Source organism: Phodopus roborovskii, unplaced genomic scaffold, assembly GCF_943737965.1.
Source record: "Phodopus roborovskii unplaced genomic scaffold, PHOROB, whole genome shotgun sequence".
Classification (NCBI taxonomy): domain Eukaryota; kingdom Metazoa; phylum Chordata; class Mammalia; order Rodentia; family Cricetidae; genus Phodopus; species Phodopus roborovskii.
In genome coordinates this window covers 28,566,063-28,683,838 of record NW_026126541.1, presented here as the reverse complement: position 1 = coordinate 28,683,838, position 117,776 = coordinate 28,566,063, and the positions used below count along the sequence as shown (strand labels likewise).

Below are 117,776 nucleotides of genomic sequence, written 5' to 3'. Positions count from 1 at the left end.
GAGAGAGAGAGAGAGAGAGAGAGAGAGAGAGAGAGAGAGAGAGAGAATCTTGTCCTAGAGTTCCCTCACCTTCACTTCCAAGTGTTTCTTGCCACACATCATCGGTCTGGCTCAAGGCCTGTGGCTTCTGCTAGCCACTGATAATGGGCTCTCACTGCAACTCCTCTTGGAAACCCTTGGATACCCTGTTCACCCTTTAACTTTGTAAGGACAGGATGTGCCTGGCTCAACATTTAGCCAAGGTAGCAAAATGATGTGTTGTTTTTGGGTTAAGAGTTGTTTTGATGTAAAAGTTGGGAGGAAAAAACATACTTGTTTTTGATGGAGGTTAACATCAGAGGGTAGGAAAAGCATGCTTGTTTTGAAGTATAAATAAAGACCCCTAGAGCTATCTGGGACCAGCCACATGTGTGAAACTCATCTTGTGGTTGGACAATTTTCCTTCTGCCCATTCCCTTTCCCTGTCTCAGGACCTGAACCCAGGCTGTGGCAGAACACCAGCAGGGGCTAGATGGACATCAGGTTGCACATTCTTTCTGAAGCTCTGTATTTTCTGGAGGTCATTTGCAAAATTAATAGGTGCCACTGGGCACTGGGGCAACACTGACAATGAGCTGTGTTTTCTGAGGACTTTTTTTTTTTTTTTTTTTTAAGGCTTTGCAGGAGAAAGATATGAGAGAAATGTTGTAATAGTCTTCCAACACTTAGTACCTCAGTGCACTGTAGGAGAATTCTTCCATCAGTAACAACAGTTGATGTTCACAAAGACTTGTCACCACTACAGTCCATTCCAGAAGGGCCTGGAGGTGGGGCCTGGAGATCGACTTCATGGATCTTGCTAACTGAATCTATGTGACCCTTTACCACCTGCCCAGAGACTGGAGTTAGTGTATAGCAACTCAATGGAGCTTCTAGAAACTAGTATCATAATTATTTTTTGCTAAAAAATCAACTGTGGGAAAGCAGAACTTGTTCCGTCAGCCTCGATGCAAAAGTGAAAACCTGGAATTTTCAGAAACGTGCTTCTAGTAGAAAATGACCTGTGCAATGAGGTGAACCAGTGCAGCCTGAGGCCAAACAGCTCCGGAAAATTTAATTTCTAAAGCTGAGAAAGTTGAGTGTGAGGGTGTGAGAAAGGCCAATATTTCCAAGGTGTCAGATTACTGAAATTATCTAAAATTACCTTAACTTTTTTAAAGTCTCGACATTTTTTATCTGCAACAGAAGGGGAATTTTAAAAATTTTACACTGGAGATTGATTAAGGGGGAAACTTTAAATAAACATCCTAATTACATAAATATCAAGCTGAGATCCTAATCTGGAACAGGAAGGTGGAGATGTCACACATTCATTTAACAGATATTCCCATCTGCTGTATTCATAAAGCGGTGTTTATGTGAAAAGGGTGTCTCTACGGTCAAGTTTGGGCCCTTGGAACTCTTTCTCTGGCATCTGAGATAGGGAGACACAGTCCCCAAACCGGATGTTTGTGACAGGGTAGGTCCCTACCACACAGAAGTGGGATGGGGCTGACTGGCCCCAAAGGTTGGCTCAGGTGAAATTTTTTCTCCGCTGTTTTTTTTTTTTTTTATTTTTATTACACCCACATCTCCTTCAATAAACTTTTGTTAAATATTACAGTGTGTTCTGTGTTCAGGGGAAACTGCCCCGTGTGGTAACAATGCTTGGTGTTGACTGCCAATAAGCAAGCATTCCTTGGAAATGCCCTGAAATCCTTGAGGAGAAGTCAGAGGGGCCTTATCACAGTTACACACAGAGGTGGAGCTCAAGGTTATTTGAACACTAACTAGCACAGTGACCACTTGAAAACTAGTGAACTCTGACAGCTGTCACACAGGTCTCTGGGGGGGGGGGTGACTTGAGCAATCCTCACAAAGCAGTAGGGCACACTCCCATGACCTCGGGGTCACTGGGCGTTAAAAATCCAAATGATTTCATTAGCTGGGGGGCAACATCCTGAACACATGGATTTGAAAGTCCAAGGTGATAGCCTTTCATACCTCATTGCTCTTTTTTTTTTTTCTTCTTGAAAAAAAAATAGAAATTACATGGGCATGTGTGCATGTCTATATGTTGGTAAATACACATGTGAGTGAAGGTACTTGCAGAATCTAGATGAGTGTACCAGATCCCCTGGTGCTGGCGTTACAGGCAGTTGTAAGCTGCCTGATGTGGGTACTGGGGATCAAACGTGTGCCCTCTGCAAGTTTAGTTGACACGCTTAGCCACTTGCCATCTCCCCAGCATTCTGCAGATCTCTCCTACACTGTCTTTGTACCTCATCACCCAACAGTGAGGATGCTATCAAGTATGAACACTGATTAGATGTTCTTCATGAATTATCCCATTTTATCCTGTGTTCCAACAAAACACAACGGTGAAATTACTCTTATTTTACTAGTGAGAAATGGCTACTGAGGAGGGCTATATTACACAACCAATAGGTAATGAGAATTGGGTGCTGAGGAGATTATGTAACCCAACCAATAGGTAGCTAACAGTCCAGATAAACACAGGTTTATCAAACTCCAGAGCTCTCCACACAGTCACAAAAAGGATTTTAGGGTTCACCTAAGCAAAACATAACTAAGAAGAAAAGTGTATTTGGAGAAATGCTTACTGTTTCTAAGGGAGATTGCTGCCTGTCCACAGACACTAACCTTCATCTGTGCTGTTGTTTTTTACTCTTTACTTGTTGCCTCTTTTCTCTCTTTTGGGGGCCTCCCAGCTCCCAAATAAATCACACACAGAGGCTTAATCTTATCTAAATACCCAGCCTTAGATTGGCTTGTTTCTAGCCAGTTTTTTTTTTTTTAATCCTTAAATTATCCTATCTACCTTTTGCCTCTGAGCTTTTATCTTTCTCTAGTTTTGTATACCTTTTCATTCCTCCTTATTCTGTGTCAGGCTGTGTGACTGGGTGGCTGGGCCCTAGCATCCTTCTTCTTTCCTTGCTCCTAGATCTTTTTCTCCAAGATCTCTCCTCTTATTTACTCTTCCTATTTATTCTCTCTGCCAGACAGTCCTACCTTTTCTTTCTCCTGCCTTGCTATTGGCCATTCAGCTCTTTATTAGACCAATCAGGTGTTTTAAATAGGCACAGCTTCACAGAGTTAAACAAATGCATCATAAAAGAACTCAACGCATCTTTGCATCATTAAAACAAATGTTTCACAACATAAACAAATGTGACACACCTTAAAATAATGTTTCACAACACAACTGTGATGAAGACACACAAGTCTAAATGTTCCCTCTCCACTTAGGAAATTTCCACAAGGTACAAGAAGTGGAGTAAGGCAGTTTCAGCCAGATTATGACAAAGCCAAATAAACCTTTTTGAATGATGTGCACAGACAAATGATATATATTGGGGGGGTGGTATTTCCTTAGAAGGTTAATACAAATGTGAGATTTCCAACACAAGCTGTTTTACATATCTGGGGTCCGAGAGTTTATGCCTGTAAATATCCCTTGTCCATTTAAAATCCTATCTAGAGACAATAGTGCATGTGTGGTCCATAGATAGGACACAAGGGACGTGATATGGAGTCAAGGCTCCTGGGCACAAGACGGCATGCTTTGTTAAGTCCAGAAAGCAACTGCTCATGCCGCTAACAGACTAAAGTGGAGAACTTGTAATCTAATTTGAGGCAGGGTCCCACTACCTGGTTTAAAGCTCCATGGAATTCATGATCCCCATGCTTTGTGTCCTGTGTGGTGAGAGAGTAGGCCTGTACCACCAGGCCCAGTCGTATACCAAGAGTTTTATAAAGCACAATCAAAATTAAAAAAGAAATGCAATTTCTTTACTGTATCATGTTTGTCTCAGGGTTCCTGAGCTCTCTGTGTCTGACCTCAGACCTCTGTAGAACAGTAAATGATGCCTGTTGAAGATGTAGGGGCCACACTTGCAGATGTCAAGAATCTTCCACTTAATCCTTAGCAGCACTTCTGCTAGGAAACTCTTAACCACTTGGCCCTGTGAAGTCTCCATCTACCGATCCACTACAGAAGACTTTTTCTCTTTCTTTTTCTATTTAGTTTTTACTTTTTAAATATAGCTCAGCAGTACCCAGCCCTGTTCAAATCAGTCTTTACTCACTGATAATTCTGTAAACAACAGGGGTTTGGAGAGACTACATTATTTGGAGAGACTACATTATTGATAATTAACATGTAAGTAAAACTGTCAGTTTTGTCATCATAAAGATAATTAAATTTTTCTGATGTTGCTTTCACTTCAGCACAGTGGCTGCACCGAAATCTGCTGTGATTCAGACAACAGTTGCACTTTGCTCCTCTGGCCACAGCCTGGCAGGAATTCTGTTCCCACAGTCACCAGCTCTGTTGCTGCTTCTAATGGTAGCTTTGGCTAAATCTCTGTCATCCTATTTATAAATAAGACCTGACATTCAAAGGCTGGGGTGAAAACCTGTTAGCTCAGAGAGGCTGAGTAAAAACCAGCTGACCCTCTCGTCCTTACTGGCATCTCCAAAAGACCCATGCTTTTGCTTTGCCAAACTAGAAAAGGCTCACCACTCCAAATCCATCCCTCCCTCTCTGCTACTTCCTGTGTCTCTCTGTCTCTCCTGAATGCCCTCTGCTGCTCTATGGTTATTCCTGTTGACTAGTTGCTAATGCAGTCTCCTGACCCAAGGTCAATTTTATTTCATTAACGCAAATGCAAATTCAGGGTTCACAGTGTTACTGTATATCCCCCGACAGCCTGAGGATAAAGCAGAGTCAAAAATAGGTATTTTTGAGTTTCTTCTCTAATTTTCCCTCTCTCTGGACCTGCAGCCACACTTTCAGATGTACAGGATAGCTAAGGCGACGTGATAGAATGTACGTGCAAAGCTGTCAACTTGTGGTGAGCACCCAAATTGTGCTTTGCATAGTTTCCTTGTGGAATTTTATTTTAAAACCTAAATAGGCACGACCACATAGCCCTGCCCCTTTCTGTTGCCATACCTCTTTTGTGCTAACATGATTCAGCGATCAATCAATGATGCATTTGTAACCTTGTGGGTTTTCTTTGCTGATTTCCCAGAAACTGTTGGAGGTAGTCATATTATTTTTCTTTTGAGCCTCCTTCCCCAGAGGTCTTCCTTTGTTGGTTTGTAGGGCATGCATTGAGCTTTGACTTCAGCGACCCATCAACTCAGACCTAACCCCTTAGTCAGCTCCAACCATGGTATTACACATATGTTAAAGCCCTCTCTGGAACTAGATATTTTGTCTTCTAGTACCTCCTACAGAGAAAAATCAGGAGTGGCATCTACTTGCAGAAGGTAAAGCCTACTAGCTTCAATTGGTTTGAGTTTTCTGAGCTACCGGGGGCCAAGAAGGAAGGCCAAGCTTCAATGGCAGGGAGGGGCTAAGGGAAGGCCAGGGTCTCTGAAAAGGTCTCAAGGGTCCTGTAGTCACTCAAAAGAAACAGGTCTGAGCCAGACAAATGGAATATACATGTATGTGTGAGCGCACACATGCGCATGCACACAAAGAGAGACAGAGAGAGACAGAGAGAGAGACTGTGTGAATAGTTAAGTAGCTGGATGCCAATGAAGTTAGGCCGGGAGGAACAGACTTTCACTTTTCTTCCTAGCATGTACTTCAGAGTTGTTTCTGCTTTTTTCTGGTTTTTGTTTTGTTTTGTTTTGTTTTTTGTTTTTTTGGTTTTTTTTTTTTTTTTTTTTTTTTTTTTTTTTGGTACCTCCACCCCCAACCCTGATGCTCAAATGTCACCTTCAGGCTGAATAGTTATCAATCATTCCTTCTCCTTCTGACTTTAGCAGTTGCTAGAATAAGAGTACAGGAGATCCAGGAACTGCCCACGTGGAGAGCCAGGCTGAACAAGCCTGAGTACTAAGAACAAAGATAGCAGAGAAGAAAAAGTTCTTGTTTCCTCCCTTCTGTTTTAGTTTGCTGGTCGCTAAAGGCAAGTTAAACTATTCATATGTTTATTTTTCCCCAACTGGGGACTTTGGTTAATGTCACTGAGGTGCCCTGAGGATAAATCCACTCACTGGAGGCCTGCAGAAACATAAAGAAAATACAGAGCTTCCAGTATCTAAAGAACAAGCCAAGAAGCAAACCTTGAGTTCTCATTGGCTCTCCCCTAAGCCAGTGCTACCCAGTGTTTAATGTGCATGTGAACTGCTGAGTCTCTTAAAAATGTATAGGGTAATTCATTGGATCTTGGGTGAGCTCGGGATTCTGCAGGTAAAATAAGCTGCATGTGAAGACCACACTTGAACCAGCAAGAACCTACAGTCTGGTCCTTGATCACGGTGTCTTCTCACACCACTCCCTGCCACGTCTCTCTCACTTTCATCCTTCCGCTCTGCACACGGCATCTGGCCCTTGTCAATGAAGAGCCCTAAGACACCATAGAGGACACCGCATTGCTTTACAGCTGGGTGGCTTTGTGCATCTCCCCTCTGCTCTTCACTCTCATTCTCTTTAGTTGGCAGGCTCCTTCACGTGTCAGCTCATGTGTACCCTCTGCCACTAACTCCCCTCTGGCTCTCTGTCTTCCCGGGTGGGCTCTTTCCTCTATGTTCACCACTGAGAGTCTATGATGTCTGCGTACCTGGGGCTGCAACACAGAGTTGCTCACTTTGTGCCCTACACAAAGTCTCCCAGGGGAAGAGGCAAGAAGGGGCTGGATCCCTCTCTACTCTCACTTGCCAAGCCTAAATCCTTCTGAGATCTGTCCATCTGGATGGAGGGTGCTTTCTAATACACACAGACATGCATGTGTACTGGTTGTCTATATTTTTCTACCAGATGTGGAGTCTTTGAGGGAAGATCAAGACTCACCTTTCCATTTCTTAAAACAGTGCCTGTCACAATGAAGTTTCATCGAAATGAAATGTTCACTGAATGAATGAATGAACAATGAGAGAAAGAAATGGAGAGGTACTGAGAGGGTGCAGGGAACAATTTCATTTAATCCTAAAGGTAAACCAGCTGGGTGGTAAGCCAGACTTAGGGATTTATTAACTTACTACTGAGAAGGCAAGATCACCAAAGCCTTATTGTGCTAAAAAGTACTATCCTGGGGGACCAATGGAAAGAAAGAAAAGGGATTGTTAGGTGGACTCAAAACTAACATAGAAACCAGCTACCCAATTTCAACCACAAATTTTCTGCATCTCTTTGGATCTAAGAGAAGATGAGGGAGACTTGGGATTCTAGTTTGGTTGTGAGAGTCCACTGAGAGCAATTTCTACAGTAGAAACGTGTTGCAGATGAGAGCTCTTAATTTCTTCATTAAAGAGGGTATGCAGTTTTCCTTCACTTAGAAGGCTGCGTAGCAGAAGACGGTTGGTTTCTGCTCTCAGTCCCTGATTCAGATGCCCTAACACCCTGTGAGCTGCCACATGGATGCTAGGAATCAAACCTGAGTCTTCTGGAAGAGCAGAGAGTGCTCTTAATTGTTGAGACATTTCTCCAGCCCTAACATGAGGACCTCCTGCTGGTCACCTGGATATTTCACAATGGGAGCTGGTCTAGCCATGACTAGAAGCTTGGAACTTCCAGTGGAACTCCAATTTCCGAAAAGGGAAGATGGGAAAGGGATATAGTTATAAATCAATCATATCCTAGACTGTGGAGTTTGGATATCTCTGGGTGACAAACACATCCACAAGCCCAAAGGGTGGTGCAGTTTTGTTCCACAGAGCATAAGACTCTATATTCAGTATTCTTGAAGAATTTGTTCTTTTGGCTTATCTATAGCCTTTATCACACCCCATAAACTAAGCCAGCAGAAGAACTGAACCATCTCCCTCAGGTCTGTAAGCCACTGGAACATGTTACTGACCCTTAGGGGCAGGACTGCAGGAGTCCCTATTTGTTGCCTGAGGTTGATCCAGAATGCTGGAGGCAGCTGAAGTGAGGTGAAGTCCTGTGTGGGTGCCAGATCCCATCGATGTCAGGCATGACCTGCATTTTAAGGTAGAGTTGCTCAGGTGGTGGCTGATGGGAGAAAGCCACATAACCCGTGTTGGACATGTCAGAGGAGCAATACAGCTTTTATTTTAGGTTAAATTTGGAAGCAACATAAAGAATGTATTGAACTATAATTAGTGAAGTTGACCTAACTGCTAAGGTCCTTGGATGTTTCAAGAGAGGTACAGACCAGATAGACAGACTTTAATAGAATCTTTGTTTCTTTTTGAAAGAGAAGGAGGATCTCTCATGTAGCCGAGACTGGCTTGTAGTTCATAATCCCACTGCCTCGGCTTTCTAGGATTCCTGATGTCCCCACATGACTGGCTTAATAGTCTTCAAAGGGTTTATAAGATCTGCTTTGACATTTTCCTCTTTGTCCAGACAGGTTTCTCTGACAAGACGAAAAGCTCTTGCAAGTTTGGACCAAGATTTAGGCACTGTGTGTGTACCTGGGACTTGCAGAAGGTACTGGATTTGCAGGGAGTTTACAGCTGTCAATGGCACTGATACAAAATAAGGAAGTACAAAAGGCTAATACCCCCCTCCGCCAAAAAAATATCCAGAAGTTTACTCTGGGGCTGTAAAAGAGATTCCTCTGATAAATGAACTGACATCTTACAAAACCCCAGGCCGGGCTTTGCTTTCTTCCAGCATCTCATCCTCCTTCAGGCCTGCTTCTGAAGCTATGATTGTGGTTTGCAGTAAGAGGAACTGAGAATGTTGAATGTTATCTATCTTATCACGTGAGCCCAGGAGAAAATGTCCTTAATTAAACACAATCGCACACAGAGAGAAGAAATTGGGGTAAAATATAAGAATTACCTCCCCCTCTTCAAAGATACCCATATCCAGGATCTCCATAATTTTAGAACCAGTGGAGAAGGTATGTGGCAGCCTTCTGTTCCCTGTGGTATCTCTTAGATCCCTGTATATCTCTTATAGATTTGTATCCCAGGGGCTTACGTCTACTTTTCCAGAGCTAGATGTGCAATAGTGGTGATATAGAGTTATTGAGAAGAATGGGCATGAGGTCTCCAAGGTGTCACACATCTCAATACGATGACCTCCAAGGGCCGACCTACGCCAAAGTCAAAAGCTGGGGAATTACAGTTTCCTCTTTTTAAAAAAGGCAATAAAACATGCTGACCTCCTTTGTTTCATTCTCTGGGCTATTTCTAGAAGGCAATGAACTAGTTAATTTCTTTTGCCTTATGAAAATACATGAAGGGATGGCTCAGCAGTTGAGAACACATACAGCTCTTGTAGAGAACTGCAATTCAGTCCCTAGTGCCCAATGCCAGGCAGTGCACAAGTGCCTGCAAGTCCACCCCCAACGGTTACAATACCTTCTTCTGACCTCTGTGGGCGCCAACACTCACATGTATGTGCCCCGCTACATAAATGAGAAAACAAATACCATTTTTTATAAAAAAAAAGAAAATAAGTAGAATAGCGAATATTAATCTTTAAAGAGCTTTAATTTTTTTAAAGATATTTTAAAAATTATGGGGGGCGGGGCTTGTGGGTTCAGGTGTCCACTGAAGTCAGGGGCATCAGATCCCTGGAGCTGGATGGAGTCACAGGCAGTTGTGAGCTGGCTGATGTGAGTACTAAGAACCAAACTCGTGTATGCCCTTAACCTCTGAGGCATCTTTCCAGTACTGAGGTTTCAATTCTTAAAAATTTCTTTGCTCATTTTAGAAATTTAAAGAAGCATATAGTACATATTTCTTTAAAAATCCCTTCAAATATCATCCACTAGGCCAAACTTACCAACGTCTTGTTGTGGCTTTTGAAGTTACAGAGAAAACCAATACTGTGCTCAGGGCTCTCTAAGGAGTCCCTCCTCTCACCCATTGGGGATCAGTGGGATGCTGTAGGGGAAATGATGCAGAACCTTTATGTCAAAGTGGAATTTAAGGAAACATGGCTGATGCCGGGCGGTGGTGGAGCACGCCTTGAATCTCAGTGCTCAGGAGGCAGAGGCAGGCCGATCTCGGTGAGTTCCAGGCCAGCCTGGTCTACAGATCGAGGTCCAGGAAGATTCCAAAGCCACACAGAGAAATCCTATCTCTAAAAACCAAAAAGTAAAAAGAAAACATGATTGTTCACAATTACCCTCAATGGAAGTTCAAATTTTATGATGTGTCACTTCACCTATATTTCCAAGTAGGTTAGAAATGTTTAGTTATTGCTCTATACCTTGGAAGAAACAAAAAGTATCCCCTTTAAATACTAATGTACACACACACACACACCAAAATCTATTTGGGGAAAAATGTCATCATCTAGAATGATATTTTCATTTGCTTTTTAAGTTAGCATACAAAACAATGGACTTCGGGGCTGGAAGGATGTCTCAGAGGTTAAGAGCACTGGCTGCTCTTCCAGAAGTTCTGATTTCAATTCCCAGCAACCACTTGGTGGCTCCCAATCATCTAGAATGAGATCTGGTGCCCTCTTCTGGTTAGTTATCATACTTGCAGGCAGAATACTATATACATAATAAATAAACAAATAATCTTTAAAGAAAACAAAGCAACACCACTCTTAGGCATATAATCACGTGTATATGGGGGAGAGGAGAGCATAGTTGCCCCTGGAGGCCAGAAGACTCTCTGAACTAGAGTTAGACTCAGTTGTGAGTTACAAGCTGATCAGCAGAGGTATTGGGAACTATTCTGGATCAGTGCAAGAAGAGAAGGTACACTTAACTGCCGAGCCATCTCTTCAGCCGTGTCCACTGTTTCCATTTTATAGATGAGGCACAGAGAATTATGTGTTCAAAGTTACAGCTGATTAGTATGCCTGGAACACCATGATTTCACCTGTTAGAAATCATACTGTTTCTTCCCTCTGAATATCCTCCTCCAGTATATCTGCTTGAGTAGTAGAAAGTTAAATTCAATAGTGTGCTCTCACACAGCTCCCTTTCCAAGGTCCATGACAGGAGCTGGCTATGAGCCCATGAAACCTTGTGTACTCCTGACCTGAAGGGGCCTGGTGGAGACTAACCCTTGTATATTAGCAGGGAACAACCTTTCTGTTCACTTAGCATGAAGCGTCTTTAGGTTGTGGCCTTCCCTTCCCCCAACCTCCACTGCAGCCAGACTCAAGCGAGGAGATCTTAATATCAGTTTCACATGATATGCCTCAGAAATAGGTCACATGCTTCTGGCGCAAGAAGACTTGGTCCCAGTCTTGCTGCTAATCACATTTTCACCGATAGGTAGTTAAGGAAACAACTGACCATAAATTATAAGAACTCATGTACTTGCGGATGCAGAGAAAGCTTATCAGTGTTCATTTCTTTTGCTGGGAGTGTGACCAGTAGTATAAAAATAAAGGAAAAGAAACCAGCCTTCTGGTCACTGTATTGACAATCTTGTTCTGTGAATTAGATGATATTAAACCTTGGGGTGGTAGAGCTGGGGCAGAAATTCAAACCTACCTCTGTGTCACACAGGCAAGAAAACCATCTTGTCATGGCATACTCATGATGACACAACTAATTTGTCATATTTCTGGAAGAACAAGGAAGAAGAGGAGGAGGAGGAGAAGGAGGAGGGAGGGAGAGAGAGAGAGAGAGAGAGAGAGAGAGAGAGAGAGAGAGAGAGAGAGAGACTAGAGACTAAGTAACCTGTTTGGTAGAAATATATCCTGGACTAAGACTCCTGGCTTAGAGTGAACATTTTCATTAACTTGGACAGAGAAAACTTTAATGACTCACCCACCCATAATTCTAGGGCAATAGGCTCACACAGTGACTTGAAAATGGAGGTGGGTCTGGTCTTTGGTCTTTGGTCTCTTAGCTGCTATGGCGCAGCTTGTTGATTAGTGTCTGATTGGACCTTTTATCTTGGCAGGCTTCTGAGATACTCTCATGAAATTCCTGTCTTTGCTCACAGGTCCGACACAAGGAACCTTGCCGCTGTGGTTTGGTTCACAGCACTCAGGCCGTGATCCCAAGGTCTCCATCAATCACAGCACTCAGGCCGTGCCCCCATGGGCTCCATCAATCACAGCACTCAGGCCGTGATCCCAAGGTCTCCATCAATCACAGCACTCAGGCCGCGCCCCCAAGGGCTCCATCAATCACAGCACTCAGGCCGCCCCCTGGGCCCACCCACCCCCCCGGCCGCCCCCCATGGGCTCCATCAATCACAGCACTCAGGGGTGCCCCCCCCCCCGTGGGCTCCATCTGGGCTCTTCCTGCCTGATTGTGGAACTGTGACGAGTGAAACCAGTTTCGCAGCTCCCAGCATCTGTCTCAAAGCTGTCTTCCCTTCCCTGCCTTGCTCCCCACACCACAGTCACCTATTCTCCCCCATCTCAGGGACAGGCCACTACTTTCTCCTCTTCCCTCCCAAAGACCCAGTTCTCAACACTTCTGTCCTAGCGTGCTTTTCTGTTGGTATGATAAAAAACAATGTAACCAAAGCAATACGGGGAGGAAAGGGTTTGACTTGTACCTCGAGGTCCATCATGAGGGAAGTTAGGGCAGAAACTTGGGGACTGAAACAGAAAGCACAAAGGAACAGTTTACTGGCATACTTTATCTAGCTTAGTCCTCTATATTGTTATACAGCCCGGGCCCATCTGCCTAGGGATGGTGCCGCCCACAGTGGGCAAGGCCCTCTTACATCACTCACCAGCCAAGACAATCACCACAGCCCTTTTGATGGAGGCATTCTCCAACTTTGATTCCTACTCCCCAGGTGGCTCTACAATGGTCCCTAGAAACCAAAATCTGGATGTAAGGCAATTAGAGGAGGCAGAAAGGGCAAGGTTGAAGCTTATAGCTACTAAAAATTTCATAGAAATTTTTAAGCTTTCAAAGGTACTTGATTTTTCTTTGACTTGGCATCACGTATGTTGGTTTTGAAACAATTCCTTGGTTATTGTACCAACTGGCATGACTATTGATCTTTCCATTCCTTTGAGGTGACTGCCAACAGGAGCCAGGTTCCATTGTATTCCACTCTATGTTGCTGTCTGTCTGTGTCCATGCAGAAACACAGTAGAGGCCTCCACGTGCTAATGTAGCATTCATGTCTGTCATGGAAACCAGGTGTCCGTTTCTGGTGGCTCTGCCTTGCCCCCACTTGCTGAATGCTTTGAACTTGGAGACCGCTTAGGTCAGTTTTGGTCAAGGGCAGCATCTCAGAGAAGAAGATGAAACTGTGCTGACCACAGCTGCTGCCTCAGTGCAAATTTTCCCAGCCTATTGCTAAGAGCCCTGGAACACAAAATGGCTTTCAGTGGGGATTCAGCATGATATTTGGTCAATCCATAGGATTTAAGAACAAGTGCAATATGAAATCTGTAAAAGAGATCAGTAAAGGATGATGCTGAGATGGTTTAATTCGGCTGGGTGTGGTGTGGACTACTGAAGCAAGATGTTCCTGGTTTGTTGGTGTATGGATAGCCTTATGGACCACCAGTCTAGCTTGAAAATGATAAGAAGGATAGTCTCTTGAAAGAATGCCCAGCTAGCTAAGCAGGAGGGTGAATCATGGGTCTCACTGTCTTAAGTACACATGAATAGGAAAATCAAAACAAAATTATAACATACAAAAGGTATCTCCAGAGAGTCTCTTCCTCCCAGAACCTATTTCAAGTACCCAGTTCCCTAATTTTTGGCCATATTTTGCTTTCAAGAATTGATCTAATAGTATCATATATATGAAAGGCAAGCCACTACTGAGACAGCAGTGAACAGCTCTGGTTCTCTGTGTGAATGCCCACAGGTGGACAGCGCTGGCTCAGGCTGCGGGAACGTGACAGGGCTTCTGTGGCTCTTACTGGTGCCAGACACTACTGCAAGCACTAAGCGTTCTCATCAAGCTTCATCAAGCTACGAGAAAGGAATCATCTTATATATGGAAAAACTGAGGCACCAAGAAGCCATGGCTTGCCCAGGGTCACACAGATAATTACCAATGCAGCAGAAAGTGTACTTCAACACCATGGCTCTGTGTCCATAACCACTAAGCTGGGAATAAATGTGGAAGGGTAGAAGTTTTACAAGGATGGAATTTGGGGCCAGATGCAGTGGCATACACATGGAGTCTCAGCTGCTCAAAAGGCTGAGGTAGGAAGATCACAAGTTCAAGACCAACCTGGGCAACACAGCCAAACCCTATTTTTAAAAGAAAAAGACATCTGGGGGAACGGGGGGGGGGGGGGGGGGAGAGAAGAGGTGGGGGAAATGGAAACAGACAGCACATGGGGGAGGGGAATATCCTGCAAAATTTACATCACAGTTGTTAACTTCCTACTTCTGACTACTATGACAAGGGCTCTGCCAAGAATTAACCTGAGGCAATTTACCCAATCTCACACATTTCCTCAGACATACAAATGTTAGAGGACAGTGGCCTCTAAACGGTGTTGTTTCTTGTGACAACATTTATAACAGCTGCCTGGAAAAAAACCCACATCTCTACTGAGATGGAGTTGGTTAAAAAGTCATTGTACTCCTAAAAAGTAGAATATAATCCAGCCATAAATTAGTATTAGGAAGCTTTTTGTGTGTTTCTGTAGAGAGATCTTTAACGTATCTTATATGGAAATGAAATCATGGTACAGCGCTCAAGGAACGCGTGTTTATCTATATGGTTGTATGGTGATGAGTATAGGAAAGCAAAAGAACTGGTTTCTTAGAGAGAGCCGGGTGGCTGTGCGGAAGGAACCAGGGAGCATCCTGGCAGGAGGCACAGAAGCAAAAGCCACTGGACCCTTTTCAAAGGTGTGGTCGGGGCTAACAAGACAAGGCAGGAGCACAGTGAGCAAGTTTCAGAAGAGAATAACTGCTGAGAGGCCTCGAAAGACAGGCGGAAGAGAGAAGTAATAGTGAACCCAAACCCAAAGTCCAGCACAGGAGGAGCCGGGAGAGAGACCCACTCCACCCTCCCCTGCTCGTGGATCTCTTGCTAGTGCCGCCTAGTGGGCAAACCATTAATGTCGCGGGCTCAGCCCCGGTTGTCTCAGCCTCCTTTCGGTGGAACCTCGGGCAGCTGCAGGACAACACACAACGGGGAACAGCCTCCATCGCTTTCTCTGTTCACGGATGCGAAACATGAAAAGCAGCCAGCTTCTATCCACACACAAAATTAACAACAACAATAATAAACAATAGTAATACTTTAAAACCCGCGAATGAAGAATTTGAGTTTTCAAGACCTTTCTCCCAGTCTATTTGACACACATTAGGCCAAATCTCAGTCCACGGCGCCACCTAGCGTCCAGGAGAAGCTTCACACGCTCGGTTCCACTCTGCCTGCCTCCAAGCCTCTTGGCAGGCAAGCAGTTTTCAATGCCAGTTAGACCCAACTGGGAATGATGTTCTTCCCTAAACCGGGAAAATATTTTGAAATTTAAAATACTTAAAAGTTGATTTTCTTTTAAGAACAATAGTGGAAAATTATTTGGGACTGATTCATTATGATCTCTCGGGGGGGGGGGGGGGAGGGGGACGGGACATGATTCAAACTGCTTCTAAGGTTTGAAGTGCTGTGGCCCACCAGGGACCATCCTGTCTGTGAGCCTGAGTTTGCCCTTCCCCATCAACTTGCTCTTAATACTGCGGTTCTCAATCCTAGCTGCAAAATACTCACATGGACAAGCTCCAGCCGAAGATTTCATTCTCACTGGTTTGCGGAGGGGCTGTTTAAAGCTAAAAGGTAGCTTTAACGGGCTAGGAGCCTTGCTTGTGCTAAGTGGCCTACGGGTAGGCATACCCACCACCACCACCTCCCACCCCGCCCTGCAGCTAGGTGGCGCTTGCTCCCAGACTGGGAGGCCCCTGTAAAAGGGTGTTCTAGCCCCAAGCTCTTGGGCATCCTAGGCCCCTGCCTGCCCTTCAGCTGTCACACGTGTACCATTATTCTGGGGCCGGCCTCAGGGCTCCCTTCTCTTAAGACTTGCTCCCTCCTCAATCCCAACGTTAGCAACTCTGACAACTTTAAAAACAACTTCTGTGATTCTTTTTCATAATAGAAAAATAAATGATAGTTTTTGTTTTGTTTTGGCATAAGGTCTCACTCTGTGCCCCAGGCTAGCCTGAAACTCTCTATATTCTTGCCTCAGATTCCATGAGTTCTGGGATTACAGAACATCATACCCAGCATAGACTATTTGTTCCTCTTACCAATTTTGAGCAGTCAAAAATATGGTATTTCTGTGAGGTATAAATTAAACCCTCTTCAAAATAGGGGATGTGACCAAAATGAGGAGACAGCCTGCAAAGTGAGGGAAAATCTTTACCAGCTATTCATGTGGTAAAGGGTTATTATCTAGATTACATAAAGAACAGCAAGAATTAAATACCCCATAACACTAATTGCCAATCAATAACAGGCAATTCGTTTTCATGAACAGGCAGTTTATGAAAAATAGCCAATAAATATTTTAAACATGATATTTTATAAAACATTTCAAAGCAAGCTATATTATAGGAATATAGAAATAAAAGCAATATGGTACTGACACAAAAACAGACATGTAGACCAATGAAAACGAGATCCAAATGCAAGTGCATGTAATTAAAGCCACCTCTTATTTGACATGGATGCCAAAAATACACACTGGAGAAAAGACAGCATCTTCACCAAATGGTGCAGGGAGAGTTGGGTATCCACATGTTAAAGAATGAAGTTAGACTCATATTTATAAACCTGTACAAAAATCAACTCTAAATGGATCAGAGATCTTAATGTGAAAGCTGAAATTTGGCAATGGCTCAAAGAAAACAGTGTCCTGCAGGCTACAGGTATAGGAAATGACTTTCTGAACGCAACACTATTTGCTCAGAACTTAAGGCCAGGAACTGACAAAGAGAACCTCAAAAAACTAAAAAGCTTCAGTACATCAAAGGAAATAATCAACCAAGTGAACAGAAAGCCCACAGAAGGGGAGACAGGTGTTGACAGCTATACATCCAAAAGAGAATTCATATCTAGAGTGTGGGGAACCCAGAGCAAAGTTAGCATCTTAACAGCCATCTTTCCTACTACTGTCTTGGATACTAACATACTGGTAATTTTCCATTTCCCTATGACTGTTCTCTTGTTACACATATGACACAGCCTGACCCTGAAAGAGTCCCAGCTGCAGGCTTATGGTATAGCAACTTCTCTTATAGCAGAACACCTGCATCCTGCTTGGAAGGACATTCTGCCTCCCTCACATCCTCCCTCTGGCCCATTCCCTCATTTCTCCACCACTTAAACCCTGTGGTTGTAATCATTAAATGAGACTTGACCGGAACACTGTCTTGTCTCCATCTCTCGAGTCTCTTGTCCCCTCATTCTCACTCCCTCCCTCAGGGTCCCCGTCGACTGACCCCGCGGGCTGGGGCACTAGAGCACACAAAGAACTCAAAAACAAAACAAAACAAAAACTGAACAAAAGACAAACAACTAAACAACTCAGTTTTTTTAAATGGGCTATGGAGCTGAACAGAAAGTTCTCAAAAAGAAATACAAGTGGCTACTGACCATTTGAAAAAGTGTTCAACATCCCTCACTGTCAGGGAAATGAAGATTTAAAGCACCTTAAAATTCTACCTTACCACAGTCGTGACTATGATCAGGAGAACACATGGCAGCAGATGCTGGTGTAGTTGTGAAGACTTGTGTGCTGTTGGTGGAGGGTAAGCCCATGTGGCTACTGTAGAAATCAGTATGGGGTTTACTCTAAAGACTAGAAGTAGAAACACCACATGACCCAGTCATGCCCCTTCTGGTCATATATCCAAAGGACTTTATATTCTGTTTCAGAAACACTTGTACATGCATGTTCATTGATGATCTGTTCATAATAATAAAGACATAGGATCAACCTAGATGTCCACCAACTGACAGATGGATAAGAAAAGCATGGTGTATTTATACTAGGAGATAGTTTTCAGCCATAAAGGAAAAAATTGGAGCAGGAGGTCACTCAGGCCCAGAAAGACAAATTCTGCATGTTCTCTCTCGTATGAGGACCCTAGGTTCAAATCTTTTGTCTTGCATGTTTAACTTGGAGGACAAGTAGATCAAAAGAGAAAACTAGAAATGGCCACTAAGGGTGGGCATTGAGGGAGGGGAGATAATAAAATGTGATTAAAAGTGGAGATGGAGAATAATGGAGGCTGAAAAGTTATGCAGGATGGGGTGGGACTATGAGGAAATGAATAAGCAAGGGAAGGGTTAACCAAAATGAAGGCTGTGAGGAAAAAGCTGTATGGAAACCTATGATCTTCAAGTCTCAGTTAAAAATATATATAATTAGAGGGACTAGGAGAAGACATGTCACATAAAAGAACAAGAGGGAATCCTGGGGGTTAAAGCCTTATTTATGTGTGGATGAAGGCAAGGGGGTCGGAAAGAGGGAGTGGGTAGATGCGAGTTAACCAAAACTGAGGACTTTTGAAAGGGATTTATGGAAAACCACAAGTATGTAAGCTAATTTAAACTTCACTTTTTAAAAAGAAACAGTCTGGACAGAGGTACTCTGCATCCGTGGATGAAGCTGTCCCCAAAAGACATGGGTTGTTAAATAAAAAAACCTTGGTGCCAAGCATAGAATATTACCCTAGAAGTTATTGGTCTGGGAGGCCCCCAAAACAACACAAGCTATCATCGCCATTGTTCTTGGTTGCCCACAAGAACCAGATGGCTGGCTAGATCATATTGCTGAAGACACTACACACTTGCAGGACATAGAGAAGTTAATCTTGTGCTGACCAGGACACTAAATGCTGTGTAGGCTGCTAGGGGAGAAAAGGTAGCAATCAATGGTCTTACCCAACACTGGATCCTGCATGCTGCAATACCAACCTTCCAGATAAGACATGCCCACTGGTGCAATAGGGTAGGCATCTTATCAGTGAACTTGTAACGAGGCCACGTACACAATAGTGACCTGACTTTTATGGGAACGTGGTGGTTTGGATAAGAAATGTATTATATAGACTTGGGCATAGGAATACTTGATCCCCAGTTTGGTGGTGCAATTAGGAGGTTTGCGAGGTATGGCTTTGCTGGAGGAAGTGTATCACTTGGGGCAGGCTTTGAGAGTTTGTAATGTCATTCCACTCCCAGGCCCCACCCCACCTCATCTCCACCCATCCTCTTCCTGCTCTTTGTAAAAGATGTGATCTCTCAGCTTCCTACTTAGGATGCCCTGCCTGCCTGCTGCCGTGCCCCCCCCCACCATGATGGACTCTGATGCCTCTGGAACTATAAGCCCAAACAACTCTTCTATAAGTTGCCTTGGTCATGTGTTTTATCATAGCAAAGAAAAGCAACTGATACAGGGGGTAACCAATGACTTTCTAAATGGATTCGAGGCCTGCTTCACAAGAGGGATTTTATGCCTGGTCCTGTGGACCTGAGAAAAGCCCATGTCTGGGGACTCATGGCCCTAGAAGCGAACCGACCTGTAGTTTTCTAAATAGTCATGTTGTCAGACTGTCGTGTAATATTTATGTTTATACTCATAGATCTGTGCTACTCTAAACCTCGGTCAGAAAAGCTTCTCTTTGCAGTGGCAGTGGTGAATGAAGAAAATCAAGACTGGTCGAAGAGCTGAGAATAAGTGACTCTGAGGGGTCAGCCACAGAAGGGACATTGACATCAACCTCCCCCATCCGAGGCTTAGGGACCATCAAGGAAGGGGGAGCGGAAAGACTGCGAGAGCTGAAGGATGAGGATAACTGGCTTTGGCACTCATAAACTTACAGCGGATGTGATGACCTGCACAAGACCCACATGAGATCAAGCCAGTCCAAACTCGGGGGGGGGGGGGCTCCTGAGACCACAACCCAATTGGGAGAATTACTGGTAGCTGATGGATGATGAGGGAGGGAAAGCTACTTTTCTATGGGAATGTGATCAGTTGTTGGTTGCCCATGCCCCAGTTGATGACCCTACACCCATGAGTGTTCAGGCAGCACTAACTGTACTCAGTGGGTTATTAAATTAAAAAAGGAAAAGAGCATGAAGTTTGGAGGTAAATATGGTCCCCATATTTACTGGAGGGAAGGAGGTAGTAAGGTGGGTATGATCAAAATACATTTTATACAGTCATGAAAGTTTGAAAGAATAAATAAAAAATAATATTTAAAAAAGGATGCCATAATATGTAGCTTGAGGTGACTACACTAACTAAAAACATAAGATTCAAATGAAATTTCAAATTATATACTTTTCTGTGGCATCAATATTCAGTGATAAATGCTTTATCCTAAATCATGTCAGTGAAAAAAAAATCTAACTACATAAAATAACAAATTAGAAAACTATTGTTTAAATTTGCAATGTTTTCACAGCAAAAAATGATTTGCCACAAAAATCATTAAATGATTAACTCCACTACTGCCTTAACAGTTTAATAATTTAATATAAATTGTGGTCAGCTTTTTAAGAATGTAGTTTCTTTTTAAGATTCATTCCATTTTTGTGGCTCTGTGGGGGATGTGTGAGGAGTACAGTTGCCTACAGAAGCTACAAGAGGGTGTCACATCCACCGGAGCTGGAGCTCCAGGCCATTGAGAGCTGCCGCATAAGGGTTCTGGAAACCGAACTCAGTTCTCTGTAGAAGCAGTAGGTGTTCTTAGTAGGGAGGCCTCTGAGTGCTTGCGCCTCCACCTTCTCTGCCTTTCTGTCTGACCCTTCTCTGTGTTCACAGAAATAGTTTATTATTTTTTCATTTTTAAGAATTTCGCCACTTTTTGATTTTGACTCAATTTTTAAGGTAACTTACAATAAAATGACTTCACAGTCCTATTTTTATTCATTTACTGATTTATCTATTTTTGGTTTTTGGAGACAGGGTTTCTCTGTATTGCTTTGGAGCCTGTCCTGGAACTAGCTCTGTAGACCAGGCTGGCCTCGAACTCACAGAGATCTGCCTGCCTCTGCCTCTCGAGTGCTGGGATTGAAGGCGTGTGCCACCAACACCCGGTCCAATCCTATTTTTTATGGATACAGGACTTAGTGGGTTATACTCTTATACTGCTATTTAGCACAGACCTCAACAGAGACACAAACTTGCCCTGCAAAGGAACATCAGCATCGTCCCATAGGACTTGCTTTCACTTCTTGCATTTAGTCTTTGGAGCTGAGACCTGTGGATTTACTCGTCAAGATCTGTGTACATGAGCTTTGAGCATCCACAGATCGGCTCTCAGACAGTGCCGTTTAACGTGGGCGCACTCAGATCAGTCTGCTGACGGTGCTTAGGAAGCCATGCCCTAGATTGTCTTTCTAGTGCCAACTTTGGAAAAGACTTTACTTTTATTAAGAAAGGCAACAGTTTTCCAGTAGTGGTCATGTAAGCTTGGCATCCCAGTGCTTAAGAGGGAGAAGTATGATAATCAGGTCACCTTGGCCACAAGAGACCCAAAACCAAACAAGAAAGCAAAACTGCAATTAGAATCCTCACGATAGTGATGGGGGTATAAAAACACCACACTGCACCGACATATATTACTCAATGTATTCAGACCTTGTCTTTGAAGGGCTTCAGCAGGCCCACGCATGGCAAACATGGCACAAACAGGTTTTGCCTTTTACCCCTTCTTCCCTCACACTGCATTCCTAGATTCCAAGGTCTAGTCTATTTGGCCACTGATTCCTTCCTGAGACTGATCATTAAGGTCCAACTATCAAAGCCCCAAGGTCCAGCAATCAAAATTCCTTATTTTGACTAACATAATTAAAATACCCATCAGAATTTACCAACATGTCCTAGCTAGCTCATTCTAACACAGACCTCTCCTTTCTTTCTCTTAAAATGAATGAGCCCTTGCAAAGCTATTTGCCGCTGTTTCTGTCCCAATCAGATCCAGCCACCTTGTCTCTTTGCCTTGCTTAATAAAGGATCTGTTTGTGTTTGGTTTGTGTTTGGAAACTGGTGTTTGGGTATGGTCTGTGCCTCATGGGGATCCAGAGTAGAGCACCTTGAAGTATTTGGGTCCCTTCAGTCCTAGAAAATTGAGAAGTTACTCCTTTCTCCTTTTCAAAAATAATTTTCCCTCACTAAGTTTTGTTGAAGTTTTACGTGGCATCATGAGCACTTTTTAATGCTTTTTATAACCTTCTTCCAAATCTATTCCAATGGTCAGATAAGTAGAGATGTTTAACAGCAGACCAAACCCTAAGCAAAGCTACCCAGCTTTCATATTGTGGCTTGAGTTTTCCAGGAATCTGGTCTTCAATGACTGAGCAGTTAGGGGGAAAGCATGCCTTGAGTATTCTAACTGTATAATTAGATTTCAGTTGAGGAATTCTAAATTCTAACTTATGGAAAGGTGGTTATGTTTGTGCTGGCTGTGTTGCAGAAGATGAAATACAACTTCCTTCTTCCCTTTTCTTTCTGTCACAAACATAAAACAAACTTTAAAACTGAGTGGAGAGGTAAGCTGGCTCAGCAAACGGAGCTACCCAGAAGCTACTCCATCCCTGGAAGATCTGGGCATCTGTAAAGCCTCATGAAACTTGGGGCCACTGTCTGCTCTGCTGGTTAAAATTCAAGGGCTTCTAGCAACTTATTCAAAATAACTTTCTTGGACCAAGATCCAGGGATGGCATAAGTTCTGCTCATTGATGCCACTGTAAATACTGTGCCAGCAGCAGGGGTCTATTTCTGATCCGGCGGGGAGGGAGGGGGAAGGGACGAGGAAGCAGTGTGGCCAAGCATGAACATGGTCTCTATGTTGTGACATATTACAATAATATGAGTGCTAGCATTCGGAGGGATTTGTAATGGTGTCACTCACAATTCCAGATATTTATACATAAATTGCATTGCTTAATCCCTATAAAAATCCTGTATGGAATGTTGGGCCTTAGATTAAGAATCTAGATTTTTTGTTGCTTTTGATTTTTGTTTAGTAGGCTGAGGATCAAACTCAGGGCCTTCCACAGGCTAGACAACTGCTCTTCCACTCAGCCATAGGTCCAAGAACCTAGACTATGTCCCTGGAGCCTTTGATATTCTCGAAGTCATGAGCCCTGGCTTTTGATAATGGGTCTCAGTGTACTTGATGTCAGATACCAGTGTACTAGACATTGTTGGTGAATACCCATGCCTGCTTGGGCCTTTCTAGCCCTACGGCTTTCTGTGTTAAACAGAGCTCCAGCTGTGGGCATGCATGTGAAGATATAAAGCCTCCCCAAAGCAACCCCCTAACCAATGCCTAGGATCACTTGGTGTACTGATATTCTAATACGTTCTCCACTGGTACCCAGAGCCCAGAGCTGCCTGGAGTGACTGAGCCTCTGAGCCTCAGTTAGCCAGGTTTTTTTTTTTTTTTTTTTTTTTTTTTTTTCTACATCTATTAGCCACAAGAGGGAACTGTGTGAGAAATAATAGGTTAGTTTGAACTAGTCCTCTGAGTAGCTTATTGCCTAAGCCCCATTCCTGGAGTCTAGGCAGTTCCCAGTGTGTTTAGCAGGTTTTATGCAATCAGTGTTTTCACTTGAGAGAAAACTGAATAACCATTTACTATTTTTGAAACAGCCATCAAAGGGTTTCATGTTCTTGATCACTGGGAGACATGGATTTAATGACAAGTTTATATACGCGACGGCCAATTTCCTTTTCTACTTTACATGTGGCTGGTCTGAACCCATGTGTTTCCCCCTCCCTGGTCAAGATAAAACCATGGAAGGAGTCTTGCCACCCTTAGCAATTCTTTCTTTGTTATAGAAGAATCATCCCAATTCTCCGATATTACCAAGATATGTAGTATGGGATTTAGACACCGCGAATCTGCAGGCAATGTAGAAGCAGGTGATTGTATGACCACTTCTTGAATGTGACCTCTTCAACTGAAAACAGAAGGCATCTCTCAATAATATTCACTTTCCTTCTGACTTCAAAACATAGATGGCGCCAAATATAAAATTAAAAGTCAAAGTTAATACTCCCTAGAAATATGATTATAAATATTGATAGCTGTCTCTTTAATATTTTAAAACTAATGCCAGTGAGGACAATAACTATGTCTTTGGGGATACCTTCAACTATTTGTCCACATTTCCTTTTAAGTACTTATAATTAAATAAACTGGGTATTCGGTTTTAGAGATATATTCAACTCAGGTCAATTCTTTGGGTTTTTATAAATGGTTCTTTTATGTCTGAAGTGAATGTAAATTGACTCTAATATTCAACATCTATTCTAAAAAGTCACATTTGTAAGATTCATCCAGCTCTTTGACTATAAAGAACAACTATCTTTGGCAAACACTTTTATTTCTGGTGCTGCAAAGGCAGACAGGCAGGTCTCTGTGAGTTGAAGCCAGTTTGGTCTAGATAGCAGGCTCTGAGCTAGTCAGGACTACATAGAGAGACCTTGTCTCAGAAAATAAGGTGAAAAGCAATAGAAGATGGTAACTGTAAGATTATCATTATAAAATATCAAATAACTTATACTATCTTCAAACTTGATGAAAAATCTAAAGTTATATCCTCTAGAATGTAAACTCAGGTTATATCATGCCCTGTGACATTTTATGTTAGTTTTCTGATGTCACAGGCTATCAGAGATAATAGTCATGGTTCACATTGTGTGGGAACATTGTGGAGTGTGCCTAAATAAACGTAGATGGTACAAATCACTCTGTTCATGTGTCCTTTGATAAAATCAAAATACATGCTAAACTTGGCATAATGTTTTGTAAGAAAAAATTTTAATAGGCAGAGGGGATATACTCTAATCAAATAAGAAAGTATATAGTACGTGTGGTGGTTTGAAAGGAAATGGCCCACAAAGAAAGTGGCACTATTAGGAGGTGTGGCCTTGTGGGGTAGGTATGCCTTGTTGGGGGGTGTGTGACACTCAGCCCACTTCCTGTTGCCTTCTGATCAAGATGTGGCCAGCACCATGTCTACCTGCATGCCACCATGCTCCCCACCATGATGATAATGGACCAACCTCTAAACTGAGGAGGTAAGCCACCTCCTCAATTAAACATTTTCCTTTGTGAGAGCTGCCATGATCATAGTGTCTCTTCCCAGCAATAGAAACCCTAACTAAGACAGTAGGTAACAAACAAGGAACATTGTTGCTATAATTACCAAGATCATACTTGATACATAATATATGTGCTATACTTTTATAAGCAACCATGAACACAAATTTGTTTAACACCAACATCACAGGCACACAAGTAAACACTGTACACAATGATTACCATGCCACTATGTGACAGGAACTCCTCAGCTCCACCTGGAGGACCACTGTTGTGGCTTATTTTTTTTTTTTAATAAACCATTATTTATGCTGAACTCTAATAACATTTTTCTAAAGTGGCATACAAACACATGAATCAGTGTCCAATACCAGTAGCCATCAGAGAGTCACAAATAAAAACCACAAGGATGGCCACTATTAAAAATAAATCTGGGGCTAGCAAGATGGCTCAGTGGGCAAAGTGCCTGCTGAGCAGTGTGAGGACCTGACTCAGGTCCCCACCATCCACATAAAAACTGAGTACAGGAAGCTCCAAGTTCAGTGAGAGACCCTGGTCCTGACCCTGAAAATAGGAGCAATAGAGCATGGACTCTCTCTCCTCTTTCTGTATGTGCACACATGTGCAAGAGAGAAATAGAGAGAGAGCTAAAAGCAAAATCTGCTGATGAGAATGTGGAAAATTTCAATATCCCTTCCCCCAGCACCGCTGATGGGATTGTAAAGACAACACAATGTTATGAAAAACAGAATGGTTGTTCCTTTAAAAGAAACAAATAAAGGTAGAACTATCTACTATCAATATGGTCTGAGTATATGTTCAAAGGACAGGAAATCAGAATCTCAGAGATATTTGCATATTTGATGGCATTCCTCACAGTAACTAGAGGTGGAAGGAATTCAAACATCCAGGGATGGATGGATGTGTTAATAAAATGTGTCATTAACACGGGATGGAATGTTACTAGGTTTTAAAAAGCAAAAGATAACTTGTCACAGGCTACATGACTGAGACATTATGGTAAGTGAAATAAGCTAGTTACAAAAAGGCAAATATTATAAATTTCTATTTATATCAAGTAAGTAGACAAATTCATAGAAATAAAAAACAGAATGGTAGTTGCCAAGGTCTTTGGAAGGAGGAAAATGAGATTTTTGTTTAGTGGGTATGGTTTTTGGTTTTGTAAGATGAAAAGGTATAAACACATTTGCACTACTGAGCTGTACACTTAAAATGCAAGGTAAATTTATTTATTACTATCATTATTTTGGAGACTGGATCTTGCTACATAGCAAACTTGGCCTGGAATTTCTTATCTTCTTGCCTCAGACTCTAAAGTGCTCAATTACAAGTATGTAACAGTACATCTACCCTCTTAAGTATATTTTTTATTCTATTTACAATAAAACTGTAAGTAACTAAAAGTGATAATGATAAAAAGAACATAGTGGTCACTTCACATCTTGGATGTTATAAAACATGACACACATTAATGTTATGAGTTGGTCTATTATAATTTTTCATGAGAATTATCTATTCCCTGAATTGTACTTCTTGCGATTTACAATTCCTGAATAACCATATTTAAACCCAGTGATGAAAAATAAGTGAGAAAGAAACTTGATGGGTAGTTAAGAGGAAGAGGCCTTGCAAACAAGCCATCCTGCTGCAGTCAGGAGCATCCTTGGTTCTGTTGTCCCGGCCAGAAGCCACACACACTGGTCTATGTCCTTGGATCTTTGCCGTTCTTCTTTGTTCTTCTTTAGCACAGTGAGCTAATGAGCTGCTTGGAAGCTCTGCACTATCAGGTACTTCACTGGTCCTTGGAGGTGTTCACAAGAACCCCAGCCCAGTTACTGGGATGGAGAGGCACATAGACACTTCATGGGGATCTGTGATTAGACAATCTGACTAACCAGCTCACCTCCCCCATCTCAGCCCAGTCATTTCGAAAGCCAATTTACTTCCTCCATGAGAAGCCATATTGGCCTCTCCACAAAGCCTGTTAGCAACAGTCTTCTCTTGAGACCCCTTCCGCGCCCAGGGGTTCTGCCCACTTCCTCTCTACAATTGTCCTCCTCCTTTACGCTCTCTCGCTACAGTGTCTCCCCTTTTCCAAAATTTACCCTGTGAAATTCAGTCTTTGTGTTCTCCAGACAAAACACCACATCACTGACTCATGGAAGCTTGGTGACCATAAAAGCCTGGCATCCTAGTTCCTGAACTAAGCACACCAGAGACAAGAATGTCTGTGATTCTCAAAGGCCTTTTTCCTCCCATTTCACTCTTAGAAAGCATAAACACGACTGATAAGAGCAGGACCCCTAACATTAAAGAATGGCTTGACATAAGTCGATATCATGTTTACCCTAAGGTGATACAGGCATAACACAGTGAATACAAAATTTTTGGCTGAATAAATAGGCAGAGAGGAGACTGAGAGTGGTGTCTGATGGAATCGGAATCCTGGTGAACTTTCCTGTTATGGGATGGGGTAGTTTGAATAAGAATGGCCCCCACAGGCTCACTATTGACTGCTTGGTCCCTAGTTAGTCAGACTATGCGGGGAGGGTTAGAAGGTGTGGCTTTGTTGGAGGAGGTGCATCACTAGGGTGGGCTCTTAGGCTTCAAAAGTTCACACCACTTCAGTTTGCTCTCTCTGCCTAATGACTGTGGTTGTGGTCTCAACATGCATGTACTTGTCAACCAGCACCACGCCTGCCCTCTGTGTGCTGCCTGCTGCCATGCTCCCCGCCATGATGATCATGGACTCAACCTCTGGAACTGTAAATTAAATGCTTTATTTCATAATTGCCTTGGTCAGGGTGTCTCTGCATGGCAATAGAACAGTGACAAAGAAAAGCGTTAACAACGTGTCCTTCCTTTTTTAAAAATAAAGAATATACATAATATTCAAGTCTGACATTTTGCTAGACTTGAGAACTGGTTGAGACATGGGCAAACAGAGTAATTGTTGTTAATGACAGTTTTTCTTTCAAAAAACAAAACAAAAACAAACAAAAACCAGGGTGTGGTGGCTGAATCCTGTAGTCCATGGAAGCTGGACACAGGAATAGAGTGAGTTTGAGGATAGCTCAGGCTACATAGCAAGACCCTATCACAAATAAATGATGGTGTGTGTGTGTGTGTGTGTGTGTGTGTGTAAAACTGTTCCTTCACTTGGCTAGGAGAAACAATATCTCTTTATTTTCCACTTGGTGATGATGTCCCAACCCAGAAATCTCATTTGCACCCATTAAGGCTTATTAATAATGAGTTGCCCTGCCTTTATGGTACCTAGTGGTTCCAAGTAATATTTAACTGTGATTAGTGAGAAATGAGGACAAGATAGATTTGTTAGAAGCATGCCAGTTACATGTATATTGTTTCCTGTGGATATTTTCACTTTTACCACCACTCTGCCAATATCCCCTATATTTGCATCCTGGAGGAGCCCAGGGGATCACTGCAACATGATGGGCACCTGGGCATGACTTCCTCCTGAACACTGTGCATGTGAAGAAATTACCGCTGTGCCCAGCAAGATGCTTTATGAGAGGGCAAGATTGTGCTGTGTGTATCTAATGAAGCAGATTGAGACGGGTTGAGCGCTATCACTAGCCCTGATAAATTGTAGGAGGAGCAGTTATGTTCCGGGTGCCTCCCATGTCCCACCTCCTCTAGGGTGGTAAACAAGTGGCTCCATGAATCAAGGACCTGAAATAGGCTGTAAGAGTAGTGACCCTTGCCCAAGGAGGTGAGGATATGGGGCAGAAACCAGGGAAGGCTTTACCGTATACCAAGCTTGTGCATCACTTTTAAAGAAAGGAGGAGTGTAAGTATAAGCGCTTGCTTCCAGAATGAATGTTACATGAAGAGGCATGGATAGAGTCTGAAAGGATATCGAAGAGGCAGCAATAACAAAGGGGAATGGTCCCTGTTCAGTTTGGATCACCTGGACGTTGATTCGATGTGGGCATTGAGGACATGGAGAATACCAATCATGAGGAAGAAATGGCTAATTCTTTGAATATAAACTGAATGATCAAACCTTAAAACTGGTAAGAAGGCCAAGGAGGGTTTCCCTATGCAGGCATGTCAAACGTAGTAATGGTGCCACCCATGCTAGCTCCCTTGCTGGGACCTCCTTTAAATATGTATCCTCTATTATTTGAAAATGATCCTGATGCATGAGACAAAGATTTGATAATCAATCTAACACTGAATTCTCTCCACTTTTTTTTTTTTTTTTTTAATGAGATCTTAGGAGAGTCTATGAAAAAGCTAACTTCACAACCTAGGCAAGCACGACAGGGAAATGAAATTGTGAAATTTATTTTAGCAAGTCCTCCCCTTTCCCCACCCCTGGCCTCATGAGGTACCACTGGGACTGGTATTTCCAGTGCAATTTCAGCAAAATCAAAATGTTTATATGCACTAACCTTAAAACTCTAGAAGGACAGTGTTAGGCAGTCCTTGCATATCATCTTGAGAGGCAAGAAAAGAACTACGCTTTTGAATTCAGACTAAAAGAAGCATTTGTGTATTGAGTGGACCCTTCCTGCTTTTAAACTTATTTTCCCTACTAAAGTGTCTCCCACAAGTATTACAGTACAAGAGGATAAACTTTTGAAATGGATCTATTGTTGATATTTTGTTTATGATCTAATAAAGGCACTGGAGATCAGTTTGCAAAGCCAGCTACACTAGTTAGCTACAGAAACAACACAGTGATGGTACATACCTTTTATCCCAAGACTCAGGAAAAAGGCAAATGAATCTCTGAGTCCAAGGCCACCCTGGGCTACTGGAGAGTGAATCAGAGCTCATACCTTTAATTCCAGGGTTTGAGAGGTATAAAAAGGCAGAGGCATTCAGTCTGAGAACTAGTCTCAGGATGAGTCTCTAGCCACATTGAGGTGAACACAGAAGTCTGAGTGAATCTGAGGAGCTGTGAAGTCAGGGACAGTCTGAGGATTGCCCCTTTGGTCTTACATAGAGGTAAGAGCTAGAGGCCAGTTGCTTTGCTTTTATGATCTTCAGCTTGACGCGAAAACCCCAATATCTGTCTCTGGGTCTTTTATTTATTGAGCTACAGATCCATTAACACTGTAAGGGCCATAATATAGTAACACATACTTTACTCATCAGGGGAGGATCAGATGTCAACAATTATATAGGGTTGGTCCTTGTTGTGTTGTATTATCCCTAACAATCAATTTTTAAGAGCATTATAGAACTCCATGGATTTTCTAATTGTATTTGTAAATCACTATGAAGGATACAAAATCATTCCAGCTGGCAAACTATGGGATTTTCTCTTAACTGAATTTGTGATCACAAAAATTGTCCAGCCTTCCCCCATTCTACAGGCAGATACTTATTTTATTTATGGCTCATCTAATGGTATAAGGATTCATGGTCCAGTTGTTCATGGAACTATTAATACTTCTTCAGCCCAACAGGTGGAACTGGCTGTTTTGGTTCATCTATTATGGTTCATTCATGAATCCTTACATATCATTTCAGATTCTGCTTATGTTGTAAGATTATTTCCAGCAATAGAAATATACTCATACTTGTGCATATCCCAGTTTTATGCAGAAGGAAATAAGTTGATGTATTAACCTACTCTAGCTTTACTTTTTCAGAAGAAAATTGGGAAGGTCTATGTATCTGTCATTGCAGATGGATCCTACTGAAATATTATTGGTTCCTCTTTGACTCCTCTGGGCCCAGGCCATCAAGGACTATAGTGGAGAGTAAGGAAACAATGGAAGTCAGCAGAAATATATCAGACCTCCAGATATTGACCATATCATTAGAAGTCAAGTTCCTTGCCAGGGGCCAATTTAAGGCCCTATGCGCCAAGAGAGAAGTTAATTGACTCCGTTTATGAATGTACCTTGGGACCATAATAGACTCATTCATCCATCTGATGAAGGGACTGCATTTAATTTTCTATGGGATTTAAATAACTTCATTTGCATAAAACACAATAACATTTGTATTCCTATTAAAGGCAAATGTGGGCTTATGTTCTACAAGACACTAAAACTACCAATCATATGGTCTCTTTTTAAGCTATTCTCTATATTTTTCTGATCAATACAATAATAGCAACTAATAGTACTGGACAAAGTTTCGATCTCTGTTCTTGTGTTGGAATATTAGACAATGCTTTCACTGTTCTCAGATTATAATTTGATTGCTTATAGGATACTCATGTATCAAATGACAATTAGATTAATCACAATATGCTATTAAAAAATAAAAAGGTGGACATGTCAGAACACAGTTCAAGAATTGAGTCCTGTGAGAATTTTGATCTTCTGTGAGAAAACTCCAAGAAAACAAGTCTTCTGACTTCAGTTTCTTCAACACAGAATTGTTCGTGGAATGTGTTTTTGTGCTCCCCCAGGTGTAGTGGATTTAACAAGTTTACTTCAGCTGTTATTCCTATGCCTCTATGGAAAAACATGTTTTAGCCATGTGTAGCTTATGTGATTGAATACTTACACGAATCTTCCTAACCCTGGGGATAAATTGCCTGATGCTCTGAATAAAGTTGACTATCATGTGAGACTTGAGTCCACCTCATTTTCAGCCCTACTCTCCCAGGTTCACACTGTCAACTAGAGCAGTAAACAGGGAAGCTTTTGGCTTTTGACAGTCTGTTCAGACAAGTCACTACTCAGCCTGAAGCTAAAGTTAATTTCAAAGCTCCAGGTTGAGTCTGAGTCTTTCTACTGTGCTGTAATATTTTCAGTTAAATCTCTGGAAAATTTGAAAGCTAAAGTGGAAGGAATAACATAATGAATTCCCAAGAATTCCACCTTCAGCCAAAAAGTTTATCAACCAATGGCCAATCTGTGTGCGTGCATGCATGCGTGTGTGTATTCTTTTCATATACCCTGATTACTTCAGTGTGTGTGTTTGTGTGTATTCTTTTCATATACCCTGATTACTTTGGTATTATTTTAAAGCAAAACACAGCTCAGTTATTATCACTTTGCAGAAAGTATAAATAACCAGGACTCCATCCCAGAAGCAAATGCACATGATACAAGTGTAATAAAGTAGATGCTAAAAGCATACTGAAGAGTTACGAACTGAAACATCATCATGGTCATCATCACAGGCTCTTATAGGGGTCCCCATTAGAAGTGGTATACTCAGAACCGAAATCCAGCTGTGACTTTTTCTCAGAACCCTGTGACTATATGCAAATAGACAGAACCTACTTTTAGCCTGGTGATTATTTTCCCTAATCCTCTCACTACTCTTGAGACCATGCCTGAAACTCTACATTACCATATTACTGTCTTCGATTTGCAAGTGGTGCATAGCCCTACTTGAAGCAGGGCAGGACAACTGGGACATTTTAACCATTAACAACATTACTGTTTTATAAATAGTCTTGTTACAAAAGTAAGATGGATTCCTTAAACATAATTTATAAAAAAAAAAAAAAGTTCAAACAAAACATAAAGTACCTGTACTTAAAAGAGCTTTTTAAACATCAACATTTTGGTATTTTCTTTCCTTTTGTTAAACATATATTTCTTCATAAACATAGTATAGTTTATATGTGTAAACCATTTTCATTACTTCATAATACATGGTTAACGTATTTTTATAACAAATGTCCTCTAACGTATTTGTTTTTACAAAATATTCCCTTATAAGTCTAGACAATTGTATTCAAGTGTATGAGTGAGTATGTGTGTGTAATTTATTTAAGGTAGGGCCTTATGTAAGTCAGGTTGGCTTGGAACTCACAATTCTTGTCTCCACCTCTGAAGTGCTGGGATTACAGGTATATTAGTCAGGGTTCTTTAGAGGAACAGAATATAGAATGAATACCTATCTATCTATCTATCTATCTATCTATCTATCTATCTATCTATCTGGGATTTATTACAATGGCTTATAGGCTGTGGTGCAGCTAGTCCAACAATGGCTATCAATGGAGAGGATTCCATTAGTTCCAGTAGTTGTTCTGTACACAAGGCTGGATGTCTCAGCTGTCTCCAGAATACACCAGAGTCCTGAAGGAGGAGGCTCTAATCCAGTGAAGGAATGGACTTTGCAAGCTACAACAAGAACTGCTTTCTTCCGTGTCCTTTATATAGGTTGCCAGCCGAAGATGTGTAGACAGAGCTACCTGGAAGATGCAGATTAGAAGTGGATTTTCCTATTTTCAATGATTTAATCAAGAAAAAAAAATCCCTCAATGTGCACCCAGCCACTCAGCATTTTAGTTAATTCCAGATGTAGTCAAGCTGAGAACCAAGAATAGTCATCACTGTAGGCATCTACAATGCCTGCCTTATGGGGTATATTTTAAGGCTACCACTTCATATGCTTCCTTAGGAAATAATTACTGGAAAGAAACAACAGGGTCTATGTGTCTGTCTCTTTCTCCATGCACACACCATATAATGGTCTGTATAGACATTGTTCCAAATTATCCTCCAACAGTTTATGAAGGTACTTGTTTCCAAGTACCCTTATCAAAAGTATTCCTCATAATACAAAATTTGTTAAATTTGATAGATTCAAACATGTACCCACTAACTTTTATCAGTTTACTCCTGGCTCAGGGTGGTTCAGAGTTTGACTAGAGTGGTGATGGTAGGATAAAGAAATGGGAACATAAATGATCACTGGAATTGTTAGTATACTTTACAATGTTAAAATATGATGTTTGAAAGTTAGTTCTGTCACAATGAGTAAAACTTACGGAGTTTTAGAATGAGATGTTTTACCCTATTACTCCCAAGGGAGAAAAGCCTAAAGGGTCTCCTCCTCTTGTCCATGTTCAGGCCACTATCATAGTTCACCTCTATCTGACCTAAAGACCACTGGGTCCTTGGAAAGAAGAACAGTCCATGTGACTTAGGACACACCCACCACTTTGGTGCCATGCCTCCTTAAGAAAAGAATAGCCTGGCTTTGGTGGCAAAAGCCTTTAGTTCCAGCACTAGGGAGGCAGGGACAGACGGATCTCTGTGAGTTCGAGGACAGCCTGGTCTACAGATTGAGTTCAGGACAGGCTCCAAAACAATACAGAGAAACTCTGTCTCGAAAAACAAAACAAAACAAATAAAAAAAAAAACCCCAAAAATAAAAGAGAAAAGAATAGCAATGATACACCAACATGATGGGCTTTGAAGCTGTTCTGTGGAATTAAATCACCCCCTTAAATTACTTTATAAACCTTAGTCACTACAAAAATCACAGCAAGGGGCTCCAATCCTGAAGCTGGCAAGTAAGGTCAAAACTAAGAACAATTAAAAATTACTTAGAAATATTTAAATTACCCATGATTGCAGGAGACAGCCACATGGGTGAGGCACATGAACACACTGTCTGAAACAGAGGTGGAGCAAATATTCTGAGTGGAATTCCCACACATTTCTTATTTTCTCTCTACCTGCCATGTGTTCTAAAAAGTTCTAGACAACGAAGTTCTACAATTTTATGTTGACAAGGCAGACCTCTCTGGACCTATTTGTCCAACGGTGTAACTTCAGAAGATCAAGGTTTTACCCACACTTTCATATGAAATGTAATTTCCAGGTTTGCTATGCCAAAGACATTCCAGGCATGCTGTGTTGGGGGTGGGACACACTAGGAAGGAGACCTTAGGGAGACTACCGGCACAAAAGGCTGGTGAGCAGCCGGGATTTCTTTGGTCAAAGTCTATGAAAAGCAGCAAGTGTTAAAACAATTAGGGAAAGTTACACTGCTTGTTATAAAATCCGGACGGTTACTTTGTTTTCCTGTTTGCTGCTGATGCTGCTACTTTTAAACTTTGGTTGACACCTGCTTGAGAAAAGTAACGCAGAAAGATGAAAAGTGAAAGAGAACAGACCCCTTCCCCTAACTCCACTTCCTGCCTTTCCCTTCACTCAGTCAGGGGGTTAACGGGTCAATCTGATCAAAGCTGTTGCTATGTTTAAGGCTCTGGGTTCCAAAGTTAACCACCCCCCAAAAGATGAATGCCTCGATACAGTTATCTCCAGTCTGGCCCAACTCAGAAAATTTAAGTTCATTTCTTTTCTAGAACACAGTTTACTGGGGGAGGGGGTGCAAAAGACACCGTCTGGGCTTCGTCTAGCACTATAGCTGGCAGAGGGGGCAGAAGGATGCCAAGTGAATTGCAACTATACTATGCCTGACTTGGAACGCCTGAAGACCCGAAGACAGGACATTTGGGCCACGCAGTTTAGTGACTGAGTACAAAGATAGTGCCTAGAATGCAAGCCCCGTAAGGGCAGGGACATCACCAGCTCTAGCGTCAAAACCGCAGCACACAAAAGATCTCTCGGTACAGACGCCCCGCCACCAGCCTTGGAACCGCAGAGACCCGGGGCCAATGCCAGCCTGGGTGTCACGTGACGCTCGCTCCGCCTCCCCCCTCCCGCCACCCCCGGAGCTCGTGCCCGTGGAGGGGAAGGAAGGAAGTCCAAGTGGGCCTGGCCGCCCAGGCTGTCACCGACTGGGCTCCGCCGCCTCTTCCCGGTCCCCAGCCCCACGCTCCGGGTCGTCAGCCGGCGTCCAGCCCCGCGACCTGCGTGCTGACGCGCGGCGGCCTGAGAGCACCGGGCGGAGCCTCAGCAGCCTCCCCGCGCCGTGCGGCGTGCTGACGCGAGCGGCGAGCGGGGCGGGCCGGCCGGGGCTCCTCCCGCCGCGGGCCCACTGGCCTCCCGCCTCCCCCACCCTCGGCCCGTCAGCGCCCGAGCCTGCGTCGCGCAGCACCGCGTCGGCCCGGCCCGGCCCGGCCCCCGGGCAGATGCCCCGAGTTGCCGCCGTCGCTGCCGCCGACTCGGCCGGTGGCGGTGTGGGAGGTGGGCACCTGGCCCGGGGCCGCCGAGCGTGACAGACGCGGCCGGGGCCGCCGGGGGCTGTCGGGGCCGCGCGCGGACCATGTATTTCCTGAGCGGCTGGCCCAAGAGGCTGCTCTGCGCGCCGCGGAGCCCGGCCGAGGCGCCGCTCCACGTCCAGTCCGACCCTCGGAGAGCGTTCTTTGCCGTGCTGGCCCCGGCCCGCCTCAGCATCTGGTACAGCCGAGTAAGTAGTCGCTGCCGTCCCGACTTCCACCGAGCGGCCCCTGTCCCGTCCCGACTTCTCCCCCGAGAGGCCTGGATCTAATCCCGACCTCCCCGAACGACCCCGGCCCCGTCCCGAACTCCCCCGAACGACACTGGCTCAGACAGGACCTCCTCCGAACGACGCCGGCCCGGTCCTGACCCCCTCTGAACGACTCCGTCCCAGTCCCGACTTCCCCCGAGCGACCCCGGCCCCGTCCCGACTTCCCCCGAGCGACCCCGGCCCCGTCCCGACTCCTTCCGAGCGATCTCGGCCCCGCCCCGACTCCTTCCGAGTGACCCCGGCCCCGTCCCGACTCCTTCCGAGCGACCCCGGCCCCGTCCCGACTCCTTCCGAGCGACCCCGGCCCCGTCCCGACTTCCCCTGAGCGACTCAGGCCCTGTCTGGACGACCGAGGGACCTGGGTCCCGGAGCGACTCCCTCTTCCCTCGGTCCCTCTCGCCCTCGGGTGGGCGCCACGCGCGGGCAGTCTCCACAGCCCCCAGTCCCCGCGTGGCGCCCGCAGCCGCGCGCCGGGCCCGAAGCTCTCTGGCTGAGTCCGGACTTGCCTGCCTCTGCCCTGGCTGCCGAGGAGCCAGTCTGTTGGGACGTCCCCCCTGGCACTCGGGCAGCTGTGGCGGCCCAGCTCCCCCTCGCTTTAAAGGTCGTTGTTTTGGAGTTCCGGAAAGCCTGTTGGTCTTTACCCAGTGTCAGACTGTTGTAACTGACTTCTAAAAACTTAAAAGAGTTGTTCGTTTCTAGAGGCCTGCTATAACTTAGCTCCCGGTCTCCTCCAAACATCACGGACTGGACTTTTTCTCCTTTTCTTTGCTGCTCCTGGACTCCGGAGAACTGCTGGGGGGATGGGGTTTGGAGTCGAGGAATTCACATCTGTCTGCGCCGCACCTGGAAATAATAACGCTTGGAGAGAGCGCGGGGGGCGGAATTCTTTGTTTTGAGTCCTGGCTTTTTCCTCCTTGTGTCTTGAGTTCCGAGTTGATAGGAGACATAACTTGAAAAGTAGATGGTGAGTGAGATAGCTTCTGTTCGGACATTGCCGCTTGTTGGAGATCCATCTGTTAAAAAAAAAAAAAAAAAAAAAACCCACAGAATTCTTAAGCTTAAAGTTGCCCCCCCCCCCCATTCAAAGGGACAGTTCTAATCGATTTCAGAGTGGTGTTCTCATTGGAAGAGATTGAAGGTTGGCTGACCTTGCTCTTGCTAGATTCGTGAAACACTGGTTTTGGTTTGGTTAAATCCTTAGAATTTCTGCTTTTTATCATTGGAATGCTGCTAATGCCCTTGATTGTCCTCACACACAGCTGTGGTAAAACTGGTGCTAGAATTTAGGTAATTTTGGTTTCTCTTTTAACTATTACGTAGTTAGGCTGTAAATCAGACTATTTGTCACTTGGTTTTGACTGACCTAGTTTTCAGAAAGGTATCAACACAGCAAACTACTAAATCATTACAGTATCAGCAATGTGATACTCTGTTCTGTGCTTAATTGGCTTTTCAAACACACTCGTTAGATTCGTTTTCAGCATATGTGGTAGGTGAACAAATTTTACTTAGGGGTGTGTAACTATTTAAAGTTAATAGTTTATGTGGAAAAGCATAATTAAAACTTAAGTTTTACGTTGTTTTCTAAATTTAGTAGTTTTATTTGAATGTAACACATTGTAAAACCTAACATTTTACTGTTTTTTTTTTCCTCTAAAGATAAAACTTTGATTTATGTAAGTAGCATGATAGAGCAGAAGCCTGTAAGTCACCTTATTCCCCACACACAAAAAGAACGTTAAAATGTGTTCCAGTGACATTTTAGGGACATTATGAATATTGATATAATTTGTTCGGATTTGGGGTTAGATGCAGATTATGTCATTTAAACATCTTCTACTCCTTTACTTCAACCCTCATTCTACACACAGCTGTGCTTCACAGAAGTACATTGGTTACTAATGATCTCTATTGTGTAAAACTTAGAATTTTGCACAGACACAAAATAGTACATCATGCACAGGGAAATAAATTTTTCAAAGGTTAGATTTGGGGGAATATACCAATTCAGAGGCATGGAGTGAGATAAATTTCTGGACTACCTTAGGGAGGCTGCATGGCACTCAGGGTTTACATGGAACTGTGAGCATAAGCTTTAAGCTTTGGCTTAGAAAAGGGGTTTAAATGTGACAATTCTGAGGTCTGTGATTATATGGCCAGGTGAGTGGGAACAAGAGGCAGGCTCCACCTGCCAAGTTTTCTCCTCTTGGGATGTACGTGTGTAGCTCTTCTTATATCCTGTGAGGTGTTAATTTTAATTTTCTCATTCCTAAACTTTGTAAAACAGTGTGTGTTAAAATAAGTTTACGTTACAAAATGGTAAAGGTATCTCTTACACTCCTAGTTTGGAATGAATTGGTTTAAAATGTCTTTGCCTTCACTGAGCATATGAATGTGGATATTGATTTTATTTATTTAATTTTTGGAAAGTTATAGAACATCTGGGTTCTGCAGAGTTGAAGTGTTCAGAAACTACTTTAGGATATTTGAAGGCAGCGACAGAGAATCAAAAGAGAACAGAGAATAAATAGATTTTGCTTTTTGAAATTTTGTTAGAACTCAGTAAAGTAAGCCTGCATAGGGAAAATGTAGTTTTGAAAGAGAATATTAGCTTTATGGAAGAAATGTGTGTTTAGTTTCAGTTGGTTGTTTGAATGTTCAAAAAAGTTGCTGTATGTGAAATGTTGGTTACCCATGAAACTATGGGAACATTAAACTAAATCTCTAAAACTAAGTACATTTTATGGGTCTTCTAGTAAACTTTTATGGACCTCTTATATTTCCCCTTGTTAGGTACTAAGTTGCTATTTGGAATTCCAGCATTTTAGAGTTCTATCTGTTCAGACTAATTTTCTAGCCAAATTTGAAAAAATACATGTTAGTGTTGCTTGAACTTGTTTATGAACAAATGTTTCAGTACTCATTTCACTTTTTGATAAAGATTTTAAAATAGAATATTTCATCAATAAATTGTGTTTATTACTTCGGTCTTCGTTGTGATGTATTAGTAGAGGTTTGCTGTTTTTGACATTGTGTTTGCAATTCTGAATTCTAAAAACTAGTCCAGGGGCCAGCAAGGTCTAAATACATGGCTTGGAGTGGGGGAGTGCTGCCAGCCCTGAAGACCCACATAGTAAAAGGGAGAACTGAGTCCTGCAGGCCATTCTTGCCTTCATGCTTGTGCCATAGCATGTGCATTTCCATATCCACACATCCCCATTATATAAATACCTTCTCAAGTCTGTAATGGTATTGTGCACAGTTTTTGAAGCCCTAAACAGATGTTTTAAAAGGATTTAGAACATAGCTTGTGACTCACTTCTGCAATCCCAGCACTTGAGATTGGATAGGATGAGGCAGGAATATTGCTATGAATTTGAGGCCAGCCTGTGCTGCCTCGTGAGTTCTAGATCAGCCTGAACTAGAGTAAGACCTTGTCAAGGAAAGGGAGGGAGGGAAGGCTGGAAGGAAGGAGAAAGAAAAGAAAAAAGAAAGACTTAGTATGTATGTTAGGATAAGGTGGTAAAGGTAGTATCCATGGGATGAGTATTTCCGGCAGGAGTATTGTAGAAGAGTTCAGCTTGGCTGATGGAGCTGCTCTATAAAATATGGTTTATGATTGATGAATATTATGTGAGATGAATTGCATCTTGTAGTCTAATAGCAGCTGTGGATATTCCTAATAGACTCCTTATGTAGCTATGAAAGTCTATGGATGTTAACCTTGCACTATTAGGACATACTTATCTCAATTTTCAGGTCACTGATTTCATATATTTAAATTGTTTTCAGAGAAGTGTTTTTGAATACTAATTGTAAAGGATAACATAAATAGACAGAGCATGGAAGTCACGGAGAGGCTTATTATATATAGAAAACATTCTGCTCAATGCCAGTGTTAGTATGATGCATGAAAGCCAGCTTTGTTGGTGTTTGTTTGACACTGGGTCTTACTTTATTATTGGCTGACCTGGATCTCACCATCACACCCAGAGAATGAAAGTCTTTTGAGTTATCACTGTGGGTTGCAAATAGAAAGCTGAAATTGGCAAATCACTACTGTTATAAATAATGTAATGAGGAACTCTGAGCAGAAACTTACATTCCTGTTGATGTGTCCTGATAGTGAAAAGTCCTTGTTAATGTGCATGTTGGAAAAAACACAGTGAGGTAGATGTCTTAAGAACCAAGCTGTAAGGGTATAATTAGCTACATATCCTCAGGAAAGCTGTTGGACATGTATCTCCTTTTTCCTAATGTTCCCATTTCACAGTTCCAAATCTATTCTATTACTACCTCTAGAGACCTTCTTTTTAAACTTACATGTCTGAAAGTCTTCTAGGGTTCACTTTTTGTTAAAGAGTAAAGTACAAACTCCTTGGTTTGATATCAGAGACACTCTTATCCTGGAATGCTCTCTTGCCTCACCTCTGCTTATTATTATATTACCTATCCTTTAGTTTCTATTGCAATCCTTCTTTCTCCATGAGTCATTGTTTGCCTACCATAACTGAAAGCGTTCATTTGCTGATGAACTACTATTTTGGATTTTTTCCTTCTAGTTTTATTAAACTATATATGGCAAAATTGTAATACTTATGATGTATGGCAAAATGTTTTTATATACATGTATAGTGATAGATATAATTGTAGATGGAAGTTTCTATCCAGCCTAGTCCCATAGCTGTTCAGTCCCAAATAAACACACAGAGGCTTATATTAATTATAAATTGTTTGGCCTCATGCTCAGGCTTATTACTATCTATTACAACTTAAATCAACCCATGATTCTTTTCTATGTTTAGCCATGTGGCTTGGTTCCTTTACTCAGTAAGGCATTCTCATCCTGCTTCCTTTGTGTCTGGCTGGTGACTGTGTCTCCGCCTCCTCTTCCCAGAATTCTAGCCTGGTAGCCCCGCCTATACTCCCTGTTAAACTAATAAGAGTAACAAATCTTTGCAGTGTACAATAGCATTATCCCACAACATATAATCAAGCTAATAAGCATGTGCATACCTCACATAGTTCCTCTATGAAAACACTTAAGATCTATTCTCACGCTGTACAGATAGCTCAGTGGTTAAGAACACTTACTGCTCTTGGTGAGGAGCCAAGTTCAGTTCACATGCTGGCCAACAACTTGGTGTAACTCCGATTTTTAGAATCCAATGCTCTTTTCTGGCCTCTGGTTACAAGGTGTATATACATGTATTCAGACAAACACTCATACACACAAAATCTTTTGGCAGTTGTCCTCTGACCTCCACTATTGTGTGATATTTTGATCAAATTCTCGCAATAAAGTTTGAGTCAGAGCAGAGCTGACCATTAGCTGATCTAAATTAACCATAGAGGACTTGAAGAACTTGAGGACAGATAGGAGACAGAAAGTAGTAAGGCAGGGCTGAGAAAGGATCTCAGCCCTTTTGGATTGAGGAACAGAAGAGAGAGGTCACTGGTGCCTTTTCCATTGATTCTCTGATCATTCAGGTTCTTACCCCACACTCGACTCCTGATTTTTATTGATAAAAGTAATTATGTAAACACTTTCCTCTACACACACACATTGTGGCACATGCATACTCTCTCATCACCACAACACACACACATTACTATTGTATTATAATAATAAATTAAAAAATCTGTTCTGAGCAAATTTCAAGTATATAATATTATCTGAAGTTACTGAACTGAGTTAAATCACAAAAATTGACTAGTCTTATAACTGTGTATTTGTATTTGACCCAAATCACCCTATCTCCTCTACTCCCAACTCTGGCAATCTCTGTTCTACTCTTGGTTTCTATGAATTTACTTCTTGAGATTTTACATATATAGTAGCTTATGTAGTATATATGCTATTCTGTAGTTTATTTCATTAAAAGTTCATCCATGTTGTAGTTGTACTGTCAGGATTTCCTTCTTTTTTTTTTTTTTTTCTTTTAATGGCTGAATAATATCCCATTGTATATATACCACATTCCCTTTATCAGTTCATCTGTTGACAATCACTTATGTTGTTTCCACATTATGGTGATTTTGAATAATGCTGTAGTGATTGTAGACATGCAGATAACTTTTACAATATTCATTTCAAATCCTTTTTTTGTACATACTTGTAGTAATACCATTTTTGGGGAACGCAAGTGCACACTCAGGTAGGTAGGTAGATACCATAATAGCTATACCAATTACAGTCCTACCAACAGTTTCCAGAATATCCCTTTTCCATATCCTCACTCATATTTTATCACTTGATTTCTTGATGAAAACCATCCTAATAGGTACAGAACACTATCTATGGTATGGTTTTGATATGCATTTCCCTGCTAATTAGCAATACTGAGTACCTGCTGGCTTGCTGGCTGTTTTTAATGTCTTTTGTGGGGGTAAAAATGTCAGTTCAGGTCTGTTGCTGATTGAAATTGCTTTTCTTTTTGTTGTTACCTTTATGACTTGCTTAAGTGTCTTGTATATGTGCTAGGTTTGTATTTTCTCCTTTTGCACAAATTGTCTTTTCATTGTATTGAGTGTTTCCCTTGCTGGTTGGGGCTTTTTAGATTTCTGTAGTCCCAACTGTTCATTTTTGCTTTATGTCTTTGCTTTTGGTGCTATCCAGAACTCTTTACCAGGACCAGTGTCAAGGTCTTCCTCCATTTTCATCTGGAAATTGATTGTTTCTGACCCTGTGTTTATGTCTCTACTTTGCCCTGAGTTGATCTTGTTTATGGATGTTTTATTCTTTTCCATTTGGATGTCTAGTTTTCCTAGCACCATTTGTTGTAAAGGCTGGTTTCCCTTTTGTTCAGTTTTAAGAGTCTTTGTCAAAGGTTAGGTGACCATGTGTGGGGTGAGGGAGGGGCAGGGTGTATGGTTTCTCCTTAGGACTTTTCTTCTCTTCCATTGGTCTCTGTGCTTAGTTTTTATCTAAGTACTGTGCTGTCTTGATTACTGTATCTATATACTATACTTTGAAACCAGGCAGTATGAATGAATTTTTGTTTTTGATTGCTTTGGTTATTTGACCTTTTGAGTTCTGTGTGAATGTTAAGATGTTTTGTAAATTCCTATGAAAAAATTAATGGAACATTGATAGGGATTGTATTGGTAGTGTATACAATTAAATGGTATCAATTCACCATCCATGAACATGGAATATCTTTCCATTTGTGTTATGGTCAGTGTCTTATAGTTTTCATGTGGTTAAATTTATGTACTATTTTATTTTTAAATGCTGTTTGTAAATAGGATTGATTTCTTAAGTTCTTTTTCAGTTTGCTTTTACTGTATAGAAATATAATAGGTTTTATGAATAGATTTTGTATCTTAGAACATGACTGAATTTGGTTACTTATTTTAACTTTTTTTGTATTTATGGAATCTTTTGGGTTTTCTGTATTCTGGAGAAAGTTGTACTTCTTCCTTGAACTTCTGCTTTGTATTATAAGTTTTGCACTTAGGCTTTATTTTTAAAACTAAATTTAAAGCCTTTTAGACAACAGAACTATTTCATTTTATAATAGCTGTGGTGCACTGCACACAGTACAGGCCTGTAATGCTGGAGGTTAAGGCAGGACTACAAGTTCATGGCCCTGCTTTTCAAGAAAAACTACTTTCTTAGATTTTTCTTGTTGTCTACAGGAGGGTCAGTCTAATTCTTTTGCCATTACCTGAAATCATTTCATGGAAAAGAATTCTTAATATATTTTTACTTTTCCATTTTTAATAGTGTAGGCTGTTACCTAAACACCAATTTTATTTATGACTATCATTACAATTTACTATTATTTGGTCTGTTTTATGAATCTTACATGACTGGAAAATATTTGGAAACTACACTTTGTTATTTATAGTGTTCATTGTCTCCTTTGAGATCCTCTGGTAATAATTCCTTTTTATATTGCCTTTTGCTTAAACATTACCTTTGTAAAAAGTTCCCTATGGTTAGTCAGGCCATTTTTCTATAGTCTTGGGTACCATTTGAGCTTTTGTTAGTGTTACTTCTTCGGCTTGAACTATACTACTTACCCAAATTGAATAATTGAGTAAAATGTTCCATTGATGTCTGTCTTGGCTGTGTTTCCCATTATTTTATTACTTAAAGCCTTCATACTATCAAACAGTGTTATGAATATGAAAATGTTTGAGACGCTGAAGAGCTGCCCAGACAGATTATCATCACATTCTGTAGAATGTGGTTATGTGCTGCTCTGGCTTCATGGATTCCTGCTTACGTACACTTTTTATAAAGTTAGAATTTTCATCTAGTATTTATTATATCTTATTAACATTTAATAGGTATTGACTGAAATCTTTGTAGTTCTATTTTTACAATAAACTTAAACTTATTTTTTAAAAGCAGATTTGGGTTCTCAATGAAATTGAGGAGCAGGAACAGAGAATTCTCACATATTGCCTGCTCCTCCCGCAATAACTACCCCTCATCTCAACATCTCTTACTTGAGTGGTGTATTTGTTACAGTCAGTGCACGTGCGCGTGCGCGCGCGCGCGCACACACACACACAATGTATAATACAGTATGTGTTAGCTAACTTTTGTTTCTGTTCCAAGATACCTGAGATAATGAGCTTAAAAGAGGGAAAGGTTTGTTTTGAGTCACGGACTTTAGGTTTATGATGCTGAGAATACATGGCAGAGGAAGATAATCCCCTCATGGCAGCCCAGAAGCAAAAGAAGGGGCAGAGAGGGGGGCCCAGTGTCCCAGTATCTTTTTCAGGGGTGTGCCCCCCAGTGCCTAATTTCATTTTGTGGGGCCTTACTTTCTAAAGGTTCTCCTACCTCCTAATAGCACCACACTCTTGGAACCAAGCCTAAAACACACGGGATCTTGGGGGACAGTTATGACTCATATTAAAACATACAGAGTATTTGCTGAAGTAAGTAATTCTCAATGGTCTACCTACCCATTTCCTGCTCCCAGCCCTGACAGTCCCTATTGAAAAACGAATAAACAAAAACCCACAAACAAAAACAAAAAACCTTCTGCCTGTCCTTTTCCAAGTGTCATGTAATTGGAACTGTATAATGTGCATCATTTTCAGTAATAATTCATGGAAGGCTTCTCCGTGTCTTTTCATGTCTTGGTGTCTGGATCTGCTGTAGTTGATCAGTTACTGAAGAAGGGATATCATATTACTTCCAAGTTTGGCAATATTATGAAACTACTATAATGTTTGTATTCTACTTTTGTCATTGTTGCTATTTTAAACAGGCTCTTTCTTACTGTGTAGCCCAAGCTAGTCTCAAACTCATTAACCTAGGCTGGCCTTAAATTCATGATCCTTTTGTCTTAGTCTCCTAAGTGCAGGGAGCTACCACACTCAGCTTTTTAAATAGTTTTTTTTGTGTGTGTGGATAAGTAATGAGTAAATACTACCTTATAGGGTTAGTGAGTTTGATTTTTATAAGAAAGAGCCAGGTGTGTAAAGTGAATGTATCATTTTGCATTTTCAACAGCAAAAAATGTGAATTCCTGTTTTATATCTTTGCTAGCACTTAGTATCAATCTTTTGAATTTACTTCTCTCTAAAGACAGAGGATGTTGAATATCTTGTGGAAAGATTGCATGTGTATTTGTTTCACGCTTGTTGAGGTCTTTGCTGATTGGGTTATTTTATTTCTTATTGAATTTTAAGTTTGTGTATTTTTTATGGCAGTTCCTTATCAGATATTTGCAAACATTTTCCTCACTCTATGCCCTCTGCCCTCATTCTCTTGATATTGTTTCTCATAGATCAGTTTCTTCATCTTATGATGAAGATGAACTTTTGTGAATCAAGTTCCATTTATTCTAGCACTACATTGCTTTTGCTCCTTCGTCAAAGATCAGTTGACTGTGTGAGTCTTTCTGGGTTCTCTTATGTTTCCTTGATCAATTTTTTAAATCTTTCATCATGTTTACTATAGCTTTATAATGATAAATAGTGTTAGCACTCTTATCACTCTGTCTTCAAACTCACTTGAGTTGATGTGTTGATATTTGTGGTAGTTTGAATGTAATTGGCCCCTATAATCTCATAGGGAGTGGCACTATTAGGAGTTGTGGCTTTGATGGGGTGTGTGTGTATGGACTTGTTGGAGGAAGTGTGTCACTATAGAAGTGGGCCTTGAGGTTTTCTGTGCTCAGAATGCTGTCAAGTGTCTCAGTTGACTTCCTGCTGCCTGCAAGATGTAGGACTCTGAGCCACCACCAGGTGTGCCTGCGTGTTGTGCTCCCCATCCTGATGATACTGGACTGAACCTGTGAAACTGTAAGCGAATTCTATAAGAGTTGCTGTGGTCATGGTGTCTCTTAACAGCAATAAAAATGAAGACAACAGCTGGGATTTGGGCTAGGTCTGCTTTGAATCTGTAGATCAAACTGTGGAGAATTGGTATCTCAACAGTATTGACCCTTCCTAGCCATTAATATAGAATAGTTTCATCTATTCTTGGATATATTTCCTTAGTATTTTGTATAATATTCCTTATATACATAATTTTATTAGATTTATGAAACTGAATGTTTCATTTTGGCTAACAGTATAAATGGATACATGCTTTTTATTATAAATCATACTTTTTTATTACTGGGATCTGTGAAAGTGATCAACTCATGTGTATTAATTTTGTGTCTTGAAGCCTTGCTTATTTATTTCAGAGTATACTGTTGATTCTTTCAAATTCTGTGTATGTCACTGTTATCCTTGCATATACTTTAATATCTTCCTTCCTGATATCCTTTTTTTTTACATTCTATAGTCAGACTTTCTTCGTACCGACAGCTCCCAAAGACAAGGACACTTATTAAGTTTGAAGGATTGATCTTAGGTTAGGCTTGTTCCTAACTAGCTCTTAAAACTTAAGTTGACCTGTTTATATTAATCTGTCTTCTATCATGTGGCTTGTTACCTCTCTCCCATACTGTATGTCCAGATCTATGTCTTGCTGGTGAATTTCACCTCTGTTCTACCCAGAGTTCCTTTCTCTGTCCAGAAGTCCCACTTCATCCTCTACTACCTAGTTATTGGACATTCAGCTCTTTATTAAATCGATCAGAAAGTGCCTTGGCAGAGATACATCTTCATGATGTGTAAAGATTTTCCTACAACAGCATTTGTTAGGAATTATGCTACTATGTTGGATAGTAATGAATGTCTCCTTGCCTTTTTTCCTCAGGTAAGAAAACTTGGAGTTTCTCATTACTAAATGTAATGATAGTTATAAGATTTTTGTAGCTGTTCATTTGCAAGCTGGAGTTCTCTGAATAGATGCCATACATGTTAAAATGCTTCTTCCCCCCTTTATTGATACTTTTATTTTTCTTTTTTAGCTTATTTAGTTGGCTTTTGAATGTTGAGCCAGCCTTGCATGCCGGAAATATGATTCTTTGTTGTATTTAATTTGCTAATATCTTGTTGAAAGTTTTTGCATACAAATTCAATGAGTGATTTTGGTCTGTTGGTTTTGGTTTTCATTTGTTTTCAGTAGAGTAATGTTGTATCCACAAAATTAAAAGGATCCCCTATCTACTGTGTCTTAGGGAAGGTTGTAGAGAACTGATATAATTTATTCAAACATTTGATTTAATTGACCTATGAATAATTGTGGCCATAGTTATATTTTGGAAAGTTATTAATTATTGACTCAGTTTAGCTTATTCAGTAGATGTATGTATGACTAACAAATTGTTTTACTTTTTTCATGGAATACTGAAGGTGGATAATTTGATATTAGATTATGCTATAGTTTAAAAATATTTCCAGTGTAGTCTATAAGTAATGTTTAAATTTTGTTTGTATTTGTTTCTGTGATATACTACTAAGACAAAATATGCCTGTTTTCTTCCAGCCCAGTGTGTTAATTGTAACATACAAAGAATCAGCTAAATCATCTACTCAGTTTGGATCTTACAAACAAGCTGAATGGAGACCAGATAGTACCATGATAGCAGTGTCAGTAAGTAGATCTTTCAAACTTAGTATTACTTAAGAAGTCATAAGGCTGCATTTAAATGAGATTTTCTAATGTTTCGTTTTGTGTGTGTGTGATAGGAAAGCTGTACTAATTTCTATGGGTCTATGATATCCTAGTGTCTTTTCTGCATTCACTGTGTCTTCTTTGTTGACTTTACTACATTCTGCCATCCCTGAACAATACTTGTGTCCCTTTCTTTGTACTCGTCTGAGCCATAACGTCCCCAGCCTACAAATAATATATGTTAAAGAAATAAGAAAATAAGTTTAAGGCACTTAGATTATATTTACTGTACCCTCCCCTCTGTAATGGAGAGCAAACTGGAATCTTGTGTGTGCTAGGCCAAGTGTTCACGCACTGAATTATATCACTGTCTTCTTAGTGCTTTCTTAACTAGTTCATTAGCTTACCTGCCTGTTTCCATTCTCTTTCTAGTCTGTGGTATTTCATGTTTACTGGACTGCTCATCTGAAAATGTTCCAGATAGCCAAAGTACCTAGTAGTGTGGTACTTCTTATAGCAGAGCTGATAGACTTCACAAATTCTGCTTGTTACATATAGCCCATAAACTACACATAGATTTTGTAGATTCAAATGAGCAATGTAAATAACAAAATGCTCACATATTTATGTCTTGCTCCTTGAAGCTGCAACAGCAGATTTGAATTGAGTAGTGCTGACAGCAACCGTATGTGATGTTTTCAATGCTTTCTCCTTTTTTCAGCACACTGTAAATTATTATAACAGTTGTAATTACATTGCATACCAAGTGTTACACATACCCAAGCATTTTATATTGTTTTTATTACTAGCACATACTTACATCAAAAGAACAGAAGTGCGGGGCAGTGACCCACACCTTTACTCCCATTACTTGGGAGGCAGAGGCAGGTGGATCTCTGTGAGTTCAAAGCCAGCCTGGTCTAAAGAGCAAGTTCCAGTATAGCGAAAGCTGTTACACAAAGACACCCTGCCTTAAAAACAAACAAAAAGAACAGATGAGAAAATTGTCATGCTTTTAAAGCATTCAAGTCTGGATTTTTTTTTTTTTTTCTTGTTGAATTAAGTGACAAATGTGCATTATAGAGTAAATTCCTAAATAATACAGTATAAGTATTATTACCAGGCTAAATACTCAGCATTTTAGTTCTAATTCATTGGAAGTAATAGAAAAAAAAAATAGAAAATTTAAAATACTATTTATTGTATCAGAATTTGAAAGTGTATGCAAAGTAAAATTGCTCAGTTCTTTAAAAAAATTTTAGTTTTATTTGTTATATATATATATAAAGTATATATATATATAGTATTTTGTCTGTGTGCCATGTATGTGCCTGGTGCCTATGGAGGTCAGAAATAGACACTGGCTCCTTCAGAACTGGAGTTATAAATGGTTGTGAGCCATGGCGTCGTGCTGGGAATGGATCTTGGCTTCCTGCAAGAGCAACAAGTGCCCTTAACTGCTGAGCCATCTCTCCAGCCCTGATTGCTCAATTCTTGGTGAATTATCCCATGGTTTTAGTACTGCTCTGTTGTAGGGTCAGTGTTGAGTGTGAAAAAGCTGAGAATTACTCTGCATAACCTATATAGAATAACTCCAGATTCATAAAATACTAAAAAGAGAGAGAGAGAGAGAAAAAAAAAACTATTTCAGTACAAACTGAGTATTAATTGAAAGTAAAAATAACATATAAAACAGAAAAGGACATAGTTGGACAAATTCCAAAGCTTATGAACATATCAAACATATCAGACTTTTAAAGCCCATGATTGTTTTAAATTTTCATCAGAGATAAAAGCAGAATGTCTTGACTTGTATTGAGTGACAAGTGTTTTTCTTTTTTTTTTACTTTATGTGGTAAGGGTTTTTTTCCACCAAACCCTTTTAGCTTTTGGTCTAAATTAACATTTTTCTGAATTTAAAGAATCACTTTCTGCAATGAACAGCTTTGTAAAACAGCTGCTTGTGTGTGCTGGGATTAAAACCAAGGCAACACACATGCATTGCCCATTTTTTTCTCATGTGTGACAGGGTTTCTGTTGCTGTGATAAAACACCAGGACCAGAAGCAAATTGGAAAGGAAAGGGTTTGTTTCAGCTACTACCCTCAGGTCACTCTCCATCACTGAGGGAAGTCAGGGCAGGAACCTGGAGGCAGAACCTGAAACAGAAGCCATGGCAGAGTGCATCTTGCTGGTCCTTATGGCTTGCTCAGCCTGCTTCCTTATAGCAACCACCATCACCTTCCCACTCCGTCACTAATTAAGAAAATGTGCTGTGGACTTGCCTGAAGCCTAGTCCTAGTGGGATGTCTTTTCAGTTGACAGTCCCTCTTCCCAGGTGACTAACTTGTGTCAAGTTGATGTAAAACTAGCCAGGATACTATGCAAACCCAGGTTTGCTTCTTGTTTCCTGCATGTTTGTAGGCCTTCCTCCACAAACTGCAAATGACAGATTATCTGTTCTGTGCCAGTTGTCTCCTGACCTGTTGATCCTTCCACACCTGAATAACAACAGGTTTCTTTTAGATCACTGAACATACCTAAGCCTGTTAATTTAATGTTTTTGATTAAGAATTTGAACATTTGGGTTTGCTCAGTGTTAATTTTCGACATATTCTTTATTTCCTGTGTCTGTGCATCATGGTTTTAAATTTTAGTGACTTTTGTATCATGATAACTCTGTGGGTTTTTTTTTTTTTTTTTTTGTGTGGGGGGGGTTGTTTTTTTTCAAGACAGGGTTTCTGTGTGTTCTAGAACTTGGTCTGTAGACCAGGCTGTCCTTGAACTCATAGGGGAATCTGTTGGCCTCTGCCTCCTGAGTGCTGGGTTTAAAGGCATGTGACACCACTACGTGGCATATTATGGTAATTCTAAAAAACAAATTCTTCTAGCTTTCAGAAGTTGGGTTTTGCTTATTTGCTAAATTTTTCCCCAGCTATTTATGTGAAATATTTCTTCTATCTTCATTCACTGTAGTTTCTCTTCTCTTGGCAGCCAGTTACCTAAACTTTAAGTTTTGAAAGGAGAGGTACGAGGGAGTAGGTTCAGTCTCCAAAAAGAACCCTCTTGACCCAGAAACCACTTCAGGACTTTAAAATGCCCCTCCTCCTTCATGAGCAGAAGTGACAGTCAACACCTACAGTCCAGTGATGGGGACAAATACTGTCCACCTTACTCCCGCCAGACACACTCAATAGACTTGACCAAATATGGATAGCTAAATTGGTAAAATTGACCAGCTCCATCAAGCTCTTTTCTGGGTGTTACACATGTTCCTCTTAGATTGAGAATTTGATATAATTGAGTTCAATATTATTGTCAGAAGAAACCAAACTGATGCCATTTTGAATAAAACTTTCATTTTGATTAAGAGTCAAATAAAGTTCCCAAGATCTCCCCAGACCTCCCTGGCATCACTAACATCTGGGTTCACAAGGTGAGACATAAACAGTGGGCAAGCTGCCCCACCATACTTGAGTAAATCGACCAATGGAAACATGGCAAGTGTGATACATAGGAAAATGTTCCCAGGAAAGTCCTTAATCCCTGAATCCTGATTGGTGAAAAGTGTAACTAATTTGGCACGGATGTTTGTGGTTTTCAGACTTAAAAGCACTGTAAGATTCTGCTTGGGTCACAGTTCAGCTCCCAAGACTGTTCTGTGGTTCTGATTGGTCAGTAGCTGCTTGCTTACTTACAATAAATATCTATCATCTGCATTGACTTGGTGTGTGAGTTGTGTTGGCTCCAAGCAGACCCTATAGCAGTCAAGTTCAGTTGTTTTGATAGGTAAATGGATTTTTAGAATTTCCTGTACAAGCTTTCATGATGTAACCCTCTAGGACAGCTGTCCTCAACCTTCCAAATACATTGACTCTAATACAGGTCCTCATGTTGTGGTGACCTCCAACTATAAAATTATTTCATTGCTATTTCATAACTGTAATTTTGCTACTGTTGTGAATCACAGGATATCTGATATACAACCTCCAAAGACATTGTGACACTGGTTGAGAACCACTGCTCTAGTCTTACAAAGTTTTGGTGTTGAAATTTATGAGTAGGAATTTGCAGGAGTAAAATGCTCTGTAGAATACATATAAGGTAGATTATGTGCAGTTCCTGACAGAAATGGTGGTATCAATTTTATAAATGAATGGGAATGTTTTCCTAGAGTGGTTTCATGGAAATTTTAACCAGTGTTTAGTTGGATTTCATTTATTTTTCCTTCTTATTTTTTTGAATTTAAAATTTAAAAATTCAAATTTCTGTATTCAGTGGCAGTTGTGACTTTATTTTAGAAATAAAAACATGCCTGCTCAGTTTCCTTCTGGAATGGGGGCAACAAAGCTAAAGTGTCCTGAGGTGTTGGCTTATGTTTGCTGCTGGCTGTCTGCACTGTTAGCTGGGAGGTTTGTAGTAATGTGGATGCATGCCTCGTGTATGGAACAGAAAGAGTAGATTGTGGAGAAATTACATACTTTAATTCAAATAAAATCAGAATCAACTTTTTTCTCCCTAGTTTATCTCTGGGCTTTAAAATTATATAGCTTGTAGGTTGGATAACATTGAATTAAAGTAGTAATAATGTCAAAACATTGATCTGTTAAACAAAAATTTGTAAGTAGATGACCAAAGGTCACACACATCCTAAAATCAGTATTTTATATAAGGGAAACTTATAATTTAGATTATATTAAAGTGTTACTATTACATTATTTAACTTATTACAAGTTTTTTGGACATAGGAGAAATCATGATAGATTCAATCTCTTGTTCAACATTTATGAAGTCCCCATATATTCCAGGCAGAATGAAGATATAACCTGTGAGAAGATTACCTTGAACCATGGAGTGTGGTTTCTTCCCCCTCCTCTTCTTCCCTTCTTGAGAAACTCTCATGCTCGTGTTGCCCAGACTGGCCTCAAACTATATAACTGAGGTTAGCCTGGGTAAACTCCTCAACCTTCTATTCTAGTTTCCAGTTGGTAGGATTACAAGAGCATCTCACTGTCCCCAGCTTTTTGTTGATGAAGGTTTCGTTTGCTTATTTTTTTACTTCTGTTTTCATTGATGTCTTTATTTTGCTTTCATTTTTTGAAAGGTGTTTTTGCTAGATATAGATACTCAGGTTTGACACTAGACCCCTGTTAACTTGTTAAGCAGTTAAAAAAAAAAAATGTAAATCCCAAGGCACAAGATTAAATTTATGTCAGACCTAGTGATTCAGGCCTTTAATCCCAAGGACTTGGGAGGCCTGAGGAAGGAGGACTGTAAATTAAAGGACTGACCAAGTTACATAGTAATTTCAAGGGTAGCCTGGGCAACTTAGTGATACCTTGTCTCAAAAAGTAAAAGAATACTGGAAGCATATTAATAGTTCAGCAGTACAGGGCACAGTTATAGGTTTGAACACCCAATCATTACAAGAAATGATATAAATTTACTTAACTCTGTAATGTGTATCCCATTCTGCTTAGGTAAAAATGTTCATTCCAGGGGAGTGTTTTCAAGGGCATTGATAATTACTTAAGTTAAAGTTGTTTCAGATTGAAGTATAAATCTACTTCAATTTTAATATAGTTTTGTTGGAAGCTGAAACCTGGCTTCCCTTCTCCCTTCCCCTCCCCTTTTTAAAAAAAAAAAAAAAAAACAGGAATTAGAGCCACAGTATAAATAAATGTGATAGTATTAGGAAGATATTTTATTTAAAATTGTGAATGGGAATGTGCATGTCTATAGCACGAATAGAGGCCAGAGGACAACTCATAGGAGTCTGCTCTCCATCCACTCTGATGGTTCCCGGAATCAAATTCAGGTTATTAGATTTGGCAGCAAGTTCCTTTACTCACTGGGTCATCTTGCTGCTTAGGATTCATTCATTCATTGAGGGAGGGGATCAGAACCTTCTGTGTAGACCAGGCTGGCCTCAGCACACACACAGATCTGCCTAATTCTGTCTTCCCAGTGCTGGGATTCAAGCTGTGTGTCACCATGCCTAGCTAGGAAAAAAATATTGATGAATGCACAAATCAAAGGATACTTTTCACCTTCATTTTAGCATGTTTATCTTACCATTTTCCATTTATGTATATTCTTGACTGTGTGTCCAATAGTTACATTATTATCTTGGGAGAATAATTTGAGGTGGTTTATATTTTTTCTTATTTTAAACATATATAATAAAGAATATGAAAATTAAAATGCAATTTATAGATTGGTGTGAGAAATTTGGATATTGCAGTCCGCTATTTCATTGTTATTTCAAGAGAAAGTAGTTCAGTGAATTTTGGATGGTTGTATGTCTGTTATCAGAGAGAATTAAGATTGTTGCCTGAAAAGTTGAAGCAGTAATTATGTGCTTTCTTTATATTATTTGGGGGTCATGAAGAGAACGGTCATTATAATAGATTTGGTAACTACTAAAGGGACATCATTTATTACCAAGACTTTAAAAATTGTTCTAAGGCAGAACTATTTATGAGGTATCAGTTGTATATGTCATTGAGATTTAGAAGTATATGTTTGGTACACACAGAAGTCTGAAATATTTATTTTAAATGATTGATATCAAATATCAAGTAGTAAGTCAAGGTTTTATTTGTGTTTTCACTATTGTATTAGAAGGAAATAATATTAACTGAGTAAGCAGGAAGTGCAAGCAGGCGACTTCCAAAAAATGTGAGAATTGATAAAAACAGCTGACGGCCTGGACAGTCACCCAAGGTTCCTCTGCAACATTGAGGCGTCCATCTTTGGCATAAAGGCCTAATAATATTTTACAGACTTTTCTATGAAGCAAGGTTTAACAGTCACTCTCTTTTGTGTCCTGCTTGTCCAGTTTGGATAGCATAGTGTCAGCAGTCAAGGCAAGGGCACTTCTTGCCCAGTGGCTTACTTTTGCCACAAAGAATGTAAATTCCATGTGGAGTTTCTTCTCTGTGGTAGATTGGTGCTGCCAGGAACAGGAATGTCTCATTGTCATTTAAAAAAAAAAAAAAAAAAAAAAAGAGAAAGAAGCTATGTTATTAAAACATGTTAAATGCCATATTCTGTAGATCTCGAAGTGTTTGAAGATGATCATCTGTCTAAATGTATCTGTTTGACCTTGTAAACATACCTAATATGACTACAAATTCAATTATAAGTGACTAATTACTAACCTGCATTTCCTTATTATCCTATATAATTGGTAATAGTAACTTTGAAGGACTAGAAATGTGCATTATATTGTTAAATGGGCTGTATAGGTACAATACATTGAACAAGGTTAGAAACATAGATACAGTATGTTTTAACCAAATTAATCTCAAATTTGTATGAATATACAAAATTTATATACAATATACAAAAATCCAGTCCAATATAAAGTATTTAAAGCTAGTAGTTACTTTTTAAAGGTAGATTCAGTAATCTACTTTGTTATCTTATGTATATCCTTCCTTCTTTCTTTTCAGAGTAGACTCAGTAATATGCCCTTATATCCTATCATATCTGTATCCCCCTTTTTCTTTTCAAAACAAGAACTCTGAACCTAATTCCCTTTGTTCAACTTTCTTCCTCACCATACCCAATAACAATTTGTAGCCAGTTCCCCTAAACAATGACAAATATCCATAACCTATTGAATGAACAAAAACCATCCACCCCATCTCTTCCTGCTGTTAGGAGGCAATGGTATCTTTAAGGGGATCCTGAGGGGAAAAAATTGTGTAATTGTCAAGTCCTGGGAGAGATAGCTGTATCATTTATTGTCCATTCTCTGTGTGATGGGGCAAGTACAGGGCTTGTCTCAAGTCCTGGCTAGAGTAGACTGTGAGGCTGGATCATCTCAGCTATCCACCTTGAATTTTTCTTGAGCAGTTTGTAATTCAGAGCCAATCTTTAGGTGGTAGTTGGTGTTTTTCAGCTTAGTAATGTTACCATAATCCTGGTATAATTGTTGTGGGGTTCCATCTTCCTTTTGGAAACATCAGAGATCAAATTAGGTCAGATTATTCCTTTTCTGGTAATTTTTTCCCAATAACTTTTTAAATATCCAATAAGCTAGACTGCAGTGTTTGAAAATATATTACAGAAGGGTAAGTTTATAGTTAAAGCTAAACCCTGGCTGCTCTGGGAAATGTTTCCTCTGTCATTCCTTTAACTGGAAAACAGAAAGCTAGTACTGGGAAAAAATAGGAAACCCTGGATGATTTCTTTGGTTTTGATTGTTTCTACTTTGGATTCAGCCTCATTTACCTCTGAGATGATAGAGTGTTAGGGTAAAGAAGTTTGGGTAAAAAACTGCCACTTCACTCTGTTGCTTGATTTTACAATGAAAACATCTTAAAGGAGCAATTGTATGTAGTATTAAGCATATTTATATAAATATACTGTGGTTGTTTGAGCTTTGTAAGTCACGGTTGTATACTGTGGTCATATAACAGTGTTTTTGTTTTGTTTGTATTTTTGTTGTTGAGTTAGTTTTGTCTTTGAGCCTCTTAGGGTAGCTCAAGGTGGCTAGGAGCCTGTTTCAGTCATCCAGATGCAACGTTGTTTTTAAATACAATTTCTGTTTTTATAATATTTAGTTACTTTGGAAATTTAGGTGTTCAGAGTTGAACTTCAGATGTTCATATTTTGGAATTTAGAGATTAACTTTAGTTAGTTGATGTTTATATTTTGAAGTTTCAAGATTTCCTCTTTTTCCTAGTGACTCACAATATATATTTTATAAGAAATTTAAATTTTTTATTTTTTAACTATATAACTATATAAATTATGCTGTTTATGAAAGAAATGATAATATTAATTTGCATACAATAAGGCATTTTATACTTTTACTGTTTGGTAGTATTGCTTTGTAAGCTTAGAATTGTTATTTGTCCTACTTTTGTTGAGTTCAGAAAGTTCTGGGTATTTTCCACAGTACTCATCTATTGAGTTGATAAATTGCTTTAGAATGTACATGTCCATAATATTCTACAAACTTGATTTCAGTTATAGTTTATATTTTTAAAATGTATTAAACCTTTTATGATAGAGTATATTAAAAGTTATTTTGCATATATAAAGAAACTATAATTCTTTAAAGGAGGGTTGACTGAGATTTCATAGTCCTGGTACGTAACCTAGAATAACAGTTACAACATTCTTATTCATGGTCAATAAAATTTCTCTTTCAGACAGCAAATGGCTACATCTTGTTTTTTCATATTACTTCTTCAAGAGGGGACAAATACCTGTATGAACCAGTATATCCCAAGTAAGTTTATTGGCTTTCATTCTTCTAATTCAAGGGTTGCAAATTTTATTTTTAAAAGAATGTCATTTGGGGTTGTCTAATGTCAGTAAGAGATTAAGTTACATTTTTAAAATGATGCTTCATAACTTGTCAGTCTTTGAAATGTCATTTTTTTAAACTAAAATGTGTAATTAAATGAGTCAAGGAATACTGATGATTGTGTTATATCCTTTCATAGACATTCATAATTACTACAAATATACTCCCAAGTCAGATATCCGAGTTTTAATTGAAATGGAGATCTGAGAGGTAATATGAAGAGGTGAACTCTTAGTCAGTTACAGGCTCCTCTGACTGTGTTTGTATATATGTACATGAAAAAAAAAAAACCCCACACAGATAGTAGTTAACCTCCTAAACTTTGGGGGGACATGGACTTTTGCTCTTTAAATTTTTAAACTGTGTTATTATATTTTGCACACTTTCTCCACAGCACGCTTCATTTTTAATTAAAAAAAAAAATGTACTTTTAAAGTACAACATCTTTGTTTCTTTGTCAAAAGTTTGCTTGATGTCACATGAGAAACTGTTGCCAGTATGACCAAAAGGGAACTCCTGAGATTAAAAAAGCCATAAAAAAATAAATTATTTGTATGCTATTATTATACACAAATAATATATAACAATTATGTAAATTATATATATAAAAACTATATTAAAATATATCCTAAAGTATAAATATACCATTTATATATTAAGGTTTATCAGCATGATTATTTTTAATATTTAATAATAGAATAACAGAATAATTGCTAAAAATAATAAATAATTGTATAGTATATTTGTGTATTGAACATAGATTTAATATCCATTAAAATTACATATACATATACCTTACTGAAGAACACTAGGTCCAGCTATGCTAAGAAAACTAGTGGGATGAAGAGAAGTGAAATATGCCTGACACTGTGACACTATAAGGATTGTCCCAAATACTAATTGCACTGAGCTGCTTATAATTGTTTATATTAGGCAAATGCCACAGCAAACCAATTAGCATAATGTCCTGATTTCACATTTAGTTTGCACATTATTTCAAATCTATAGATAATTTTCTTTTAGTGTGAGCAGATATAGCGTTTTTAGGCTGGTTGGTAAAGACCCAAAGTCAGTCCCCAGAACCCACATAAAAGTGCCAGGCATGGTGGCATGTGCTTGTCATCCCAGGACTGGGGAGATGGAAACAGGCAGAACTTGCTGGGTAGCCAGCTTAGGCTACTTGGAGCTTCTGACCTATACTTTTGATAGACAAAAGACGATGACATTTTGGTTTTTTATTTTTTTCGTGTGTGTGTGTGTGTGTGTGTGTGTGTGTGTGTGTACGTGTGTGTACAGGATTTCTCTGTATTGCTTTGGAAGCTGTCCTGGAACTTGCTCTGTAGACCATGCTAGCCTTGATCTCACAGAGATCTGTCTGCCTCTGCTTCCCAAGTGCTGGGATTAAAGGTATGCGCCACCAACGCCGGGCTTTTTTCTTCATCTCTATGAATGGATTTCTGCCATCTAATGTCACTGAAATTGTTTCAGAGTTCTCATTATAAGTAAGAACTTTAATAACTTAAGAAAAGTTTATTTAATAGAATTAATGAAATATGATCTTTAGGGTTTTTATTGGTGTGATAAAACACCATAATCAAAAGCAGATTGGGGGGAAAAGGGTTTATTTCCATTTCATGTCCCAGTTACATCCATCATGAAGGGAATTCAGGGCATGGACTGAAGCAGAGCCTATAAAAGAATGCTACTTACTGCCTTGCTCCTCATGACTTGACTGTTTATTTTTTTAATACCATCCAGGACCACCTCCATATAGGTTGCACACCCACAATAGATTGCACCCTCCCATGGCAATCATCAACCATGAAAATGCTGCACAGACTTGCCTACATGCCGGGTTGTTACGGGGATTTTCTTACAGAGACCCCTCTTCCCAAATGTCTCTTTCTGTCTAGCCAGCATAGCACTTCGTGTGGTATATCGTCCTTTTATAATCAGTATTTTCACATAGGTAAAACACACTTGCTACATGTAAAAAGTAATTAATGATTATCATAAAATGTGTGTAAAACTCAGAAAACAACCATCTCATGGACAACCACAATACCTGCTGCTAGATTGGGTCCCCTAGACATGACAGGGGCATTGCACTCATGAACTCTCAACAGTAATGACAATACCAGTTGACATGCCAAAGTAGATGGAGGAAATTCTATAATATCTACTCCTAAATGAATAACTACCCTGGTCAGTGGCTGCTGGGAAGGAGGAAATCAGTTTCCTCCAAGGACAAGTTCCAGCATAGTGTCAGACCTGGATACACGTACATACAAGGAATGCTAAATAGACACACACCGTGTGTGTGTGTTTATATATGTAACAGTAACAAGCTAAGAGGTTGTAAATTTGGTAGGGAATGGGACATGGAAGGAGCTGGAAGGGGGAAGAAAGTTGCAGGAGTGATGTAGACATAGTCCTCATATATGAATGTCTCAAAGAGTGTTTTTAAAGTAAGCTAAGAAAAAAATAGAAGATAAAATATGCATATAATCTTTCACAGAATATAACTTTACAGTAACTACTCTGAATTATTGGTAGAAATACAGTTCTGTTGACTAAAGACAGTCTCCTATGTATTTTTGTGCTCCAGTACTTTCTAGAATTATTTCAGTAAGTTTTCTGAAACCAGTTGTTTAATAATCAAAAAAAGAAGAAAAAAAAAAAAGAGGTAGGAAAAGTACTTTTTTTTAACCCTGAAAAGTTGTGATCATATAATGGTTAGAGGGAAGTGAAAAAAGTGATTTCTGCAGCGTTACCACATGTGTCATTGTAAATGCTCATATAACTTAAGATACATGTTGTACAAGCTACTGTACAGAAAAGCCGTCCATCATCACATGCTGATGCAGTCATAGACCGGAGCCAGGATTCAGACATGGTGTTACAGTTCCACACAGCCCATACTTCTTAGCTTCTGACACTCCATACTTCAGCCTGTTTGTACCTCATCCAGCAATCTCCTACTTCTTAAGACTTGGGGGAATAAAGAATAAAAAAAAAAAGGAAGAATGAGAAAGATCTGTAATAGTACTGATGTTAGAGGTGGCATAATGAAGGCTGGAAGTTGTCTCTTCTTCAATTACAGAAGTACCACTGTCTCCTGTTTCTTCTCTCTGCATCTTAGGAGTTCATCACTTAAACTTTATTTCTAGAGCATCTCAGCTTTCCTGTATTACATGACAGCATCTTAACCTCAGACTGCACTTCATTTTCCATTACACTCCAACTGAGCACACGGCTCAGATGCCTCGATGGTCTTTAGTAGTTTCCACCGAATGTCTCCGGCGTTCTTGTAAATGCAGGGAGTCTTCAACAAGGATGGTGGTACTATTAAATAACTCCTTTCATTTCAACTGTCATTTATTCTTTGGCATTCTATCTTTTGTATCTTTATAAATTCCACCCTATATTACAGTATCTCTTTATCTTTACCAATGTGTAGACTGGCTGAAGGCTTTAATGTTTTTATTTTATTTTAAGATTGGCAGTGAAATTTGTGATGGACATTTTGTTGTGGATAAATTAGAAATAATTATGTTTAGCTTTGAAATTGGTTTACTTAATTATTTTTAAATATGAGTTTAGGAGATTTTGAAATTGCTTATTTCTTCATAATGAAAGTGATTTCAACAAATTAATTCTCATGTACTCTTTTTATGGGGTTCTTTTGTAGTTATATGTTTGGTTGATTTTGGCTTTTGTTGGTTGGTTGGTTGGTTGGTTGGTTGGTTGGTTGGTTGGTTGGTTGGTTGGTTGGTTTGCGGTAGCTGGTTCTACATCTTGGGTTCTAGACAGTCAATGCTACATTGAACCTGCTAGCACTCTTTGTTGTTGTTTGTTTTTACTTCCTAAGACAGAGTTTTTCTGTGTAACAGCTCTGGCTGTCCTGAATTCGATATGTACACCAGGCTAGCCTCAAAGTCAAAAATATCTGCCTGTCTGCCTCCTGAGTGCTGGGATTAAAGGCAGGCACCACCACATTCATGTACTCTTAAAAGCAGAGCTCTCCACCTGCAATCATCTTTCCCTCACTATTATTGCCTTTCGTTTGTTTGTTTTGGAGGTAGGGCTTCATTGTATTGCCCAGGCTTGCCCTTGAACTTATGGGCTCAGATGATCCTCCCACCTCAGCCTCTGAAGTAGCTAAGAATACAAACTTATGCCACCATGCACAATTTAACCTTTTTTTTTTTTTTTAACTAGTTTTATTGAGTCTGATATTAACTGGGACTACAGGAATGGTGTAGTGCTTTAATCTGCTTGCCTAGCATGTACAAGGCCTTGGAATTGATAACTAGTTCTGCAAAATTTTACTACCAGAGCTAAAATTTGGGATGTTTAATTAACTGATATTAAAGACTCAGTTCTTTAGGTACTCAGTTCTCTACTGGAAAAAAAAAAATTCCCAAAACAATCACTATTAAAGCTCTAACCTTATTCTCCTTTACCTCTTCCTAACAGTTTCATCAGACATGTGAAACTTCTTACCGACATTTTGGGGGAAGTGAGAAAATAATTAGTAACAAGGGATGTTTTTATGTAGTAACTATAAAAATGAAATACTACATTGTGACTTTTTAAAGTAAATTAATCCTAGAAAAATATAGAGCCAGTCCCTTCTGTACAGAGAACCACCATGTACTTGAATTGACTCACTCTCCCTATCATTCACACCGTAGCCAGTCTAAAGTCCATTTCAGCCCACCAATGTATATTTATTTCCCGTGTACCTTTCATTGCCTCCTAATTCCCAACAAGACGTCTTTAGTTTGGGACAAATTTACCTCAAAACTATCTAAACTTATAATTTATTTTCCCTTTCCCTATATAAAATTTCTCATGTTTTCCTTAGGTTTTAGGATTAATTATGTTGCTCTGTGAGTGTGTGTGTGTGTGTGTGTGTGTGTGTGTGTGTGCGCGTGTGCGCACGTGCGTGCTTTTGGTTTTGTTTATTTATTTATTTAAGCTCCATTTTACTTGTAAGTGGGACTCTTGCCATCTATTCCATGAATTTGTCAGGGGGTTTAAATCAACACTCTCAGTTATAATACTTGAGCAGTGCTTTAGTGTATTCAAGGGGTCCCCCCCCTTTGTTTTCTTTGTCTTTAACTGTGCTGTATGTTAGTAGGGGAGGTATGCATCTGATCATTTCTTGAATGCCCAGTTACCATTCTATGATGAAATCAATTTAAGTGGTTCACTAGCAGCCTCAAATTCATGATGTTTAAACCGTACCTATTGCCATGTGCCAGACCAAATCTGGTAATTGCTTTACCAAACATGACTGCCGTTGCTATAATCCTTTATGTAACCCTATGAAGTGGGAAATTGGGATTCTTTGTTTCTCTTTACTTCCTGTATTTGTTCAGTAATCAAGTTCCATTGACTAATTATACTTCTCTAGTGCTTCTAGAATCATCTGGTCACTAGTTTTTCTTCTAGTGAGATCTATCCTTTGCATTGTTTTTCAAAAACAGAAACCTAAAAATGTAATTCTTAAAAACATTCATTGCTCTCTAGTTGCCACAAAATAAAAGTTCAAGTTACCTGGCGTGGGATTTGGAGCCTACACGTCTCATGTGGTGTGGTGGAGGTCACATCTGTTTCTTTGTCGTTTGCTCTGGGTGGTGGCTTCCCCACCGTCTCTATGTAAGCAAGTGCTCTGGCCTGGCTGTTGAGCTCTGTTTTGTTCTGTAAGATTTCTTCCCAACTCTCTTGCTCTCCTTTGCACTCACGAAGTCACTAGTCCTCCATATACCTTCCATAGCACTCCTTAACATTTTATACTAGAAATCAATATTCTATTTTAAAAACTAGACAATGAGAAGTTTAAAGAGTTTAAAATGTGAATTTTGCTTTTTTAGATTATAATCCCATCCCACTCTCCATTTGTCCTACATTTCTTGGGTAAATAAATACCTGTGAATAGAATTACTGGATCGTATCACATGTCTAGTTATTGTAGTTTGGATAATGGCATCATACTACATTGTTGATTACCTGATCTTTGTGTTTTCCATTTGAAGAGTTTTGTGGTTTTTCTTTAAATAATTATGAAGTTTGTTATGGGTGACAGGTGACTTGGAAAACTTGCTGACCAGTTTGAGGGTTGTTTACATGCTTCGTGAGGATGGATTCTGCCTTTCTTTAGGCTTGTCTTCCATGATCTCCACTCTAGTTCCTGTCAGAACTAGAGACCTCCTCCAGGGAATCCCAACCTTACTAGTTATTGTTTGTCTATGTGGTATTTCATCAGAATGGCTTAGTGTCCAGTCTTGTAAAGGGAACGGAGATTTCTGGAGCTCTTTTTCTGTGTAACTCTAACCTTTGTGTTGCTCTGCTCCACCAATCTGTTTCCATGAACATTAATCTTTTTTTCTTTAACTTAGTGAGACTTCTGTGCTATGCTTGGATTCTCCCACTGCATATGGTAGTCTGGAAAGTGACTTTTGCTAGAAAACATTTGTTTTATTTTGTTTGTTTTTTTCTGTTTGTGACAAGTTCTCACTTTGTAGCCTTAGCTGGCCTTGGGTAGCTTGCTGTTGGGTAGCTGTAGTTTTTTGTTTGATTTGTTTGTTTGGTGTGTGTGTGTGTGTGTGTGTGTGTGTGTGTGTGTGTGTGTGTGTGTGTGTGTTTGCCTAGTTCTGTTTTGTTTGTTTTCTGGATGGATAGTTTGGGACCATTTACTGTTATAATAATAATAATTAGAATGACTGACTACCTAAAAGCTCATCAGTCAGTTTGAACAATTTTCACCTGAACAATATTTTCTTAAGCACATTTAAGATTATTCTGTTTCATCCAGAAATGCTTTCATTAATTAAGGACATACTAGTAAATAATTACATTAGTATAGCTTAGTGGTGGAGTATGACTTAGCATGTGTGAGGCCCTGCATTCAACCCCCAACAAATCTTTCCCCATAGAAAGGAACCATATCAGATTATCTTCCACTGATGAAATGTGGGATGTAGAGAAAGAAACCATTCTGAACTTCAGAGCTGGGTGAGAGCCAAAGCCTTTCAGTCTTGACTTGGTTAAGACAACCAGAACTCCCAAGATAAAAGACTAGCACATTTCAGACTCATCTTACATTTGGGAATTCATGCTCATTACCATAATTGACTATTTTTTATATGCCCACTATAATTTATAAGACATTTGTTATAAACTGGTATCTGAGAGATCTAAGATAGTAATAAATCAGTAAAGTTAATGTCAGGGGCTGGGGGGGGGTCAGTGGTAGAACACTTGCATGCATGCATACATGCGTGCACAAGGCCTTGGGATTTTTTTAGCACCACAAGAAAGAAATTTAAAAATAAATAAATGAACAAAAGTAAATGAATGTCTTGAAAAGTCCAACTAGTATTTGAGGGGAAATACTTAGGAGAAAGAAGAAAATTTTGTAGATACAAACATTTGAGTTATTTGCTTGGAAAAAGACAGGTCTGACATAAGCTCTGTGAAAGAAAACATTAAAAATAATTGCACTGTACCGTATTCTGTTTTATTTTGCTTTGTTTTGTGACAGAATCTCACTGTGTAGCCCAGACTACCCCTGCACTCTGTTTATGGTCCCACCTGAGTACTGTAATCATAGACTTGAGCCACCACATCTGACTCTAATTAACTGAACTCTTGAAGTTTTTGTCCCATACACCAATTCCATTATGCTGTGTGCCCTATTAACATTTTCTAAGTGGTGCTTAGTAGTATTTGAGATCTCTGCACCTGAGAATTTGTTCAAACAAAAGCCTGTTGAATTTGTGTCACAGCAGTTAAGTGTGTCACAGCAGTTAAGTGTGTCACTGGTGTAACCCTACAGAGTATTTTTGATTGACTTTAATGATGATCTTAATTTTTCATTTAAAATTTCTACATATTTTATGATACATTTGAGAATACTATAATTTTGAATTATTATTAGCTTGGTTATTATAAGTTCATTGGGAACTTAGTCATTCCTAAAGGCCATTACAAATTTGAGCAGTAATTGACCTACCCTTCCCCACTGAAACATTTAATTTTCTCATTGCTCTTTATTGGCATGAATATGCAATATCTTATTAGAATAGAAAAGCACAGGTTAGCTTCATTCTTTGCCTTCCTTACCTGTGTTTTGCCCTTGACTCAAACAACCCCTTAGAAATGTGGGTTTTAGTTCTTCTCTGACAGGAAAAAGGCATTTACTTTCTGTCTTCAGTTATTTTATGTGTATAAAATGAGAAAAAAATAGCAGTTAAACTCTTACTAAATTGCATCTGGCATTGTTGCCTAGGTTGCCTTTAAAATTGTTAAACTGCCCCCACTGGATACTTAAGACTGCTCATATGTAGTCAGAATAGAAGGGAATTCTTGTTAATTAAATATGAAAGTTAAAGTGAACTCCACTTTGAAGAATAATAAATCTTAAGCTATCTAAAAGTACATATATGTCCTTCTAAAACATGTCTCAGATTGGGTCACTTAGCAAATATAAGTAGTGGCAATCTTGTTTTTGAGAACTTTGGTGAAAATATTTAATATATGTGATACCTGAAAATTTAAAAATATTTCTAAAGTTGGCTATGTGTTTATATTATCATAGCTTATTTATTATATTGATGACATTTTTGTTGTTGTTTTTTGTTTTTGAGACAGCGGTTTTTTTGTAGCTTTGGAGGCTGTCCTAGAACTCGCTCAGTAGGCCAGGCTGGCCATGAACTCCCAGAGAACCACCTATCTGTGCCTCTTGAGTTCTGGGATTAAAGGCGCGTGCTATATTGATACTTTTAAATATGGTTAACAATAGCATTCAAGTTTGGTTATGTAGAAAATGTAACTATATTAAATGTAACATTTTTTTAAGATTTCCTTAGGGAAACATTCTATAATCAAATGGTAATGGATAACTTAATGTCTCTACGAATGTTCTGTTTAGTTAACTAGGTTTTAATAAATCTCATGTAAATTACATTTTAAACTGAAATTATTGAACTTTTTCTATCTTGAATTTTTACTTGAGACTTTTATCCATTTCTGGTATTTTTGCAGTTTGTTTCTTAATCTAGATTTATGATTGGATTTTGTACATTGAAGCTGGCAATTTACTAAGTAAACTCTGTAAACAAGGTGAGGCTAAAGCTGGCCTTGGACTCATGGTGATTCTTCCGCCTTTCTCTCCTGAGAGTGGAGATTTAATTCTGGGAATTTTTTTAAATTGTTTGTTTTCCTCCCCCTCCTCCCTCCCCCTCCTCCTCACCTCCCCTATTTCTGAGACCTATAGGACAATTTTGAACAATTTTCTTCTGTTTCCAGATGGGTACACAGCATTCCTGGCAGAGATACTTGTCTTTTGCATGTGTATCTACATTTAATCCCTTTGTATTCGTTTACTTTAGATGCAAAGTGTGGCTTAATGATAGATTTTCATGTGAAAGGTTAGTTTTTTCTCTTCTAGAGTTTCAGTAATTCTTAGCTCTACAGAATTTTGTCTAACGTTTATGGATGTGGTAGCTATCACATGCACTTCTAGTGGCAAAACCAAGGTTCCTTAACTAACCAAAGATGCTTCATTTCTGAGGTGTAATACTAATAAAATGCAAAACTCATATTGACATTAATAAACTGAAACTGTCAATACACATACATATCTATCTTGCAAAGATCACATGTATCCAGTGTTGCGTCTTAATCACCTAGAATAAGCAAAATTTGAGAAATAAGACTGCAAAGGGGATGCTGAGTAGCTAAAGAAGTTAACCAGTACTGTTGACTAGTTGCTTTTTATCCTGTGCTCACTTAAGACATGTATTGAGTGTTAAGTATATGTGACACAAACAGTAAGAACTACATTTAAATTTTACCAGTATGAACCTCATTATTTAAGGGGAGGAACTGAATTAAAATAATGTCAAGTACACTGTAAAGCAGGTGGGTACTACAAATGAGCTACTGATAGCAGAGCTTTGGGTGGGAGCCTAGGAAGGACCGAATTTTCAGAGTGTTCCTGAGGAAATCACGTGTAAAAAGCAGCACCTGAAATGCGTCCCTGGAAAGAAGAAGACTGATAAGGAGGGAGCCTTCAAGATAGATTTTAACAGACAGACCTTAGAGAGCTAGCTCGTGTGTGAGTGCATGTATGTATGTATGTATGATGGCCATTCCAGTTATATGACGTTGATTTGCATTTTCCTGATGGCATCACTGATCACATTTCATTTAACTGGTTATTTATATATCTTCTCTAGATAAATTTCTGTCCAAGTTTTCTTCCCTGGCTTTAATTGAAATCTTTTAAATTTTTTGTGGGTTGTGAGAGTCTTCCTGCCTCCTCTTGCAGTTGCTGGGATGATAGAGTGTGCCACCACAGCCGGCTCTAGGTGGTTCTCGATCACTGGTTCCGTTTCATCACTTGGCATAGCTTTTTTGTTTTGTTTTGTTTGTTTTTGAATCAGTTCAAAAATTTTATGTTTCTAGTAATTTCGTAAAGATTGCCTATCTAACTTGTTGGTGCACAGGCTTTCATAGCATTCTGTAATTAATTTTATTTCAGTGCAATTCATAGTAATGACAACACTTTGATTTCTGAGTTTAGAAATTAGTATCTTGGGCTGACAGTGGCTCCTCAAGTAAAGGCACTACCAAGCCTGAGATCTGAGTTCAATTCCTGGTATCCCTATGGTAAGGGAGAGAATTAGAATCTTTTTTAACCCCTGTGTTTTTCAATTTTGAGTTTAAAAAAAAAAAAATGTCAGCTGGTGCTTTTAGTTGATTTTTCAGTATAGTTGTATTCTATTATTTTGTATACATCTTCTCAAATAGTTTTTTTGTTGTTGTTGTTTTATTAAAAATAGTTTTTAAAGCTGGTCAGTAGTGGTGCATTGCCTTTAATGCCAGCACTCAGGAGACAAAAGCAGGTAGATCTCTTGAGTTTGAGGTCAGCCTTGTCTACAGCGTGAGTTCTTGGATAACCAGGGCTACACAGAGAAACCCTGTCTCGGAAAGAAAGGGGGAAAAAAAGCAAAAAACAACGTTTTAAAAAATTTATGTGTGTGGGTGTTTTGCTTGCATGTAATATACAGTACTACAGAGCCTAGAAGAGGGCATCAGATCCACTGGGACTGGAGATACAGTTTTGAGTCACAGTGTGGTTCCTGGGAATCAAACCCAGGTCCTCTGAAAGAACAACTGAGCCATATCTCTGGTACCCTAGTTTGGTTTTGTTTTTCTTTTTGTTTTTATGATATTTTGTTTTGTTGGGAGAGAGAGGAGAGGTATGTGTATAACACATTATGTACTTGTTACTCTGGTTGTGTGAAAGTGAATTTGGAGGCCAGAAGATGTCTTTCCACCAACACGCTCCACCTTTTTTTTTTTTTTTTTTTTTTTTTTTTGAAAAAATTTTCCATACACTATATCCTGGTCACAGTTTCTCTTCCCTCAAACTTCTCCCAGATCCTCCCTATGTCCCCACCCATCCAACTCCACACCCTTTCTTTCTCTCTTTAGAAAACAAGCAAATAAAAATAAACCAACCATAATAAAATTAAAATAAAAAGTAAAAGCATGCACATAACCAAAATAAAAACAAAAGAAACAAAACCCGTAAAAACACAAATTGAAGCCACGTTATACAAGCAAGCAAAAGGCCAATACAAACCAATATGAGGCAAAAAGTCTACAAAAATACCCTTGCTCATTTTATGTTGACCATCTACTGCTGGGCATGGGACTGCCCTTAAGAATCACTAATATACTGTGAGACTGTATTGGACATAACGAATTTTTTATTTGTTATCAGATACCAGTTGGAAATAGCTTCTGGATAGCTTGTGTCCATTTCATCCACTCAGCTTTGGTACCCTGTCTAGGTTGAAGCTGTGCATGTTGCCATGGTCTCTGTGAGTTCCTATGTGCATCAGTCCTATTTGTGTCTGGAAGACACGGTTTTCTTGGTCATTTATCCCCTTTGGTTCTTACCATCTGTTTTACAATCCCTGAAATGGGAAGGATTTGAGTCAGGGTCTGTCACTAAACCCAAGGCTAATTGATTGGGCTGGCCAGGCTGGATCAATGCTAGAGTTCAGCCACATGCCATGCCTAGCTTTTTACGTGGCTGCTGGAGTATGAACTCTAAGTTCAGCAGGGAGTTTATGCTCTGAGGCTTCTCAACAACCCCCCAAATAATATGTATTGTATTCTGCTTTGAACTTAATTTGATCTTTTTCTAGTTGTTTTTGGTGCGTGTGTGTGTGTGTGTGTGTGTGTGTGTGTGTGTGTGTGTGTGTGTGTGTGTGAGTGTGATGTAATGTATACAGTGTTCTGTCTGCATGTAACCCTGCAGGCCACAAGAGGGCACCAGATCTCATTACAGATGGTTGTGAGACACCATGTGGTTGCTGGGAATTGAACTCAAGACCTCTGGAAGAGCAGCCAGTGGTGTTAACCTCTGAGCCATCTGTCCAGCCCCTTGTATGTGTGTTTTTGTTGATGACTTTTGAGATAGGGCTTTACTCTAACCCAGCCTGACCTGGAACTCACTGTGGTACCCAGGCTGATCTTGAATTCATGGCAAGTCTCTTCTCTCAGTTTCCTGAATATTGAAATTATGGGCATAAGTCACCATGCCCAGCTCTTTTTCTGGTCCTTTAAGAGGTAAAATTTGATCGTTTACTTACTTTTTTATTTTTAAATATAGGCATCTTAGCAGTAAGAAACAACTGCAGATGTGTTGCCCCATGCCTATAATCTCCATATCCAGTGGGTTGAGTTAGGAGGATCAGTATTGAGAGGCCTTGTAGCATGAATCCACAATAGATCCCACAAGGCCTAAGTTGGAGTATATTAGTAGACCCTATCTCAAAATAAAACCAACCAGCACACCAACCAGCAACAAAAACAAAACTTCATTGTTTCACACAAGTATCCTTGTATGTTTTTATTTTCAGTAATTTTTGGAATATTTTCTAGTTTCTCTTTAAATTTTTTCCCTTAACCTATTGTTCGGTTAAAGTGTGTCATTTAAGTTTACACATTGTAAATCTCTCACTTTTTCGTGAGTATTATTCCCTTGTGTTTAGGGAGGTTCTCTGTAGCCCACACAGGCCTGGAACTCCCGCAGTTAGGTGGCTTTGAACTTTAAGCAGCCCCTAGGGGTAACATGCCACAGCAGAGGCAGTGACAGTACAGCCAGGCCCACCCCACCCCTCCAGACAGAAACGGTATGTAAGGGACAGCCATGATGCAGGAGCGGCACTGGAGCCCAACTACATATGGATTTCTTGTTGGTTTTTAGTGGTAACTTGTTAAATATAAAAAACCAAGGATTATTGGCTATTTTAGGAAAGTTCCCAGTGTAGGAGACCTGACAATAGAAAAGGGTGTGTGTGGGTGACTTAAAAGAAGAAGACATTCAGGAAGTAAAAACATTTTAAGAAATGATAGTTGACCACTTCAGATAGATAATTGCCTAGAGAAAGTTTCGGAAAGAGATGTTCAGAATTAAATTCTAGTGGGGCAGTGGTGGCCCTTTAATCCCAGGACTCAGGAGGAAGAGGCAGGTGGATCTCTTGAGTTTGAGGCCAGCCAGGACTACTCACAGAAACTCTTTCTTTAAAAAAGAAGAGGAGGAAGAAATTCCTTAAAAACTTTGAAACTGCAATAGTTGGAGAACTGTGTATATAGTTATGGAACAAAAGACACAAATAAGAGTGAAAAACAGAAAATAGATTAGTATGAAATTCATTGTCTAACCTAACAGGAGTTCAATAAAAAGAGCACGGAATATCATAAACCCCATTAACATATTAAGGGAACAAAGTGTGATCACAAAGATTGAACAGGTCAGGTGCTCAGTACAGTGATGTAGGTTCACATGTTTATGGAAAGTCTATTAAGTCTATTATTTTGAAAGTTTAGAACCTAGTTTTTTTTTTTTTTAAGGTCTGATATTGATGTGGGAGAGACAAATAAAAATCTGCAAATAAAAGTGCTACTGAGATTGAGAGGTATTTTACTCACTGTTAGAACATTTACCTAGCATGCACAAGGTTCCACACACTATTTCAAACCCACATTTTTAAAAACACACACACGTGCGCATATTTAAAGAACATAGCATCCAGGAAAAGGAATTATATTTTCTTCAATGGTGTAGCCATTGATAAATTTATGTATTCCAATAAAAAACCCTCCAACTCATTCAGGCAACATAACAAAACTTGGAGTGGGTTTTCAGTGGAAGAGAAGGTGTGCAAACTATAATGCCCTAGTGATTAAATCCAAGTTACTAACAATGCATCAGCGTTGCATTAAGGGAAGAAATAAAAGGCACTTTCCCTTGGACTTGTTTAAGATCCAGTCCAGACTTGAATCCTCCACTCTGTATTCCCTGTCTGTTATAGGAGTCTCAGTCTGTGCCTGCCTGAGGGCTGTCTTGTGAAGCTGTTTTGAACCTCTATGTCCCTATGTCTGTGTGTAGCTGTCCCAATGTGTGTCTGTCTGTTGTGTGAGCTGTGTGTATGAATGTGTGGTGTCTGTCTGTGAGTGGTATGACTGTCCCTAATAAGGGGCTTTGCTCTGTGTTTATTGAACAGCATAGAAAACATCAACATGGAGAAGGAATGGGATACTTTACAGAAATCTTTAACAGAGTTTTACAAGGCATTAAGTCGATGGCTCCAGCTGATCCGTACAAACCAGATAACAAACATCATTGTCTATCAACCAGTAACCATAAATGGTTGCTTTCAACCTTTATGGTAAGTTTTAGGAAGGTGCTTTCAACTTCAGTATCTGCTGCTTTCAGCAAAGATATACCTGCATTGTCGGGGTCAAGGGCATGGGACAGTACATAAGATTGTGGCTATGCAATATCTTAGGTTATGAAAGTTGGCTCCGTGGGAAATCCAGAACAAGTAAGTTTGATTGTTCAGTTGTTCTCTTCAAGGCAGGTTAAACAAATACGCTGGGTAAACAATAGGCTAGAAGTCTTAAGTCTTATATGACTTCAAGATAATACTGATTAACTTTAGCTATGAGGTCCAACAAAAGTTCCAGTGTCTTAGAATGTAAAATATATTTTCAGAATATTGCATCACCATAAGAAGTGGTATGCAAAGGGATAATGGGTGAAAATGGCCAGATTTTAGTGTTGTCAAAGACAAAGAATGTACTAAGACACAGTAGCATATGATGTAATACCGTTTTGAGAGATGGAGGCAGAATCACAGATTTGAAGCTGGCCAGGGATATATAGTGAGACACCTAACACGTGCATACACACACACACACACACACACACACACACATACACACACACACACACTGTAGGGGAGGCGCAAAGCCTTAAGGTATGGTGGGAAGTATATTGCTTTGAGCATGTGTAACAGAATTTAACTTAGGGCTGGCTTTCTTCAAGATTGGCTTGTTCTTAGCAGTCCTCAGAGACTGCTTTCATTCTTTTTCATAAGTCTTACAACACTATTGAAGTTTAAACATTACTTTGAAAAATAAAATTAGCTTTAAAGTCACTTAGACGTGGAGAATGTCCTAGGAAAGTGACCTCAGAATGCATGATGACCACCTGGGAAATTAATTACTCATTTTCTTTTTAGAGACTGTCACATTAGCCAAGCATACTAGCTGTACCCAAACCTGAACTAGCTTAGCTTGTTAGACATAGAAAGAATCAAATATTCCGAGCCTCTGCAATAGCAGGATGACAGTAAGCTACCATCAAGCTTATATGTAAAAAAAAATATTAAAAATCCACAATCAAAAAGTAAGCAAAGTGGGTTTCTGAGCAGTGAAGTAATTTTTTCAAAAACCAGAAACCTCAAAAGCTATTGGGCTCATTGAACTTTTTGCATATAACTGTAGTAGTATTAACAAATTGAGTTGCAGGGTTATAGATGATTGAAAAGAGAAGTGATATTAGCAGGCCAGTTGTTAACAAGATTGATAGCTGCCACTGTGTTGGTTAGTTTTATATCAACTTGACATACGATAGAGTCATTTCAGAAGGGAAACTCAGTTGAGAAAATGCTTCTATGAGTCTAGCCTATGTAGAACATTTTCTTATGATTGATGTAGAAGAGTTCTTTTATGTGGGAGGGTTTCTTATGCAGCCCATTGTGTGTGGTATATAAGGAAGACTGAGCCAGACATGAGTAAGCCAACAGGTAGTGTTCCTCCATGGCCTCTGCTTTAGTTCCTGCCTTGAGTTCCTTCCCTTGCTTTCTTCAGTGGTGGACTGTGCTATGGAAATGTAAGCAAAATAAACCCTTTCTTCCCCAAGTTGCCTTTGGTCATGGTTTTTATCACAGCAGTAGAAACCCAAAGACAGATAGGTACATAATTATTAAATCCCAGCACAAGAATTGAGGAAGAATAGGCTGGTATTAATTAACATAGTGCCATGTGGAGATAAAGTCAAGACAGTTTTGTACTCTTTAAGAGCTGTGTGCTCAGGTTTCTTGGCATTCATCTAGCAATATCCTTATGCAGCTGTTAGTCACCATGGGTGTGTGTGTGTGTGTGTGTGTGTGTGTGTGTGTGTAAAATTGTTATTTATGAAATATCTAATTGAATCCCTGAATCTTACATTAACTCTGATAAATACCCAGAGAATAGGTATCAAAGATAGGGTGTGGAATATAGTGAAATGAACGAACAGTTTGGATCATGCACTACTACATGTGGAATGATATATTGCATCTGTAGTTTCCTAGCTAGGGAAGCTCTCTTAGGCATTTTAAACAGAATGTTGTTTCTCTTGAAAAAATCACCTCAATTTCCCCTTGCCTTCCCTCCATCCCTCTTTTCCTCTGCTCTTTTCCTCTCAGTCCCCCAACAAACATAAGTACTGGGATAGAATTCAAATTTGATTTTTATTTGTGAATCTATAGGATGAGTACCTGGTTTCTAAGTTTGGTTATGTTTGTTTAATTGAGTATATACTAAGTACAGAGTAGGCGCAAATTTAATATGTTTTATCTTTTGCTTTTTCTCTTAGAGGAAGTCCGCAAATGAAGGGAATACCTCATTTTAAGGAAGAACATTGTGCCCCAGCACTAAATTTAGAAATGAAGAAAATACTGGATTTACAAGCACCCATCATGAGGTACAGTATGGTGGTTAAATTTAACTTTTTTTTTTTTTTTTTTTTTTAACCACAAAAGACCACACACGTAGTTGGTTAATTACATGACCAACAAGAAAATTGGTTTTGTTTGTGTGTGTCGAAATTTTATATATTATTGTTTGATTGTATGCATGTTAGCATACTAAACAAGATTCTAATAGAATCATATATGTTGAGAAAAAGAGGAGCTATCTCTTTCTATAGCTTCCTTCCATTTTTTGGAAGTACGAGTAGACTTGAAAGAACATTAAGCTTTCTGATTCCAGTATGAGTAAAGATTGTAAAGATTGTATGACAAGCAGTGAAAAATACTAAAATACCGAAAATCTCTTAGTACCCATTGATTTCTTTTTCAAGTGATTTCTACAGTTTAACTTTATTTTCCTAATTGTTCATGATTAACCTTTTAGTTGTTACTTAATCCAATTGCATATTGTTTCCTTTGCATATGATTTATATAAATAGTATACAGCTGTGAAAACAGTAAGGCTCATTTCCCCAGATAAACTGTTGAGTAAGAGCAAGGTATGTATAGTAATAAGAATATCTGCCTTTAAAAGGTATTACAGATTGGTTGTTCTAAAAGAATACATAAGAAGCTAATGAACAGATTTGGGGAAGAGTTTTTTTTTTTTTTTAAACTAAGTATCTTTAAAAAATATTGAGCCATGGGTCAGTAAGATGTCTCTGTAGGTAAAAGTGCTTGCTTTCAAGGCTAATGTCCTGAATTACCTTCCCAGTACTCAAAAGGTGAAGAGTCCTCTGGCCTCCACACATGCACCATGGCATGTACAAGCATTCCCCTGCCCCATCAATGAATAATAAATGTGAAACAACTTGAAAAATACAAAGACTGAACATATAACTATAAAATGAATCTAAAAGACATTTCTGATTTATAGTTCTAACAAAGGGCTTCTTGCATTGTTCTTTTGTTAAAATAAACACTAGAACAAACTATGCAAGACAGGCATGCAAGTGGTAAGCTGTTGTCCTTGCCCTGTTTAGTCTATCTTCTTATTCTTTAATCCCCTCATGGAAAAGAATGTCTTTGTTATTTGCTTAAATAACATAACGTAAGATTACTGACCACTTCAGATTTTATTTGCACAGGATGGAAGCCTTTTCAAGAATATAGCTTGAGATGGCTCAGTGGGTCAGAACGATTGCTGCATAAACATGAGGCCTAAGTTAAAATATTCAGCACCCATATAAACATATGAGTGTAGTTACACACAGTGCTGTGGTAGGCAGACAGATTGCTGCCTGGCAGCCTCGCTGCAGTTCAGTGAAAGACCCTTTCTCCAGGAATTAAGGTGGAGTGTGATAGAACAGTATACAACCTGGCCTCCATATGTGTATACATGGATAGACACACACACACACACACCAAAAAAGTAAAATTTTAATAAACTGTTACTTGATGCCAATGGAATTTTGAATGTATGTGGGTACCAAAAAAGATAGAACAATCCAAATTGGTTTTATGCCTCCACCTGGTGGTAAAGCCATGTAACACATGAAATAGGATAGAAAAAGAGACTTTGCAAAAGGAATTTCTGGGACTGAACATGTAGCTCAGTAGTAGAGCCTGTTTTACCATGCTCAAGGCCCAGGGTTCAAGTTCTAGCACCACGAAAGGGAAGGGAGGACTTGCTTCCCACTGTGTAGCTGTGCTGGATAATTTTATGTCTACTTGACACAAACTAAAGAAAATGCCTTCATAAGATTGGATTGTAGACAAGCCTATGTGGTATTTTCTTAATTAGTGATTGATGGGGGAGGACTCAGTCTTTGTAGGTGGTGCCATCCCTGGGCTGGTGGTCCTGGGTTCTGTAAGAAAGCAGTCTAAGCAAGCTGTGGGGACAAGCCAGTAAGTAGCACCCCTCCATGGCCTCTGCATCAGCTCCTGCCTCCAGGTTCCTGCTCTGTTTGAGTTCCTGTCGTGACTTCCATTGATGAACTATGATAAGGAAGTATAAGCCAAATAATACTTTTCCTCAACAAATTGCTTTTTGATCATAGCATTTCACATTAGAAACTTTAACTAAGACAATGAATTTTCGCCTGTTTAAGAGTAGGTTCTTCAAATTTAGGTGGTTGGTAATCTCAGATTTTTTCTTAAACTTCCAAAGAGAGAATTACATTTCAAACAAAACTATTAGTGGTCTAATATAAACTTCTTGAAAATTCCCTATACTTTTGTGAAGAGAGAAGACACTGAAAGACATATAATCAGATTTTTTTCTGTTAATCACAACCAATGTAATCAATTAAAATTGGGGATAGTAATTATAATGTTGCTTATCGAAACAAAAGTACTGTTACCTTTTATTTTTGATTAAATAAAAATAAAGATTAATATTAAACATCCATCTTTTGTTATTACTTGAAAACAGAGAATGTATAAAAGAAAAAACTTGTAATTATAAGTTTTAACAATTTGTTAATCAGAACCACTATTCTACTTCAAGTTATAAGTGATAGCATGTGATTGCATGGATCATATTCCTTACTAATCATATTAATAAAATTATTTAGAACTCAGACACTTAGGCCAGACAATGGTGGCTCATGCCTTTTATCACAACACTCAGGAGGCAGAGGCAGGCAGAGCTCTGTGAGTTCGACACCAGCCTGGTCTACAGAGTGAGTTCCAAGACAGGCTCCAAAGCCACAGAGAAACTCTGTCTCGAAAAAACAAACAAACAAAAAATGGACTCAGAATCCTAAATTGAAAAGTGAATAATCTATAGAGGCAACGGTGCAGTAGAGTAACTTAAAACACAGCTACAGTGTATTTGTGTGTCCTTTATATGTACTTACAACTAAGGTTGAGATTCAGAGTAGTGTAAGAACCAGTTCAGTGTGAAAAGACCTAGTTTGTTGGGTTTGACATTGTACTAAAAATTGTTAGTGGCAATTGAGTGGTTTGAGACAAGGCCCAGTTTTCAACTTTTTTGGAGAAATATTCACTACTTTAATCAACTAACATTGGCTGTTGTTTACAAAGCTTGTTTGCTTTTAATTGAATAAGATGAATGGTGTATCATTTCATGTAGGGGAGAGAGAGAGAGAGAGAGAGAGAGAGAGAGAGAGAGAGAGAGACAGACAGACAGACAGACAGACAGACAGACAGAGTTGTTCTCCATCATATTGTTTTGAGATGGGTCACTCACTGACCTGGCCCTCAACCATTTGCTTAGACTGCTAGTCAGCAGACTTCAGAGATCTACATATGTCTGCTCCTGACATACCCAGAACTAGGACTACAGGTGTATGCTGCCACACCTGGACATCAGATCCTTATGCTTATGTCAAAGAACAGAATCTGGCCTTCCCAGGGAGAGAGTGTTGCAGAGAGTGAGGAACAGACAGACAGCTGCATGATCTTGACTTTACCCAGGCTTGCCCGAAGGAGGCAAGCATTACCAACTGGGCTATCTTCTCAGCCCTCACATAGGTTCTTTGTCATTTATATCACAGTTACTTTTAAGTCATTATCTGCTAGTCCAACATTGGGATTTATAGCCTATGTCTATTGATGAGCTTTACTTTTTCCTCTGGTTGACGTCTTCCTATCTGTATATCTGGTCAGTTGTTGTTGCAGCTTTGTTTATTATAATGTAGAACAGGTGTATTGTCATTACATGTGGCTACTGTTAGCAGATTGTACAGGTAAAGAATTTCTATTTTTGAAAACTATTAGACAGTGCTAGAGGATTGCTTGTTACATGTGCATTCTATAGTTTCAATTTGCCATCCTTTAGTTAGTTACGTTTATTTTTCCTCTTAAGTGTCATCAGTTATACCGTATTGACTCCTTATTCGTTAATTTTTTACCTCAATATTTCAGTTTCTAAATATAGATTAAAATTACAGATAGTGTTTTATAAGGATTTAATGGTATGCTTTGCTAAAGCATTTAGCTAAAGCTAAAATTTTTTTTTATTTTGTTTTAGGTGATGGTCTCAACTGTGTAATTCCTGTCTATCCTGTAAATAAAACAGTATAGACCAGGCTGACTTCAAACTTAAGACTTTTAAGTTTTTGGCCTTGCTTGCAGAAGCTCAGTCACTGTCCGTGTGTCTTTTCCTTCCTTCCTCCCTCCTTCCTTTCTCCTTTTCTCCTTTCTTCCTTCCCCCTCCCCCTTTCCTATCTTTCTTCTTTCTTTCTGAAACAGGGTCTTACTTACAGCCTGTTTCTGGCCTGGCTGGCTTGGAACTCACTTTGTGGACCAGGCTGGCCTTGAACCCAGACATCCACCTGCCTTGGCCTCCTGAGTGCTGGAATTAAAGGTGTATGCCACCATACCTGGCTTGCAGAAAGCTTTTTGAAAGCAGTTATATTTACCCTCGTTGCTTTCCCAGTGTGCTGCCTTAAAAGTTATTTGACTTAAGGTACTTGCTTCCCCCAGTTTGCAGTCTGTGCTGGAAGATCTCCTTGTGGCAACGTCTGATGGTCTTCTTCATCTAATTCATTGGGAAGGAATGACAAATGGAAGAAAAGCCATCAATCTTTCTACAGTACCATTTTCAGTAGATCTTCAGTCATCTAGAGGTAATTATACTTTCTACATGAGGGAGAACCAGCTTGATATATGGCATATGGTCATACTACCCTAGATGTGAAGTAAAAGTTTATTATAACCCTACTCCTTTTCTGTATTTTTCATCAGTAGGTTCATTCCTCGGCTTTGCAGATGTGCACATTAAAGATATGGAGTACTGTGCAACACTTGATGGGTTTGCAGTTGTGTTTAATGATGGTAAAGTTGGATTTATTACACCAGTGTCCAGTAGATTCACTGCAGAGGTATGGGTTGTGTCTTTTGAATTATTTTATTTTGCATATATTAATTTTTCTTATCAAATCTTATGCTCTTTTAGTTTGCATACTTTTTTATTCAAACTATAAGACAGTTATGGAGTTATTGACTTAATGCTGTGGAAAATTACTATTTGTTTCAATCTTCTCCAACCCCAACACACTCATAATTTTATCTTTACAATAAAGTTATTGTTTTGATGAAGTTATTAGCCATTGTTTATGTTACTTTATAAGTTCTGTTGATACCAAACTGTAAAATATGTTAATGATTAGGTTTTCCTTTTCTGCAGATTTGTATTTTCACTGAGAGTTAATAATTCTTTTGTTCTTTATGTTTAATTCTGTGTGGTATGTGTATGCCTTTGTTTATGCACACATGCATGTTTGTATATGTGCAGGTTGTGTGTGCTTGTTGAGACCAGAGGACAACCTAGACTGGTATTCTCAGCCACTGTCAATCTTGCTTTTTGAAACAGGGTCTCTTATTGGTCTAGAGCTTACCAAGTAGATTAAACTAGCTGGCTATCAAGTCTTAGAGACCCACCTGTCTTCATCTACAGCACTGGGATTACGAGTACATAACAACCAAACCTGGCTTTTTACATGGATTTTGGGGATGAGACTCAGGTCCTCATGCCTGCACAGAAAACACTTTACTGAGTTGTCACCTAGCCCTCCATTAGCTTATTCTTTAAATACTTATCACTTAATCCCAAACCCACTGTCAGTGCATTAGTATCGTCTCCGTTCTTTAAGTCATTAGGTGTTTGCTTACTTTTCTTCTTTAAGAAATTTCTGTTAGAGCTTTCTGGACTACTCCAGCCTGGATGTCTTCTCCAGACTGCTTGCTGACTATGTACCTTTAACAAAGGTGTATTTTCTGGTTTTTCATCTTCATCATCATCATCTCAAGGGGTCTCTTCTTTTAATTATATATCCTTTTATAGCTATTGATTTTTAGATAGTTAAATGTATAGCTTTTGCTGCTGTTCAAGACCCAAAATAAAATTAAATTATTCTTTGATTTGGTAGATTTTGTTATATGATCTTCACCATGGGGTTTGTTGACTAGGTTTATTTCTTTATAGGGTCCACCCCATCTTTAAGTCCCCCCCCCTTTTATTCTGCTCCCTTTGTTCCCTCTCCTCTTTGTGTCTCTAGTGTTCCTTATAAAAGAGTCCTTAAGTCCCTTCCAAAGGATATGTATACCTGACCACCTCAATATTCTGATGTTTGAATTTTGGAAGAGTTAAAAGCTAGCAGGTTCAAGGTATAAACTTGGACTTCCTTTGATGTTCACTGTTCTTCTCAAAGGAGAAATGTTCAGCTTTCTGTGGGAGTGGGAGTAGGGGTTTTGTTGGCTACTCACACTGGGGATGTGCTCTAAGAGGAAGGACCCAAGTCTTCTTAACTAGACTTTGAGCCAACTCTACAATTTTTTTAGAGACACCAAATTCCCAGACCTTTTGTATACCCAGTAGTGTAAAGTACGCTACTAATTTCTAAGCATTCTTTACATTTGTGTGCTTTTCAACTTCTAAAATTTGCTAATGCCTTCCATTTTTTTCTTTGTCTTCACTACTTTATGCTTCTTGAAAGAAACAACTTAGATGATTGTGAGAATTTTCTTATGCAAGTGAAACCAAATGATACTTTGTTAAACTGAGTCTTTATTGAATAAGAATTATTTGAACTAACAATTATGTTACATTTTTTAACATTTTTTAAACTTTTAACTCTCTTATTGTAGCAACTTCATGGTGTTTGGCCACAAGATGTTATTGATGGGACATGTGTAGCAGTAAATAACAAGTACCGACTGATGGCATTTGGTTGTGCAAGGTAAGATAGAGACTTTGACTCTAAGTTAAACTTAAGATATCTCAACATACTTAGAGACTTGATTATGCGTGCCATAAATGTCAGTAATCTTAATATAAAATGTAAAGTTGTTTTATTACTTTGAAACAAAGATAAAGAACAGATTTTAGAGGCCAAACATTTTAATTTGTAAAAGTGAGATGCTTCAAACTGTAGAAAGTTGAAATACAAGTAAAAAAAGAATGAATAAATTAAAATTTAGGGTCTTAATTGTTAATCCTTTAAGATATCAGTGTTTATGATGTTTTTACATGAGTATGTAATTTTATTTAGTGACTACTCTTAAAGCTCACATATAAAATCAGTTTTTTTGCTGTAATTCATATAATGTAGAGTTTTAAAATAAAATTGAAACCTGAGCACTATGACACATGTTTATAACCCTCACATTCAGAAGGCCCAGACTAGAGGTTCAGGAATTTGAAGCTATTGGTTATAGCTTGGGCTATATAGCAAGGTCCACAACAGTCTTAGTAAATTCCTTTAAAATGGGGGGGTGGTGGTAAAAAGAGGGGAAATATTATTTTTGTGAGTTTTAGTTTGTCATATTTTATTTAGAATTTTAAAAAGTGTGATCATGAGTACATTTTGCCCTTGTTTCCCCCTTTATGGGTATGCAAAATTTTGTTTGTTTCATAAAGCAAGTTGGAAAAGAGGGTGTCTGTGTGGAATATAAACCTTTATTTGCTGCCTGTGTTAATGCATATTGTTGAAGTTCATTCTTTGAGTGTTACTGAATGACAGTGGTACTGTATGACTATACCAGTTCATTTTTTCTTCCTCATGTTGCCATGTGTTAAGGTTGTTACCATTGTTTTGGAATTATATACGCATACAATGTATGCGTTTCTTGGAAAATGTCAGGAATTCCTACAGTGTTTAGAAAGGGAATGGATAGACTGTAGCCTATGCATTTTTCAGATCAATGAGGTTACTTCTAATTACTTACAAAATGGTTTTCTACTTTGTACACCTTTCACTAAAGTGTAGATTCCCATGATAATGCCTTTTCTCTTTATTGTTGTCATTTTTCACTGAAAGTATTGTTTTCACAGTGGTTCTGTGCAAGTTTATACGATAGATAACACCACTGGAGCCATGCTGCTGTCCCACAAGTTAGAGCTGACAGCCAAACAGTACCCTGGTGAGTGTGATGTTTCTCTTGGCCTGTGAGGTTCAGTTCCAGCATTGCCACGCTTCCAGTGGCAACCGTAGGAAATGCTGAACTCTGTGTAATGTGCCTCCCTTACACATGTAGTAAAGTTTTGCTTATAAATTAGGCATAAGATAGATACCCTGTGTATTAGTGACTTTTCTCATTGCTTTGACAAAATGTCTTACAAAAGCAACTTATGAAAGGAAAATTTGGGGGCTGGAGAGATGGCTCACCAGTTAAGAATACTGGCAGCTCTTCCCGAGAACTAGGTTTGATTCCCAGCACCCACATGGTGATTCACAACCATCTTTCATTTCAGTTCCAGAAGAAGGGTGCTCTCTTCTGGCTTCTACAGGCATCACACATGAAAGTGGTCCACTGCATATAGGCAAAACACCCGTGCACATAAAATATTTTTGAACAAGAAAGGAAGTGTTTATTTTGGCTTATAGTTTAAGGGATATAGCCTCATTTGAGAGGGGGAGCATGCTGACAGCATATGAGGCAGCTTGTGGTTACAGTGTGTTGTCAGGAAGTAGAAAGAGATGAGTTCTGGTGTTCAACTTAGTGCCGCGTTTTTTTCAGTTCAGGCCTCCAGCTGATAGGATGGTGCTGCTCATTCTCCTCAAGGGGTCCTTTCTGGAAACACCCTCACATATACCCAGAGGTGTGCTCCCCAGTGAGTCTAAGTCTAGAAAGCTGACTAGATAAGTCTAAGGATGAGGATGGACCCCTTTAATTTGGTCATCACACAGTGTATGCATGTATTGAACTGTCCCAGCGTGTTCTATAAACAACACAGTTAAAATAACAAAATCTTACAAATAAGTGATAATAGAACAATTGTAACTAAGTGTGTGCTTTCTCTCAAACTTTTTTTTTTAATTGTTTGGAGTATGTGGGTTCTTGCCTATGTCTACTGCACCTGACATTAACAGTAAGCCCTAAAGCAGCACAGTATGAGTTAATCTGTGATTACATTTCATATCTTATTCCAGAAGACTTTATAGCTGATATCCCTTTCTCTTAGCTCAGGTTTTTCAACTCTGTAAGAATCTTGGCAGCCTCTTTTCCATTGGCAAATATAGCAGCTCACTCTCCCTGTCATTTACACACACACACACACACACACACACACACACACACACACACATACACACAAAATATAAAAACAAACTTTAAATAACACATGTTCTGAGTAAATATTGTTAAGACAGGAAAAAAAAATCTGACCCAAGAATTTCTGTGTCATGAAAGAGGTTCCTGGAGCTTCATTTTATTCCCTCATCTCTTTCTGCCTCTCACTTACTTTCAGCTTCTATTTTTTTATAATTTATTTTTTATTTTGTGTTTATTGGTGTAAAGGTGTCAGATCCCCTGGAACTAGAGTTACAAACAGTTGTGTGCTGTCATGTGGTAGCTGGGAATTGAACCTAGGTCCTCCGGAAGAGCAGCCTGTGCTCTTAACCAGCCTAGCATCTGTTTTCTTCTCTAAACTTTTCTGTAATCTCTACCTGGTTTCAATATATTCTCTCTACTCAGTGAGTAACAACTGCGTGTTAGACAGTATTCTAAAGGCTGGGAGCACAACGGTGGGTGAAACTGAACATTCTTTGTGAACCCTATGAATCTGTACTAGTCACCAGATTACATGCACTCTTTTGACTGAAACTTAGATAGCAAGAAATCCAAAGGTAAGCTATTAATGACCTTTATTTGACATTTACCTCATGGTCATAAAATAGCTTCCGAGTTCCAGCTTACTTCTGCATCTGCATCAAGAAGAAAGCAAATGGTGTATAATGATGTTTTTCTTGTAAGTGGGATGACCTGTCTGCTCCAGCTTCTGCTTTCTTGATTGGCCATAAATATGCCTTGTGTTAGGCTTGAAAAAAAATTTGAAGTGGTTTTTTTCCTAAACTTATCAGCAGAAATGGGCAAGGGACAAGGATGGCATTAGGCATTGATCCTATCTCAGCATATGTGGCATTTTAAGACCTGCTAAGCCCCCCTATCGTGCTTTCTTAGTTTACTCCATTTTTAGTATCTCTGCAGGGTTTATGCAGGCTGTGCCTAGATTTGTGTTTATTGAGTAATTGGATGTAACCTATTTAATGAGTATTTTTGTCATAGCAAATTATTGTCATTTTATAAGAAGTGCCCACAAATAGAAAATGTTTTCTGATTTTAAAGCATTTTTATGCTAATGGAATGGGTACACTTACTGAATGGGAAATAACTATGCACATTGCTGGTTTTAAATTTATTTCCACTGGTTGAGGATGTTGCTCAGTTGATAGACTGCTTGCCTGTCATGGCTTTTCTGTTTTTCAGTAGTGCTTGAAAATGAGACTGGTGGGGATTCAAATCTTTCAACAATTGTGGAAAATTCTCAGTCATCACCTCTGAGTATCATCTTTCTCAGTCTTGTTTTTTGGGACTCTAATTAGATACTTGCTGCATTTTTTTCCTACATTTTTTTGCCCTGGCTTCAAATTTTTTAAATTTCTCTACTGTCAAATAATTCTGCTTAGCTTGCCCATTGAGTTTTACATTTAGTTACTGTGTTTTTATTTTTAAAAGGTCTGTTTAGTTTATCTGGCCTGTGTGTGTTCTGATCCTCATCAAAGTCTTCTCGGATATGGTGTGAGTGTCTCTGTGTGTGTGTGTGTGTGTGTGTGTGTGTGTGTGTGTGTGTGTGTGTGTGTGTGTGTGTGTGTGTGTGTGGGTCAGAGGCTGGCATCAAGTGTCTTCCTCAGTCACTCTTAGTCTGTGAGGAAGGGTTCCTCCTTTTTTTTTTTTTTTTTTTTTTTTTGCGGCTGCCAATCTGTGAGGAGGGTTCCCCCAGCCGAGGTTGCCCAGGTCAGCTGTCTGGCAGAGCAGCAAACCCCAGAGATCTCCCTGTCTCTGCTTCCCTGCTGCTGGGGTGGCGGGTACACGCACCATGTCTGCCATTTATGTAGGTGCTGTGAACCAAATATAGGTCTCAGTGCTTACACAGCAAGCATTTTAACTACTGAACAATCTCCAGTTTCCTTCTCTGATTTCATTTATTACAGAAAAAAGGTGGGAGAGACACGTGTCACAGCATGTATGTCCAGATCAGAGGGCAACTTTAGAGTTGATTTTCTCCACCACCATGGGTTATAAGGGTCGAGGTCAGGTCCATGAACTTGGCATGACAAGGACTTTTTGCCACCAACATGTCTCACTGGCCTTCCTTTATTTTTTTACCTATAAAAATAATGGTTATGAGCCAGGCAGCACCTGGGAAGCTGAGGCAGGCAGATCTCTGAATTCAAGGCCAGCCTGATCTATAGAGTGAATTCCAGGACAGCTAAGGCAACACAGAGAAATCCTGTCTTGAACAAAGACAAAAAACAAAAAGGTTTTATAGTCAGTCTCCATTAATCCTAGTTTCCAAAGACTTTGAATCTACCTCTACTATATCTTATTTCTTAGGATTTGTTTATGTATCTTAGCACTTTTTACTGAAAGCTGATGTTTCTTTAGAGTTGTTTGTGGATGCTTTAGGGCCTGGATTATGTTGCATTTCTTTCAGAGATCACTTGGGGGTTACCACACTGTTCTGGAACCCTTTGCATTGTATTCTCTGTATAAGTGTTTTGTTTTTTCAACCACATTAATTACCCAAATTAAATCAGAGTGAGGACTGAGTTGATATGTGACTAAGGACTACCATGGGACTTTTGTTCCAGTTCTATGTAATGGATGAAATATCGAACAATTCCCTGCCTCATCTACATGGCAGGTTTTTTTATTCTGCTTTGTACTCTGGATGCAGCCTTTATAATCTCGACATTACTGGGTATCTTTACTAGATTTCCTGTTGTGGACAAGCTCTAAACTTTATCTCCTGACCCTTACATGCTGTGTGACTCACCAGCAATGATAGATTCTCAGAGTTTGACAGATGAATTCAGAGGGAAAGTACTTTGCCCCAATATTTTGAAACGTTCAACATCTTAGTTACTTCAGCGTGAAGAATCATGTAGGATAGTATTTGCTATATTGCAGAAACAGATATTTATTTGTTCCTAGTATTCATTTTTATCATGCTCACTCTGGAAAAGACTTGTGTATTTTTCCCTAAAGAGACTGTTTTTCCAACCTTGTCCCATTTTTATGGGAGCTGGTCTGAGAGCTTTGAAGATTATTACACACTGAGAGTTATTAGAGCTAGCCAAGGCAAAACCAGCCTTTACTTCCTACAGTTTGCCTGAATTTTGAGATCAGGCAAAGGCTGATAACTTTGCTTTCAGTACTCTTCATGAACAGGACTCATCTTAGAATTCAAGTAGCCTGTGCCATTCTGCTTATTCAGTTTTGAACATGCAGTATGTAAAAAGTACTAAATATCTCTGAGCAGTCTTATTAACCTTTCTCACTATCTTTTCACAGACATTTGGAACAAAACAGGAGCTGTTAAAATGATTAAATGGTCTCCTGATAATAGTGCTGTAATAGTAACCTGGGAACATGGAGGTCTTTCTTTATGGAGTGTGTTTGGAGCCCAGCTGATTTGTACACTTGGAGGAGACTTTGCGTGAGTGAATAAAGAGAAACTTTAGATAAATAACCTGGTATTTCCCTGACAGCTCATATATTCAGAAATGCAACTCATGGAGCTACCTTTAAAAAAAAAAAATCACTCTTAATTTTTTTTTTTTTTGTAACATACAAAACAGTAGAGCTTAGTGAGTACATTTTCACATGTACACATCAATGCCCTTTGCCCTTATTCCTTGATGAGTACATTTTCACATGTACACATTAGTGTACTTTGCCCGTATTTCCCTTCCTTTTCACCAGATAGCTGCCTCTTCTTCATGCCATGCTATATGTGTATTTGTTTTTAAATCTAGACTGACAGTACTCATGATAAAAGCATGCAGTATTTTATCTGTATTTCCCCAGCTGCCACTGCCCTCTCTCGTTTCCCCATCTCGTCTGTCTTCTAGGACCACTACTCTACCCTCATCATAGTTCTCTCTCACTGTCGTGTCCTGTGTAGATTCTGCTTATGAGGAAAAATGGATAATCTGTCTTTCTGAGTTGGCTATATTTCTCTAAGTCTATCCATTCCTGTTTTATTCTTATAGCAAAACATTTTGTGAAATTCAGATTTAATTTGTTGAGAATATGATGATTCTTCACAAACATTCACCTTCCTAAAACTGACAGTTGATTAGATAATTACTTACTGATTCCAAATACTAGGGAAAATACACTTTTTTTTTTTTTGGAGCCCAGTTGTGTATATGAGCTCATGCTAAGATTTAAGGGTGACTGCTGAACTGTGTAGCACACACCTCTAATCCCAGCATTCAGGATGCAGAATCGGGGGTTCTCTGTGATTTTGATGCCATCCTGGGCTACATAGTCTCAAAACTAATGCTATAAAAAACCAAACCAAAAGTGAAAGTGACTGTTCTTTAAAGTAGAAATACATAATAATGCATGAGTATTTCATTTTCATGCACTATTATGTATCTCTGTTTCTAAGGAGTGGTTTGTGTATACTGTGTAATTAGAAGACAATCGAGTTAAGTTTCTATTCTGTTTTAGTTATAGGTCTGATGGTACCAAAAAAGATCCCCTTAAGATCAATTCTATGGTAAGTACTTTCTACATAAAACATAAAATAAGAAAGCATTTTTATCTCAGCAGATTTTTTTTCCTATATAGTTCATTTTTGGTGAAGTTTATTTTCCTGTTTAAGATGGGCTTTGCCAGGTGATAGTGGTACACACCTTTAACCTCAGCACTTAGGAATATAAGGCAGGTGGATTTGAGGCCAGCCTGGTCTATAGAGCTAGTTCTAGAACAGCCATGACTACACAAAGAAACCTTGCCTTTAAAAAAAAAAAAAAAAAAAAAAAAAACAACAAGAAAACAGATGGGGTTCCTTGCTGTGTAACCAACATTTAGCCTCAAACTATATAGGCCAGGCTAGCCTTGACCTAATAGTCCTCTTGCCCTGCCTTTGGAGTGACTTTGTCTTGAGAAATAAGGTAGATGATTCTGACAAATGACATCATCCGGTTTATACACACACATATACCTCATATATAGACACAAAAGTGTAAGTTTTCAGTATAATAGTTCTGAAACTACTGGCTGTGGTGACACATTATTTATGATTTCTTAAAGCTTGCCCGAGGATTCAGAAAGCAAAGCCAGCCCCAAGCTATAGAGACCAGGCAGTGGTGATACACACCTTTAATCCAACCACTTGGGAGGTAGAGGTAGACAATCTCTGTTAGGAAATATATCCAGTCCTAAAGAGAAACAGCTCACACAAAGATGATCTCAGCACTTGGGAATACACACCTTTAATCCCAGGACTCATGAGAGGTTTTTAAGACAGGAGCAGGGTCTCAGGGCTGGCATCCAGTCTGAGAGTTTAGTCTCTAGCCACGTTGAGGAGAGTATAGCAGTCTGAGTGAATCTGAGGAGCAGTGAAGTCAGGAGCACAGATACACATATGCACACATGAAATAAACAATGTTAAGCTTTTAACAATTTGCAGCAGTCTGTACCTGTAGTGAGATAGGTTGTAAGTTATTTCTCCCTGAATAAACATCTATTCGGCCTATTTGTTTATCCTGATCCTAATTTAACCGTGTTATGTACCTCACTCATCATTTTCTTGGATTACAGATTAGAAATAACTGTCTTGAAAAATACTATGATGGAATCTAGTTACACAATATTAATTCTAATTGGGCTTGGAGAAGTACATTTAAATCTTTTCACTTTATACTTCACAACTGAAGAAACCTCTCTCTAGAGGCCAAGACAGTGCAACAGAAAGATCAAGCTGAAACAAAGACTCTGGTGTTCTTTGCTATATACAAAGCTGCATCTGTTGTAGACGCTTCTTCACTGAGCTTCTAGTCGCCTACTCAGAGTTGTCGTTTGTAAAATCTCTTTGTACTTGAGATGTTACAGAAGCATTTTTAGAATTGGAACCCTGAAGTTGAACCTGAGAACATTATTCAGTGTTCAGTGTTTTACCATTCTAAGTAGTGTTTCCTCTGGAAACAGATAAGGTGTACTATATGGCTAAGAATCATTGGTTGTGATTTTTTTTTTTTTTTTAATGTGTCTATGTGGGCATGCTACTGTGTGGATGTCAGAGGACAACTTTATGGTGTTCTTCTCTCCACCATTACGCGGATGCTGGGGGATCAAACTCAGGTTCTCATACTTCCACACCTTGCTGAGCCACCTTTCTGAGCCCTGGGTGTGACTCTTAGAGTCTCTGTTATTTGTCATGGTTTCTCCAGCATTCCAAAGACAACAGTGGTGTCATTGGTTATTTCATTCACTGTTTTCAATATTTAACCCAAGTTACAAAGGAGATAAAAATAACTTTTTGCTGCTTTGACATTTTTTCTCTTCAAGAGCTGGGGTGCAGAAGGCTATCACTTGTGGGTGATCAGCGGATTTGGTCCTCAGTACACTGAAATTGAGTCTGACCTCAGGAGTATAGTAAAACAGCCCAGCATTTTGCTGTTTCAGTTTATCAAGAGTGTGCTCACTGTAAACCCTTGCATGGTAAGTAATTAAAGCTGTGGGCACTTTCATTTTGTTTTGTTTTGTGGTTTCATTTCGTTGTAGTGCCTCTTAGCAAAATTTTAGACCCTTTTCTATGACCTACATCCTGTTTTCTTACATGAAATAAAGGCTTTAAAATAAAGAGTTGATTAGGACTCCAGAACTCTAGTTGTGATCATATCTGGCACAAAAAATGTAGTTATGATACAAAAAGCTTACTCATTAAGTTGTAAATTTTAAGGAACTCTTTGAAGAACATATGTCTAAGAGCCTGCTTTGGGAAGCATTGCCCCAAATTACAATTTATTTTCTTACTTGTAGTATTACAAAGTACAATATAAACTTCCCTGTAACGAGTACAGGTTTTTCTGCCCGCTGCCGCTGGTCTTGTCCCGCCGCCACACCAGCCCCAAATAATACACAGAGACTCTGTATTTGGTACAATACTGTTGGCCTGGTTACTTGTTTCTTATCGGCTAGCTCTGCCTTAATTATTAACCCATTTCTGCTGATCTATGTATTTTCACAGGGCCTTCTCTTACCGGGGAGGCGGCTGGCGTCCAGCTCTCTCCAGACTCTCCATCTTGACTCCTTTCTTCCTACTTCCTATTTCCTCCTTGTCTCCTAGTCCCTCCTATCTTCCTTTCCTATTGGCCAACAGTGCTTTATTATTAACCAGTATGAGAAACATACAGAATGACATCTCCCATCACTTCCCATTTTATTTCTCTGATTAATATGTATTATATGATCATATACTTTAATGTGCTACTGTTATATGCTGTGAGTATATATCTCAGTACCTATTATCAATAGCTTTTTGAAGATATTTGCTGTAGCAAGTTATTTAAAACTTATAACACATTAAAAATTAATGTGAAAATAACCCAGATCTCAGAGTTTGATACTATTTGTCTTTATGAGGCTAGGGCTACAATGTAAGTGGTTGAAGTTAAAAATTAAAAAAAAAAAAAAAAATACCATGTTGCTAATTACCTAAAATCTATTTTCACATGAAATTTTCATGTGAAAATAGATTTTTAATAATGAAAATTAGCATCCCCACTAGTAGTAAAACAGTTATAAATAAAGAATAAAAGAAAAAAAAAAGGAAAATTAAGGATTCCCAGAAAAATAAAAATAGAGTATATTTCCTGCTCCTCCCCATTCCAGATCACTTTAAAGCACCCCTCTGGGATGGAGAGATGGCTCAGTGAGTGGGTAAATGAGCTCTGGCAGGTGGGCATTGCAGCCTGTCTGTGGTCCCAGCAGGAAGGTGGTGGTGGTGGTGATTCCAGAGCAAGCAGGCTAGTCTACCTAGCCAGGCTATCATTCTCCAGGTTCACCAAGAGACCATGCTTCAGTCTGTGAGATGAAGAACGGCTACTGAGGAAGAGACCTGAAGTCAGTCTTAGAGCACATGTGCATACACACGCAAACACACATGCATACATACATATGTGTACACCATACACACACGAAAGAAATAAAGCACGCTTGTTGATATTTTGGACTAAATGGGAAGGGATAGGATACCACTGTCTTATTTGAATATTAGAAATCTTCCCTCCTTGAGAATATTGGCCCTCTAAAACCCAGGGCATAATTAACTAAAAGCAGAAGCTGTTGCATTTGTCTGAATATCCATAGAAACTTGCACAGTCAGCTGTAAAAATTTATACTTACATATACTTCTTCAGGTGTAGTTCTCAGAGTATCACCATTTAGGGGTGCTAACGAAAGGTACTGTTCAAATGTTTGTAAACCTGCAAAAGTTTGGCAAAGCATTGGCAAAAACACGCTGTACAAAACCTTATTTACAATGAAAACCACTAAAATATTGTTTCATATATACATATATATATAATACATACACATATATGTATCATATATACATATGTGTTATATATATATATATTATGTAGATTTGGTCATCTGAAGAAAATCTACTGAGATATATAGTACATGTTCAAAAATAAAATTGAAACAGCATGTTACTTAATTGTCCCTACCTAATACTGAGTATTTTTTCCCCTTTTGCCTGTCTAGAGTAACCAAGAACAGGTGTTGCTTCAGGGAGAAGATCGCTTGTACTTAAACTGTGGAGAAGCCTCGCAAACCCAGAATCCCAAGAGTTCTGCACGCACTGGTCATATACCCACTCGGGAGAAGAGCCCATTTGCAGATGGAGGTCTGGAGTCTCAGGGGTTAAGCACTTTACTTGGACATCGGCATTGGCATGTTGTACAGGTCAGTGTTCGTTTACTTACTACAAGGGACTCATTCATTGGTAAGGTGTCACTTGGAACCAATTTTTAATTATTTTCATTGCTGTATCTCTTTTAATGCTTTTTCTTTCTATTTGATTCAGAGTATATGCTCACCATTAATAGTGTCAAGAACTAGAAGTTTATTTCTTTTCCCCTCTATGAAGATACTTTTATTTCACTTTGAGCCTCTGTTTTGCTTAATCTAGCTCTGTGGATTTGCATAGCATGGAAAGCAATGATTTGACTAGTACCTGGTACAGCTGACTTTATAGTTTCAGTAATTATCACTTAACAATGCACCCAAATTTCAAATTTCTCAACATTTGAGAAACTTATTGTTTATAATTTTATTATTATTTGGATTTTCCAAATTGTGGATTCATGCTGGTACCACATTTAAATTAGCAGGTTCTTTTAGCAATTGTGACGGATTGACATTTGATATAGATTAATTCTGAAATTTTATGCCAATTAAAATAAATTTGGTACAGTGAGTAAACTGAAATTTCTTGAAAGAAATTAAATTTGTATGTATAGTTTCAAAGTCCTGAATATTTTCTTTCTCCTTTTGATGCTGAAATGTAGCAGAGCCTGTTCTTGGGTTAGTTTCTTTTTGTCAGTTTCTTTTTTACTTTCTTTCCTTTTGAGATAGGATCTTGCTGTATAGTTGGTCTGGAATTCACAGTCTCTTGTCCCAGCCTCCCGACTGCTGGGACTATACACGTACACTACCACACTAGCGTCTTTTAATCAGTTCCTAGTTCCATGATTCTTTGCCTTCTGCTTATATCTCACTGGTTTACTTCAGCGTTTGTGTTATTTTCAGTTGTTTTTTAATGAAGATAATGAAAGACAGGATAATGGTGATTCTGTCAAGGGTTAAAGGAGGAATGACTCCTACATTGAAATATAGTATGCACTAAAACAAAATGTGTTTAACATACATAAATTCATGGAATAAAAAAATGTGCATACCATTTTATAATTAGTAACATTTTTTGAAATATAAAATTGCATTAGCTACTTCCTTGACTAAAATTTTCCACTGCTCCCTTCTCTCCTGTAGCCATTTCTCTGCTATTTTCATTTCCCCATACTTTGAACTATTCATTCTACACTGGCATCAATGCCAGTTCTGCCCTAGCCAGGTCTGTGTTACCAGAGGGCCAAGTAGAGCAGAGGATCAAAGAAGGTAGGTTTGGAACTAAAAAGTCCATCAGGCAATAACAATATTGAATTTTATTCCAGCTCAAAAATTCAGTGATTCTTAGCCGTCCATGAAGCACCCTGTAGACACACAGATATTTCTGACGTGAGGTCTGCAGGTAGCATCTAGACACGCAGATAGTTCCGACGTGAGGGCTGCAGGTAGCATCTAGACACGCAGATAGTTCCGACGTGAGGGCTGCAGGTAGCATCTAGAGACGCACATAGTTCCGACGTGAGGGCTGCAGGTAGCAGCAGGGTTTGGTCATCTGACAGTTCACTGTGTTCATGTCTGCAGATGAGCTCGAAGTGTGGGTTCACCTAGGTCTTTTTATCCCCTTACCCATCTCTGTCCTTTTAGTCTTACATAGTGATAAAATAACTGATAAAGTATCTGTTAAATGGTTATTTACCGTAAGGGTAAACAAGTGGTTCTCAGAACATTTCTCTGCTTTGGAGACCTGGTAAACCCTAATGAGAAAGGAACAATAATAAATGCTAATAAAAATGCCACAGTTGTGCTCCTAAGACATTTAAATTGTAGTAGAATTTTTATTTCAAATTCCATAGAATGTTTAGAGCTGGAAGGGCCTTGGAAATCATACAGCCCACCTAGATTTGTGCATGAGAAAACTGAAACTCAGGAGGTTAACACAACTCATCCAGCATACACAAAGATGCACTGGCCAGCCTAGTCTACATTAAAGAAAAAAGTTCAGTGTACTTTAAAAGTCTAGGTATTGAATGTTGACTCATAGAAGTACTGAAACTTGTAATTTCCTTTGTGGGCTTTTGTTTTGTTTTGTTTTTTTCTTTTCTGAGACAGGGTTTCTCTGTGTAACTTTGGAGCCTGTCCTGGAACTAGCTGGCCTTGAACTCACAGAGATCCGCCTGCCTCTACCTCCCAAGTGGTGGGATTAAAGGTGTGCGTCACCCAGCCCACCCCCCCCCTTTTTTTTTTTTTTAATTTAGAGTTGCCCTGCTCTTTGCTTGCTTGCTTACACTGGAGCCTACCAATTGCATGCAGAGTAACAGTGATCTTTCTGGGTAGTGTTTATATAGTGCTAAAGCTTTGCTGGCTAACCTTCTTAGCCAGTCATGTGGACTCCTTGGAGAAACTAGGGGCATGATCTCATTTCCCTTCTCACTTACCCTCTCGTAGGTTAGGACCACATCCTCCATGAGAGTTGATTTGTTTGTGTGATTTCTATTTGTGTGCTTACTGTATAATTTAGAGTTCATCTAATAAGCTCCAGCTAATTCTGTGCTGTCTGCTCATCGTCTGGGATACTGAACTATTTTCCTGTTTGTGTGGTCAAGCCTTCTCTGTTTTATGCAACTTAACTTCCAGATTAGAAGCTTTTGCATACAGCACTTGTTAGAAGCAAAGTTAGTAACTGGCAGTATAAACAGTGCCTTTTTCAAAGTTGTTTTTTTTTTTTTTTTTTTTTTATTTAGTTTTCTTAGTTACAAATTTACAAAGTACTGGAACACAATGTGAAATTAAAACACAAAACCCTTTTAGTTTGTGGCTATGTTTCTTCTAATGTTCAATGTTTTGTATACGATAAACATTGGTTTCTAAAAGGTCTTTATTACTTAGTGTTCTAAAGATAATTGGTTTTATAATTAACCTGGCTCTAACTACTTTAAAAAATTATTTGTCACAAAATGTGGGATGTAAATATCAGACACTTCATTGGGGAGGTCAGTAGTGAATTTTAAAGGCTATTTTGCTCACATCCCCCTAGTTTTATCAGGTGTGGAAGATTATGCTATTTTGCAAAGATCTAATGTAATCTTTTAGTCACACTGGCTAGATAAAACAAGCCTAGGCTGAGACAGTTTAGCAGGAAAAAAGAAGGAAAGCAGTTCATTTCCATTCCAGAGAGACTGGAAACCCCTTTGGTAAGAGTGGTGAGGGTCTGCTCTGTACCTTAGCACCGTCTCCCAGTGATGCGTGTAGCATGGCTCCTGTGCCGACTGTATGACTCAAGATTATGCGTGTGGCATGACTCCTGTGCCGACTTTATGACTCAAAATTATTACTTGTTAGCTGCTCTTTTTGTTCCACTATTTCTGTACACAGCATTAAGTATATAGGACAAAGTTCAGATGACACATAGATCAAAAAGGGTGACACTAGGAAAAATATGTGTACTTTGTCTAGTCATAAACTATTCAGATGAAAATTTTAAGAAATTGATTTTAACTTGTATTTGGGTTTTAAAGATAGATCATTTATAATTTGTAGTATGTCATAGACTTTTGAAGCCTAAAAAGAATAGATTTTTTTTTTTTTTTTTTTTTTTTTTTTTTGTTTTCTGTAGGGATATACATTAGAGTGTGATAATTTGATAAGCTTTTACTGACTCTTTATGTTGGAATCACTTTTGCAGTGACATGCTAGCTCACATATCACTTTTCACAGGAATTAGTGAAACATCAATGTTTGGGAAGTGTAGGGTTCTTTAATTTTTTTTTTTTTTTTTTTACCCAGTGTCATTGGTACTGTGCCACTTACTCTGGTCCACCTGTTACATTCTTTTTTGAGTAATTGAAAGCTGTTAATTAAGTTAAGTTGACTATTCTAACCCTTTATGGGCTAACTGTATTTAGAGCAATACAAGTGCTTTGGGTATATTGCTTTTACTTGATCCTCTTCTACCTTTACACAATTTTATTGGGTTTTATTATACTTTACATGGCTTTCTGATTTGGATTCATTTTTCTTGAGTCAAATTAAAATTAATCTGAATAAATTGAAGCTTTTCTTAATCCAGGAACAGAAGACTCTTCCATCATTCTGTTTTCTGTTAATTCTCACTCCTCTTCCTCCAGCTGCTCATGAAAGCTAATTAGTAGACCAAGAGAGACATAAGAGTCTGTGAAGCTAAAACTTACTCCACATTAGAAACTCACAGAATTTTCTATACGTTTGAAAGTTTGATAGCACTGATAAAATGACACCGTGAACAAAGGTGTAAGCTAGATATCATGGGAGGCTGTGGATACCTTTGGTGCTTCAGGAGATTAGCATCCTGTATAAGGGTTCTTGTTGATCAGTGTCATTGAACAGCCTAATAGAAAAATAGTAGCTTAAGCTCATAAACAAATGCTCAGTTCCAAGGGTTCTGCTACTAAAGCCACTGCTTGGCACCTTAAACATGCAAGAAGCTGAATCTCATGCTGTGCTGTTATTGCTATAAATTGAAATGTATTTCATAAGTCTCACCAAACTGATATGTTATTTTCTATAGATTTCCAGCACCTATCTAGAAAGCAATTGGCCTATACGGGTGAGTTGTTATTTTGTTGGTTTTTGTGGTAATCATTCTAGGAGTTGAACCCTTATAGATTTGTAAGAGTGCAATTTTAATCTTTGATGTCTCTACACTTTTGCCACTTTTTAGCTATCAATATTTGAGTTTTAATTTAGCATTTTATATTTAAATCACTTAGCAGACATTTATTTGTAGTCTCTTCACCTTATATTTTATTAAGTACTTTGTTTCTAGTAAAGTGTATATATTTGTAGGAAAGAGCTTTTAATTTTTCCTTTTAAACAGTTTTCAGCTATTGATGAACTTGGACAGAATATCGCTGTGGCTGGCAAGTTTGGGTTTGCACATTATTCTTTACTCACCAAAAAATGGAAACTTTTTGGGAACATTACTCAGGTTAGTCTTTTTTTTTTTTTTTTAACTAAAAATACATTTCAAGATACAAAGCATAAAGATGAAAAAGGAACTGATAGTGAGGCTAGAGATGTAGCTCAACTATAAAACACTTCCCATATTCACTGGGCTTGGCAGGGACGGAGAAGTGGGGAGACAGATTTGGTGTTGGATAATTGCCACTTTTGATGAAATACTTGATAATTTGATAAAAGATCTTGAGTTGAGATAGTTGGGTTTTCATTTTTGGTTAAGATCATTGACAAGTGCTGGAAGATGACTACCATTTGTGGTTTCTATACAACTAAGGGAACTCATCAGTTCAAATTCCTAGAGGCCATTTAGATGCTTGGTGGAAATGGCAAGTCACCTGTAATGCCATCATGGGGAGGTAGAGATGGGGGATCCCTGGAACAAGCAGCCTGGAGAAACTAGCCATATCAGCCAGCTCTGGCTTTGATTGAGAGACATTACCTCAAAGAATAAGATAGAAGAGTCATCAAAGAGTATTCCAGATATCAAACCCTGGTCCATATGTACACAAAACATACACACTCACTCACACAAGTACATAGATGTGAAAAGAAGGAAAAAAGATTTGTAACAATAATTGTATAGCTTAGGGTTTAATGTAATCTTTAAAATTGAGGTATCAGATGTGGTGAGACTAAATGTCTAGAAATGTAGAGATCATTCTGTATGTGATATGTGTATTTGTATAGCAGAGTCGGGATGGAGGGTCAGAGGGAGAATTAATTAGATATTATGAGAATCAACCAGGAAGAAAGAAGGAAAATTAAAGTAGGTGTCTTTTGTGTATCAAGTACTTTAAAATGTTTTTTTATGTTATTATAAACCCAGTTAGGACACTAATACTACCATTTACTAAAAGTTAGGATTCAGGCACTCATCTGATGAAGAATAAAACCAGAATTTAAATCAAGTTGTTTTAGATGTAGGATTAATGATGCCATCTGGTATTGAGGTATTTTGAACAACATAGGTATTTCTTTATAGGAGTTAAGAGTATCTTTTTTTTTTTTTTTTTTTTTTTTTTAAGGTAAGATATGGTACATTATTAATAAAGGCCCTGGAGAAATAGGCAAGAGAGAATGAATCAGAAATAATTTGAGCTTCCTAAGAGTATTTTGTTACTTTATTGAAATTTTGGGTAACATAATTAAGGTAAATACATCTTAATATTTTCTTTTAAGGAGCAAAATATGATTGTGACTGGTGGATTAGCCTGGTGGAATGACTTTATGGTCCTTGCGTGTTATAACTTAAGTGACCGTCAAGAAGAGGTAACTTTTTCCCCCTAAGAAATAATAGATTTTTAATTTTCAAACTAAGCAGGATTTAATTTTAGGTATACAGCAATCCATTAAAAACTGAACAACATTTTAATTTAATAATTTATCATGTTACAATAGAATTAGTGTTCTTGGTTATTTATGTTCTTTTTAAGGTGACAATTTAAATTTGTAGATAACCTTTTATATCATAGCACCTAAAAAGCTGAGACAGAAGGATTATGAGTTCAGGTCCATTCTGAGCTAAATATTAAACCTGTCTCAAAAAGTAAATGAACTTAAAAAGGCTATCCTTTTTAGCTAGTAGATAATATATAAAGATTGGTAATAAAACATTAAAAGCAAAAAATAGATAAGAATGACTGTTTTTAAGGATAGGTTTATTAATTTATTGATTTGTATAGTGGTCTTGAAGTTTTGGTAGTCTCGGTAGTAAGATTTGAGTACACAAAATCTGAAACATGGTCTCATAATAATACATTACTCTTGATCACATTACCTTTAGTTATTTATAAGAAGTACTAGATAGCCAAAATAAAAATACTCTCACTTTTTGCTAAATCATTGGTAATTTTTTTAACTCCTACTACTTTAAAGTGAATTGGAGGTAGTGGGTGGTATATAGATAAAAATATGACTGATACCAAACATTCTTGGTAACCATCTTTTGTTTTTATAAATTGCTTTTTGTTTTGTTTTTTTTTTCCCCTTTAGCTCAGAATCTACCTACGAACATCAAATCTGGACAATGCCTTTGCTCATGTCACCAAAGCACCAGCAGAAACATTACTGTTGAGTGTCTTCCGGGACATGGTGGTAGTGTTTAGAGCAGACTGTTCAATATGCCTTTATAGTATAGAAAGAAAATTTGATGGGTAAGTTTATCATGGGTGAGTGACTTTTGTTCCTGTTTGTGTGTCCTCTATTATATTCTCTAAAAACCTTTCTCCATCCTCATAGTTTTCATTATAAGGAGTTTTGGTGATGTTTATGTAGCAGCTATGTAGAAAAGAGAAGAACCTGTGCTAACTGCTTGAACTTGTCTTCCTGTGTTAGTGGTGGTGGTGGGTGGGGAGGGGATAATAATTTTAGCTGAGATAAATCTTAGATACTTTTTTCACAATTTACAAGTAGGTGGCTAACAGCTGTCCTGCTTTCTGAACACTTGGAAAAAGTGGAGGAAGTATCCTTAGAAAGCTCACTTAGTCTCTGCTGCAGTGGATGATGTAGTCTGCAGCACAGAAGCCCAAGTCCTACTGCATTCATTACATGTAGCCCTGTATTGTTGACATTTAGTCAGCATACAGTGTGTAGGCCATACTACTTGGGTTTTCCTTTGTTCTTAGAAGTATGTTTGTTTAATTAGGACATGACATATATTTGCTGAAATACTGTGATGTGTTAATAATACAAAGATAAAAAGTTAAGACATTCCTACTTCATTAATTAAACTTTTGTCATTTCACAACCAAACAGTTGTCTCTGCCCACCACCACCCCAATTCCCAGGTGGTTCTATTCATATAGCTGCTTCCATACTACTGGTTTTCGGTGGTGTAGTTGTGTTGTGTTTTTTTTTTTTTTTCCTGCTTTCCAGCATTTTGCTGCCTTTCTTGTCTTATTCCTGTATATGTTCCTTGGACCCCTTAACATTAGTAGTCCTGTCAGAAGGGTATTTAGGGAGGCGAGGACAATAGGAAGAAGATATTTGGGTCAGCTGTAGACATAAAATGTGCTGTAATATGGAGAAAAACAACATTGTTGAGCTATGAGCTTTTTTTGTCTTTACAGTTCGAATACTACGGCTAATGTTCAAGTTCTTCAGGAAGTCTCCATGTCACGGTATATTCCTCACCCTTTCCTGGTAGTGTCTGTCACACTGACATCAGTGAGTACAGAGAATGGAATCACCTTGAAAATGCCACAGCAGGTACTAATACATTTTCAAAGCTCTTAGGAGTTTACATTTCCGTCTTTATGTCAATATTAGGACCTGTTAATTTGTTCAGCAAATTCAAACCAAGTGTCTATGTTGTACCTTGCATGAAGATGCTGAGTGTTAATGGCAAACCAAGCAGACTAGTTTCTGGTCAGCATTAAACAGTAATTACACATATATAAACTTCTCTGAGGGCATATACTAGAAACCTGATAACAGCCTGTATAATCATCAGCTTATAGAAAGGGCTTCATAGAGATATTTAACTTAGTGAAGATCAAATTAAAAAGTTGGAATATAAAAAAGAGTTAGCCTGAGGCCACAGCACTACAAGGCAAGTTTTGCTTCAATTATCATCACCCTTTAGAAACAATGAGGCTGATTAACAATCAGGCCTCTCAGGACAGAGTGTGAGCTCCCTGTTAAATTCCAGACTCGGTTCAGGATCGTCTGCCAGGGAGCTTGTAAGGAAACTCAGAATTTTGAGCATGCAGTAACTCTTATTTTTCTGAAAACTCATGAAGTTGTCCCAGAGTAGTATTATAATCACCTGTAACAATGTCAAATACTAAGATTGTTTAATAATAGGCTTTTTTTTTTTGGTTTTTCGAGACAGGGTTTCTCTGTATTGTTTTGGAACCTGTCCTGGAACTCACTCTGTAGACCAGGCTGGCCTTGAACTCACAGAAATCTGCCTGCCCCTGCACCACCAACAGCTGACCACTATACCAATAGCCGCTTTTTGAAGAAAAGACATATATATATATATATATATATATATATATATATATATATATATATATATATATATATATATTCTTCTAAAGAAATATGTAAAATATAGTGGTGAAATCTACCATCTTAAAATGAAGGTCTGGATATACAGCTTAGTGGTAGAACATTGACCTGGCATGCATATGGCTCACTATGAAAATTAGTCATAGTATAGTAAATTTTTAAGTCCTTTCAAGGCCTTTGAAAATGTTTGTGGAATTTGTCTACATGTGAATGCCAAGATTGCCAGTGTCTTAATTCACGTGTGTGTATTTGTTTTCCTTTTCCTGCCACTCAGCTACATTTATCTATTGTCTGAGTGCCTGACTCTGATGGTTCCCAGATATCTTTTAAATTCTGTTTTCAATCTCATTCCTACATTTGATTAGAAGATCCTCATTTTATGACAGGCATTCCAAGTTTAATGTTGTCCCCTCCCCCTTCCTGCACATTCTTGACAAGTGTTGTGCCACTGGGCTACATCTACAGTTTGCCAGTTCATATATAAGCAAGAATATTAAGTATTATAAAGCTGGATTACATAAGGCAACTGATTTTTACTTCCTCTGACTGAGCCCTAAATGATACCGAAAGCTTAAACCTATCAATTAAGCGGGTATCAAAATCTGAGACACAGAAAGCAGCAGATAGCCCCTCTCTTCTCGAGTCTCCTTTAGCTTATGCAGCCATAGGCTTCCCTATGTTTGTTCTGGAAAGGCTTAGGTGACATCCCAGGCTCTTTCCTTCTGTGTTAGCTTTTCAGCCTTAGCATAGTACTTATGTTAGCATATCCATCTCTGCTCAGTTGCCACACACATTTCTATTTGAAAATCTCAAATTTCTTTCCAGTTTAATGTGGGTGAGTGGGGGAAACATACTCATTTGCCCTTCCCTGATTGTTCCTCCTTGCTGATGTCCTCAACTTTTAAAGAAAGATTTATTATTTGTAATTATGTGTTTTGTGTGTGTGTGTGTGTGTGTGTGTGTGTATCTATCTGTGGGTATGTGCATGTGTGTGTGCAGGTGCTGGAGGAATCCTGGAGCTGGAGTTAAAGGCCATTGTGAGCAGTCAGCGTGGGTGCTAGGAACAGAACGTGGGTCCCCTGTGATGAGGAAATACTCTTAACCACTTTAGCCATCGCTCCAACACCAACCTCAATCCCTCCAGTACCTTGAAGCCATCTCTGGTTCAGACATGCTTTTTCTAATTTTTTTTTTTTTCATGCCTAAGTCAGCACTAAATTCTGTTCCTCTTTACATGTGAAAATACTTGATCTGTCTGCTAGTTGGTTTAAAGCAGAGTTTCTCAAGCTCTCCTGTGTGCTTATTGAGGCAGGGTGGTAGAATTTACAGTAGTAATTGTAGTCTCTTTATGCTGGCATTTGATTGAAATGTCCATAGTAAAATGGCAGAGTAATTCCTCATTCCTGAAGTCAATATAGTAATTAGTCCTAACTAGGCTTTTATTTTATTTTATTTTATTTGAATGATTCTTTTGTTTGAGAGGCACGTGTGGTAGTTTGTGTCCTGCTACCCCATTGACCGACTTTCCAAGCTTTCCTTGAAAATCTGTTGTCATCCATCTTGATCATTCTCCCTTTTTCCAATGGAACTGTCCTGTTCTAGCTCTGTTTTTTCATTTACATTTCATGCTTAACTTAGAATACTAGCCCTTTCCATACTACCTGAAACTTCCTGACCTTCCAAGTCTCTCTAGACCCTTTTAAGCCTTCTCTAGCTAGGTCATTGAAATGACCTCTGATTTTTTTTTTTTTTTGTGGACTTCTGGAGTTCTCTTAGTTCTTGCAGAATAACTCTGTTCTGCACTCATAGTCACTAACTGCACAGTGGTATGCTTTGTTCCATCATAACCAGGACACTTTATCCTCAGAGTCTAGCAAAGTGGCTATACATGGTGCAATCCCAGGAACTGTTGTTGGTTGTTTAACCTTTAAATTTTACTAGGTGGAGAGGGAATGTCAAGAACATGTCTATTCATCAGTATCGATTCGTTTCTCTTCCTGACATTTCAGGCTCGCGATGCAGAGAGCATAATGCTCAACCTTGCTGGACAGCTCATCATGATGCAGAGGGACAGGTCAGGCCCTCAAATCCGGGAAAAAGACAGTAACCCTAACCAAAGGAAACTCGTGAGTAAAAGTATAAGGCATTGCAAGCCCTGAGAAGTTATGAGGTTAGGCTTTGTGAGTAAAGGGATTTAAATGGAGAGCAGTGTGTTGTGATTAGAAACTAAGGGAATAAATAAAATTCATCTTACAACTCAGTTAAGAAGAGTGAAGGGCAAGTCCCAAAATACTAAAGTGTCTCATTTTCCAGATGTTACTGCATAGTAAATTTCAATTTCTTAGATTTCAGTGCATATCCTTTGAAACATCACTGCTGTTATCTCTGATTCTAAATAAATGTCCCTACTTTAAAAACAACAACAAAATACTAATTCTGAAAGTCTACAAAGCTAGTACCTATAAGCTTGAGCCTACGTGTTTAATAGGCAAACCAGAACAGCAATTCTTGTGTCTCCTCCTTCAGCTGCCGTTTTGTCCTCCGGTTGTACTAGCCCAGTCGGTGGAAAATGTCTGGACTACCTGTCGAGCAAATAAGCAAAAACGTCACCTTCTGGAGGCCCTCTGGCTGAGCTGTGGTGGTGCAGGGATGAAAGTGTGGCTCCCCCTCTTTCCTAGGGATCACCGCAAGCCCCACTCCTTCTTGTCCCAGAGGATCATGCTGCCTTTCCACATCAACATCTACCCCCTGGCCGTGCTGTTTGAAGACGCATTGGTCCTTGGTGCTGTCAATGACACTCTACTCTATGACTCTTTGTATACGCGGAACAGTGCTAGGGAGCAGCTAGAGGTGCTCTTCCCCTTCTGTGTTGTGGAGAGAACCTCTCAGATCTACCTCCACCATATCCTCCGTCAGCTTCTGGTCAGGAACCTTGGAGAGCAAGCCCTGCTCCTGGCCCAGTCCTGTGCTGCGTTACCTTACTTCCCTCATGTGCTGGAGCTCATGCTGCATGAAGTTCTGGAAGAAGAAGCTACCTCACGGGAGCCCATTCCCGATCCCCTGCTTCCCACTGTGGCCAAGTTTATCACCGAGTTCCCACTTTTCCTTCAGACAGTCGTGCACTGTGCCAGGAAGACTGAATATGCTCTGTGGAATTACCTTTTTGCAGCTGTTGGAAACCCCAAGGACTTATTTGAGGAATGTTTGATGGCTCAGGATTTGGACACAGCTGCCTCTTACCTTATTATCTTACAGGTAACAGTTCTCTTTATAAAAGGATAAGAATTATTGATCTTAATCTTAGAGAGGAAGGTATGTCCTGTGATAATAATGTTTATGGAATTAATGGTCATATTTCTCTATTGTGTATATCTTCCATTTTGAAGAGCTGAAGCTTGCCAAATGACTAGATTTCCTTGAATGTTAAAAAAGGGACATTATAAAAGTATTTCGGCTGTTTACGCCTCAATAGGCCTAAAACAGATTAATGATTTCAGAATATAATTTTAAATAAGACTGAAGGGATGTGTGTGTGTGTGTGTGTGTGTGTGTGTACATATGTGCATCCATTCAGGTAAACATGTGCATGTAAGAGTCAATAGTATTGACCCTTGCCTTCAACCTTGTCTGAGATGGTGTCTGTCCAGCCGGGAGAACTGGGTTTTGTGCTCCTGTGGACTCTGTCTCCATCTCCTCCAGACTACAGATGGATGTGCTTCTGTGTCAGACCGTGCCAGGCTTTTTTATTTTTAACATGGATTTTGAATTCATGTCATCAAGCTTGCAAAGTAACTGAGCCATTTCCTCAGATGAAATGTTCTTATTATATGAAATATATATATGATATACATGTTCCATTAAAAATACTACATTAGACTAATAAAATGTAAGAAACATTAACAGTGAAAAAATGGTACTTTGGACATGAGTGCTTTCATTACAGTAATAGAAATTTTTCCTTACAGTATGGAGTTGCTGACAGGATTCTGAATAATTTTAATGCAGCATCTGTAGGGGCATCCAATCTCAGCCTTTCTGTGGACAGCTGGGAAGACCCAGGGCTGCCACAATAATAACCTGCATAACACATTTTTTCTAAAATAATGAGATCCCAGAATATTTGTTTTATTATGTACTTGATAAAAGGGCTAGAAAGTTTGTTGCCATTGTGTGATATGAATTTCAAAGGCTACACTGAAGTTCTTTCATTTATACAAAAAGCTAACCATAAGCCCAGTTAGATTCTCAGACTGAAGCAAATTTCTTGACATATTTGCTTCATGACAAGTAACTGAAGCCAGAGGAAACAGCCAGGCAGAGGCTAGTGGCCTGAAGCTTCTGGTATTCATTTGGCTAGTTAGCCCTAATCGTTAGTATTCGGGCATCTGTACCGGCCTGCCCTTGGGGTTCTGACAGGATACGCCCTCAGCTGCTGCCACTGAGAGCACCACCTGTGTGCATTCACTATGTTCCCTTTTAAAGGGCCCTGCCCACCTCCCATCCTTCTCTCTTTCTCTGTCCCCCTTTTCTCTCCTACTGCTCTTGTCCCTGAAGGCCAGTTCTCCCCCTCTCCCCTTTCCCTTTTAAAATCCCTTTTTTTTTCCCCTTAATTTAAAAAAAAAAAAAAAAAATCCCCAGCTGTGGAGTTGGGACTTTCCTCCCTCAGACTGCCTAGGTTGCTGGGATTGGGGGAAAGAGGCTCTAGCTCAGCCTGTTGGGCAGCTTTCCATGAAAGCAGGCAGGGTGCTAGTTTGTGAAGAAAGTGCTGGAAACACCCAGTGTGTACCAGTGCTGCCTGGCCCTGCTTAAAGCAAAAATTTTAGTCAGCTCTTCAAAAACCACTACAGGAGACAGACAGGCAATACTACATTTAGCTTGCTTCTCTATTGACATTAAACAATTTAGATAACTTTGTTTCCTCATCTCCTAAAATGGGGAGGAATGATGTAACTTTTTACAGAAAGGTGTGATGAATGTAAGGTATATATTATCTGACATGTAACAGTGCAATGAATCATAATATGAACTATACTAGCATAGTGACTGCTTCTCTTTCCCCCATATGGTACTTTTAAAGCTCCTTTTAATCTTATTGTTAAATTGCCCCCAGCCAGCTAATTCCTTGGGATGAGGAAGTGTCAAGAAAAGACTTACACTATCTTCCAAAATTGTAACACATATATCGATTGTTGTCTTCCTTGGTTATTTTTATAGAATATGGAAGTTCCTGCAGTAAGTAGGCAGCATGCCACCCTTCTATTCAACACAGCTCTGGAACAAGGCAAATGGGACCTGTGTCGACACATGATTCGGTTTCTTAAAGCCATTGGTTCTGGAGAATCTGAGACACCTCCGTCCACACCTACAGCTCAGGTTAGTTGCAGAATTGTACAGCTTCTCTAGGGCATACCACCACAGAGCATCTTTGGCTAAAACTATTGCATGCTGTGTATAACCATAGGAACCCAGTTCAAGTGGTGGATTTGAGTTCTTCAGGAATCGGAGCATCAGTTTATCCCAGTCAGCTGAAAATGTTCCTCCTGGTAAATTCAGCTTACAGAAAACACTAAGTATGCCATCTGGTCCTTCTGGAAAAAGGTAAAAGAATAAAGAACAGTTACTGTTTTCAGAGCATCTGTCACATTGCATTTCAAGGCATTTGTATAATTGAGTCTTAAAAGGATATTTAATTCAATTGCAATTTTTTTTTTCATTTACAAAAGCCTTAGAGAAGACTTCCCTTTTTCTTTCTCTTTCCTGTTAAGTTCACTCCTGTTCTGTGTAAGTTTTATGCTAAAGTAGATCTAGATGCACTTGTTCTAAATGTAATTAACAGATTACTTCTGATGACAGAGGAGCAAAACAAAAGGTTAGATATTGGGAGAGCTAAAGGACTGGTACATTCTGAGGACCAAAGACTATGTCTTTCCTGGTGGAAAATGGTCTCTGGCACTGTGGCTATAGACTCACAGCAGTGGTGATGGTTGGGATTTCTTCTGGCTTCTGAAGTCCTTGCATTGCTTCTTGGCTCTTACATTTTCTCTTCTCTAGGTGTTTCTTTTATTTATATTTTTACTACAATCCTGGGCACATATCAAGAGTTAACATGTTGTATTATGATATTTTACTTTTTATCCTGTCACTGGTCATTAATACTCCTCCCCCCATACAAACATACTATAAAATAAAGCCATGGAGGTGTGTCAACAATTGCCAGCCACACTCTGGATTTAAATATTGGTTAAATATTGAGTACTTACCAAAAGCTCAGATGCCAGGCACTGTTCTAAGCATTTGCATGTTTAGGTCTTAATCCTTAAAACTCTGAGGGGTTGTTCCTCTTTGTGCAGGTGAAAAAACAGATGCTCAAAAAACTACTTGATTATGTTCACGTGACTAAGGGAAAGCAGAGTGAACTCTAAATCTGAGAAGTCCTGCTTCTGGTGCCAGGCTTTCTACTGCTCATACCTTCTAGCATGAATTCTAATTGGTGTTAGAGTCAGCTATCAGGATGAAAGCTGAAGGATCAAAGGGCAAAAGCAGCAGCCACTAGAGCTCTTACCTCTACCAATGCTCAGACCAAAGGGGAGAGCCTGCCCTCCGACTGCACCCTCAGACTGACTTCCTAGACTGCGGCCATCACTGTGAATCATCAGACGCATCTCTCTCCTCTCTCATCCCACCTTATTCCTTTCTCTGCCTGGCCATGTCACTTCTGTTTCCACCTCCTTAGTGCTAGGATTAAAGTGCTGTTGTGTAGCCCATGGTGGCCTTGAACTCACAGAGATCTGTCTGTCTCTGCCTCCTGAGTGCTGGGATTAAAGGTGCACGCCGCCACCGCCTGGCCTGTGTGGCTGACTAAAGTGGCTGGCTCTGCTTTCTGACCCTCAGGCAGCGTTATTTGTTAATCACAGACAGACATCACCATAGCCCTGTTTCTCACTTCACGCCCACCACTGCGTTACCAGACCCGCAACAAGGTGCTCATGTCTGTGAGAGATGAAAGGCTGTGTTTGTTTTTCATTAATTTTTGTAAGTTTTGTTTTCATGTGTCTGTATAGCTCAAGTAGAAAGGTTTTCTTTTATGTTTTTCCCTTTTTTTAATAGTATTTCCAAATGCATTATCTCTTTGCTCTCCCCCACCTCCCTTCAACTACATATCTCCTCTTCCTGGTCTGACTTCTTTGTCTCCTGTTTATTATTATTCCATATATATTCAATTCCACAAATTGGTCTTAAGAGGTAACTTTGTGCCTGGCATGGTAGACTACACCTTTAGTCCTAGCACTTGGGAGGCAGAGCCAGGATGATATCTGTGATTCAAGTGTAGGGAGTAAGGTTTTTCCTCCCGCTGCCGCTCTGGTCCTGCCGCCGCGCCAGCCCCAAATAACACACAGAGGCTCTGTATTTGATATAATTCTGTTGGCCAGGTGCTAGTTTCTTATCGGCTAGCTCTGTCTTAAGTATTAACCCATTTCTGTTAATCTAATATTTCCACGTGTTCTTCTTACCAGGGAGAGGCAGCTGGCGGTTCTTCCTTCTCCAGACTCTCCATCTTGACTCCTCCTTACTCCTTCCTCTTTCCTCCTTGTCTCCTAGTCCCACCTATCTTGCTTTCCTATTGGCCAACAGTGCTTTATTCATTAACCAGTATGAGAAACATATATACATAATGGCATCTCCCATCATTCAAGGGCAGCCTGGACTGTATAGTAAATTCCAGAACTTCATAGAAAGATCTTGTCTCAAAATTTTTAAAAAAGGTAACTTTGTGCCTTAAGTTCTTATGGTATAACATGGAGAGAAGCCCTGAAGGTTTTCTTCCTATTCAGGCATAATTAGATATTGGATCTCTTGCTTACCTTTCAACTTTATCAATGCTACCTGAAAGTGCATGGAGTTAGTTGTTCAGTGAGTTGTTCTTTAGCTGCTTCTGTCTCTTACAGATGCAAAGACAGTGACTGCGCTGAGAACATGTACATTGACATGATGCTGTGGAGACACGCTCGGCGCCTCTTAGAAGATGTGCGGTTAAAGGACCTTGGCTGCTTTGCAGCCCAGCTAGGCTTTGAACTAATCAGCTGGCTTTGTAAAGAACGTACTCGAGCTGCCCGTGTAGACAACTTCGTAGTAGCCCTGAAGAGACTTCACAAGGATTTCCTGTGGCCACTTCCCATTATCCCAGCCTCTTCTGTTAATTCCCCTTTCAAAAATGGGAAGTGCCGAACAGGTAATGTGGACTTCTAACAGTTTTACAAAACTTGTATTTTATTTTATATATTTAGACATGTTGGACTTTCTTTCAAGGAACTCTTTTCATTCCATATTTAAGCAAATAAAGGCCAATTTTTTTGTACATTAGCCTCCATTTGGCCAAGGATAGATAGATAGATAGATAGATAGATAGATAGATAGATAGATAGATAGATCAAGTAGAAACTGTTGCCTCTTAAGTCTTTTGGGCTTGAAGCTTAACCCACAAATCTAACCATTATTAAATTATGAACAGGTTTAAAACTGAATGTAAAAGCTCCTATATTTACCTTATTGCAGCAAAGAGTCTAGAATGAGTTAGTCATGAACCTCAAATAAACTTGGCTGTGATTTGCGACAGAACTCACCCCGGTGATCAGTTGTCTTTGACACTTGTGCCATTTCCTGAACTTGGAGAAGAAAAAGTAAAACCATGTTTGAGTAAAAGAAAAAAGTTTGTAAATTCAGATAATTTCCAATTACTTAAACAAAACCTTTTTATCATGGTGTTTGGAAACTTTGGGTTATCTTTAGAACCAAGGCAAGTCATTTAAATCACTTTAGAGAGTAAAGTATGGCCTAGGTACAGTAAGAAACATAAGATGGCTCATAATTTCACATCCCTGCCTTTGAAGAAATGATACTGCATATGATGGTGATTGGCTATGAACTGATTGTGTTGGGAATGACACTACACCTCTTTTGCTTCTGGATACAGTGGGAGAGCAGCTGTTAAAATCTCAATCATCTGACCCTTTCCTAACCTCTGAGATGGATGCTGGCATCACTAACATCCAACGGAGTCAGAGCTGGCTCAGCAACATTGGCCCCACCCATCGTGACACAGACATAGCCTCATCCCCTGGACCACAAATGCAAGATGCTTTCCTGTCACCATTATCTAATAAAGGTATATATCTAATAAAGGAACAAGTTGTAGCCCTTCTTGAGTTTTGTTTGGGGAAAGATCATGTACCATAGCCTTTCCAAGTTACAGCATCATACTTCTTTGAATATCCTGAAGAATTAGCCATTAAACATCTGCCTACAGAGGTAAATAGGGACAAATTGGCTTTACCATATTTATTTTAGATATATGAAATATATAAGTAAATCTTTACAATCAAGTTTTTAAATTTATATTTATTGTGATGTGTGTGGGAGAATACACATGTGGAAGTCAGAGGACAACTTGGTGTAATTCTCTCTTTCCATCTTTTTGTGGGTTTCTGAGATCAAACTCAGGTTGTCTGTCAGGATTATGTCATCGGGTGGCAAGTACCTTTACTCTCTGAGCCACCTTGCTGAGGTTTTGCTACTAATTTTGATAATAACTATATTTGAATTCCAGGTAATAAAATGTCATCATCACATAAGGAATTCTTTTGTTTAGAATAAGTAGATTTTTGTCATAAAAATGTACTTTAATCACTAATTTTTATTTCTTTTATAAAGTTTATGAAAAATCCTTTTTTGGTTTGTTATATATAATTTTTATTTTACCTCTTAGCTTTCAAAGCCTGAAATATTTATTATGTGACCATTTTACAAAACATACCAATTTCTGCTGTACAGTAGTGGTTAAACTACAAACAGAAGAAGTTTTAAATCAATTTGTGTTTCTATGGGGTTATAAAATATAAAAGCTTCAATAGTAATTGTGCTTTGTGTGTGTGTGTGCGTGCGTGCGTGCGTGCGTGCGTGTGTGTGTGTGTGTGTGTGTGGAGTAGGGGATAGCCAATACTTGGGATTGAACCTAGGACCCCCTGCATGCTGAGCAAGCATGTATTACTGAACTCTTCCTTAAGCCCTCCTCTCTATTCTTTGGTTTTGTTTTTTATTATATTTTAAATCTTGAGAACTGGGTTTCACTCCATGCTGCCCTTTTCTTTAGATCCTCCTGTCTCAGCCACCCAAGTAGCACAGGCCAGATTAAATTTTTTTTCCTCTTCTTTGTTTTTGTTTTTTGAGACAGGTTTCTCTGTAGCTTTGGAGCTTGTCCTGGAACTCAATCTGTAGACCAGGCTGGCCTCAAACTCACAGAAATCCATCTGTCTCTCCTCCTACGTGCTGGGATTAAAGGCAACTGCCACCACTGCCCAGTGTGTCCTGTTTTCTTAATGTTCAGGTGTTTACCCAGTATTGGGCTACCATTTTGTCATCACAGTTAGTGATGCATCTGTGATGGGTAAAAGCTTGTAACTACTATTACTTTTAATTATAAAATTAGAATGCTTTCCCACTTGAAGGCGTATAATTTTTTATTTATTTAAAATATATGTTGTTCATATATTGGCTGTTTTAGCAATAGATTGATTTCATTTTGAAATCTTGAGAAGTCAGCATTTTTTGGAAATAACTAACCTATAATGAAAGGGAAATACTTAATTCTGAAATGAAAAGCTCATTTATAACTTCTGAAATTTCTTCATCAGGTGATGAATGCAGCATTGGTTCAGCCACTGACTTGACTGAAAGCAGCTCCATGGTGGATGGAGACTGGACAGTGGTGGATGAAAATTTCTCTACACTCAGTTTGACTCAGTCTGAGTTGGAGCACATCTCCATGGAGTTGGCGAGTAAAGGACCTCATAAATCTCAAGTTCAACTTCGGTGAGTTTCTCAGATTGTTGAAAACACAAAAGGCCTAGCCAGATTTCTGTGTGCTGGTGGGAATTGGAGCTATTTTCTTAGAGCGCACTGTCCCTTGTGTATCAGATCTCTTTCATACAAATCATTCTATTGTTGCTTTATATATAGTTACTTGCTGCACATTTTCATGGAGGCGGGTTGTCTGGATTGGTGTGTTGTCATCAGCCTGATTCTCAGAGAATCCTCAGTAGTCAGTCAGATTCTCAGTATTGCCCAGTCTTCAGAGATGGATGGAGAAATGTTACAGAACATAAAAACGGGGCTACATGCAGTGGACCGATGGGCCTCTACAGACTGGTAAGTCCTAGTTTCTAGAAACTTGGTAATTCTTAGATGAATAATGACTTTCACACTATGATTGTTATGATTGTAAGGTGTAGTAGCACATGTGTAGATCCTAGCACTTGGGAGGCAGAAGCAAGCAGATCTCTGGATTTGAAGTAAGCCTGGTCTACATAGCAAGTTTCAGGTCAGCCAGAGGTACATGATAACCTATCTCCTCCAACCCACCCACCACCAAAAAACCTAACAACTTATAACTCATTCATTTTGGAGGTCTGTAAGTGTGCGGAACTAAAAGTGCTTTCATATTTATGTTTTAAAGTCATTTTCTTTAACCATTGTGTACTCAGACACTTGAATGGGTACTACCTATTGAATAGTTCATAGCGTTGGTTTATAATGTATAATGTGGAAGCATATGCTGGCTTAAGATGCCATGTAAGTGATCTAAAAATGAGATTGGAACTTAGATTGGTAATTCTGTAGTTAAAATAGTATAAAGTCTACATGAAAAGACAGGTTATGTAGTCTATAAATTTCAACACTCCATGACAATTAGTAGTGTCACTAATTAGAAGTAGTGGGTAATAATTGAGAGGGCATGTCCTTTTCAGCAGTCATGAATAGATTTGAAGCTGTTTACTTCATTTACTTAGGTTTTCCTTACTTACCAGATGTATTTTAGATACTTTCCAGATGATCTTTTTGAGTCTAGAATCTGTTGTTCCTTATTTGTTATTGTAATACTAATTTGGAAGTAACAGTCCTTGCCCTTACTACTGAGAAATTTAAGACTCAGCCTTGAGTCATGTGCCTTTTTCTGAGAAGGGTGCTTGAGAATCTTCTCTCCATCACTTGTTTTACTGTACTGATGTCTGCTAGGAGTTTATCTCAACACTTAACCAAGGTGTGTGTGTGTGCGCGCGCACTCGTGTGCGCACGTGCGTGCATTGTATTTGTGTACACGTGCAGAAGACAGAGGTCAGCTTCTGGTGCCATTCCACAGGAGCTAGTCACCTTGTTTTTTGAGACAGGGTCCCTCACTGGGATGTGGGGCTCACTGATTCGTCTAGGCTGGCTGTCCAGCATGCCTCTAGAAACCCTATCTGTGCCTCCTCAGCACCACCACAACTTTTTATGTGGGTGCTGGGGATTGAACTCAAGACCTCATGCCTGCACAAGCACTTTATTGACTGAGCTATCTCCCCAGCCCCCTCTAGCAAGTCTTTTGAATTACAGCAGATGACAACTAATTTTTCCCCCTTTACTCAGCCCTGGATATAAGCCATTTTTAAACATCATTAAGCCACAACTGCAGAAGCTCAGTGAAATAACAGAAGAGCAGGTCCAGCCTGACACCTTCCAGCCAGTAACAGTGGGTAAGACGCCTGAACAGAGCAGCCCCAGAGCAGAGGAGAGCAGGGGCTCCTCCAGCCGTGCAAGCATCTCTCAAAGTGAGACTGGGAATAACAATGTGGTCAGCCGGAATGAAGAGGACACAACACAAGCTGATGATGAGGAGCCATTCCAGGATGGGGCTTATGACTGTTCTGTGTCCTGACAACAGTGAGACACATCACAGTAGGCAGTATTAATCACAGCAACAAGCAACTGAGTGCATAGTGGTGACCTGGCTGAGTGATTTAACAGGAAATAGAACAAGGGTCAAAACTCTTTCATAAAGTATTATTATATGTTATAACTCTTCCTCTAAATCTCTTTGACTCCATAAAAAAAATGTGGTATCAGAACATATTCATAAGAAAATTTAAGCTCCACTAGAAAGTAACAAGCATAATATAGACATAGAGTATTTTGGTTTTACTCACAACGGATTGACAGTTGTTAATGTGTAGGGATTACTTTGCCCCGGGAGCTTTTCCACTACTTATAGCTTATATATTTTCAGTTCAGTGTATGTCTAGGCTGTTTTTGTTTTTGTGGGGTCGGTTGTTTTTTTAACTTTCTTTTAAATAAATGCTAAGGTGCTTGCTGTAGCTCTTCAGGTACCTGAACTACTTGTTTGCTTCCTTGTATAGAGTCAGCTAGACTCCAGTTGGTCCTCTGAATAGATGCTGCCCTTGCACAGTATGGGTCAGTGGACTCCATTCTCTAGCAGACCTGACTAATGGAAGCGATACCTGTGAGTTAATGTGCCTGTTTGAGCAAGCTGAATTCCTACTAGATCAGTGCGGACAGAGGGTGAAGGGTTCTTGTCAATTATGCTGACACCACTAAATTTTTGTATCAAAGAACTGTATCTTTTTGTGAATACTCTTGTGTAAATATATACAAAGGCACTGTCCATATTTTTAAGGCATGTATTATACTCTGTAAGGTTTTATGCTGGATTCTGCATGACTATACTCACTCTTGGAATAAAGACTTGTTCTTCTTTCCAAAATGAGAGGTCTTCATAGAGACAGGTTATTGGCTCAGCTGTAAAGTAGTAGTAGTAGTAGTCCCACTGATCATGAAGTGGAAGAGGTTTTGTGCAAATTAATGTAGTTTCTTATTTATTGCTTTTGTAAATCAAATAAAAATGGGCTTTTTATGTAAATAGACTGGGATCCTGTATTATCAGCTACTAAAAATTAGTTTGTAAATTCTTCATTGTAAAGTTTAAAAATATTTTATGTATTTCTAGATATGACTTAAATTTTAGTTTTCATATATTATGAAAGCAGAACTACATATTCAGTTGCTTCAGGCTAAACACATACCCACCATATGTAATTCTAATTATTAATAACAGTATTAATTTAGATAGCTTATTTGTACTGTGCAATTTGAACAAGGAATGCAATGTTATTTTTTATGAAATCTTGTTTATTTTTATAACACAATGTATTTGATGTGGACCAAATTCGTACCACTATGTAAAACAGCCTCTCTTATAGTGCAGATATAGCTTAGAAATAAAATTCAGCCCTCTATTCTACTTTTTAAAGAGATAGGTTTAGTCCTCTTAGGCAACGTTGTTGAAGGAATCTCAAAATTATTTTGAAATTACTTCAGATTTCACCAACTATTTAAAATTATTAAATTTGGTAATTTACTGTTATTTACTTTCTACATTAGAAGTGCAATAATTTTACATAATAAAACTCCTGAATGGGTGAAATATGTGACTATTGTTACCTGGTCCTCCTGGTGCTACTTTATTTAAGTCGTCTCAAACCACCACCTTGTTCTGAATTTTAAAATACAGAATAAAGTTTCCTATATAAGTATATGCAGTACAGAAAAGAAAATAATTAAGCTAACATTTCTTCTGTCCATTCATTCCATTAGGGAGAAGAGCCAGCCTTTCTTTTTTTATTAAGTCAATTTCTAGTGTGACTATCTAGTTAATAAAATCAACTTGCCGTCATAAGCAGCAGTGGTCTTTTCATGTCTTAAAGGCTGCTGCTGAGTTAATCTCACTTTGTGGTGATGGGAGGCCAGATTTAAGATGAGCCTAAGGCCCCTAACCAAGTGCTCCCCTGTGAGTCATATCCCAGCCCCCACCACACCCCCCCCCCTTTCCATATTTGAGGCAGATCCTGGCCCAAGCTGTACACCACCTCTAACTTTGCAGCTGCTCCAGGTGCCGGGCTCTCCTGACTGCTACCCTGGAGTCATCCCGTCTCCACTGCACAGTGGTAAAGCAGGGTCTGCATTTGTCGGTGTTCCTTCTGAGATTCAGGCTGGAAATGACTCCAATAAAATATACAGTGTCTCACTAGTAGAACTAGGAAACAGGGCAAGAAATGTGGTGAGCTTAAGAAAATTATCCTCTGGTGTTTATATACTTTTTTAAAATTTTTGTTTTGCTGTATTGTTTGGTTCAGAACATCAACTGTGTAAGCCATATCTTTAATGAACTTAAATATTCAGCGTAACTATTTGAAAGTTAACATATATGCTTATATTTCTTGCTGACACCAAATTATTTGGGGCTAAAAACCTTTGCTTGTAATTAAGAGTTGTTGCTGCTTCTGTAATATGTATTTCCCCACCTCCTGGTAAAGGGTAATAAAACTATTATATGAGCTTTTGTTTACTTATCTCAGGTTATGTATTAAATGCCACAAAAAGTAATTTTCACTTTACAGCCCCCACCACTTAAGTTCTCCTAAATGAAATTACTAGAAGTTCAGACAAGTATATTTAAAATATATGTAGCTACTGTAAGGATTCGGGCAGTGTGCTAGCCTGTCCCCATCACCTAGCAGAATGCACTCTGGTCAGCTCAGGTGCAAAGGACCCCCTTAAAAGGAAGACACCTCACCACCACCACCCACTTACACTTTCCCTCTCTCTTTCCCGCTGTTCCCCTGGGGCAGACAGGACTTTTCCTGTCTCCCTCTTCTCTGTCCTCTCTGTCTCTTTACCTCTTTCCTTCCCTCTCCCCTTTCTATTAAAATTGCTCACTAAGCTGTTTGTCAGGCAGGATCCCCACCCCCACCTTTGGTGACGCTCCCCTGCCTTGGAATCCAAGGTTCCCATATGCATTATCATAACAGATACAGAATGGGAACATCCCAAGGGCCTGATGACAGAATATTGAACCCTTCGTAACATGGGCATATGTGTTCAAATAGTTAAGAAATGATGCCAGTATGTAAATTGAAAATGATTGATTAGCATGGGAACCATGTCCCTTAAATATTTTATGGATTTCCTTATTCCAGACCTTTCATGAACAGAAACACCTAGTATGTGTTTATTACCTTGGTATTATGTTTTCAAAATTCTTCATGTATTGTATCTATTTTATTTTTTTAAAAGCTGTTGTGTGGATACGTTTACTATCCATTTAAAGGTTACAGTTTTTGACTTTAGATTGTAACACTCTAAACATTTGTTTAGTAATTCTCCCTTACTCTGCTTTGCCTCCAACTGAAATCCAAAGAGTACTAAATATAAAAAATACAGTCATAAAGTTTCTAAATTTTAAATAGTTTTTATTACAGCATACTGTTGTACCTCTTATCTTTTATCATGGATATACATATAGGGAAAACTGATGTATCTGGTTTCAGGAACCCAATGAGGATCTTGGACCACATCCCCATAGGTAAGGAAGATTGGGGGAACCAGGCTTTTCTGTATGGATGTGTTTTGAATTCTATAGAAGTGGACTTGCTGGATGATGCAGTGACCATGTCCTTGAGCAAATACCAAGTTCTCTATGCCAGGGTGCCTGAAGTTCCCATTAGCTGTGAATGAAGGCTCCAGCTTCTGCTACCTAAACTTACCATCTTCATCAGTCTTCCAAGATCTGCATGGAAATGATTCGCCATCAGACACTTGGACACCTTTGAAACTGAAAGGTCATTTTTATCTTTGGCTTGCCAGTGATTTTTATGTATTTTTGGATACAAGGCC

The 117,776-nt window shown here is 39.1% G+C and overlaps 1 protein-coding gene across 1 annotated transcript; it reads left to right on the top strand.

The window, feature by feature from the left end:
• Positions 1-35,676: 35,676 nt before the first annotated feature.
• Positions 35,677-115,539, top strand: Ric1 (RIC1 homolog, RAB6A GEF complex partner 1). Its single transcript, XM_051199971.1, has 26 exons — positions 35,677-36,032; positions 47,965-48,072; positions 57,260-57,339; positions 74,435-74,542; positions 78,981-79,123; positions 79,242-79,378; positions 81,144-81,235; positions 82,330-82,418; positions 86,853-86,997; positions 88,020-88,068; positions 89,862-90,014; positions 92,064-92,264; positions 96,751-96,789; positions 97,060-97,170; positions 98,382-98,471; positions 99,195-99,355; positions 100,271-100,409; positions 103,226-103,342; positions 103,743-104,471; positions 106,431-106,589; positions 106,678-106,814; positions 109,163-109,446; positions 110,188-110,379; positions 111,905-112,082; positions 112,230-112,418; positions 113,676-115,539. The coding sequence occupies exons 1-26, from the start codon at positions 35,889-35,891 to the stop codon at positions 113,962-113,964; spliced, it is 4,263 nt and encodes a 1,420-aa protein (XP_051055928.1). The 5' UTR covers positions 35,677-35,888; the 3' UTR covers positions 113,965-115,539.
• The last annotated feature ends 2,237 nt before the right edge of the window (positions 115,540-117,776 follow it).

What these genes read in the sequence shown, in the direction of transcription:
- Ric1 (XM_051199971.1), top strand. Translation starts at nt 35,889, where the DNA reads ATGTATTTCCTGAGCGGCTGGCCCAAGAGGCTGCTCTGCGCGCCGCGG. An exon ending in CCCTTAAGATCAATTCTATG is followed by an intron (nt 88,069 to 89,861) that starts GTAAGTACTTTC and finishes TTTCTCTTCAAG; the next exon opens with AGCTGGGGTGCAGAAGGCTA. An exon ending in ATAGAAAGAAAATTTGATGG is followed by an intron (nt 99,356 to 100,270) that starts GTAAGTTTATCA and finishes TTGTCTTTACAG; the next exon opens with TTCGAATACTACGGCTAATG.